Genomic DNA, 126,284 nt, shown 5'->3' on the forward strand with positions numbered 1-126,284 from the left:
AATAAATCTTAATCATAATTTTTATTTTGTGAATTGTAAGAGTTGAATAAATAATTATAATTTATTAAGAATAATTTTTATTATTAAAAAATAAATTTTTAAAATAACAACTCTCAATCATAATTTTTATTTAAGAAATAATAATTTTTATTTAAAAAATTACAAGAATTAAATAAAAAATTATCACTTATCAACAAAGATAAAATAATTTTTTTAATTTTAAAATATATTAACATAAAAATTCTCAAAAATTAAAATTTTAGTAAAATTATAATATTTTAATATATTAAATTATGATTATATAGTTTTAAAAAATTTTAATATATTACATAATATTATTATACTTTATCATTAACCGAATGGGCATTGCTTTTAATATTTAATTAAGAATAAAAATTAAGAAATTGTAAGAAAGAAAACATTTAAAAGTCCCACATTGAATAATTGAAAAATGTAATGTTAAGGTGAGCTTCACATTAGTTTACAATAAATTCTTCGAAATATAAATAATAGATATTTTGGTCATTTTTCTTCTTTTATTTTTCATTAGTATCTCCTCACATGAAAATGCCATGACTCTGCGCAACTACGGGAATCTCTACTTCTTTGATTCTTGCTCTCGATAATAATATAAAAAGCGTTTAGGCAGCTTCCCTCTTCCGTAGCCTCTCCATTCCTCTTCTCCTCACTGTGTTTGTACTTTTCGGAGCTTGTGCCCATGGCAGATCTGAAGTCCAAATTCTTGAAAGTATACTCAGTTCTGAAATCGGAGCTACTCAATGATCCCGCATTCGAGTTCTCCGACGAGGCTACCAATTGGATCGATCGGGTACGTCGCGTTCTTGCTATAATTACGTAGGTAGCTACCATCTTGTTTCTTTTTCTGCCTTCTTGGTCTTTATTTGCTCTGTCGGGCGCTCCCTGCCTCTGCCTTGAGACGCGGCTATCTTGTTTGTTATGGTTCTTCAGTTTGCTGATGACGGAATCTTTCTCTCTTAAGTTGGGATAGAATAAAATAAAATGGTTTTGAAGCAGTTTCTGTGTTGGTAAGTTGTTCAATTTTTCTGTCCGAGAAGATTCGTGTTGGGTCTGCAAGTAATTTGAAAAATGACTTGCATCACTGTACACATAAGCTGCACTAATTTGAAAATTCTAGTTAATTCATTTCAAATGATATTTGTGTTGTACATTTTGTTACTCCTGGACTTCATCTAGCGTGTTTTTTTATCACTAGAATGGCACTGTGATGGGGCTAAAGGGGGATATATATATATATATGAGAAACATCGTGGACCATATGAATACGTTCACCACGTATTCTGAATTATCAAAGTGATCTAGAAATTATTACAACAATTGACTGCTCAAGTGTCAGCATTCGTGCTTTGTATGATCCACACCTTCCGCTATTACTGGCACAGTGCTTAAGACAACAGTTCTGTCTTATGTAGAAACTTCCTTCCTTGTGGTTCTGCATTTTGATGCTATTCTGTATATTCAGCAGTTGTCGATCCTTTTCCTTACCCCCCCTACGCATGTGTGAAACATTTGCAAGTGTCTGTCCAAATGAACTTGCGTAAATCTGGTTTCAATTTTATTGAATACGCTTATTTATCTTTGGTCTTGCCCTTACCGTGTTATGTACTCTAACTTATTGCAGATGCTGGACTACAATGTGCTTGGAGGTGGGACTGCAGAATCTCTTTTAAATTTGTGATCAGTAACTTATCAGTTTATTCTAGCTGTAAAGAACAGGGAAAGGAACGGGGTGTATCCTGGAATTATTTTGGAAGAGAAATCTTATTCACCTAAACCTGATTATAACTTACTTTGCAGGTAAGCTGAACCGTGGACTATCCGTTATTGACAGCTACAGACTGTTAAAAGGTGAAGAGTTAAGTGAAGAGGAAATTTTCCTCACTAGCGCTCTTGGCTGGTGTATTGAATGGGTATGGCAATAGGAAAGTTTATCATCTCTTGATTCTTTCATGTCTATAATGCCTTTCGTTATTCTTTGGGCTATGGATTGTTGTTGTTGTTCGATGCATTGAAATTTGAAAGCTGGGTATTTTTTTGGAAAATTTAGAATTTATGGCAAATGAGATTCTGTCAAAAATTTGACAAAGTGATGCCACAAGGTATGAATATGCTAATAGTTTGAACCTTATACCGCTTGAATGCTAACTTTTAAACCACAAGATAACAAAGTGTATTAATCTTCTTCTTCTTCTTCTTCTTTTTGGTTGTTGGGATCTTATGATATTGTGGAAGAATTTCTTAGTATGCTGTTGATGACTTTTGCAGCTTCAGGCATATTTTCTTGTTCTTGATGACATCATGGATAACTCTCATACACGGCGTGGTCAGCCATGCTGGTTTAGAGTACCCAAGGTTTGTAGCAGCAGAAGCATAGTTTATGATGTTACCTTATTTTATTACTATTACTATTACTATTACTATTATTATTATTATTATTATTATTATTATTATTATTATTATTTTGACTTCCATAGCTGTTGAAGCACTTGACTCCTACTTACTATGTGATACAGGTTGGCTTGATTGCAGTAAATGATGGGGTTTTACTGCGAAATCATATTTCAAGAATCCTTAAAAAACACTTCAAAGGAAAGCCGTACTATGTGGATCTGCTTGATTTATTTAATGAGGTTGTCCAAATTTCTAAGTCAAGTGATTTTCCTTTTTCGTTAGTACATTATTAATAAGCTAAAACTTGATATGTTGTCTTTCTATAGGTTGAATTTCAGACTGCTTCAGGACAGATGATTGATCTGATCACTACCCTTGAAGGAGAAAAAGACCTGTCAAAATACACATTGTCACTGTGAGTACCGCTGGAAAACTAGGAAAAAAATTGCAAAGAACGGCTGGCAAGTAGCTTATATGCATCTAGAGAGAGAGAGAGAATGCTGCTGATCCAATGGGAGAACTATGTCATTTCCTTTCTAGATTGAAATCAGTGCTATTCTATGTTGTTCTATGAAGTGATTGGCTGTTTCAATGACTTGACAGCTGCCTTTAGTCCTGCCATCCATGAGCTGACATGTGTATTAGTACTTCTTGAGATAGTTATGAGTCTTGCCTGTTCAAATTCCTTGTCACCTGGCAACGGCTAACTTCTAGTGCTATTTTCTGCTACCATAAACCCAGATGATACAAGTTATTAGTATTAGTAGTGCTTGGGAAAATGTTATGGATCCATTTTTCTGTGTTACTAGGCTTTGTCATCTGATACTGCTCTAGCTTTTAACGCAATTTTATATTTTTTCTTCTTTCATTCTCTGTCTATCACCTGTTTCAGTGTTCAAGATAAGTAATTAACGAATAGAAATCCTGTGCAGTCACCGCCGCATTGTTCAGTACAAGACCGCTTATTACTCATTTTACCTTCCAGTAAGTAGAAGTTCTTCCAACAATTTTGTTTTTCATCTTTTGTCTAGGTTTGTTCGTTTCTGTATTTCATATGAGATGCTAAGGGTAACCAGTTACTCTATTTTGTGCTGTATTAGAATGTTATCTTTTCTCATCTAGCAAAAAACTATGCTGACAATTATAAGACGTTGATTCTCTATATGATTGTGGACTCGTTTTATTCTATTTGATGCATTTTACAGATAATGTTTTCTTAGTGTTCCCTCTTGATTTTGACCCTGGAATATCTGATCTTCTGTTGATTAATTATATATTGTCTCAGGTCGGATGTGCACTGCTCATTGCTGGTGAGAATCTGGATAACCACGTTGATGTAAAGAACATCCTTGTTGACATGGGAACCTACTTCCAAGTGCAGGTGATATTTATTAAAAAATTTGAACCTTTGTTTCTTTTTTCGGGATTAACACAATGACAATGAAGATTGGTCACAACAACATTGTTGATCTAAGCACAACTAGCATGTTCACCTTATACGTCTCTCTAGACGTCTTGTATCACTATTACTGTGACTTCTGTGTCAAAAGCTGTAAACCTGCTCTTCCATTTTTTCCCCTGCTCCTCTGTTCTGTTTCAGGATGATTATTTGGATTGCTTTGGTGATCCAGAAACGATTGGAAAGGTGGGTATCATAGTTGCTGAGAATGATTGATCTGTTCTTAATTCTCAAGTTGGATTTCTCATTCAAGTCATCAATGGCGCCAGATAGGTACAGATATTGAAGATTTCAAGTGCTCATGGTTGGTTGTCAAAGCATTGGAACTTAGCAATGAAGAACAAAAGAAAGTGTTACATGTAAGACAGCATATTATTGTGAATTATTGTTTTTCACTTTTCTCGGTCTCATGATAAACTGGGACATTTTTTTCCCTCCTGGCCAATGGGACAAAACTGACTATTACTGTTTGTGATTCTCAGGAGAACTATGGGAAGCCTGATCCTGCAAATGTTGCTAAAGTGAAGGCCCTATACGGAGAGCTTGATCTCCAGGTTTAAGCTTCATAAATCACACGCAGTCATTATAATTTAGTAGAAAACGGAATCCTTGATAACATATATTTTTGCCATACCAAGTCATAAAAGATTAATTACCTTCAAGCCAGCAAAGTAGAGAGAGAGAGAAAATCAGATGACGGTCAATTAAAATGGAAGATATTTCTACACATTTTGAGAGAAAGCCATGATTCCATAAACTCAAATTTTGAGCTCAAGAAGTCTTTACATATAATACCAGAATTTCTATCACCTAATCTTAGTTGACACGGAAGTATCAAAGTTTTCAAGTGGTCTAGGGTTTTGGAGGGCCCGTTTGGTTGCTGGAAATGACGGGAATAGAAGGAAATAAAGATATAAGGACAAAATAAACTAGGTTATCCTCCTCATAGTGGTAAACATGGTAAAATCAAATAACACATACCAGAAATGTGAGAGTCAAGACACCCTTTATAATTTTCATAAATTATGAATTCCATTCTCATAAGCTCATGGACATGATTGACTTATTTTCCCTTCACATTTTAATTATTTTTATTCTTGTCTTTATTTTTTATTTCATTCCATTCCTATCTTTTCCAGGCCCTAGATTTTAGGGCAAGGTATGATGATAGGGATTTTAAGAGCTTTTAACTTGACAGCTTCAAATTGAAAAAGTCCTTGACATGCACTACCTTGTAGAGAATAGAAGCTAAAGCTCTTTTACTGAATTGAATTCCAAACCAATAGGGTGTGTTTGCGGAGTACGAGAGCAAGAACTATGAGAAGCTTGTGTCATCCATTAAAGCTCATCCCATCAAAGCAGTTCAAGAAGTATTGAAGTCCTTCTTGGGTAAGATATACAAGAGGCAGAAATAAGAGTCTCGAGTGAAAAACTCAGGCTGAGGAAGAAGATGCAAGATCCAATGGACCGTGAAGCTCTTATCAGGCTTTTGAACTAGAATTTTTCTAATTCATTAAAGATTGATCTTCTTGTATTTTGTTCTGCAAAACTTCCAATGACATCAGTCTGGCTGTCAATGAACTTCTTTTGCTTTTCTTTTCCGAAGATGCAATGGTCAATGTTTTCTACTAGGGTGAAGTGGTGAGGTGCGCTGAAAAAACTGCTTCCCCGCTTAAACGTAATAATAATAATAATAATAATAATAATAATATATATATATATATATATATATAGGTGAAGTATTGCTTTTTTTTTTTAAAAAAAAAAACTGCATCTTGCCACTTTAACCACTTTAGAGGAATCCTTCTCACCATGAATTTTGTCTCATAAGGGCAAAGAAGATTTTATGTTTTATTATAAAATAATAAAATGAGGTAAATACTAAAACAGAAAAACTTTACGAAAATTCAAACTTTTTTCGGTCTTCAATATGAGGCAGATCTTGGAAGTATTTTTTGTCTTTGTTAGGAGGTAGAGTTATATTAATTTATTTATTTTTCAATTTTACCGTTTGTTTAATATGGTTTGAAATTTTAATCTTTAGACAACAATTTATTATAATTATTAATTATGAAGGATAAAATTAAAAAGTTATATACATACATACATACATTTATTATTATAAGGACATAAATAATATTTTTTTTGACTAAAATGTACTTTTAATCATTTAATTTTACATGAAGTTTTAATTTGATCATTAAATTTTATAAAGTATCTTTTTAGTTCTTTAACCTTGACATCGTTAGTTTTAAATAATTATTTTTTATGTCAATTTTTGTTATTTTAAAAAAATTAAACTTAATATATCAACATATGATAATGTTTTGTCATTATTTGAAAATTCAATGTAAAAATTTTTAGGATAAAGTTAATGTTAAAAGGTTAAAAAAATACTTTGTAAAATTAAAAGAATAAAATGATATATTATATAAAGTTAAAGGACTAAATGTATAATTCTGCCTACTTTTTTTTTTAATAAAGATGAAGTTGATTAATTTTATTTTATATTAAGGACAAGGGTTAGTAGATCTCAATTTTAGATAATTTTTTTATTATTTCCTTCGAATTATATTAGAAGTTATAATTAATTAATTCACGGTTTACAAACAATGTTAGTTAAAATCTTAAATTTTTAAAAATGTTTATAACTTTTCAATTATACTCTCATTAAATATCCTATACAAGAGCCTTGATAATACCCCCTCCATCCTTATATATAAGATATTTTTAATCGAATCACATAAATCAATAAAATTTGGTTATCTAATTAAAAGTAGAGTAACATTTCAATTTTGCCCTTTATTATTGTCAATGAAAAATAAATCTCTTTTTTTCAAAGTAAATTAATGAGAGTTTTCTTTTCAATTTAATAAGGATATAATGGTTCATTCATTAAAAACATGATTACTTTATTCTATCATATTTTATTATACATATGAATTGAGATGATCAGATTCAACACGTGTTAGATTCAAAACAAACTAGAGCTAGAGGGGCAGTTTGAAGAGTTGTACCTTAACTTTTTGTTTGTTCTTCAATTTAAAGCAATTAGCTTTAATGTGACTCAGTTTCTTGCAATAATTGCATAACCCCTGAAAGGGTTTCTTCCTTGACTTCTCACTCTTATCACCATCCTTCTTAAAGGTTGGATTATTAGGCTTTGGGGCATCATGCTTCTTTTCCTTTTTCTTATATGACCCTCCAGATTTGCTGCTAGAGCCATGAGAAACATAGTTTATCGAGTGGGAGGTATTCTTCTTTATAACTTCCTCTTCTTGAGTAACTATCGATATCATTTGGTTAATAGACCATTCAACTTCTTGTGAGTTGTATGAAGTCCTTAAGAATGCGTACTCTGATGGCAGTGATTGAAGAATGCGATAAACCAAGGTACTTTCACCCAAATCAATCCCATATGACTTAAACTTATTATAGTAATGAACAAGCTTCAGAATGTGCTCCATGACACCAGAAACTCCATCATAGCGAGTATTGTCAAGAAGTGACATATAATAGTTTTTTTGAGTCTTGTCAAGCTTCTTGTATTTGTTACCAATAGCTTTCAAGTACTTCACTACAGTATCATTTTCATGAATGCTGTCCCTAATTCCCTTTTCAATTGTGTACTTGATGATCGCTAGACAGATCTGATTGGACTCACTCCATTGTTTATGGAAGGCTCTTTCAGAAGCACTGGACTCGAAAGAGAGATCCGCAGGCTTGGGCTCTCTCAGAGCTAAATTTTTCTCAGAAATGGTCAGATACATATTGAGGGATTCTTTTCAATCATCATAGTTAGTCCCATTGAGAGCCTTCACAAAGGATAGTTGCGTAAAAGCAGAAACTGAAATCGCAAAACAGAAAATAGGAAAATATTAATTATGCGTGCACAACATAATTATAAAACAAAATTTCCCAACAAGCGATTATCAATTAGGCAACTATAATCATGCACTAAGAAGACTCATATACCATGAAAAAATTAGCTCATACAAAAGTCCATATAAAATAATGCATCAAATATTTCCATACCTATAGGGTACAACAAATATTTAACACATTAAATGAGTGCTATTAGCCTATCCTCAAAGCCAACCGTCAAAATCACATTAATAATGTCACATCTATGGGGTATGTCCATTATCAATGCTACAAGATCCTAAGCATCATCAATAATTTATACAGTCACAAATTTTATGACTTTAGGACAAAATAAAATAATTTTAAAAGGTCCTTAGGGTCTTTTGAGAATTAAAGAATAAATTTAGGACTTAAGTAAAATTTTGAAAGGTGATCAGGGGTAAATAAGTAATTCTGGAAGAGATTTGGGTCAAAAATTACAATTCTGGAAGTTAAGGGGACCACAATATAATTTTAAGAAATTTATTAGGGTCACGGTGGAAATTCCATAAATTTTGGGCCGAAAGAGGTAATTCTATCCTGAGGTCAAAATGTAATTAACAAAAACCCTCCTTTTTTTTTAAGATTTGGACCCAAACAAAATTTAGGCCCAGAACCCGTGGAACTGGATCCCTATGATCCGGGTCCGTGACCCTGTACCTGGGTCTTTTTGCTGCGCGTGGGGACGACTGGATGAGGAAGAAGGGGGAAGGAAGATCGTCGGTGCAGATGAAGGAAAAGAGGAAGAAGATCGTCGGCGATTTGGAGAAGGTGCGCAGCGGCGAAGGAGGAAACCTCAGACAACGCACCGACAACGTCTTTTCCGGCGACTTGACAACAGAAGCATGACCTGGAGCAGGGCGAGCAGCGGCAAAGAACGGAGCTGTAGATGACGCACCAGCAGCTCTGTTTCCGGTGATCATGTCCGACATTCTTGGAGTCCTTCTCCGGCAATAGAAACATACAGTGAACAGGGAGATGATGCTGAGAAGGAGAATTTTTTTTAAAATAAATATAATAAGATTTAAAACAAAGTTTTCATATTTAAATCTCATTTCCTAAAGAATATGGATCATAAGGAAATATATCAACATGAGATGAATCTCTATCAACAGATCAATATATACGTAAGAAGAATTGAGATATATAAATTTAAATTCGTTAACTAGGCTCTGATGCCACGTGTTGAATCTGATCATCTCAATTCATATGTATAATAAAATATGATAGAATAAAGTAATTCATGCGTACCTAAAGAATCCATAAGTGCTAGAGAAATCTCGATTACCTCGAGTATAGGCAGGTACACAACCCACAGGTCCTCAGAGCCTTCAGAGAGTTCAGAGATAATGGAAGTAAAAGAAAATAATGAGTCGTGTGTTTGCGGTTATCGACTGATCGACTTATATAGATCAGATATGTAACTGCTTTATTAAATAATTAAATAATTATATTATTTATTATTTCTGATTCAGTTAGTTAAAAGATAGGAAATAACTAACGGCTACTGGGTTGTGGGTTGGGCCTCTACCCATTGGGCTCACCTGTGTGGTCCACCTATCACGGTCAACATGAGATTATAAAAACTAATCTATTGAGTTTATTAATTAATGCTAATTCATAAATAATATTCCAACAAACAGGACTTGAAGTGGCGGAGCAAATTGTTTTTGGAGATGTGGTAATCTATACTGACTCGATTAATGCTTTTAATCTATTGATAAGAGAAAGTTTAATCTATTGATGAGAGAAAATAGACCAGATCACCTTCTACATGAGCTGATCTTTATGACTAAAGACTGTCTCTTTACCAAGCTAAATGTGACTTTATGCTACACTTTCAGGGATATAATTAATTGTGCAGATTTTATGGCTAAACAGGGACATGGTTGCGCTTGCGAGACAATTCTGGTACCCTTTGTCCCTATGGGATGTGTTGAGTTTATTCAAGAAGATCAAGGACAATTAATTCGCATGAATTAGTGCCAAGGAGTATCTTCTTCTCATGTTTGAGTTTTTCTAGATGAAATTTTCTTTTTCAAGCTTAGGCTTACCACTTGTAATTATATATATATATATAAAGCAGACAAAAGTTTGCTTTCAAACAAGAAAGCAATCAAACAGATGCAAAATATTAGGACCTAAATAAACAAGTAGTACATCACAAAATCCTCGAATGACTAGCTTAGTCTCAGTGCTAAAATTATAATGTTCTAAGATAATTAATTTTAGTATAATACGATTTAAATTAAACTTCTTTTATCTTTTGGTAGTGTATTAATATGTAATTTGAATTTTAAATTATAAGTTCAGAAATAATTTAAACTTTATACTCATATTTAATATTTTTTAAACTTTAAACAATTAAACTTAGGGTATTCTCACCCCAACATTTAATTGGTCCTAACAATTAAACTCGAGTGATTACTGCTTTCATCCACATTCTTTTGAGGAATTCTGAGTGCTAGAATCATTTCCCTCATCCACTCCATGTCTCTCCAAACTTCTACTGACTTCAATATCTTCTGACAAGTCATGCAAGGAGTCCCCATCTTCAGTTATCTTTGTCTCACCCACTGCCCAATCAGGCTCCTTGACTAAATTTCCTTCATCACCCACTTTCCCCCTTCATTATTATTTTCATCATCAATTTCCTCAATGCCACAAGTTCCTTCTACCTCCCCAAACAATCTACGAGAGTGTTTTATCAAGATATCCCTAGCATTTCATAGTAGAAATCCATCATTGACACCATCTTCATTGGAGCCACTGTTGCTATCCTCACTGTGTTTAATGGCTGGGTCATCACTGATCATCCCTTCCCCGTCATAACAGGACCCACCACGATCACTCTCGCTGTGTGACATAGCTTTATAGAATACAAAGAACATAAGGGCATTGAGTAATTTCACTGTACAGGAATCAAATAAATTATAAAATCCTATATAACTTTCACCTCCACTTCAATCGCTGGTTGAAATTAGAGAGATCTACTCAAGGGTTCACTTGGAAAGGGCGAGCATGCTTTGGATTTAAGGTTGAGAGAATGATTGATGAGATCAATTTAGGTGAGAGAGGATTTTAGGGTGTTTTATTTTTGCAGGTAATTAGAAAGAGGGAAAGTTATCAGGTCCGTTGTAAAACCAATTGAAAATTTTGACCTACATAGCAGCATGACACTAAGGCAAAATTTAGTTAAAAGAACTCTTTCTTCCTAACTAATAGTTAATGTTGGACAAAAATAATGGTGGGAGCAAGAATGCCTCAATTTTGATTGTTCATAGTCCAAAATATATCAATTTTAAGTATAGGGTTCAAATCGCTATTAAACTTATAATTTAGGGTTCAAATTATATATTAATCCTTTAATAAATCATAATCATTTTTACATAGATTTTTTTATCTCTGCTCCTCAACCATAATTTTCACTGAAAAATATATAAATATGTGAATAATATAAACTTTTCAAAGGCAGCATATAATGTACAATTTGTCATTTGCTTGTTGTGTTCGTCCATTCAATTCAATTCTATCTTGACATGGTCAAAAAATTCATTCACATTATGGGGATCCATCACCCCCCCCCCCTTTGTGGACTAGTTATTTATTTTCACGTTAAGACACAAAGAAACAGTGATTTCCAGCAAATAAAAAATATTTTAACCTTCCCTATTTTTGAATTGTTTTAGTGTACAACGTACACGATTCAATTTTGATCTGTCTTTTCTTAATATTTTACTAAATCATGCTGATCGACGTGCTATAGTTACATTTACATGACCATTTTTTCTTTGTATTTTACTAAACAAATCAAGATGAGCATTCTTCACATGCGAGCAAGGTCTTTATTTCCTTTCACAGAGAGAGAGAGAGACGTTTGATTTTTGTGCAGGTCCTTAAAAATGAAATTTTATTTTGGTGAAGTTTCTATGATGCTGCTGTTGACCGTTCATATCCCTGCCTAGCATTTTCCTACAAACAAATTTTAGTGGCCTGATTTAATTTTAATTTTTTTTACCTGATTGTTCCAAAATGTTCTTGTATTTTAATCATTTTACTTTAATATATATATATATTTCCTAAAAAAAAACGTGCGCAACCCAACTTAAATTAGTTGGAGTTCAATATAACTTCAAATATCACATAGATCGAGACTGAAAAAAGAATGACATTTCACAATCTCATTAAAAAAAAAAAACTTAAAATTAGACCAGCATTGGAGCAGGGTGAATCCAAAAATCATCATATGCGGGTTATAACTGAAATTTTATATAAAAGTGAGAGGCCAAAATTGACTTCAATATTTTCCATAAACAAAAGTATATGAATTTACAAAGAAATTTTTTGAAAATTTTGAAATATGGGGGCCACAGCCCCAGCCTGCCCCCCTACTTTCGTGAATGATTGAAGCATTACTTGAAGAACATGTTTTAGTATTTAGTTTTTTTCATTATTCAAAAGTGAAATTTCTTGGAAAAAAATAAATTCTATTATCATAATTTTTTTGGGGTCTTTATTCATCATTCTCCCTTCCTAAAGTTTTTTTTTTTTTTTTTTGAGAATCTAACATTTTTCTGATTTGAAGAATATGGTGCTTGTGCTTCAAATACAAGTAAATTAAAGGACGCTTTACCTTTCCAGAATGAATGTTGTCACCTACGGCTACAAGTTAAGGACATTGTTTCTTCCACATTTTAAATTCATGCTTTTTTTTTTGGGTAAATTTATATTCATGCTTTTAAAATGAACCCCTGTACTCTTTAATTTTAAATTTAATATCTGTCCTTTTACCCAAAAAAAAAAAAAACCTGAATCCTTGTCTCGTGAGGGATCAGCCCTTTCAATTGAGAGGTTCCATTTCTTACATCGTTTAGATTTGATTTTTAGTTTTAAATTTAAATCTGTACTTTGTAAAATTTGTGATACGGTGGGTGATGCTAGTTGCCAATGGCTAATGATGATAGTTTATAAGTGTGGTTGGCTGGAGTGTAACTTACAATAATCGAATACAATATGTGTTGAAAATAAAAAAGCAGAAATAGTTATAAAACAAAAGAGAGAGAATAACAGTTAAGCTTTAAAATAATAAATTAATGATAATTAAGTTTTTAATAAATTTTTTTTGAAAAACTAATTGAAAATATTAATACAAATAATTAGAAATTCATGAATTTTAATAGCAAATAAGCATTTAAGTGTTAAATGCAACTCTTAGAATTGTAACATAAATTTTTATTTATATTTGTTTGAATTGGTATTTACAATTCATTTTGAAAAAAAAAATTTGGGAATCTAACTATAATTAATTTAGAATTTTAAAATCTAACTGTCATTTTTTCAATAAAAAATTAGAACAGTTTTGAGAATATTTAAATTTAAAACACTTACCCAACTTTTTTTAATTTTTATTTTTATAAATGATTTTTTTTAAAATCCTTAATGTTTGACCATGTTTTTGAACAAATTTACCCCCAATAAAAATATTCACTTGTAATAAACTTTAACAAAGATAACTAGAAGCTTCGCTTGGTCCAAAGTATAACTCATTGGGTAAGTGTTATATACTTCCTTCATCAAAAAATGTAAGACAGAGAAATTAAATGTTAAAAAATATAAGGTATTTTTAATCTTTCAAGATATAATCATTGCCTTTTTTTAAAAGTACCCCTATTAATAAATGACTTTATATTTATTGTAAGGTATTTAATGAGATAAATATGAAAAAATAGGTTAGTTTGAAAGTAAGTAATTATTTTATTAGGGTGAGATTCAGTTAAAAATGCTTTATATTTTTGAATGAAAGGACTATATGTTTTTTAATTACCTATATTTTATTGAGTAATTAATGAAAATATTTTGAATTAATTAAATGTTATAATATTTATTATATTTAAGAACAGATAAGATGTGAAAATTTAAAAAAAAAAAATCAAATCTTTAATAATTTTTTTATAAGCATAAATTAATAATAATTTATGCTGTAGTTCAGATTATATATAAACTTTATAAAGTATAAACAATGTTAATGGTGACTTTGGCAGGAAATGAGGGTAACCTCTTTAACGTGGGGTCCATTTAGACAAAGATGGATATTTCTTGCACTCAAGTTCATTGCCGCAGTTCCTTCCTTTTGAATCATTCTGCTGATACAATTTATCTTTAATGATTGGCTTTCTCTATGGCCTTTATTTTTTTTTTTTAAAGAATTGATTTCCAAACATGAGAGAGGAATTTCAATGAACTTACAATTAATTGAACAATTAAGCTTCTGCCGCTTTGACATTAGCAAATAGCTCCATCTAACAATATTATTAAACTCAAGGGTCTAAAGTAAATTAATGATAGGAATGTAAACTTAAATCGTATAATTTTATTAATAAATAATCATTAAAATATAATTATAATTTAATTTAAATATATTAAAAATATAAATTATTGAAATTAAATTCATCTACATTGATAAATTATCATATACAAAATATAAAAATTTTAAAAGAGAGGAGCTTAGTTTTGGTATTTTTATTTTCTAAATATAAATAATGCAGAATGAAGAATGGAGCCAGTGGGGTACTTTTCGAGAACTTTGAAACAGAAAAAAATTATTCAATAAATTTAGACAATATCAACTCAGTGGCAAAGGATTTAGTAAGGGAGGGAACAAAAGTCACAAATCACAAAGAAATGTCATTTGTTTTTGCAATATGAAAAACATAGATTATTTATATTTAATGATTGGCTTTCTTTATGGCCTTTATTTAAAAAAAATGATTTCCAAACATGAGAGAGGAATTTCAATTAACTTACAATTAATTGAACAATTAAGCTTCTGCCGCTTTGACATTAGCAAATAGATCCATCTAACAACATTATTAAACTCACGAGTGTAAGTAAATTAATGATAGAAATGTAAACTCGAATCGCATATTTTTATTAATAAATAATTATTAAAATATAACTGTAATTTAATTTAAATATATTAAAAATATAAATAATTGAAATTAAATTCATTTATATTAATAAATTATCGTATACAAAACATAAAAATTTTAAAATAAGAAAATTTATTTTTGATATTTTTGTTTTATTTTTTATTAATATTAGTTTTTGCATTTCCATTTTTTTAATTAGGTCCTATAATTTTTATGAATTAAATTTTTTATAATATATACTTAACTTGCTCAATTAAAAAAAATTGATGAGTTTAACAAGTTTAACTAAACTTACATCTAACTAAATTTTATAAATTGATTAATACGATTTTGTAAGTTAGAAATATGAAAATGATAAGCTCGAAGGTAGAGAATTTAACTGAGTTTGTATCTAATTTAAATTTTATAAGTAAATTAATATGATTTTATAAATAAAAAATGTGAATAAATTAAATTTAGAGAATTAACTCTAAAGTTTGATAATTATGCCATCTAATTCTTACTTTGGCAATTGTTTCCTTAAAAAAAAAAATGGGGGCCAAAGTAATTGATTGCTTAAATCTTCATATATGGCGCTTGACTTTTCTATATATTATAACTAAAATCACAACTTCGAGTGCTATTAAAAACCCATCGCTTTAAAAAAAAAATAAAGAAAACATACGAAAGTTAATTTCTTGATTTCTTCCATCAAAATTTTCCAAATTCAATTGAGTTACTATTCTTATTCAAATTAATGACGGGAAAAGATGATCTGCCACATCTTGGTCTCTTGAGTGGTTAATTGATGAATCAGTCAGTTATTCATTTGTTTAAAAATTAAATCCGACAAAGTTATTACTTATTTCCACTTTAATCAATTTTTTAAGAAAATAAGTATCGAATGCCCTTCTAAAAAATTTTAAACATACTGGGAAAAATAGTAACTTTAAATGCACTATTATTTTATCATCAATAGATCAAGTTTGTAACTTTATTTTTTGAATTTTAAAATATAATATTATATGACCAATAAACATTGATATTAAAAAGAAGAAGAAGAAGAAGTAAAGCTCAATGATTGCGTCAGAACTGTGAGACGATTAAAAGAGGGTCAAATAGTCAAACATTGGACACGCGGTGGCTAGTGGCTACTTCTTTCACAGCGAAAGGTTAAAAAGTCCATCAACTTTTGAAGTTGAAATCTTCAATTCATTCCCACTCCCTCTCTTCCCATTTCGATTTTCCATTCACAATCTTTATGTTTGTTTTCCTTAAATCACGTCTCTTTGTAGGGTTCCTGGGTTCAATCATTGATTTTCTTTTCTTTCCAATTTCTCCCTTTCAAATTCCCCTCGCTTCCCTCGCTGATGAATTTTCTGTTTGTTTCTCTGCTTGTTGAGTCACCGCTGACGAATCCGAAATGAACAGTTATTCCTTGAATTGATTTTAACATAGATCAGCAGTTTCTACTGCATTTTCTGGCGTACGTTCTGTTCTTTTTTCTGATTTTGGGATCACTTTCTGGCATATGCGTTAGTCATAGTCATCTTCTCCTTCTCCATACGCTGTTCTTTTCTCTTGGGAAGGTCTTTCTGGACTACTTTTGTTCTCTTGGGGTGATTGAAGTTCATATTCTGCTTGAAGATTCTGGTTTATTTGCCATTCTTTGAACAATGAAGCTTGTAGTTCGGGTAATTGAGGCCAAGAATTTGCCACCAACGGATCCTAATGGGTTAAGTGATCCGTACGTGAGGATGCAGTTGGGAAGGCAGAAGTTCAAGACCAAAGTGGTCAAGAAGAGCTTGAATCCGAAGTGGGATGAAGAGTTTAGTTTCCGGGTTGAGGATCTCAATGAGGAGCTACAGTTCTCTGTAATGGATGAAGATAAGTATTTCAACGACGACTTCGTGGGGCAGCTCAAAGTGCCAGTTTCACTTGTATTCGAAGAGGAGATTAAGTCTCTTGGCACTGCTTGGTATTCTTTGCAACCCAAAAGCAAGAAGTCCAAGAACAAGGAGTGTGGTATGCTACATAGCAAGACTTATACCTCATTTGCATCAGGCATTTATGATGCTGATTTTTAGTCATTCTTATATCTTTGCTATAGTTCTGCTGTAGAAATATCAATGAATCTGCATAGCATTTCATAACTGGGCCTCGCAAAAAATCTTATACACGTCTCATTTTTTTTTTTTTAATTGAAGAATCCGTTATGCTAGGCATAGTTCTTTCTATTTCTCCCTTCTGATTTTTCTTGTTTGCCTGCTTGTTAAATTAAATTCGTGGATTTGTTAAATTGACCCCACCTAGCGGGATAAGGTTTGTTGTTATAGTTATTGTTGCCGTTGTTTTATTGATATCTTGTCATTTAAGCAGCTAAGACATGTGAGAATATAATTTGTTCACTAAGAGTAAACACATATCGATGGATCATGAATTCTAGCGTTCATTTATGTTGCGGGCAATTTGCTGCATAGATTGTGACAGTTGTTTTCCGGACAGGGGAGATTCGTTTAAGCATATATTTTTCTCAGAATAATTCATCCTTGGACTCAAATAGTAGTGGTGATCAACTACTGCATGCATCTAATGAATCACCTTCAAGATCTTTTACGACCAGTTCATGCTCATCTCCAAAGAGAATTGAAGAAACCACAACCTCTAAGGATGAGAAATCCTGCACGCAAAAAACATTAGCTGGTCGAATTGCTCAAATGTTTAATAAGAGTTCTGATATGGTTTCAACAGTACCTGAGGGAAGCGCGGACACAGATCCATCTGAAAATAGTAAAGATGATGGTGAGGAGATCAAAACTGAGGATCAGCCCTCTAATGAATCTTTTGAAGATGCTATGAGAAAGATTCAGTCTGTAGATCAAGGCTCTGAAATTCCAAGCAATTTACCTGGAGGGGTGCTTATCGATCAACTATATGTCATTGCACCAGAAGACTTGAATACATTAATTTTTTCACCTGATTCAGATTTCCTCAAGTCATTGGCAGATTTCCAAGGTACTACAGAACTCCAAGTTGGACCTTGGAAATTTGAGAATGAAGGCAAAAGCTTGAAAAGATCACTTACATACATCAAAGCCCCTACTAGATTAATCAAGGCTGTCAAAGCCTTTGAGGAACAAACATATATTAAAGCTGATGGAAAGAATTTTGCTGTCCTTGCAAGTACCAGTACTCCAGATGTTACGTATGGGAGCTCCTTTAGGGTTGAACTACTCTTTGTGATTACACCAGGGCATGAGTTGCCATCAGGAGAACAGTGTTCACATCTGGTGATATCATGGCGAATGAATTTCTTACAGAGTACCATGATGAAATCAGTGATAGAAAATGGTGCTCGTCAAGGTGTGAAAGACAACTATGATCAGTTTGCAAATTTGTTATCTCAGACTGTTAAACCTGTTGATTCGAAGGACCTTGGTTCCAATAAGGAACAAGTTTTGGCATCACTACAGGCAGAGCCCCAGTCAGATTGGAAACTGGCAGTCCAGTTTTTTGCTAATTTCACTGTTGTCTTGACATTTTTCATGGTATTGTACGTTCTTGTCCACATTTGGATGGCTTCACCCAGTAAAGTTCAAGGGCTTGAGTTCGATGGACTTGACTTGCCAGATTCAATTGGTGAATTTGTTGTTTGTGCTGTCCTAGTTCTTCAAGGTGAACGATTGTTGGGTTTAATTTCTCGCTTCATGCAGGCCAGGGCACAAAATGGTAACTCCATAATTGCCTTCTTTTTTCTGTTATATTTAAGTTGAGAACTATCTTGGCTTATATTTAAATATCTAACAGTATTGGAAGAAATGTAATATATTGTGATTTCCCTTTGGTTCTGAAAAGAACTCAATGAGAGGGAGAAAAGAGTGAAAGGCTGGATGACATCAGATCCTGTTAGGTTAAAAAGAAACAGACAAGGGAAGAGAAGCTGAAACAAATGAAACAGTGAGAACACATTGGCTAAAGTCAAGTTCCCTGCAGTACCATCAAAGAAAGCCCCTTATAAATTACTCAGATTATAATTCTAAATTTAGCTCATACCTGTTACATTTAAGATGTGAGGCAATTAATCATTGATGGGAAATGGTGTTTTGTGCTAGGCTGGTACTAATAAACGTACTAATAGAGCTTGCTTCCATAAAGCTTTGCACTTCTTATTAAGAAAAACCTCATAGCACACATTCGAAACTACTGATTGTCAAAATAATTGTTAAACATCCATTTGAAATTGCCAGGCTACATCAACTCCAGAAAAACATAAAACAGGTGTTGGAGGATCTTTTGTTATGTGGATTAGGTCTTGAAAATGTAGAATATGTATAAATTAACAGTAGATGAAATCATCAACCTCAGAGGTTTCATCGAACCCTTAGTTTTGAAAGGGGGAAAAACTGGTAAAAACCAGCTTTATATTGGTACAAGTAGGAACCAGGTATTTATGTTTGCTGAGCACAGGAGCCAGATAAGTGAGCAAATGGAATGCCTTTTATGGTTGTTAAATTCTTTTAGTTGCATGTTAAAAAGTTCCATTACCTGTATAATTGCTAATGTGTGCTGGACCTTAGTTATCAAATTGCAATTCAAGTTCTGAATTAGAAGGTCAATTTTTGGATTATAAATCATAAGTATATTGAGAAATTAACTTGAATCATGTAATTCATAGGAAAAAAAATGAAAAATCAGCCTGAAATATGTCATATAAACGCTATATATGGCTATAGTTATAGCGAAAGAAGAGACAAAAAGCTATAGATTTTGAGAATAGAAAACTTGTCAACAAAGGAGAGTGATAGTAAGCTTCTGTTACAGCCAAAGAAGAGATGCTTGCTGGAAGGGAAATTTGAGACTTCTCTGGCAGCCAAAGAAAAGAATAGAATGGAAATATCCATGTGTAGTTGCAAGGTCTCCTGGCTCCAATCTGATTAGTGAAATGCACAGGTCTGTTTCATTAAAAAAATTGGTTGAGTTAATGAGGTTACATTAGGTCACATAGCCTTGATGGAAGCATGCTTTTGAATTGCCATAATGGTGTGAATTGGCATTTCTTGCTTGAATTGCCAGATTCTAATGATTTGTTAGCCTTCAAACACTTATTTGATCAATTTGGCTTTTCTTTATCTCTCTGAACAAATGTCCCCTTTTTTAATCAAAATGACCATGATTTTGTTTTTCTCTTCTCAAATATTTGTATGGTACTCGTGTACTTAATGTCTGTGTCTTTATGTTTTCTCTTAGTCTAATTCATTTTGGAACTCTATCACTCTATTACAGGAAGTGATCATGGAGTTAAAGCACAAGGAGATGGATGGTTGCTAACTGTTGCCCTGATTGAAGGAAACAATTTAGCAGCTGTTGATTCAAGTCAATTCTCTGATCCATATGTTGTGTTTACTTGCAATGGGAAAACACGAACCAGCTCTATCAAGTTTCAGAAATCTGATCCTCTATGGAATGGTGAATATTACGTTATCATTTATCATGTTTTGTGCTAGTAACTCATTCTGAACATATGGATGAATGATGAATCTGGTGATTGTTCTACATTACTGTACAAATACTTTATTTTTGCTAAAAACATTGCCTATGTTTGCAGAAATATTTGAATTTGATGCGATGGACGACCCTCCTTCTGTGCTGGGGGTGGAAGTTTATGATTTTGATGGGCCTTTTGATCAAGCTGCATCTCTTGGACACACTGAAATCAATTTTCTAAAGAGAAATATTTCAGACCTTGCCGATGTATGGGTTCCTCTTGAAGGGAAATTGGCTCTGGCATGCCAGTCTAAGCTGCATTTGAGAATTTTCTTGGAGAACACTAAAGGTAGCAATGTTGTAAGAGATTATTTGAGTAAAATGGAGAAAGAGGTGGGGAAGAAGGTATGCTGATAGCCATGTCGTCTGGCATTTGGTTATATATATATATATATATGAGTGTCACTATGCTGTTTCAGCCACCATTTTTTTGGCTTATTTGTTATATTTTGAAACCAATTGTAGATTAATTTGCGGTCTCCTCAAGCAAATTCAGCCTTTCAGAGAATCTTTGGGCTTCCACCAGAGGAATTTCTCATCAATGATTTCACCTGCCATTTGAAAAGAAAAATGCCCATGCAGGTGGGGTTATCAATCACATTATGTGGATTGAAATGGCCAATTCTTTTAATTATGCTTTATCTAGTACATGCTTCTATAGTATTATCATGACAAGTGGCCTTTGTTTCTTTTTAGGGCCGCCTATTTCTATCACCAAGAATAATTGGATTTCATGCAAATTTGTTTGGAAAAAAGACAAAGTTCTTTTTTCTTTGGGAGGACATTGAAGACATTAAGGTCATTGAGCCTAATTTTTCTTCTATGGGGAGTCCAATAGTAGTTATAACTCTTCGGCCAGGAAAAGGGATGGATGCAAGGCATGGGGCAAAAACACAAGATGAAGAAGGCAGGCTGAAGTTCCATTTTCAGTCCTTTGTGTCTTTTAACATAGCACACAGGTAAATGGGAGACTTTATGATAACTTATGAACTTGTGTCTTTTTTCCTTTCAAGACAATCTGGGTTAGATTTCTCAGCAACCCTTTATAATTATAATTTGGTGTAAATGCTAATGGTCATTCACATTTTTCTACTTAGTTTTTGGAGTTAAATCTTGGTCATCCAAGTTCTGACAATTTTCTAACATGAGTGCTGGTATTTTATGAAATAGCTTTAAGTAATTATGACAGTGTGAGTGGTGAACTAGAAAAAGCATGAGATTTCCTATGTTAATAAGAAGCCTTGATGGTGCTGATATAGGACAATCATGGCTCTCTGGAAGGCCAGATCGTTGAGTCCTGAACAGAAAGTCCAGATGGTTGAAGAAGAGTCTGAGAACAAAAGCCTTGCAAGTGAAGAGAGCGGGTCATTCCTTGGCCTTGATGATGTTAGCATGTCTGAAGTTTATTCTTGTACCCTTCCAGTTCCTGTAATCTCTTTCTCTCTCTCTCTCACACACACACACTTACCCCAGACATGTGAGCATATATCTGGTACTCTGTCCGGATAGTTTGTATTTGCGTATCTCTTTAAAATATCTGTTAGCTTTTTGATAGGACCCTCTATTGGGGACAATTCTATTTGAGATATGATTGGGCACTAAATGCAGGTACTTCTCTCAATAAGGATTTAAATATTAGTTTATCACGTTGTGAAGTACTAGCCTTTTCAGCAAGACCCAACCCCCGTTGGTGTAGGACCCTTATTCTGATAAGCTTAAAATAAGCAAAAACCAAAAAATACAGTGCAAATGGGACTGAAAATACTATTGCTGAATGAATGAATTGGATGACAAGGAAGAGCTAACCCCAAATTCCCAATAAACTCAAGCACTAAAACTACAGTCGAATAAAGAGAACACAGAACTTTACAAAATGCGCCCCCACAGAAAAGAAGCACAAAACAGAAGCCCCCCACAGAACATAAGCACAAAAAAGAAGCCACTGGACTTTCAAGAGGCCAGTACTCTCCCAAACACACTCCACTCTCTAAAGGCCCTTTGACAGGATTGGAGGATTTAAAGACAAAATGCTACATGTTTAAACTCTAGCTGCACCTAAGTCCTACTTGCATGCCACTTCTTTTCCCCTACGACCAAGAGCCTCAGGATAGTTCTTTTGTCCACTGGAGTTGCTCTTTCCGTAGCCCTTTCCCTTTAGATTATGCTGTAGGCTCTAGGAATTGATCGGTAGATCTTTTCTAAATCTTCAGCTCCATCACATCCTCTTGTTAATTTTGTTTTTTGAATGTTTGTGTCTGATTACAGTAATCCTTTTCATTTGGTTAATTTAGGCCACTTTCTGCATGGAGCTGTTCAATGGGGGAGAGTTAGACAGGAAGGTCATGGAGAACTGTGGTTGTCTTAATTATTCCTACACTCCCTGGGTATCAGAGAACACAGATGTCTATGAGAGGGCCATATATTACAGATTTGATAAGCATGTTTCACAGTATGGCGGTACAGTTACTAGTACACAGCAAAGATCTCCCCTTTTGGATGGAAAAGGCTGGCTTCTAGAAGAGGTTATGAACCTTCTTGGAATTCCTCTTGGTGACCATTTTAATGTGAGTAATCCACATTCACTTATTTTCCATGTTTTCAGTTCCTTTGTTTTCTATCACTCTATATGTGTGTTGTCTACCCGGTTGGTTGAGTGATGTGTTGGAATATGTATTATAGCTACATCTCCGTTATCAAATAGAGGATTCACCCCCAAAATCAAAGGGATGCAGAGTTCAGGTATATTTTGGAATTGAATGGCTGAAAAGCTCAAAGCATCCAAAAAGGATCACAAAGAACATCATAACAAAACTGCAAGAACGTTTGAAGGTGATGTTCAGTCTAGCTGAGAAGGAGTTCTTGGCAAAATAGTAAATGAACCATCCTCTGGTTGGTTGACCCTGAACAATGGTGAAAGCTAGCTGATATTCCTGCAGTGTCTCTACATGCTGCCAAGTATATAATTTTTCTCCTTTCATCAGCTTGGTCTTGATGCATGATGATTGATGCAGCAGACAGATTCAACGGTCTGTTCGATCACACCCCACCGGGTTGGTTTTGCATTAGCAATTCTATCTTTGCTGGATTATCTGCTGGAAGTGCATGTTAATTATCTTCTTTCAATGGCGTCTGGAATATGCGATTTGAGAGATTAATTTTATTCTTCAACCCAGAATTCTGATTTGAGAGATTACCCATCTCTCTTGCAACTAACTTGTTAGGCATCAAATTTGTTGTTCGGGATTGCTGGAGCAGCATCAATCTCGTTTGTCATTTTGTAAATCAAGTCAATCACTGCTCAGAATATAAAAAGTTGATAGCTAGTTGGCCAGAGTTGTGTCCAGTTAAATGTGTAAGTAACACAAATAGTACTTTGTTAATTGTTATACACGAGTGATTGTTATATAAATGATTCATTTAGGCCTCCGGACGCTATAAAGCAAAATTCTTTCATCATTTCTTTTAGTTTCAGTCACATACTTGCAGTTTCATTTCAGGGTTAGATGCTTTTTTTCCCCTGGTTCCTGTTTGTAACCATCATGGATTATGAATAATGTGAGAACAGTGTGATTTTTGTTAGTGGGACAACGTCTAGTTTTCAATTTAAATTCTAAGGACTGAAGAGAATCTAAATGAATTAAATATTTTGGTCGGACAATGTAATTTTTTTTTTTAAAAAAAATGTTGGACAGTGTAAATTAATAGTCTACCGTTTTAATCTTTCTCCACCTCCAACATCATATAGTTCGTATCGTAGGAAAGAAAATTGAAACACGATGAATGGCTAAATAGATAATATTTACATTAATTTAGAAATAAACCTTCTTCAAAACTTTTGAGTATAATACTTTTTATGACAAAATACCTATTTTTGTTTTGTTAAAAAAAAATCCTTTTTGTGCCAAAAACTGTTCTTTGGCAAAAAGGGCAGTGTTTATCTTTTTTTTTTTTTTTTTAACAACATCATTCGCAAAGACTAGAGTAATACGACACGCGTTCAGGTGTGACGTGTCAAAAGCGAAACAGTGCCCAGACATATGTGACGTGTCAACACAAGTAGCGTCGATGAGGGAAGAAAACATCTAACGGTGTGAAAAATAAAAGCGTCGGAAGCTACTCTTTATCAGAGCCAGGTTTCGATCCTGGGACCTGTGGGTTATGGGCCCACCACGCTTCCGCTGCGCCACTCTGATTTGCTGAGGTTTTATTGCATAAAATTATATTAATTCAAAAACATATAGACAGGAATATTCGCTTTCGATCCTTAACGTTGTGCTACAGTTTCAGAATAACCTGTCGCAGAGGGGAAAACATTGAAAGGAAGATAAAGAAGGACGAGAAAATAAAGGAGCAGCAAGGTGGCGGCTCTAGAGAAGGAAGATCAAAGAGATTTACACAGACACCAAACAAAAATGTCGTCGAACCTGTAACATGTATTCCTAATCCGTTATAGATGGTTACCCAAAAAAACAAGTGTTTACTCACAAAATATTAAACTCATTCTTAATCAAACCAAACATTTGATGCTTTATATTATTCATTCCAGTGGCCACTGAAAAGAAATTTTTTCTGGTACCTCCCACTGACACTTTTTCAAAGTTCAAACCTTCATTTTAGTTTTTTTGGTTCAAAGTTCAAACCTTCAATGCATCTTGATAGAAGCATTGGCTGGTTTGAAGATTGGCAGGGAAAGCATAGAATAGAACTTATCATGGGCTTAAGCCCAACATCTACAAGTATGTTGGGCTTCAGATTAAGTTCGGCCCAGCCCAATCCTCAAGAGGTTTGTAAATTTTTCGTATTTGGATTGTGGAAGTTGTTGTGCTATAATCATTTTGTAAGATTTAATGTGCACAAAAAGGGACATGTATTATTCAAAAATTAAAAGACGGTTTTGCAGTCTATCGGCTTCTGTAGTGTTTAACTAGCAGAACTACACAGTATTAGCTTTCTTTCTAAAGAATTAATAATTAGTTTTTTTTTAAAAAAAAAAGAGAGACTTTTTTAGCCCTAGATCTTCAGAAATACATGCCCATGTGTTCCTCATATGCTACCTGCAAGATAGAGTAATTTTTGAGTGCAAACTTGTCTCAGAGTAAAGAAAAAAAAGTTCTCAGATTCAAGTTTTATATATAATAAATATGTGACAATGAAAATTTGTAGGAAGATAGTGTTCAATTAATTTAATTACCTGGCTAGTGACATAGAAGTCAGATGTGGAAAATGCTCTTCTTAATCCACATAATCTACCAGCTGGTTTGCAATTTGGGAAAATCTACATAATTATAATTATATTAGTTAAATAATTACTACGTATCATATTATAAAAAATTGTTAATTTTATTATAAGCAATGATGAATTTAGTGAACTGGCCTGTAAAGCCAAAATATTGTCAGCTTGTTCCAGAACCATGTTAGATGATTAATGGTTAATTAATTAAATCATATAATTTGTGCCAATAAACATAAATACATGAAATATTTGGATGATAATCATTATCTAGTCTCTCACTAGTCACTAAGCAAATGAAAAGAATAAAATTTCTCATCTTTTTGGCATTTCTTTAGTTTCTTACATGAATAATGCATTTTTCATAAAAGCATATTGTGACACTTAAAAAAAAAAATTCCAGAAACTTTCTTATAATCCAATAATTACCTCCAGAACGCTTCTCCTAAATTCATTTTCTGCCTGCAGCCTTTGAAATTTTCCCTCAAGTTCTCTAATATAAGCCTGCATTAATTAGGATATAATCACAAAATATTAATTAATTAACTCAAATCTTATCAAACAAAAAACACTTAAAACCCATTTTGGTTAATCCAATTAATTAATTAATTAACCTCCTTCTTTTCAATTGATCTTCTTGCTGAGATCCTATTCTTAAGCTTCATCTCTTGCTTCCAAAGAGCATGCTCCACAGTACCCTTCTTGAACTTTCTTCTTTTAACCCATCCTCTTCCATTATTCTGATCATCAACCCTCTGCTCAGCACTAACAAGATCAAGCTCTGTAAAGTCAAAAAAATTCGAATCAAATGTAAATTCTTGATCGGTTTGGTTGGTACTCTCTTGTGTTTCACTGTTCAAGATTTCGTTTAGAAAGCCATAGTCAATATCAAAATCATAATACTCCAAGCTATCTGCTATGAACTGATCATCAATGGCTTGGTTCTCCATTATGGTCAAACTTATTAATATTATTCAATTCATATACCCTTGCGGGGAACCTCTTGTGTGTGTGTGTGTATAAAAGAGGTCTGATTAAGAAGAATATATTCTGTTTTTTTATTCGTTTTTTGAGACAGTGTGTAATGATTGTGTGTTATTGCGTTTCCTGTTTTTGGTACAATCATTAGAAACACGTTTCCCTCCATGATTGTCTGTATGAATGGCATATTGATCGCAACGCATGAGTTTCCTTTATTTATTTTTTGTTGGCAATATAATTATAATTAAAATACACTAATGGCTTTCTGTAAGTCATGATATTGGGTTTGACCAATCAAATATTAACACATGAATGTGAAGTTTTCTGGAAAAATTAATTATTTGATTGCTATATTTTTCATTCAATCCTTACTCAATTCATAAACTTTTAACTTGATATAACCTAGTTTTTATAATTTGACTCATTAGTTATAATTCAATCTTTAAACTTTAACTTAATATAATTTAGTCTCTATTGTTAGGACTAGCTTGAGCCCTTGTTTTTGTTGATGATTAAAACATTAATCCCAAATCTTTAATAAGAGAAAATTTTGAGGACTATCAAGCTATGAGGTTTAATTTTTTGGTCAAATATGAGGTTTAATTTTAACTTTTAATTATTTTTGTTGGGACTAGCTTGAGGCCTTGGGTTTAGGGTTTTGCTCCTTTTGGCTGGTTCAATTCAACAGAATTATTACTTTATTATTGGATACCAGAAATAAGTAAAACGGATGTGTTTTGCTATCAAGTTTGACTGTCCAAATGTGGAAAAGACTTTGCTTTTTGGTAGAATAATCATTAAGGTGGGTTAATGGCATGTTTGGTATCAACTTTATGAAAGGGGAGTTTTTTTTTTTGGCCTGAAAAAGAGGAGTTGCTTTTATGATTATAAATTGAAATATTTTGTGTCTACTATACTATTTCATAGTTACTATTTATTTAGTTTGTTTTGAAATACACCTAATTAAAATGAAATGTTTTACATGTCAATTAAACGCACTCTTCAATAACAACAACACACTACTTAACCATGTTATTGAAAGACAGGTAAGGATCAAATGTTTAAATCTCGATCATAATATGATAAAAAAAACAATACTTATAAAAAGTTATAAAATAAAGTCAAAAAAATAATTATTGAGCGATAAAAAGGCAAGAAATAATCACTTCTTGATGAGTAAAATGAAAATACTAATTTTGTAGAGTATATAAAAATGGGCAATTGCATTTTAAGGAGTGCTTGGTTAGGCAGCCATGACTATAATGGAAAAGCCTTCTCAACAACTACTTCACGAGAAGTTTTTCAAACCTTTTTTTATTTGTAATATAAGATGTTATTAGCATATTTTTTTTAATGAATGAACCATTATATTTTTATTAAATTAAAAAATAAATACTTTCATTAATTTATTTTTTTAAAAAAAAGATTCATTTGTATTTACAATAATTAGAAGCAAAATTAAAATTTTGCTATATTTTTAATTAAATAGTTAATTTTTATTAATTTATATGATTCAATTAAAAATATTTTATATATAGGGATAAAAAGAGTATGTCTCTTCCTTTGTTATAACATTTTTTTGGAAAGTGATGTCTTGTTCTTATAGCTATCTTCTTCTTTGACATATCAATAAATTTACGATCTCTTTTCATCCAAACATGATAGATTATTGAAGTAGATCATTGTTATTAATTATAATTTATAACTGTTATATATATGTATGTATGTATGTATGTAAATGTATGTATGTATATTTAATCTCATTTTTTTAATAAATTAAAATTGAAATCGCGACCTTGATTTGTTTGATTCTTCTCATAAAAGAACAAAGAAGAAGGAAAATTTCTCTTGTTGATCTAAACAAAGTCTGATTCTTATTTATTCTTTATCTTTCATTTTCCCATGAGAACAGAAACCTATTTTATAAGTACATGAAAAATACTAATTTTCTTTCCAAAAGTTGAGGACATGTACATGGCAATATAATCATGCACGTAGTCTTCATTCACTTAACCATAACACCAATTTAGGTTGATATGAGTGGTGAAGGCTCTTTGACACTTTCAAATAAAAATAAATTAAATAGATGGTTGAGAGTTTGATTCTCAAACTAAATGTGCGAAATAAACTTAATTATGTATGAAATAAGCTTAATTAGAAAGATAATGTCCCTACCCTTGAGAGTGAAATAATTATTTTAATTTTATCTGATTTCAATTTTTTGAAATTATATAATTTGTATTTACCTTGTAAATAAACACTCCTCAATGGTGTGCTTGGATTACTTGAGATTTTTTAGACAAAAAAAATTAATAATTCCAAATCTCTCATTTTGATACACAATAATTGATAGATTGATTTGGATTTAATTCAAATCCAAATCTAAATTCATTTTTTATCATAATTTTTTATAATTTAAAATTTTTTCTATAATTTAGTCATTTAAAATTTCAATCATTTCAAACATCGTTCTCTTCATATTTTTACTGTTAATGCTTATATAACTCTCATATCTTTTCTTATTTCTAGTTCTAGTCTCTCATTGATTGAAAAATAAAAATAAATTCACTACTTTAAATTTTCTATTTTTATTTCGAATCCCAACTCATCTTTTTTTTTATTTGAAATTTTTTAAACTACTCAAACAAAAGAATTTAAATACATGAATTTTAATTGTGAAATTTTAAATCTAAAATTTAAATTCAGATCTATCAATCCAAACACTAGTTAAGTTTATTTTGAATTTTGACTAAAATACTCTTTGTTTATCTAAATACATTTATTTGAAGAAAGACTTATATATATGTTTAAAAAAATTAGGGAATGTTCTTTATATGTAATTTGAATAAAACTTTCAAAAAAGTTTAATATATAAGTTGTTGGATAATTAAAGTTATTGTTTTGTCATTCTTGTCAATGTTGATGAGGTTCTTTATACTGAGGATGAAGTTTTAACCACAAGATACTAAATAGACCATAGAATGTGTTGTAGCTTTTATGAAGTAGGTTAGAGGCAGTGACTAACCATCTCTTTCTAAATTAGTCAAAAAATAATTAAAGAAAAAGAAAAGAAAGAGAGAAAGGTAGTGAGTCACGTTAATTTTGAACCCCACATATTTATATATGTATGCATATGTGTGTGCATATACATTGAATCACTTCTCTTGCCTTTTAATTTGAAATGAGAGAAGTGAAAAAGTGAAAACCATACACATGAGCTTTGTTTCCTCTCACATGTCATCTCTTAGAGACTTGATTTTTTTTGTCTGCTTAATTTTTTTAAAATAAGGAATTATGTTTTGATCAAAAAATAAGAAATTATTGGATGCATGCATTATACTTGTACGATGGATGTGCATGAAATAAATGTTTGACATCATGTAAGTTATTTGCTGAGGATACCATGCTTTGTAGATTAAAAATTTAAATTACATTAATAGAGCTTGCTACTTACTATTTGAGTCTAATAAATAACAATGCTCTAATATTGTTATATTAAAATTTTCATTTTTTGGGTGTCAAAAAATCATAATGAAAGAAGTATAAATGAATATATCCTTAATTATATTGATAAAAGGAAACCATGCATATAATAACATCTCAATGTTGTCCATCATTATTTCATTCCTAATCTTGAGGAGTTGTTTTTATTTCCCAAGGGACTAATCTTGAGTTGTTGAAAGTTAAATAAGTGTATATATCACCATGCTGGTTACCCAATGCTTAATCCTTATAATAACGTTTTTTAGAAGAATTTATGTTTTATTTTATAAATCATTTTGAAAAATATTGAGAGTAATTAATGTGTTCATCACAAAAATACACCTCACAAATAAAAACAACAACTTGATGCTTATTAATTTGGTTTATTATCTGTTAAGGGAGTTAATTGCATTTTAATAATGAAGGGTACATTTGAAGAGATAAAACTGTTTTAAGGATAGTGTGTGAAATAGCTAAAGCTGACTCATATGGCCCCTTTCTTTTATAATGCAAGTCTTTTTAGAAAAGAATTATATCTTACTTTATACATCCGAAGTTTAAAATAACATTTATTAATATTTTTGCTACTACACCCTTATTTATACGAATAATGTGAAATTTTCGTAATGCATCAAATTGAAGGAAAATTTAACATTACGGATAATGTTTAAATGCATTAATTACATTAAATTTTTTAGGTTTAAGTTTCATTTTCATTCCTAAATTTTTTTAGAAGCATTAGACATTCTATCTTGATAACTGAAATAAATTTTCCCTTGAACCATTTTTTCAATGAAAAAAAAAATCCTTTTCATTAATCACCTGTTAAATTTTTTGTTTTTCACTAATGTGACATGTGTGTGGCATCCATGTATAATAACAAATAAGACTGTAACCATTATTGGTATTAATTTACATATGAACTCTTTTTTCAAGAGCCTTGTGTATTATAAAATCTTGCTAAAATAAGATTTAATAAATATTACAAAAATATTAAATATTTTAACATTCAATAATTAAAATATTACTATTTAGAAATATTTATCCAAAATTTATAAATTATTTTTTAAATATTAACAACTCAAACTAGTTTTACAAAAATTTATAAAGGGTTAAAATGCATTTTTTTCTATATTTTTCTTTGAGGAGTATTGGACACTCTGTACTAATAAGTGAGATATTTTTTCCTTAATTATTTTACAGAGGAGCAAAAATCTCCCTTCATTAGTGATTCATAACTCTATCATTTTTTGGTTTCGTCCTGATTATATTGGAACAGGTCTCGTCCTAATCTAAAAATATTTGAAACGGGAAAGGGATTCGAGATGGAATGGGACACATGATTGACCTCGGATGTCCCATCTCATCCCAAATATTATATATATACATATATTATTTTTTATTTTAAAAATATACATTAAATATATTAATTATATTAATAATATTTATATTTATGTTAATTATATCAATTATAATTTCAATATATACAATTCTTATTTAAAATTAAAATTTTTTTATATTGATAATCTTAGTGACAAGGAGTAAGTAGTACAGGATAATATTTTTTATAATATATTAATTATATTAATATTATTTATTTTTATATTTATCTATTTAATAACTTTTATTTATATCATGCTTCTTGCTTTATTTTTAAAAAAATAATTAGCTCAGCATATCTCAACTAAACAAGAAGAATAATGACTTAATATTATACCTAGTTTGTCTATTGTTATTACTCTTATAGTTTAGAAATCACTTGTAATTACTATCATAACATGTTATACACTTATAGTTGTGATTGATGTAATTTAATAATTAATTTTAAATTATTGTGATTTATGTACTCGTTTTGTGTTTGTTTTAAATTTAATAAATTATATAATTTACAATTTTAATGAATGTTATTATTTACACCTTTTTCCCATATTGTCGATTTATCAGGACAACAAAACATCCCAATCTTATTCCAATTCTTAACAGAATGAGATAACTTTTGAGAGAAGATAAAACATGGGACAAAAATTCAATCTTAATCTTTTTTCGGAACAGGACATGAGATAGGAGTGTCCCGATTCTATTTCCATCTTATGAACACCCTTACTATAGATGATGAATGAAGTATTATTAATAAAAATATATATTTATGTATACACGTCTAATTATTCATATAAAGTATAAATGATAACCTCATGTCTATTATGCTATCTAAAGTCTAAACTAATTGGAACTCATTTTGTGAGACTATTATTATTAATGGATGTTTCATGAGTGTCTCAAGAATATTTTTAACATTCCTGTTTAATACAAATACATTTCATGAAACTCCAATTCAAGATCCCCAGATTTGATTTCCTCGGCTAATTACTCCTCAGTAATTAAGTAATTACCCTCCGTGTGTGTGTGTGTGTGTTTTTTTTTTTTTTTTTTGGGGAAAGCAATCTCATTGTGCCGACATTTAATAATGAAGTCATGGGGGGAAAACGAAATATAATCTAATTAAATAAGGTAAAGATACATCAATTAAAGCTCTACAAACATAAAATCAAATTACAGAAGCAAGTGGTTTTTGACTCTGAATAAGAAAGACTATCTTCATGAGAAGGCACGAAATCTGACCCTACTCATCAATAATTATTTTGATTTTTCTATTCTTCTGCACTAAGATTAATTATAAAACCAGGATCTAATGATGGGAACTGACAAGAAATTGATGATAATGATTAATGATCGCTCTTCCCTTGGCCTACCTTCGTTTTTATTAAGTTTTTCAAGATTTATTTACACCTTTTTTTCTCTCGAAATGCTCACAAGATGTTTTTTTCGGGAGCAATATAATGCGAATGATAAGAACAAATTACTTAACCAAAGAGACAAACAACCAAATGTCATTGTCTTCTCATCAGCATTAATTCAATTGGAAGGAAACATACGTAGTTTCATTCACTTCTTTCTTAATCTTGGAATTAATGTGATAGTCCAAGCTCCAATATTGAAGTTTAAGATCAATAAAAAGGAAGATTTTAATCTTGGACAAAATATACTTTTGCATTCACAGTATTCAATATTAAAAACAAACTTACAGTTAATGTGCAATTTAAACCCTTAATTATAAGTACAAGAGCAACTTAAACCCTAAACTTGTATTTGATATATTCTAAATTTTAAATAATTAAATTTGGAGCAATTTTGCCCTTGTTGTTAAATTAAAACAAATGTCATTATTTTTTTTAAAGGGCTTGATGTGCAACTTCTTTTAAATTCTACTCTCCCTCTTCATCTTACCTTCATTTAAGAAAAATTATACTTTTAACCTCGTTTTTTCACAAAATAATGAGTAATTTAACGGCATGATGAAATTACTCTAAACTTAATTTTTTAAAGTTCTATACCAAATAAAAGTTTGGGGTTTAAATTGTTCTTGTATATATAATTCAAGGTCCAAATTATATATTTTTTTTTTGTGCATGTGTGTGACGCTTTTTAGTAACAATTATATGATCTTAATCATTTTTTTATAGAGTTCTGAAGCATTATGTAATTTATGCCACATTTGGTATGTTAGAATTGGAAGCAGAGAAATGAGAGTGAACTCTAAAATTTGCTTGTTTGGTGCAAGTGAACTGCATTCTCTAAGAAATCCATTTTCACTAAAATCAATGGAACCCACTTCTATTGTGTGTCATAAGAACTCAATTCCATTTACTTATGATAAACCAAGTAAAGAGAGTCTTGAATCTTAATTTGAAAAAGGCTATTATTTGATATGCTTTCTTTCACTAGAATATACCCCTTGTACCTTAAAAAGCCTTAGAATATGTTTAGCAAGAAATGCCCTCCAAACAATATATCAGCTTTAAAAAGATATAAAGATAGTATTTATATAATGAAAAAAAGATATAAGACCAACTCATAAGGAATGAAGTGAAGTTATCAAATTTATTATTATTATTTTTTTTGGTTTGGTATTAACAAAATATTGATATGAAATATATATAGAAACAATTATTGATAATTTTTTTTTTTGGGCAGAACAGTTACTCACAAGTTACGTACCAAAACTGCAGTGCATTTAAGTTGAGTGAAAGTATAAGCAATGCGCCCAAACTCGGAAAATAAAATAGAAGATAAAACATCTTGTTGGTAGTGAAGGAATTGAGGGGTGGGTGGGTCTCACCTTCTCTGACACAAAATCATGTGGGACCCAGTTTGCGACCACAACAATTGACGCACGAGGGAATCCAAATCAACCCTGCTCCCCCACCTACATCTTTTTTTCCCCCTTTTCCATAATCATCGTACATTTATAGTATTTTCTTTTTGACATAGCTGAGTAAATTTTATAAAAGAAGAATTCTACAAAATCTTCCTTAGTACAATTAAATAATATAAAATGTATTAACAACTGATAACAAAATGACAACTAAAAAGTTCTCATTTTGCAATTTTCAATTGTTATTTAAGTTTTTTATATTTAATTATATTGTGAAAATTTAAATGTAATTTTATCATAAAAATAGTTTGCATCGTTGTATGAAATTCAAATTAAACTAAATTAGTATATTCATATATAGCTTTAAATAATACAACTTTTTAGAAATTTTATATCATATATAAATTTTCATAAATATTTCCCTTATTCCAATTTACTACATCCTTGTTTGAGAAAAAAAAATCTTTCTTTTCTTTTTGATAAAGTTCAATAAATTTTATAAATGAAGAATTATACAAAATCTCTCACAATGCAATTAAATAATATAAAATGTATTAACAACTGATAACAAAATAACAACTAAAAAATTAGGAAAAATTACATTGAAAAGCACACAAAAAAATTAATTATTACAAAATCTACTAACAATTGAATTAAAGTCATTAACAACTAATTATATTGTCAATAATTTTAGTTTAATTATCAACAGACATTGTAATAATTAATTTTTTGTGTGGAACCTAGATATAATTCTTTCAAAAAAGTATCATTTTGCTATCTTCAACTGTTATTAAATTTTTTGTGTTTAATTATATTATGAAGGACTTAAATGTAATTCTTCCATAAAAATAGTTTGCATCGTTGTATAAAATTCAAATTTAACTACATTAGTATATTCATATATAGCTTTAAATAATACAATTTGTTAGAAATTTTATATTATATATAAATTTCCATAAATATGTCCTACGTTTCAATTTACTACATCCTTTTTTTTAAAAAAATATTTTCTTTTTTATATAGCTCAATAAATTTTATAAAAGAAGAATTATACAAAATCCTTCTGTATTAACAACCGATAACAAAATAACAACTAAAAAATTATCATTTTGCTATCTTCAATTGTTATGAAGCTTTTTGTATTTAATTATATTATGAAGGACTTAAATAATTCTTCCATAAAATTAGTTTGCATCTTGTATGAAATTCAAATTAAACTAGATTAGTATATTCATATATAGCTTTAAATAACAGAATTTGTTAGAAATTTTATGTTATATATAAATTTTCATAAATATTTCCTACGTTTCAATTTACTACATCCTTTTTTAAAAAAAATTATTTCTTTTCTTTTTGATATATCAATAAATTTTATAAAAGAAGAATTATACAAAATCCTTCGTGATACAATTAAATAATATAAAATGCATTAGCAACTGAACAAAATAGCTACTAAAAAAAATTATCATTTTTTTATTTAATTATATTGTGAAGGACTTAAATGTAATTCTTCCATAAAAATAGTTTGCATCATTGTATGAAATTCAAATTAAACTAAATTACTATACTATATATATAAATTTTCATAAATATTTCTCTCTCTGTTTAATGTCATAAGTGAGAGTATTTTAAAAAAATTATATTCATGTTTTTAATGAAATAAGATTGTAAAATATATTTAATAAACTTTATTGATACATGTACTTTTATAAAAAAAAATGTGAGATGGAAGCAGTACCTCAGTATGTTATGTTAAGATTGGCATATTAATATTAGGAAGAATCTGAATTACGGCCCCCATAACACAAAAAATTATATTTAGGATTTAATAGAATTTGAAAATGTATTGCAAGCCTGAGGGTCTTTCTTGCAAATTCTATTATGGATGAAAAGATGCATTTGTCCTTATTTCAATAAAATGTCCATGTACGCATAATACGATGTCTATGAATTTTTAATACAATGTTCATAAATATGCAATACATCTAGTGAGTATTAACTTAAAGTATGTTGTTTATTATGAATTTTATATTATACAAATGTTATAGGTCTACATATGTTTACTGTATTGAGAATTGATGGACATCATGTTATACATTTATAAATATTGTGTTGGTTATCTTTTACTTGCATGTACATTTTACTTCAAGCTGAACTATGCACATTAAACATGTTGTGTGTTCGTGAACATTATATTAAGCATTCGTGGACACCATATTATATATACACGAACATTCTATTGAGACAAAAATAAATGCATCTTTTTATCCACAACAAAATTTGTAAGAAGAACCCTTAAGATTGCAATACATTTTCAAATTTCATTAAGAACTAAATGTAAATTTTTGTGTTCAGATGGCTTTAATTGAAATTTCCCTTAATATTATATCACAAGAAGTTTCAACATCTCATATATAAACTCTGTTACTTGCATCTCATCATAAGTTTGACTTGTTATAAATTTATAGCATGCGTTCATATGTGTGTGTTGGCCCATACATATCGAACCATTAAGGACAAATGCAAAATGTTAGTGAAATTATGTTGTGAAGGAAAGGAAGGGAAAATGCATGAATTGAATGAAAATGACGATATTTGCACAAAATGGTAGAGGGAGAGGAACGGTAGGGTGAGATGGGGCTCAAAAGCAAGTGAGGGATCGCATCAGGGTGATGCAACTAACGGCAAAGAACATGACACGTGGCCGACAACGGGAAAACGGAGGGCCAACCGAAGGCTCTTAGTGGGGCGAAACATGATGAGCAGCGCACACACGATCCTTCCACCCGGGTCCACACAAATGCATTCAAATGCAATGGCCACTATTTAGGAGCCAACTTGCATTGCATTAATTGCATGCCTTCTTTTTATTTTGTAATTCAATCATAGACCACCAATTTTCAAGCTCTGGTCGGAAAGCAAACACTTCTATTATTATTATTATTATTATTATTTTATTTAATTTCTTGCTCCATATGCAATTCTTATAGTTCGAGTTCTTCCAAATAGTTTTGAAAAGCGATTTGTTTTATAAAGGTAAGTTTAATGTTAACATATACTCTTTTTGTTAAAAAATATAAAATATTTTTAATCAAATCTCACTCTCTAATAAAATAATGATTTACTTTCAAACTAACCATATTTTTTTATATTTATTTCTATTAAATACTCAACGATAAATATAAAGTCATTATTAATAGGGGCACTTTTAAAAAAAGATAATAATTACACTTCAAGAAATATTAAAAATGCCTTATAGTTTTAGACATCCAACTTCTCAAAAAATACTTTATATTTTTAAATGAAGGGAGTATATATTTTGTAATTAGTTTGATATGAGTAGTAACTCTTTTATAACTTATGAATATTTTTATTTTTTTATAAATTTGATATTGTACCCCTTCCAATCTTTACTATAAGGCATCTTTAATTATCTCATCACAATTAAAGAGATGTGATTAAATTATTAACTTTATCTAAAAATAGAATCAGTTTTTAAATTTACATTATATTCTCTCTCAAAATTAATGATTTAAATAAGTGCAATATTAGAAAAAAATAATTAATATCCATTAAGTACCTTACATTCAAGGACCAAAGAATCATTCTCGAAGGCACTCTGTAATAAGTTCAGAAGGAAATATGCAACATAAATGTACAATTGATAGGTAATATTAACAAACAATCAATATCAACACTATATTAAAATATATATAATTTTTATTTTTAAATATAATATCCTCATAATTCAGCTTAGTTATGCACTTTGATACTTATATATTTTTTAAGTAAAAAAATAGTTTTTGGTTTCTAGAGATGTATGTGGTCATCTCATATCATGATTTCTATATTTTTAATTTAAGGAGTCAGCCCTTAAAATTATAATTAACTTTAGTCAAGGTATCTGGAGGTATGTTTTACTATTGAGGCAAGAATATATTGGTGATATAACAATAATGTTGGTTAATAATAGATATTTTAACCAAGCGGATCACAACTTTAGAGATTGAATTTTTTTATTTTTTTTAATGAAAAAACTATAAGAGATCTTAACTCAAGTTGACCATAACTCTTAAGACATAAAAACTATGATTTTCCTGTTTCTTTTAACTTGCTTCTTAAAATTTTAAAATATTTTTACTTTAGTACACGTGTCCATTTTTGGACCTCTGCGATTAATTAAGAAACAATAATATCAGCTTTGACAATATATGAGAACTATGGATAACCCATGCATGACACTGAAGAAACTCAATTATACACTTTTATCAAAACAAGCTTTTTAAGTTTCTCTCTTTTCTCTTCCATTCTATTTCCCTTACCTATTCAATGTGTTTATCATAGATTGCTTTACTACGTTGACTAATCCCATAGAACCACTACTTCTCTCTCCTTCTCCTTCCGTCCCTCTCTCTCTTCCCCTCCCTCCATTCTCTTCTGTGTGTCCTTGCACTCTTTCGTAGGAGACATTGTGGTACACATTTTTTCTGCAGTTGGTGTCTCACATGCTGTATTTCCAACACAAACCCATGCACAGGCTAGCTAGGTAGCCACTCTAGACCTCTGTGTGTGTGTCTGTGTGATTCTCTGAGGATTTCTTGCATGAATCTGCGAAAGTGTTTGTTTTCCAGCTTCACATGATCACGAACGTCCATCCAAATAGATGCTTGATGCGCTTCACTTCACAGATTGGTGCTTCTGCTTTATATATTCACTTTCTTTAATTTGCGCAGTTATTCAATACTCCATGTTATGCAGCTTTTTCGACTGTGAATGCTTTCCTACTTTCCCAAGATTCAAGCAGCATCAACACTGTGTTAATCGGTATGTTCTCTCTTCCTATCTAGCTCTTTTGATCATAAGTTTTCAGTCATTCCTCTACAGGTGCTTGATGAAAAGCCTAATCCAGTCGTTACTAGCTTGTTTAAAGCATTCTGATAGACTTTCCATGCCGATTAAAAGCACATGAGCTGCTTTTTTATTCTGTTATTATATACAAATGAAGGCCCTTTTGTCAGATGATTAAAAATAAATAAATCTGTGGAAAAGGAACACACATTAATGTAGGTTCTGTTTAAAAAATTCCAAAAGTATAGGGACAAAAAGAAAATGATAACACCTTCTTGTGGGGATGGGCGGTAGATAAACTTTATCAATTTCAGAAGAGAGTACCCACATAACAGGCTGAATAGTGGAAATAACTGATACACACTATTGATTCTGTGTAGAGCAAAGCAATATGTGTGCTGACTTTAACCATTCACTTTCTGAGTTTTCATGATGTTCATGAAATTGGGATCTGTGAGAGTTACCTCTGAGAAAAAAGTTGGTTTTGCGATGAGGCATCTCTGATGCAGTCTTACTGTGAAGAAAAAGGAGAAAAAAAGAAAAAAAAACGAAGAGCTTTTCTTATCTTCGTCTGATGGAAAGCCATGGGTGAATTTCACTGTAGAAACATGTGTCCATGAAAGCACAGACCACACTCTAATGTCAGATCTCGACATGGAGGCAAAAGCCTATATTGCTGCTGCTTATAATATCCTCAAAGAAAGATTGTGGATTGATTTCTCTTCTTTTTCATCTCTTTGTTTCAAAATCTGAAGCAAATCTCAGATAAAACGTGCCTAACAGCTAAAAGGCTGCTTTTGTGGAACTAATGCTGAGTTCTTTCAGTAAATTGTGAATAACATCTGGCAAAGATAAAAGAGATAGAAAGGGAGAAAGAAGAAAAAGTTGGCTTCCACCTTTCTGGATTGCCCTATAGTTGATGGAGAGCAGCATAATTGAGAAGACAATACCTTCTGCAATATTGGACCACTGAGAGCCAATAAGTAATTTCAATTAGAAAAATATTACATCAGTTTATACATTCACGTCCTTGGAGACACAATGAAAGTGACTTCACCAAAAAAAGACTCATAATATTTTCCTTCATTTATAGGAAGCTTTTGGTTAACCAGTTATTTTTCTTGTTTCATCACTTTCTTTTGGATTCCCCATATCGTTTTCTAATGATGTATTTTTCCTTACATGGAATTGTGAGCATCTGCTCAGAAGATTGCGGTGTGTATTAGACAATTATTATACAGCTGCTTTGGATTTATATACCCATTCTGACTCAAGAGTCAGCCACTATAAAAGTTGAGTTACTTTTCTTTGTCTCATGTGTTAGTTCATTCTTTACTAGTTATTCCTTTCCCATGAACCATCACGTAGAAGTGTGGATAATACAATATGGACGCTATCGTACGACAAAATAAGAAGTATTGAGGTAGTGTCACGTCATATTTGATACGAGTGTAAAAAACAAAGGTGGTCGGTTTTTTAAGAGCTAGTGTTTCCTATACCATAATGTAAATCATATATGTCTATGCATGCACATTTGCTTTGAAGCTTCTTTCGTTTATGGGGAAGAAGGAAACGGGGATGAATATTTCTTTAATCTTTACCCGAAATGTTCAACTAGAGAAATTGTAGAGAGGAAAAAAACACACCATATTGAAGGATAATAAAAAGACTGTCGGCACAGCCGTAAATGCAGGGTTTTATTTATGTATAAGCCTGATGAATTGTGGGCACCCATCAAACTATGTAACAGAAATGGTATATATAATAATTAAGAGTCGATCATCTTATCTTTTGCCTTTGTCCATTATTAGTTTCTTTATTTTTACATTTTCAATGTTTTCGTTGCCTCTTCAAATTTTGGAACAACATCATATAAGCTGAATTACATGCAATGTAGGATAATTTTCTTTCGTTTTCCAGAATTCTTATGTTCTTCTCCAGTGTCTTGTTTCGTATGACAGGAGCTGGCACAGGAGGCAAAAAAATCTGAAGCCCAATGTAAGGCAGTGAGGGTATGCCGCACTTTCCTTCTATTAATTATTAACTTCACCTGGTACTTCCACTTGTCTTCAATTAAGCTCTGAAGTTTGAAGTAACTTGCAAAGATTAGTACAGAAAAATTTGCTCTATGGCTTCTAGCCAAATCTCTAACACAGTTTGTTATTCCCTGCCATCTTCTTTAATGGTGTATGACAGCATAAATTTGATTTTTTTCCCCCTTTCTTCTCGAATTTGCAGGTGAGGACACTAATTATATAAATTGAATGGATTGCAGAGTTATATGCCGAGAAAAAAGAAGATGAAGGGGCCATTTAGGTAAGGCCGCCTTACAGATTGTTCCTTGTTTCTCCATTCTCCTTTTACTGCCGTAGTCCACTCTGAAGTCTGAACTCTCTTCTTCCTGTTCTTCAGATGAATGATTTGGTTTTCAGTTTCTTTACTTCTTGAGAAACTTGTTCAGCGTTTCTGCTTCAGATACTTCTTCTGTGGTTTTCTTCCTTACCAGTACTTAAATCAACAAACAAGGTATACGAAATTCTGGTTTGCTTGCAGGCTTTGAAGTAGAGGCTTTTATCAGACCATTGGTTTATACAGATCAGACCAAAGAACAATGAAGTTTATGAAACTTGGGACAAGGCCAGACACCTTCTACACTGAACAAGCCACCAGGTATGTATGTAAATTGATAATAAACTGTTTTCTGAAAAGCTGTAAAAAGCCCCTGTTTTTTAACAGTGTTCTCACAATGCAGGACTCTGATTTCGGATATACCCTCAGACCTTGCAGTACAAGTAAATGATATCACTTATCTTCTGCACAAGGTACAAATATAGAGTTAGATGATTAGAATGAGCAAGGGAATGTGAAAAATAAAGCAATTTATTCTTCAGTTCATTTGAATTTTTCTTTTGTGAGATGCAGTCTTTACTTCTTCCAAAATGTGGCTTCCTACAAAGGCTTTGCTCCAATAGTTCTAATGATTCTGGGGATGTTTCACTAAAGCTTCATGATATTCCTGGAGGGGAAGATGCTTTTGAGCTATGTGCAAAGTATTGCTATGGAATTTCAATCAATATCAGTGCTTTTAACTTCGTTCCTGCATTTTGTGCTGCTAAGTTCCTGCAAATGAATGACTTGGTTGAGAAGGGAAACTTGGTGGGAAAACTCGAGGCTTTCTTCAACTCTTGCATTCTTGAAGGCTGGAAAGACTCCATCGTTACACTTCAGGCTACTTTCAAGTTACCAGAGTGGGCTGAGAATCTAGGCGTAGTCAGAAAATGCATCGATTCAATTATTGAGAAAGTTCTCACACCCCCACCACAGGTAAACAAAATTTATCCATAATTGTTACTTCTTTGGATTAATTGAGAAAGTTCTCTTACCTCCATGAAAAGAGCTAGCTCAATTGGTACAACAGTTTTCACAAAAAGAAATTTAGTTAGATTCATGCTAGCTCCTTTGTTAGAAAAAGCATTCAACTGATATCATATCCTCGAGAAGAATTATGAATTTCTCTCCTCTTCATTGTTTCCTCATTATTATGTAACATCATACCCTCAAGAAGAATTGAGATACTCCTTAAACCTATTTTCCTCCTGAATTTTTCTTGAAGAATGATGATTTGTTGCAGGTCAGATGGTCCTTCACTTACACCAGGCCTGGTTATGCCAAGAAACAGCACCATTCTGTCCCCAAAGATTGGTGGACTGAGGATGTTTCCGACCTTGACATAGACCTTTTTCGATGTATAATCATGGCTCTGAGAGCCACTTATCTTCTCCTGCCTCAGCTCATAGGAGAAGCTCTTCATGTCTATGCCAGCCGGTGGCTACCAGGAACCACAAAGCTCAGAACATCAAGCAGCTCAGCTTCTCAAACAGAAGAATCCAAGGCAAAAAACAGAAAAATTCTTGAAACTATTGTGACCATGATTCCTGCAGATAAAGGATCAGTTTCAGTTGGTTTCTTGCTTAGACTCCTCCAGATTTCGAACCATTTTGGGGTCTCCCACGTCACCAAGACAGAACTGATTAGAAGAGCAAGCCTGCAATTCGATGAAGCATCTGTGGATGACTTGCTTTGTGCTTCAGCATCATCAATGGATTTGGTTTTAGCTGTGCTGGAAAGTTACTTGAAGATTTGGAAAAGAATGTCTCCTAACGCTGCAGATAACAGCCACTTCTTAAGATCAATTAGAAGTGTTGGGAAGCTCATTGATTCGCATCTTCAAGTGGTTGCAAGGGATGAAAATTTGCCTGTGTCAAAATTTGTGGCTCTTGCTGAAGCTCTTCCGGACATTGCAAGATTACAGCATGATGATCTCTACCATGCAATAAATATCTATCTTAAGGTAAATTTTTAGACTAATTGCATTTTAGTGGTCTAAGGAGGACTTGGATTTCAAAATAACCCCTTAAAAAAATTTTGCATCACTTCAATACTCTTTTATCATAATTTTGTTCTATATAAAGATTGTTTTAAGTGAAATGAAAAAAAAATAAAGCTTTTGAGTACAAAAGTGGGACTGAATATCTTGATATTGGAGTTATCTTTGCAGGATTAAAATAGAACTTCAGTGGAAACTTTAAATTAAAACTTTCTGGAACTTTTATAAGAACCCCTTGCATAGATTCAGGGCTGATGCCCTTGAAACTGAAAACATTTCAGCACATTTTGAGGATCTTGATGCCCTGTTTGGCCCCATTGCGATTTTGAGTTGCTTTTATTTGAATAAGTATTTTATTTATGCGTGAAAAAGTGCAAACAATTGGAGAAGCTTTAATTTCTTTTTCGTTGACAAAAAAAGAAACTTTTTACCCTCGCTTCAGCTTACCCATTCCTCTTAACAAGATGGTTCAAACAAGGGCTTAACTATACAAATTACGTTTTGAAATTGTCGAACACATTTTCAGATTTGCATAAGTATTTTTTTTTAAATTACTTATGTAGGAATAATATATAATTTTAACTTGCATGCAACGTTAAAGGTATGTTGCAACATAAATACTTCCAACAATTACTTCTCAGCACACTGAACAAAATATCAACGGTTGTAGGTAGTGAGGTGCAAATGAAACCTAATTAGACTCTCTCGAAACATAGGTGTTACTGTTGTCACTTTGAATTGTTTAGATTTCACTATTCTTTATGTTTATGTATCATTCTTTAAATAGTATTGTTAAAAACTGTTTTTATTTTTGTCATACTTTTTTTGAAGATGAAAATATTAAAATTATATACATACATACATAATTTAGAATATTCAAATTCAAATTAAATTTAAATAGCTGAGATATGTTGTAATAACAATGAATGATTCTTATCAGATTCTTTACATCTTTCTTTTTGTTTCTACTTAAAATAGAATAGATTTATATATATATGTACTTGTATAAATCTAAAATACATCACATTATGTGAACCATGAATAATATGATTACCTGTAACTTGATATTCCCTCTCATCTTTATTATTATAAATATTTTTAACTACTTCATATGAATCAAGTGAAATAGTTAAAAGTAAAGTTGGAAGAGCATGTTGATTGGGAATGTGACACTATAGTACATGCATGTACATGATGATGATTAATGAAAACCTAGGACCTAGGAAGGAGAGCCTTTGACAATATGCAAGGTTGCATTTATGAACACAGGAGCACGCTGAGATGAGCAAGGCAGACAAGAAGCGGCTATGTCGGATTCTGGACTGTGAAAAGCTGTCAGCAGAAGCTCGTGCTCATGCAGTGAAAAACGAGCTTCTTCCATTAAGAACTGTTGTCCAGCTTCTCTACTTTGAGCAAGAGAAAAAATCATCCCCGAATCATCATCATCGTCATCATAATAATTATAATGCTGCCACCAGCAGTCACAGTCACAGTAACAGTACTGCCACTTATAAGGTCTTGAAAAGTCCACTTGAGCCTTCTGGATCAGAAGCCAAACACAGACCCAGAACCACCAATATTGTTCCTGAGAGTAATAAACACAGATTGGCTATGGAATTTGAGAGAAAGATGATCGTGAGAGGAGGGGAGGCTGAGGAGATTGGTTCTGATATGGGAACAGGAGGATGCAGGTTGGGTTTGGATCCTAGGAAGATCATGAGAAGAGCAAGAAGTGACACTGATTATGCCCATAAAAAAAGGTAGATTGAAGTTCATTGATTATTGATGGGGTATACTTATAGTTGATGATGATAAGGTATTCAAGCTTTGTTTTTTTGTTTTTGTTTTTTTAAAGATTCTTAGTCAGACATGATCATGTCAAGAAACAGGTCGAGATTTTTTCAAGCTTAAGCATAAGTATATACTCATTTCAAATAAATCTTCATCGTTTATTTAATCTAGACGGTTGATTTTTTTAAATGAAACCCGTGTAATGATTTTTTTTTTGAACTTACTGTAAATTTTTTTCAGAGTGTTTAGAAGGTGAATGGCATGGGATAGTTTTACAAAGCTGCTCTATTACTGTCATTTTTTCTTGTTTCCATTGTGACTAGTTGATGAGAAAATATAAGTACGTAAATATACAGAGAGGGATAATGCAAGAAGAAGAAGAAAGATTAAGGAGATTATATATATATATATATAATTTTATATATATATATATGTAATATTTCCTTTGGATCACAGTATTGGATATTAATAACTATTTCATGATTTTAAAAAAGTTAAATGAAATATTAATCTATTAACACATTTTACATTTTTTTCAATTATATCTTTATTTATATAAATGCCTTAATAATAATAATTGAAATTGTAATACATTATTCCTCTTAAAAATAATAATAAATGAAATAAGGATATAATTAAAGCAAACAAGTATCTAGCAAATGTCAGTAAATTGTAATAGGAGGAATTATATGCTTTTTATGGGATGCTGATGTGGCACCCAATACATGGTGATTTATCCTCCATGTCAGCATTTTTACCCACGGGAGCAGCTCAGTTAACCCCTTGATGTGCTTCATCAACTCGGTAAGCTTTTTGTTTTCTTGGATGAAAACTTAGAAACTAATTTATTATCATATTAGATAGTTGTTGAAAAAGCCCTCTCCCAACAGTGTTGAAAATGTGACTTTAATCTTGACACAATGTTTTGACACTCATAATTATTTGTTAAAAATTTTACTACCTTTATTTAAAAATATAAAGTATTTTTTGAGGAGGTGGATGTTCAAAAATGTTTTTATTTTTAATCTTTCGAGATATAATTATTACTTTTTTTAAAGTGTTCCTATTAATAATGACTTTATATTTATTATAAGATATTTAATAAGAGTAAATATAAAAAGATAGGATTAATTTAAAAGTAGGTAACTACTTTATTGGGGGGTGTGATTCATTTCAAAATATTTTATATTTTTAAACGAAGGGAGTATTACTTTTGATTTTAAGTTATGCCCATCAATATTTTTAAGTTGGAAATACTACATTTTATTGTAGTGATAATAAATTAAGATTAATTTTGCCGCCACCACATAGCAGACTAGAGTGTGTTTAGTTTCACATTGACTTTGGTCAAAATCTAGATTTATTCAAAATAATGTGGGAAAAGTTTTGTTTCCAAAGCTACAAAGTCATAATGGTAACTGATAAATAGCATAGTATATAAGGATCGTTTTGAAACTTTAAAACTACGTAAAAACCAATTGAAAAATGATGCAAATTATGAGGATTAATTGATTAATTTTCTTGTAATATTTTTTTGGACATGGTAAAAAAGATCATATGAGATGGTAGATAGGGCTGACTATATATTATTAGATTTTCCATTTTTGTTTTACCAAAACAATAATAAATTATGAAAAAATATCATAAAAAAGGGGCAAATAGTTGCTTAACCGTGAGACCTTTTTTTCCTTACCAAATTGGGGTAAGTTTATTTTTTAAATTTTAAAAATAAAAACTGATCTAAATAGTGTTTTATGTTAAAATTGTTCTTATTTCTTGTTTTTAAAAATCAGGGAATGAAAACACGTTTCTGTTTCCATTCCATTTTTTGTTTTTAGAACGCATGATATTTAACCACTAGATAAGAGGCCTAACCATGGGCAGCATAGTAAGGAAACAACTAGCAACAAAACAATTTATATATTTCATTATCAAAGCATTTCAACAAATCAGAGTGGCGCAGGGAAAGCGTGGTGGGCCCATAACCCACAGGTATTAGGATCAAAACCTGGCTCTGATATGAGAGGCTTTCAGTTTATTATTTTTCTCTCCACACACATTTGAAGATACCTCACTCTTTGAATGTATTTCTTTTTTGTGGTTGGCAGCAATATGCAGGGATAGTGACTTTGGAAGGAATATCAGCTAACCCCACCATCTTTAAGTATAAACCAAAAAATAAAAAAAAATATATCAAAATTAATTCATTTACTATTTTCTCAAAGATTGCTACTCACTTCGATAAACATTAAAACTAGTAATATAGGTTGCGGGCTTAATGATGCAGTTTAGTATAACTCGCATTATGACAAATTATATTTCTGCCAATCCATTGTGAAACTAATTATCCAGAAAATAATATAACTATTTTTAAATAATTAAAAAACCACAATACAAATTTAAAACAAACAAACATAATAAAAAGTTTAAATTACAATCTAAAACTTAAAATGATGACTACAACAATGATGTAGAAATATTGAAACTTGATGTACATTCTTTTTTAATACTGGCTACTATTAGTAGCCGAAGATGATGAGGATCCCACATCTTTATAATCATGGAACAAATAATATGTAAATAAAAATTTTTATTTTTATTTTTATTTTATTATTTTTACATCAAAATTTTCAATGACTTTTTGATTTAATATTTTATAAAATTTTTACTATTATTTTACATAAAATGTATAAATAGGCTTAAAGTGTTAAAATTTTACCTTAACAATTTAAAACTATGATGAAAATTTGACAAAATAAAATCATTTTATAAAATATTTTAAAACCGTTTATAGTTTTAATTAAATTAAATAGATTGAATTTTAATGGTTTAAATTTATTTATATATTTTAATATAAATAATAATAATAATTTTATAAAATATTAAATCATAAAAGAAGAATTGTTTTTTGATAGAATATGAAGAAACATGATTAAACTACCCTGTAAAATAACAGATTCTCGACCACTTGTAGCACATGTATGATACTATAGGGAGGAGATCAAGTAAACATTGGAATCCCTAAGCCATTGGTTGTCAATGCCTAACATGCAAGCTTATTAGCTATAGTGTTTACTTATCAATGAGTATGAAAATGGAAAAAAAAAAATATATATGCAGGTTAACCCACAAACCAACCTACATGTTAGCCTGCCGTGGGTTTGAATTGTGCAGTGTGGGATAAAATAGTCTTGGATCTAAACAAGCTATATTTTTTTACCAACTTGACTTTCTTCTTTTGGCGGGTTGAGCTTACATTTGTTCTATTGAACATTGTCTTTTTTAAAAAAGTAATTCATAATTAACTCATTTACTATTTTACCAAAGATTCCTACTCACTTAGATTGAACAATACCTTTTCTTGTGATGTTCTCTGTGAATTTCCTTTCCTTGGATGAACTAAATGACAAATCAACTGGATACACAAATATGAGAAAAATAAAACCTAGACCAGTTAATCAGGATAGCAAAAGATATGTATATCATTTTACTGCTGTTAATGTTTTTGTTTATAGTATTCTTGAAATTCAACTATTAATCTGTAGTTTGCTCAAGAGTGTTGTCAGTTTCAACTTTTTAATTTTGAATATTTTTTTCCTACTATTTTTCTTATCTAGATTCGTTCACACCAAACAAGAGAAGCATTATTCCCATTCTAGCTATCTTCTCTTCATTCTAATTCCATTTTTAAATCTAAAAAGTAAAAAGTATGTCATATATTCCTATTTATCTATGCTACTTCAAAAGTAGTATTTTTTTTAATTTAAAAAAATATTTCAATAAACCTTATAAATGAACTTCCAAACTCTAGTTCAGATGTAACTTCTATTTTCTTGACATGTTACATTTTTTGAATAAAATAAAATTGACAATCATACACAATTATTCTTATGCAGTAGTAATTCGCTCAAGGACTTTGTTATAGAGTTCAGAATTCTTTTAAATCTAGAGCAATTCTATACTCTATCTTTTCTAATTATAAGACACACTTTTAAGAGGCATTGTGTACGAATGGGGTTGGGTTTAGTGGAAAAGGTTTGTAATTCACAAGTCATAATATGATAAATTAATGTTTGAATTTTTAAAAAAAATGTATTAACATTTAATGTCTAATTATACCTTAAACATGATTGATTCTAATTACAAAAAAAAAAAACTTGTGAATAATTTTTTTTTTGGTGTTCCCTTTCATAAGGAACTTTCTACAAGTAACTATTTTTTTTAAATACCCCTAAGCAATAAATAAAATGAGCTGGACAACATGCTTAATCAAAGAAAATAATGACATTTAATTAATAGTAAAACAAGAAAGAAGGAACGAATTTTTAGACATAAACTAATTTCTTAATATTTGACAATTAGATAGTCGTGTCTTATAATTAGAGAGCAGGGAGTACATTTTAATTTCAGAGTAAAATACGCTAGCCTTCTCTTCTTTTTCTTTTTTATCTTAATTACAAATACCTTTTTTCTATTTCTGAACCTATACAAACCTTTTTTAATATAAATAGTTATAAAATACAAACATCTCTTTTATTTTTAAGATTTTATTTTTATTCATCCAACCATTAATTAACAATTACTCCTTCTATTAAAAAATTCAAGGTATTTTTAACCGAATCTCACTCTCAATAAAATAGGTACCTATTTTTTAACTAACTCTATCTTTTCATATTTACACTTATTAAACACCTATAATAAATATAAAGTCATTCATCAATAGGAGTACTTTAAAAAAAAATAATGATTACACCTCAAAAAACTAAAAATACCTTACATTTTTGAATATCTAACTTCTCACAAATATTTTATATTTGAACGAAGGGAGTAAGTTATATATGTTGATATCCTCTTTCTAAATATAATTATTATCTAAAAATCATTCAAATTACAAAAAAAATTAATGAATATGTTTGTATTTTTCATTTATATTTTAAAAATTTTCATTTTTTAAATGTATTTATCTAATATTTTTGAAAAACATTAAATACTTAAAATGGACAAAATAATAGTTCAAACATGCAATTTACAAAAACTTAAGGAAATAAGAATATTTGGGCCTGAAATAAAATAACGATTTAATATAATAATTTATGTTTATTTTTAAATATTCTTTAATTTTAACAAAAAAATTTAAATTATTTATGCAAATATTCACATACTTAATTTTTTAAAGTTTTTAAAATTGAAAAATAGAGAATAGAAATTATATAATGAGGGAAATTAATAATTTTAAAATTTTCAATATAATTACAAATAAAAAGGTTAAGTTTCATAGAATATTTAACAAAATATTCCCGACCGTGTTAAAAATTGGACAAATGTGTATGCTTTTGAAACTAGATGAAAGGTTCATGTAATTTTAGCAAAAGAAAAAATAGGTCACAATATTTTACTCTAAATTTAAAAATGACTAAATTATACATTATTTTCCTCCACATTGAAGTATATATATAATCTCTTTAACTTTTTAAACTTTACAAGAAACCCCCATCAACTCCTATATTTATGAGATAATTCTATATGATTAATTTTATATATTAATTATCTATACATAATTTAAAATTTATAAGGATTATTTTTATATCAATTAAAGTTTGGAGCTTACATGCTTACAAAATGAAGTTTAAAAAAAATATAATTAATAACTAAGGGCTATTTGCATAAACTTAAAACTTCAAGGAGATTTATTATTAAGTTTTAAAAGTTTTTAAGAATTCTTTGTCCATGATTTAAAGTTTAAAGAAGTTGTATGTAATTTAACCCTTTAAAACATACTTTCTCTAGTCTTTTCCATCAATACTTGTTTTTTTTAAATCATTTGGTCAAGATTAAGAAAATTTGTTAAAGTAGGTTAAACTTATTAAATGTGTAAATTTTTTTAAGAGATTTCAAAACTTCCCCTATTTATTTTATGAATTCATGTCACACTTAATTAATCTTTATTTCTAAAACAAATAGTGCGCATGTGTGTGTGAATTAAAAAGGGTAAACATATAAATTCAGTCATGAATTATTTATTTGACCAATTATTTGATTAAAAAAAAGTTACCAAGTCACATGTCTCCTCAAATTTGTTCCTCTATTTCTTCTTCGTCACCTGTGATTCCCCCCTCTCTCTAAAAAAAATTCTAAGGTGTAGGCCTTGCCGAATTGGGAAGAAGATGACGACAGCAAATTGAAGCACAACACTTAAGCATAGCGCAAAACCAGCAAGTTGAAGGTGCATAAGCATAAACATAAAAGATCTACATCTTTACCAGTTTGCATGATATCCAATCTCAACAAAACCAGAATTAGCAGCCAAATTGCAGAGAGCATTTCACTTCGAGTCAACTGAATCAACGAAACTCCAAAATCGCTTTGTATTGACTACGGAAATGAAGAGACTGCTTGAGATTTGCTTCACAGAACAAAAACTGAAGAAAGAGCAAGGGGGGGGGGGGGGGGAACAAAAGAATTCGATTCAATACAAACCAGAAAACCAAAACTTATATATACTTTGCTTTGAACTCACTGCTCTCCTATTCTCCTTTCGCATTGACGAGGAGAAATACTGAGTGTGCTTTGCAATTAGCCTTCGGACTCATCATTCGCTTTCAGAGATTACTGCCTCCGTCAAATCTATGACTCGACGAGGGTGACCTCAGCATTCTATTGGGCACATTGCATGGAGAATTAGGCCTCTCCGGTTCCTTCCTAAAACACTTCTGGGAGAAGGCAAGGGATTCGAAGATAGTGAGGGCTATTATTGTGGGGGCCAGTTTCGGATGTTGAAAGCCATGGCAAGATCAGGCGAGATTAGGGTTCGGGAGAGAGGCATGAGTTCCTCTTCCCATCTCGAGAACCAATTCAAGTCCTCCTCCCTCATTATCGTCCAAATCTAAACCACAATTTCCCTTTTCTCTTGTCTAGTTAATGGGTTGGGATAATCTAGAAAAAAGGACTAGATTTTTGGATAAAGATATCGAACAAACAACTGGATGTTGGAGTCTTGACAAGGAAAGCCAGAATGGAAAGGAAACAGAGGAGGCGGCGGTGAAAATAAGGGATGTGATATAAATGACCGTTTAAATTTAATAAATTATATAAAATAATTAATTAAATAATAAATTTTAATCATATTCATCGTATTACAACGTAATTTATTTAAATATTATTTTTTTAAAATTAATTTTAATAAAATTAAAAATATTTAAATAATTTAATTAAAATCAATTTTAACTATATAACTTATTACATAATTTAATTTTTAAATGTTAAATATTAATTTTTTGAAGATATAAAATTTAAATTTATTAAAGAAGAAGAGAATTTAATTTTAATTCTTTTTAAATCATGTGCTTTTTTATAATTTTTTTTAAAATTTGTCTTTATAGTTTTTCTTAATATTTCTTAACAAGCTTCTCCTCACAAGCTCAAATTCTCAACTTTTTAAAAATAATTAATTTTTAACTCAAAAATCGATTAATTAAAAAATGAGTGTTTAAATAATTTTGTAAAGAATCAATTTTTTAACCAAAAATTAATTATTTTTGCTATCCAAACACCCAATATTCTTGTGTAGAATCTGCGTCTGGAATTCGAAGCGGGAGATTGTGAGTGATTGGGGGAGTCATCATTTCAGTGGAAGAGAGTGCTGTCAAAAGTTAGTGGGCCCCACATAGATAATAAAATGTCCGTTTACTGCAGGTGAGGTGAGGGACCCGCATGCTTCGTTTTTAATAGTTTACACTTTATTTTATATCATTTTGTAATCCAGGATGTAAGATACTTTTTAAAAAATAATTTATAATTAAATTTATACGTTTATTTATTAAAAAGCGTAATTAATTTGAATCTAAAATATTTCTTCAAAGAGAAGTGTGGCTTGGACAAAGTATTAGAACGAGATACATAGATATCTTTTTAATTAAAAAAGAGCACAAAGAAGTAGAAATGTAGGATTTGATTGGCAAGTTATTTAAATTTACTCATTTAATCAATATTTCATGTACACGTTAAATTGAATTGAATGATTGTTAAAAAATTTGTCATATAATACTAAAACTTACCAAATTTTAAATTTTTTGAGGGGATAACATATGTGAAGATTTTTTTAATCATAAGGATTATTTTAAAATTTTAAAAAATATATTTTAATAATTTTTAAGTAATGATAAAATTCAACAATTATTATTGAGACATTTATTAAATAATTAAATTTAAATCATTCATCATATCAAAATTCAAAAAAAGTAATGATTGTAACTTGTAAATAAATATTTAATCCTATAATTTTTTTTTGGATAAAGAAAATTTAGACGAATTGAAACTCAAGACTCATTAAATTAAAACATACCTTTAAATTTAAATTTAAAGAGCATTTCATCTTATAATTTAATAACTAGTCCATTTCTATTTTAAATTTATTAAACAATAATTTTCCCAAAGTCAACATATGTAATTTGTTATTTGTTGGTGGTTCGATAAACTACACACACACAAGAGTGCATTGAATTATTGAAATGTAGATCCTCACACGCAAAATTTCCAATTTTGGTCGATTTTTTCTAAGAAATGCAGAAGCTTCACTCCATCTCAAATTTGAAGCCACCAGTTACGAGCCACATGTCAGTGAGATGAATCAGTAAATTCAGTGTCATTTTGCATTTTCTTTTTTCTTTCCCAAAATTATCTCCTCTTCTCTTCTGAGATAAAAAATGGCGTCCATTTATATGCCTTCTTCTCTGTCTTCCTTACCAGAGTACTGATTCACAAAATATGGCCTTTTGTCTTTTGATTAGAAGCTTCATTTTGCAATCACTCATCTGCTGATGTAGACATTGGACGAAGCACCACCATTTTCCCTATATATATATATATATAAATATACAATATCCAATCAAGAGCACCATTTTTTTGGTTCTCGTCCTTCCTGAGAAAGACAGTGAGACAAATATGTCCGAGAGTTTTGACTCCTCTTTGCTTTCCATTCTCTGCTTTTTCTGAAAGGTAAATCCCGCTCCTCCTTTTTACCTACTCATTCAGCTTGTTATCTGAATCTTCTGCGAGTTTTTCTTGTCTTTTTCGATGGTAATTAATTAATCTAGCATTTTATTACTGATGTGGATTGTGCGCTTTGTTTAATCGATAATCGATGAAGATGAATCTATTTGAATTTGCCAAAGCTTTATGGTTTGTGGTTCGACATCTAGGATTAAGGTTCGATTCAGGGCCAAGCCTAGTGTTGCAATATTGCTGTCTTTTTTTTCTGTTGACTATTGAATATCGAGGTAAGATCTTATCGTTGATGTGTAAGTGTTAGCCACTATCTGAATTGTGCTCTGCTAGCTTGAATTGTGATTTTCAATTGTCTGGTTTTGTAGGCAATGACGTTGCTAATATATTTTGCGTGTTTTTATCTTCTAACTGTTAACCGACTTTATAACCTAGTTGATTGGTAGATGGAATTTTCGGATGTTCTTTTAGATGATATTCCTGCCCATATATGCGGATTTTTTGTTTTTAATGGAAACAGAAGTTTTCATCGCCATGGCTGCTGATGAAATTCAGTCCGTCATCTCCATTTCCATGATTTTTTTTTTCCGGTAGAAGAATTTCCATGAGTATTTTTGATCAATCATGTTGAGCTCTCTACTCCTCTACTTTTTATCTTTTACCCTCGTCACTTTGCACCCATGGAAGGATCAGCATGTAAATCCCAGTGAGATATTGATTATGAATTTGCAAGAATTGTGAAAAGTTTTTTATTTGATCTGCATGCTTGGATGGTGTTAACGAAGACACAGTTATTTTTAATCAATTAATGAGATCAGGCTTTTGTTTTCTTCAAAATTATACATTTAGTTAAAAGGTATTTTTCCTCACTTTCAGGTATGGAGTGTTTTGACATCTGGAGACAAAAATGTTGCAGTTCTTAGAAGGATTAAAGCAGCTATTTGTTGCTGCAATAAATTGTTGCAATAGTGATGTGTCTAAGCAAACTACGGGTTTAGAAGATCCAGAAGCTCTTGCAAGGGAGACAGTCTGTATGTGTCTTTACAGAAGTTTTGGGTTAACATTTTTAGGTGTTTTCCTTTGTCATTGGCCTATAGGTGAATTTTATGCGTAATCATTTCTTTCTTCAATCAAACTCTACTGCTACTAACTATTTTCCCCTTATTCTGCACAACTTGTTGCGTATCATCCATTCCTTGGTGAAGCGAATGAGATAGGCTTTTCATTTTCCCTTTTTCGGCCTCTGCAGGGGTTTAATGTTAGAAATAAAAAGAATAACCGAAGAAAAGCTGCAATACCTGAGAACTCCATGGAACTTCAGCGAAGAAAAATTTAGCCCAGCAATTCCTACATTAGCAGAAAAAATGGAAACAGAAGTTTTTAGAATGCTTACAGAATACAAAATTCCTTTTTGTTAATTTAAACTAATTGTATGATTCACGGTAGACATTATCTCACTCAATAGTACCCTTGTAATTTTAAAAAAAATAAAATTGTTCTGTGGTGCTTCGTGAAGCATTATATGTCTGAATGGTGCTTCACGAAGCATTCTGTTCTCATCTGGTGTGGTGGTGCTACTTTGAGGCACTTTTATGGTATTATGTGAGGCACCAGAGGGATAGTGGATCCATCATGGGCACTGTTCTGAAACTCACAGGTTAAAATAATAATTGTTGTTGGTCTTTTGAAGGCACTTGATTAGTTCAGTAACAATTATACATGGATGAATCTGTATAACCTTTATCCATTCATTAGTTAGTGAGGTTCTTGTTGAGTGTCTGATGGAAAATGGAATGCTCTCAGTAGAAGGACGTGATTATTGGGTGTTACAGTATTTCTTCCTCTCTCAACTTCTCTCTGTTTTCTCCCTCCTCCTTTGTACATCAATCATATCATAGTAGATTTGTCTCTGCATTCACTTGAAGAGTGAGGGTGGTACACTATAGTATCCTTCCAGTCCGTTTAATTATGTCAATTATTTGGAGGCTACTGATTTAGTCACTGATAATTGACTCTAAAAGTGCTCAGGGTCCTTGATAATGAACTGCCTTGACCATTTGTTGCTACATTAGTGGACAGAGTTAAGATAAAGAAAGATATATCTTCTAGATACTATGTTTCTTTTGTCGCCCTGGTAGCAGTGATATTCATCTGTTTGGTTTTCGATGCAGTTAGTGTAAGTGAGATTGAGGCACTGTATGAACTGTTCAAGAAGATTAGCAGTGCAGTGATTGATGATGGGCTGATAAATAAAGTATGTTCCGTTATATATTTTGCTGTTCCATTAGTTTGTTTTGTGATAATTTTGATGTTTAAACTTTCTGACTGATTCCTTCATTTCTACCCCATCTTTATAATCCTAAGCATCTCGTTTTATAGGTATATGTGGTATTATACATTGCTTGGCTAGCTTGTGATTCTGAACCTTTTTCTTTTGTTTCTTTTGATTTTTTATGCATTTGATTTGCAGGAAGAATTTCAGTTGGCATTATTCAAGACAAACAAGAAAGAGAGCTTATTTGCAGATAGGGTATGTCTAGCTTTAAGATCTTGAAATTTTTTTACAACTGTTTTTAACTTATCCTCACAGAAATAGAACTTGAAATTTTTGATTCGTTTATATAATGATCCAACTTTTACAATTTATTAGATAAGATTTTCAGCTACGGGAGTAAAATTCGTTTCCAACCCTTTTGTACCTTACACATTGTAGCGTCTCCAACCCTACAATGTATTATGTTTCTGGATGATCTATTAAATTTTGGTATATGCTATCCTTTCTGTTAGCTTTTTTGGAGGGGAAGGGGGAAGGGGAGGGGAATTTGTCATCTGGGTGGTTTTCTTCATTGAGTTACAGTTATGATTCGTTGATTTGAAGTCCTTTCCTATTGCATATCTTGTGCATATATGAACCCTTAGAAATGTATGTTGTGCTCAAGATTTTGTGCTGTGAAAATTCTGTAGGTATTTGACTTGTTCGACACAAAGCATAATGGAATACTTGGTTTTGAAGAGTTTGCTCGTGCTCTTTCTGTCTTTCATCCCAATGCACCTATTGATGATAAGATTGAGTGTAAGAGAGACTAAAGCCTTCTAAATATTAGGGAGGGAGGTAGAGTATATATGGTCTATTGCTTCTATAGTTTTCTGTTTATGCCTCATGTTGGGGATTCCCAAATTTCCTTCCCTGCAGTTTCATTCCAGCTGTATGATCTCAAGCAGCAAGGCTTTATTGAAAGGCAGGAGGTAATTTCTCTCTTACGAGGTTGAATAAATAATGCAGAGAAAAACACTTTGTAGATTAATTTAACACGATGAATTGCCTTAGTAATTCAACAAAAGGAATCTTCTAAATATTCCAAAACATTTATTACACCTCTCTCATCTCTCTTCACCCTTCTAAACCTCAATTACCCAGAACTACCTAGACTGTTACCACACAAGTGTGTTGCCAAAACTAACAGTCCCCAAAACTACCCGCATGGTTATTTATCTGCCCGCAGCTGCCTAAAATCTGCTTATCCAGTTGCATTATCACCTTCATCTGTTTAAGGCCTGCCTAAAACAGTTACATAATTGTGGATCGATTGTACACACCCCTCCAAAACATACCTTGTTGTCAAGGCATGATTAAGGAAATAGGGATGTCATTAATACACAATCCTCAAAGCTTTACCTTGCCCTCATGGTGAGAATTAGGGGTTGTATTGGTGGCTTTGTTACATTAGGACTTTGCTCTACTTTCCACAAAAATCCCAGTCCATAGCATTCAGAATCTTCACCACTACCTTTCACTCCAATTTTTCCTTTTAAATTCTTCATATTTGTGGCAGTTAATTGCACAATTGAGTTCTTGAGAATTTCAGTGGTATGATTCAAATTTTCTTACCATCACAGATCAAGATGGGTGAACTTGATCATAATTTCTTCTCTCACTATTTCTACCTCACTTTCTACAGAAATATCCTTTGAAATATACTCTCCAGTCTCCCTCGTGTTCAGTGTAGCCCTGAACCATCATTAATATGATACTAAAATGATGGAAACCAGAATATGGAGCCAGGAACTGGTCAAAGAGAAAAGGCAGAAAATGAATACTGAATTGGGAATATGAGTGAAATATGCTGAAAAAGCACTCACAAGTAGACAGGTTCACATCACAATGAGTTCCCCTTGTTATTTGAGACACAGGGAAATTTCCAGACACTCTCCACAATATTTTTCAATCCCTTTCCTCTCTCTTCACCTTAAAACTGCCTAGACAGCTACCTCTTGGCTCTGCTGCCAAAGTACCCAAAAATTGACTTATCGGTTACATAACCACCGTTACATACCTAAAAAAATTTGAGACTGTTGCATAACCAGCCTCTACTGCCCAGGGATTATTGGAAACAACTAAACAGCTGTGGATTCATCAGAGACCATGCTGGAATATTATTCTGTATTATGGGTTTAAATTATACATGGGAACCTTACTCCACGATACATGGGAATGTCAATCAGTTTGAACTAATTTGTTTTCTCAGAACATGTCTCTTTCAAAATGTTTGCAAGATGCATTTATGGACAATGCTTATACCTGTAATGTGATAGGTGAAACAAATGGTAGTGGCCACCCTAGCTGAATCTGGCATGAATCTTTCTGATGACGTGATTGAAAGTATCATCGACAAGGTGCATCCTTTACTTGATGGGCTGAATTTGCTTACCAAACATTGTGCTCATTAGTTATAAGTATATTTAAAAGCTTTCAATGAGGTCTGCTTCTTTGTTTAAGTTAGGTTTCATGTTTGTTCCAGATGAATTTTCTTTTTCTTTTTTTTTTTTATGGAAGAGGAAATGTATTAAGAGAAGAAGAAAGTATGGATTGTTGGAGGATAAGAAATCGTTGAACCAGAATAAAAGGAAAGTAATTGTTGTGGAGAAGATTTACAATCTCTTTGCATGTTAGAAATGGTTTTTCCCTTAAACAAGACTATGCATTAAACACTAAAGCTAAGATAAAGCCTAAAAATACACTTCTATTCGACAATATAATGAAGGCAAAAAGTTTCTCTTGAAGATATTGGCTACAACTCACCAACTACAGAAAGCTGTGAAAAAACTTAAAATGCGCGTTGCCACAAAGTTTTGTTTTCTTTGTGTCTTTCCCTTAGCCCTTAAATTGAATTGGGATGAACTGATCCAAAGTACCAAGACACGCCCAACTCTCTTGGTAATGCATAAGACCTGATCCCAAAGGTTGGACGATGGAGAAATGAATGGGACAAAAATTCTGAATTTGATCTGCATTTTACACTATTTGGGAGAAATTATTTTACGATATTTTTCATGCTTCATGATAGTCTTTCAAAGTACAAGCAATCTTATAAAGCCATGTATAATGGTGCATGAATTCTTTGGAAGTGAGTGGTATGGGTTATTTGTTCACCCAACTGTTTTTATAGCTGGCAGTAATTTTTTTCCATTAGTTTATGTTCTGTTTTTTATATGCATCTGTTTCTCATTGCATCACATGCTAATCCATCTTTGATGGGACTGTTATGTATTCTCCATGTGACTTTATCCTCATAAATTGAACTAAAGTTTGTACTTTCTTACAAGAAATTTACTAAAGAAAGTGAACCTTGTACAGCTTTATGTTTGTGAACTTCATTAGTCATGTTTGCTAACTTAACGAGCGTGTTTTTTAATGAACATGCTCTAGAAAATCATACGTGTCATTGTAATATTCTCTTATCACTAACAGTTTTTAAGCTATTTAGACATTTGAGGAAGCTGATACAAAACATGATGGGAAAATTGACAAGGAAGAATGGCGAAATCTTGTCTTGCGTCATCCATCCCTTTTGAAGAATATGACTCTTCAGTATCTCAAGTGAGTTTCTTTTTGTTACAGTAATTTGAATTTTTGAATTCTGGCCCCAGTGGTGGAAGTCTTGGGAAGTGAATTAGGATCATCTCATAAGAAAGCGATGGTAATGTGAGAATAGAGATAGAAACCCAAGTTGTTTCCCGTTGTAATTAATTGTCATGAGTAGTCTATCTTTTTTCTCACATGACAATCATGTTGTACAAGAGGAGCGAAATCCCTATGAAGCATTTGCATTACGTGTGCGATCCATAATATATTTAAAACCTGTGTTAAAAAAATGGCAGCTTAGTGCCTACTTGTTTTTCAAAAAGGAAATGCTTATGAAGATTGAGAGAAATTTATCTTGTAATTCTTTTTAAGAAAGCATAAAATATAACTTTGCACCCAAGCTAATGAAGAGTGAGAGAAATTTATCTTGTAATTCTTTTTAAAAAAGCATAAAATATAACTTCGCACACAAGCTAGATTGGAACTATGTATTTGAGCTTTTTGGGCCATTCATGTTTTATATATTTATATAATGAGTGTAATTTCATATGACAGAATAAGATATGTAACACCTTATCATTGTTCCGGAGGCCTTTAGTAAAGCACTTGTGGTGTAGCCATGCGAGAAATGAAGATTTGGTTTGGTTTTGCCCTAGATGGCTTCTACATGCATGTCTGCATCTCAATGGCACAAACCTCTGATGGTTAGGAGAAGTTCTTATGGGCACTTTTTGCACAATCAACTGATGCAAAGATCGGATAGATCCTCACTAAACTATGCACATTGGTCACTTATTTTAAATATTTATCGGTTCTTACTTCTTAGCACATCCAGAGACCAGTTTATATGTGGCTAAAATTTCTCAGTTAACTAGTATTTTTGTCGTCTAGTCCTTAGCTTCTAACACCTGACTTTTAATTCACTTGGCAGAGACATCACGACCACATTTCCGAGTTTTGTTTTTCACTCACAGGTTGATGATACTTGAGTCAAATAAATACATCATCCATGTGAGTTTCAGCAGCCTTACCTGGTAATGATGTGTCACAAATGAAGGAACGAGGTTGAGGTATTGGTGATAGGGTGGATGGATATGGCTTTTGTTTATATTTTCATTGAGTCGAACTTCATCTTCTATTTTTTGGATAGATGAGGTTTCTCTATTGTACAAATGAGTTTGTTTATTTATTTATTTGCTTCATTGGAAATAAAAAGGGGGACTAAAATAGTATGTTGAGGTGTTTCACCATTCACGCCATGGAGATTTGGGGAGATTTGGATATGCCCAGATCTGGAAATGGCTGCTGCTGCAAATTAGGGAGGGGAAAAAACCGTAAGAAGGAGATGAAGATGATGAAAACCAGCCTCATTTCCCCTGAAAAATAACATGTCTATCATTTTTTCCTTGTGGTTAAGATGTCGTTTTCCAAGTTTTGGGGATCAAAATATCGTTGGTGTATGTTTTGTTGTAATTATATGTTGAAATTGTTGGAATAGAGAAGCTGTCTGAATTAAAAGTTGTTGATCTTCCACCTCGTAGTTGTGAGGGAGTGGATGTTCAAAAGTAAAAAAAAGCTTTATCAGAAGAATAGCTTATAGAAGCCAAGAACACAGCATACACAGATTTCTCTTCGCAGCTAAAATCTAACTTAACAGACTAATCTCCGGTGAGCAAGAACTCAATATTTAAACACCCGTTAAATTCAATGCTGAACATTAGTGCAATTTTGGACATGCTTGATTGTTGGCCAAAAATACAATTGTTGAAATGCTGGAGATTCTCTCTCTCTCTCTCTCTCTATCTCTCTCTCTCTACAAACTTGAATCTTTTTCCTATCCATAGCGGTGTGTGTTTTTGGTATTTTAATTTGAACAGTTTAGTTTAATTGTTGTTATTGAAAAGTGTATATTCAATTTTCTAACTTAATATAAAATTTTAGCTTCTAAACTTAATTTTATAAAATATCTTTAGTCTTGTAATTAGTCTTATATGATGATTTTTTGTCAATCATTGTTATTTTAAAAAATTAATTTCAACATATTAATATTTGAAAATATTTTGTTAAAGTTTAAAAGTTTAATGTAAGTATTTTGTTAAGTAATAAAGAATATAATTTTAAAATTAGAAAGCTGGAAAAAAATAATTTGTAAAATTAAGTGACTCAAATTGGGAAAATTGATAAAAAGACTCTACCACAAATATGTTTGCTCACAAGGATTAGGGAGAGATGTTGATTTGAGGTCTTTCATTAGCATTAATTTAGAACTTCAAATGATCAATTATCCTTTCAAAAAAAAAAAAAAATTGAGCAAGGTCTTTCATCGTTGATATATGGCACAAGGTCTATTGTCATTAACATGTCAAAAGGTCCCTTGATGTCAATAATTTTAATGTCAATATGTCAAATAAAATTTTTTAATGTCAATATGTCAAGTAAAGTCCTTATAAAAACAAAAACTTCCATGATATGTAAATACTGTTTAAGGATATGCAATTTACCTTCTATATATTTGAATATGCCATTACAATTAGTGTTAAATTTTTACATTGAAAATTAGTATAAATTTTCAGATATCAAATATGTATATTTGAATATAAGGAACATTAGTTACATTTATTTGAAGATGTCATGCATATAATGGAAGAAAGCCTCCATATAGGGAATATTGTTGCATCCAATGTTGAAGCCAAACATCTAAGTGTACATTTTCAGGGTATCATATATGAATATTTGAATATAAAAAAACATTAGTTGCATTTATTTGAAGAGGTCATGCATATATTGGAGAGAGCCTACATATAGGGAGTATTATTGCACCTAATGTTTAAGCCAAGCACCTCAATGTAAATTTTCATAATATTATACATGCATATTCAAATATATGAAACATAAGTTGCATTTATTTGAAGAAATCATGCATAAAGTGGAACATGGCCTATTTATAGGGAGCATTCTTGCATTCAATGCCCAAACGAAGTACCTAAGTGTAAATTTTTCAAGATATCAAATATTAAATATATGAAACATAAGTTGCATTTATTTGAAGAAATCATGCATATAGTGGAAGAGGCCTGCATATAGAGAGTATCCTTGCATCCAATGTTCAAGCTATGCACCCAAATTTTAATTTTCAAGATATGCATAAACCATATTCAAATAAATGAGATTTAGTGACATAAATTTTCACAAAATGCACCTTACATTTGAATATGCATTTTGCATATTCTGAAAAATTATTCCTTTTTTCATGAAAACATCAAAAGATATTTTGAAAATATAAATAGATATTTTAAAATTTTTTTTATAAAAACATATATGAATATTTTGAAAACACAAATGGATATTCTAAATATTCTCATTTTTTTATGAAAACATATCTGGATATCCTAAAAACATAAATGGATTTTCTAAATTTTTTCTCATTTTTAATGAAAACATATATGGATATTCTAAAAATAAAAATGAATATTTTTAAAAAATTATTTTTTTAAAAAAAACACATATATATTTTTTAAAAATACAAATAAATATTTTGATTTTTTTTTCATTTTATGAAAACAAATAGATATTCTAAAATTTTTACATTTCCAATACATATCTTGAAATCCAAGTTGTGAAATGAAATCTTTTCAATCCAACAAATAAATGAAAATTGAATTGGACTTCATTTCATTAAAAGAAAAATTACAATTAATAGGAACCGTTTTAACAAGCAATAGTTACAATTCAAACCTATAGTCTACGGACACAATCCCACTACAATTGCAATGTACAAATGGTCTCTTTTATACAATTAAACAAGTCAATTTGCATTCCAATCAACAAATAACACAACAACAAAAAAAAACCTATCAACATGGTTTTTCGAAAGCTCTATATGGAATCTAAATTTCTTTCAAAGTTATTGTTATTATTAGATTTAGTTTTTTAACAACCATCCTGAGCAAAAGAGATTTTTACATTTTTGACTTTGCTGCTTCCGAACTTTGAAGCACCCCAATTAGTGTTTGAGTTTCCTTCATAAGCCAATCCATTTTTTTCACCATCACTATGACCCTATCCTATTAGTTAGCCTTTATTTGATATTTTCTCCATATTCCAAGAAGATCAACCATTATGCTCTCCAACACTTTTATCGCCATCCTTGCCTCCTGATTCTCCCAAATCTATAATGCTTCCATCTTGTCCAAGCCTTGTCACATGGAAGCTATCATGAATATGCAAACAAATAAGAGTAACTAGTGAACAACCCTTGTCTTTTCTCAATATATATGATTATCTTACCAAGCCACTCCACAACTCAAAAGTACATGACTATAAAAAGGTAAAAATGTAACATCTTATAATAGATAACATGCCTTTATATAGGCTCAAGCAAACAAAATCCTCAAGGACAAGCAGCCTTAACATAAAGCTAAAGCAATCTAAAGTTAAGGATAAAAAAGTTCTAGTTAGCTAAACTCAATCAAATTTGAAATTGGGAGTAGTAACACCTCTAGTGAAATTGGCGTATCATTTTGAGCATTCAAGACAAAAACTCCTCATATTTTGATGATTCTAAATTCTTCAAAAAATGCATCTTTACTAGCTTATCTCATGCTCATGTGTCACTACATATTGCCTATTATTGATAAGGAGAATTATATTGAAGTCTCATATAAAAAATTAATTACTACAAGGCCTATTAACAATTGATTATATTGTTAATGACCTTAATTCAATTATCAATAGATCTTATAGTAATTAATTTCTTTATGAAAGAGTTGGATATAATTCTCCCTTATTGATATTGATGTTACATTGGCCTTATTTGGTATAAAGATATGAATTTTGAGGTATTAGGATTGGGATTGGAGTTAGGACTGAAATTGAGATTGGAGTTGGGATTAGGACTTTAAAAATATGTTTAGTATGAAGTAATATTTGAAGGGAATACTTACATTAATTTTTTTTTCTAATTCATCAGAAATAAACAAAATACCATAATGCCCCTTATTATTAATAAAAAAAGTATACAGTCATCAAGATGAATAATGCACAGCTTAGGGAGGATAGGCGGATCTGGAGCTCTAAACTTTAGATTTAGAGCTTCCGACGATGGATGCAGGGGAGCTGGAGGAGAGGGCAGTAAGTGAGAAAGGAGTAAGAACACAATCTCAAACGCAAGTCTAACACCAAATCAGGTCTGAAAATGTATACATCTGCACAGTTAAGGGAGGAAGAAGACGATCTCATCGCAACCTTTCATTATCGTTGCTTCTGTTCTTGCTCACCCATTATCAGATCTGAACATATCGATCTCACACATCACCCAATCTGAAACAAGAAAATGAATCTTGCTTGCCCATCGTCGTTGCTTTTGTTCATGCTTATGTTCTTTGCTTTGGGTTGCCGACAAAGAGAGGAAGTCATCTACAGCGAGAGGAAGTTGTCAACGGTGAGAGGAACTCGTCGCCAAAATCATCCACATTGAAAGTGTCTACGGAAAATTCCACAAAGAACAAGAGGGGTCAAATCTGGATATATTGGAGGAGGGCATTTTGGTCAATAATAATTTCAATCCCAAGATTAATTTGCAATACCAGGGGGAATGGTGGGTTTGAGTATTCCCACCTAAGTGGGACTAAATAATCCCAAGGATTAGTGAGTGACTCATACCAAACATGTTAAAGGTGGGATTACTCAAACCCAATCCCAATCCCATCTCTCCAATGCTGCATGCCAAACAGAACCATTAGGTGGAGGAAGGCAAGGGATCACCATTGACATTAGCATGATAAAACCTTTTTGAAAACATTTTGATTATTTTCATTTATAAGATGAATAGTTCAATTGCACAGAGGTAAAAGGAACAAATAAAAAAAATAATACCCCTTCTGTCCCAAATTATAAAATACTTTAAGAAAAGATTCAGCATCTCAAAGAAGGACCTCAATATTAAATCTCCCCCAAATTCTCTTAGTAAATGAAATTGGGAGAATGACAAAGAAGTCCCAAAAGAACCAATAATTTAAGTGTCAAGTGCCAAACTCTAAAATCTGCAACTCAATCTCTCAATTTTATAATTGTATTGTGATAAATTTGCAACTTGTTTTTCAAATTTTAACATGGTTGAAAAATAAAAAAATATTTTTTAGTTAAAATTCATAATACAAGTTGCAAATTCATAACAATAGAGTTGCAAAATTCAGATATTGAATTGTAAAATTTTTAAAATGTAGCACTTTGAACCTAACTTAACTTAATTAATCTTTTTAAAACCTCTTTGTCATTCTCCCAATAAAATTTGGTTGGATCTTTTTTTCTTTGATAATTTCCCAATAAACTCATGTCAAGTTAAATGAAAGTATGCATTTGGAAAACAAATATCTGCGCTCCTTGTATTTCCCCAAAGCGACAAGAATGAATTTTTGAGGTTGGTTGGGCTAGTTTTTTTTTTTTTTTTTTAAGCTGGTAATGTTCAATTGGAAATATTTTTGTATTAACTTTTCTTAATTGATTTGACAAGGACACGGGCTGCTTGAAATTTATATTTCATTTACGTACAAATTTGCTTAGTTTATTAGTGTAACTTTATGCTTTTATCTTTTTATTATTTATTTGTTTTTGATACAATTTCATTGTGACCCTTGTATTAAAAAAAAAACAGAAATTATTTAACATCATAATTTAATTATTTCATTTTCTTTCTTTCTTTATTTGTTTGGAAAAATTACAGTCAAAGATTGTTGGAGGAATATTTACCGACAAGTATCAAATGATTTTGAAATTACGTTTGCAGTACCAAAGAACCAAAACATAATTAATTTTTAGTGTGGAAAGAAAAAATTATCCCTCAATTATTTTTAAAAATACTTCTCAGCCAGGGTTGCCAGAACTTTGACGTTAGTGGCTGGACTGGCCATCTGAGCTCCGACAATGGTAGTCAAAGCTCCGACACCAATCACTGCATTGATGATTGATGAGGGGACAATTTTTTTTTTTTTTTAAGGTGGCTAAAGTAAAGTTTGAAGTTTGAACCCACATCCTTTATTGGTATAGTGATTGGCGTTGCGTTGGAGCTCTGATGGTGGTTTAACTATTACTGTTAGAGCTTAGATGATCAGTACGGCAAAGTGATCCAGCCACCGACATTAGAGCTCCGGAGGCTGATAACTGAAATTTTTTTAAAAAACTATTGAAAGATAATTTATCTTTTCATATTAAAAATTAATTATATTTTAATTCTTTAATATTGCAGTGTTATTTCAGAATCATTTGACACTTGTCAGTAGATAAATTCCTCCAACGGTCCTTGGCTGTATCCTTTTTCCCTTTATAACTTCTGGCCGGGTCCCGAGTTCGGGGTCTAAGCATCTTAAACTGGCTCCCCTCGTCGGTCTCCTTCTTCCGGTGACCAGATTCTCTCGGTAAGCTTCGCTTTGCTTCTTTATTCTTCCACGATCGATCTCTTATTTTGTGCTTACTAAGGTAAACACGTGTGAAAGAAGAGTTCTTTCTTTCTTTCAAAGTTCAAAATGTGAAAAGAATTTCACAACTTTGAAATAAAACCCTGTTAGTCCTTAAGATCATTGGGTTGATTGTGTCCACCTACATTGCTCTTCCCGTAATTTTGTAGGTTAAATCAAGTTTTACTATTGATGGAGAAAGGAGGAAAGGGGTATTCGTCGCTGAACAAAGGAGGTCAGTTCATCTTTCTCGTATTGATGCTTTCTCGGGGTGAAAGTGCTGATTTTTTTTTTTTATATTCCTTACCTTTTTTTCACCTATCCGATTGATCATCTCGGAAAATATATGTAATCTTAATTTGGTTGTGGGCTGGTTTGTTTTCCTACTTCCATAAAGGAAATTGGCCTTCGCATCTTTTTGTTTTTGGTATTCTAATTGAATTTTGACCTCAACTTGCTACGAAGTGTGCTAGTTTTTTACCTTTACTTAAGGGCACTCTGGAACCCTAAGGGATCAATCTTCGTCTGCCGTTCAGTGGATGGACTATTTAATTGGAACATTTTAAAATCTATGGTTAGCTTTGTCTCTTGAGCCACCAGCTGCCAAGCGTCCCGAATGTCTGCTGCACCTTTTTTTTAATGCGCACCCAGCATTTTAATAAGTGAGAATGAATATCAGCTGTACAATTAACCTCCATGAATGATGAGTAGGCAATTGAGAATAACACTTGGGGAGATTAATATGGGAAAGCTTCAACGGTTGAATTCCCAGGAAAAAAAAAATTGACCTTTGGCATCTTCACCATTGCTAAATACCAAAAAATCAACCTCCAAGAGTAATGAGTAAGAAATGCACAAGATCAATAGAGGGTTTCATGTGGATGAAGCATTTAATTTAATCAATAAACAATTGGAAGGGATTTCTTGCCTTTTCCTTGTACCACAAAACCTAAGGAATCTCGGAAAGGCTTTCTTTCTAAAATTGAAGAGAAGATTCTCGATTGGATGGATCAATGGGAGAAGCATAAACCGTAAACCTATATAGATCCATAACAGAAAAATGAAAAACTCAGTATGAAATCAGGAAAATGAAATGAAAATGAGTAGAGAACAGCGAGTAATCTTTGAAGCTTATATGATAATAGCCATTGATTGGGCTCAATAGAATAGAGAGTTTCTAAGTTAACGAAAACCAAAGAGAAATTGGTAAAAGCAATACATATAGAGACTGAGGAGAAGCAGGAAGATTAGCACCTGTATCATCTATGAGCTTTTTCCCTCTCTCCCAAATCGATGATTTTTTGTCTCAAAGTGGATAGTTCTGATTGAGGTTAAAAGGCACAGAAGGCCAGGATTGAATTCCATGTTCCATTGACTGCCTGAATGCCAGCTGCACATAGCTGGTTGTATTTTTTTGACAATCTAAGGTGGGATTTATATTAGGTTGCCGATCCCAAAATCTCACACCTTATATACTGTGACCTATGTGATAGCATTCCTGTATTGTTGTTGATGTGAGTTCTTTCATCTTGCTGTCAACAATTGGTGGGACAAGCTAATAGTTGAATCATTTTGTGATGTAACACTCAATTGTCCGCCTTTTTATTCTCTGCTTTTTCTTGGTAGGATCCTTAAAAGGGAAAGATGACAGTGCTGCAAAATCAGCAAAGGGGAGGAGAGTTCAGTTTGCTGATGAAGGTAGCATTAAAACTCTATTATCTTCATAATGCTCCTCACTAGAGTATGAAAATAATAGGATTTTCTTAAGATGCTTGAACTGAAGTTTACTCTACCAGTACTAAGTTTTTTACATCTGTATTTATGGTGTTTTTCCATTTTAAGGAGGAAAGGGAGAGAAGACTGCAAATGGGGGAAAGAGTCCTATGTCTAAAAGCTCAAAACAATCGGAGTTTGGGATTGAGCAGGGTTGGTAATCGCCTAAATCTTTTACTTGATTGTTGATCTAAACAGTAAATACACTTATTCACTTTTGACATGTAAAATACTGCTATGACTGGCCCTAAGAATTGCATCTGACGTATATTTTCTTGTATATATTAACTTTTACTAGGACTCTAGGTTTATGCTGATAATATTCATCTGATTAATGTCAACAGTTCTAAATCCCTTTGGTGACACATGCAGAACTTCCAAAAAATATCAAATGCCTGATGAATTGTGAGGCTGCTGATATTTTACTAGGAATTCAAGATCAGATGACCATGTTATCTAAAGATCCATCTATTAAAATACCTGTGTAAGGGAGCATTAATGATTTTCTATTTAGGTTGGAGAGGATGCTTTGGTCGTTTAAAATGCACTTTTTATCTGAAAATTGTCTTTATCTTCTGTGATAGATCATTTGACAAGGGACTGCAGTATGCCAAAAGTAATAGCCATTATAAAATGTCGGAGACTGTCAGGAGCATTCTTGAGTATCCTTAATTTTTCAGATCGGCATGTTAATAGGATTGTGTTCTGTGTGCCTAGGTGTGTTTGCATGAATAGATGGCACGACTGCTTTGCTGTTTGTGACTTTCTTCTTCTTTCATAATGTTCATATATTGGTTGAATCTTGACTCAAATATTAGGCCTCTGGCAGATCTTGGTGTCTCTGAGGCTGAGGTATCATTCACCTCCTAGATTTCCTTGTTCTTACATATTCTGTAGGGTTCTTGACAATAAATCTTGAACTGCAGCTATGTGTGATTGGTAATGTGTGTCCAGAAACTTCGGAAGAGGTTTATGCTCTCATCCCGTCACTAAAGGTAATGAAATGTCGAAGCCATGATGAATTTAAAGTGGGCATTTTTTTGTTCCGTTCATTTATATTTTTATTGGATCGAATATAAAAGTTGTTATTGAAAATTGTTTTCTTAACTATATAATGAAGGTATTTCACGATTATTGAACAAATATTTATCATGCAAAGGAAGTCTTTTGTGGATGAGTAAATTGGCAGGTGCAGAAATGATTTAGGAAGAATAACAATTAAGTCTCAAAAGAGGAAATTAATGATAGTAAAGCCTTATATATATATATATATATATATGTTTTGAAAATATAAATTATAAATATCGATTTAAATATTTGCAAAATCAGGAGGTCTAATTGTAAATAAGATATTTAAATTCTAAACTTAACAATCAGTTTACAATTGAGATTCTAGTATGGAATTGTTTAAATCAATCTTTGCAACTTTTTTTAAAATTTTGTCAGAGACTTATAGAGCACAATGGCGTCTTGCAATCCATGTAGCCGACCCCACCTAGTGGGATAAAGGCTTGTTGTTGTTGTTTGTCAGAGACTTAGGTTTAGATGTTATTAATTTTTTTTTTTTGGAACTTTATTGTCATTTCCCCAGTGATTTATTTAGGTCTCTAATCCTGTGATGTTAAATATGGGAAGCTGCTGATAGATAAGCTGAGCTTATGTTAACTTTTTGGTAACGTTCATGATATTTTCATGTGATCCAAATATGGAGAAATGATAGAAAATTATTTAAGATGGTTTAAACATATATAAAGAAAGTCATTAGAGATGCCATAGGGTAAGAGTTGAGCGTATTGTTTTTCCTTTTAGCTCTATGAAGGAAATGTAGAGAAAAACAAAAAAGGATACTCAAAGGTAGTTATTCAATTGATGAATGATATAGTTGAAGAATTGGTTGTTGGTAGAGCATGATGACATCGTGCAATTCATACAGTCAATCTTATTTAATGGAATAAAATATATTCTCATTGTTGTATGGTGAGGCCTATCCTCAAATTTTGTCAAGGCTAAATTTTCCGAAGAAATTTTTAAGGAAGGTGCTCTCCCTCAGATCCCATAATGCCTTCTGGAGGAATCTATGTCAAAGGACCTGCTTCATTCCCCCCTGTCATAACTTTTTAGTGTTAACTACAGTCAGTTGTTCCCATTTTCATTGCTGTCCAAGTTTGGCTGCCTCTGTTTTCTGATCATTTTCTCTGCTCTATCGGTGTCTAATGTTAAATATATTTGTAAGCCTCTTTTTAGTCGTGTTTGCTTTGATTTAATCTGCAATATAGATTTCCGTTGACTTAGTATCAATATAAAGTATTAGATTTATGATCAAGTAATTGTACAAGTGACTTCTAATTCTGTAAAATGTATTGGAAAATGTGTCTAGTTAAATACACACACACATATCTAATGGTGACAATTAATTACTGACTGTTGTAGGAGAGGAGGAGCAGGATTGAGGGACTTCTCAGAGATATGGTAAGAGAGCTTGGGAAGCTTAAAAAGTCAAAGTAAAGCCACGTGATAAAAGGCCTGCTTGTAGGTCAGTTTTCTGTTACTATGCAGCAGTTCAGAATCTTTCCTTTGCTTCTTTGCTTCTGTATCGGTTTTTTCCCGCTTATGTGTACATAAATGCAGGTTTTGAATACTTCTGTGGCATGTTGAATGCTGCAGATTTATCAGTTTAGAGATGTAGAAGTTAATTAGCGTTCTGTCAAACCATGTGTGTCATGAAAAGCACTTCCTGAACATGTTAGCTGAGACACAGCATCAAGCGTAATACATGTTTTATCTGTCTGACTGGGCTAATGTTTCCGCATGAACTTTTTATTTTTTATTTTTTATTTTTTATTTTTGAAAATTTTTATCTGCCTGATCGAGAATTTTGAAATGAAATAGAGTTCGCCTGATTTAAACCCGAAATAAATTTAAAGATGTTTAATTTCGACTATAAGACTTGAATACAATACTTCCTATTTGGACTTCTCTCTGACTCAAATGCAAGAAGTTTGAAAATGAAAATTATGCAAACCAGGATTTTATCAATATAATTCGATTTAGATTTAGTCCGAATAAGATTATTATAAATGAGCTGCTGGTTTATTTAGATATGTAACCTTATTCTTTTAAATATATAATAGTATAGGTTTTAATTTTATAATTTTTTACTATTTAATTTTAAAGTGAAAATAATTTAAAATAAAATAATTTATATTGTTTAGATTTATCCTAAATAGCTAAAAAATTTGAAAATTAAAAATAAAAGATAACAATTTAAATGTTATGATAATATATAATCTTTTAATTAAATTACTCTAGTTCATTTATAAGTTATGTCATTATATTTTTATTATAAATTTTCTCTTTTACCTGTCACTGAATGTTAGAGAAAGAAAATGTATTATTGAAGTTTGTACATTTAATAATGGTAAAGTTGAAAACTTATTAAATTTGAAGAGAGTTAATTAATTTTAAGGTTTTTTTTTAGTATTGGTAAAACATGTTGAAAGTAATTTATAAATAGAATCAGATGAGTATATAAAAAATTACTATATATTTGCAAACAAGTGCATTTCTTTTTTGTTCTTTTTAAATGTTCATATCTTCACATCAACAAAAGCGTAAATACCGTAAATTAAATTTAATAGGATTGGTTTGATTGATATTAGTTTTTGTTAAAAAAACAAAAATCTGAATGGGTTCAAGGGTAATTTGATCTTTAAATTATAGATTCATGAATGTTTAAGATCATAAACTCATTTTTGATGTAATGTTTTCCTTTCATTTTGAAAATAGTATTTATCTCATCATTAATAAAAATTAATATTGATTGTTGGTTAATTGAAAAATAACATCAACAATAACAAAAAAGGATTAAAAAAGTTACAAATAAGAGTCCAAAAAATTATTTAAAAAAAATCAAGAAAAAGGACCTTTTTTATAAATTTAAACTTGTTTTGTTTGTCGATTACTAATCAATTAAGGGTCAACATTAAATTTTATTAATAATAGAGGTGACATTGTACTGTAAAGTTGAAAAGTAACCTTATATCAAAAAACAAGTTAGAGTTTCAAATCTTTTTTAACCTATAATTTTGGAGTTAAATTGTCATTTAACTTTACGTTGACAAAACTAAATCAAAGTCATAATTAAATTAAAATTCAATTATTAAATAATTAATTTTTTAAAAAAGGGTTTGTCGTCAACTCAACAAAACATCCCCTAAGCGAGAAAATTGTCGGTTTCTTCCCTTCGTGCCAAACAAATATATGTGATAAATACGGATGACCAAAAACAGAATTTATTGAAAGCAACAACGTATTAGGAAGCTTAATAACAAGAACTTGGACTTATCTATAAGTTAAATTTAAAAGGTTATTTGTTTAAATTTTTTAAAAAAATATTTTTAAATGGTTTAAAGATTTTGTGAAAAATGATTTATTTTATAGCAATTTTATAAAAATAAAAAGTTAATAATTGAGGGGCATTTAGTTTAAATGGATGAGGGAGTTGAATCAATTTATTCAAGATTTTGAGTTTAAGTTTTAGGATGTACAATTGCATTAAATAAATGTGTCAAGATATCTCAAAATATTTAATTTACCCAAAAAAGGTTAGGCTAAAATGTATCTTTAATCTTTGAATTTTATACAATATTTTATTTTGATCCTTTAATTTTATAAGTATCTTTTCAATCCTTTAAACTTAACAACAATAGTTTCATCACCAAAAAATTTACATTAAACTTTTAAATATTAACAAAATTTCTCACACGTAAACCTATTAATTTTTTTTAAATAACAATGATTTACACACAAAAAATTATTTGAAATTAACAATGTTATGGTTAGACGATTGAAAAAATAATTTATAAAGTTAAGAGATCAGATCAAAACTTTATATAAAATTAAAAGATTAAAAGTATAATTTATCCAAAAATTTATTATTATTTAGTGAGTTTTAAACTGTGAAATATTTCTACATCACTATTTATAAATAATTTATTGTTTAATTACTTTATAATTCCATGGTATATCTTATCAAATTATTTTTAAAAGTTACTCAAAAGTAATTTCCTGAAATAATCAAATATAACCAAATAGTACCTATCCTAATGGAATGGGAGACCATGTTTTGAATTTGAATATGTGTTAATGCAAAAGAAGAAGTTGATTGATCCACTCTGAATTGAACCTAGCAATAATCAAACATAATTTAATGAGATATCCGTATAAAAAAAAATCAGAATTTTTTTTTCATATTATGATCATTTTTAAGCTAAAAAAATAAGTGATCTTTTGTATAGATTTTAGGAAGAGCAAAAATTATTGTTTGGTTTACAATAATAAAATAATTATTATTTAATAATTCTAGATTTTATGATATTTTTGTAAATCTATGTGCCGGCTTTCCAGTGATCAGCTACCAGACTCCAGCAATCAAATGGCCACCACAATCTCATCTCCGGAGGCCATTTTCCATGAAAGAAATTTTTTTAATTACAATTAAGAATAATGATGATTCTTAATTGAAATTTTAATAACACAATCTTAAATTGTCATTGTCATTCTTATATCATCCTCATTTGTCATTCCCCCAATCTGAAACTTCTAACAATTATTTGACCAGCTTCATCTCCTTCCAACCAAGGCAGACAAGAAAACCATAATTCATTGAAGTAATAATACAATAGAAGACATCAGAACAGCCATAAATTATGAGTATTCTTCAATAACTAACTGTTATATACCATCCCTTGTATGATACAATGATTGAATCCTGTATGCCAGCCTACAATAACCAAGAATGCCATTGAATATTCCTAATATCATCTTTCTACTATCTCAGTTCTGAGCTATCCTAGTTCTAACAGTTTCAGGAGAAGAAGCACCATGAGAATTAAAAGACGCAAGGCCCACCTATGAAACCTTCTAAATCACATTGAAATGGTATAAAATACCTTGTAAAATGAAAACTAATCCTACAACCCACAATTCATATGTTGTATGAGAGCAAGATGAATTGGACACTCTATCAGTAACACCCACAAGAAATTTGCAACCACCAACTGAAGGGTCCAGGGAAGTTACCATTCCTAGGCCATCAAAATTGCAGCTTCTTGAATCTTGCATTTGCAGCTGATAGTAACTATTAAAAGCGTATGAAACGTTACCTTTAGCCCCAATTCCATTACATGAACCTCCATAGTCAAGCGTTGTGCAATCTGCGACACTACAGGCAAGTCTCATATGGTTGGCCACATTGGTCAAGTCAGTAGAAGGACCTGCCACACACCACCTAAATGGAAGATACTGAACATTTTTAGCATTCTTCAGTTCTTTGTTTCCAAGGCCTAGGTTTAATGGATACTTAGCCTTCCCATCAAAAGAGAATATTCCCCAGTGTCTTTCGAAGTTTCCCGGAACTGTGCTTTTCGCTCCTTCATCAAGCAAGCTGAAGATATAAACATCCACTGGAGGGGCATTAGGCCTCAGGGGTGTACCTTTGTTACCTAAAATGTGGTTTATGAGGCCTTGGTTGAATAATCTTGCAGCTGAGATATTTGCCACAATGGCTCCATCTGAGGGCCAACCAATTTCACCAATGACTATAGGCATCTGACCATAACCAAGTTTAGTCAAGGCTGCCACTAAAGTGTCATAGTTTCCATCAAATGCGTTGGTGTAAACATTGGCACCATCAGTGACAGGATGACTAGTTCCTTCAAAAAATGCATAGTCTTGGGGAAAATCTTCACTGTCATAAAGGCTTAGAAAAGGGTAGATGTTAACTACAAATGGGGAGCCATTAGAGTTGAGAAACTGAAGAAGCTGAGTCATGATTTGGGTCAGTTCAGGACGAAATGCGCCTTGTGAAGGAAGTGTGGACTCGTAGGCATCGGCATTGCAAGGGACCACAAGTTTTACATAACCAGCAAGATTTTCTTTGAGTAGAGACTGTTGCAGATTGATTAAAGCAGGCACGACTAAGTTCTGAAATTGACCATTGTAACTAGTCAGGAATGGTTCATTTCCAACAGCAATGTACCTGTCATCAGAATTTGTTGGTTAGAAGGCTTGCAGGAAATCAAAATTACAGCACCTGACTTTAAAGGAAATCAGAAGCCATTTATAGGGACACACACACACACACTCACCCTTATTTGCCTGGTTTCAGATGTCAAGCTATTTATGTTATGCATCATAGAATTGGTTGTGTCATCACTGATCACTGTAAATCAACTTAAATAATAATAAGACAAAGAAAAATAGGAGCTGTTTGAAACTATTTTTATTTTATTGTTCTAAAAATTAGTGTTTTGTAGAACATGTTTTGAGAATAAAAAAAATAATGAAAATAGTTGTTTTTTTTCATTCTCCCTTGTTAATCATGGAACACCTAAAAATTGTTTTCATTTTTATATTCTCCAAAACAATATTTTATTTTTTTATTTTCTAAAACACTTTTTGAAAATACGTTATCAAATATATTTTTTTATCCTCTTGTTTTGGAGAACAGAAAACTGTTCTCAAAACAAGTTTTCAAACAGGCTCATAAGTTCTCTTTTCCATACATAGGAAGTCTATCTCTAGTATTGGAAACAAGTGAAAGAATACAAGCTTGACTAGAAGTTGAACCAAGCATGATAGAATGCTTTGGAAAAAGTAAATATCTAAATTCATTCTTGCAACAAGAAATACATTTATTAAGCTGGCAAATTATCCAATCAATTAATAACAACAACACCAAGCAACTTCATTCTCTGGTTTGCATCCTTGATTGGGGCTAGCAGCTCTAGAACAGAACTTGATATTATTCAATAAATAGTAAATATATTTATAATTTTCCGTTAGAATTTCATATTGTGGATATAAAAGATAGCCATTCAGAATCAACAGTTTTATATATTTAATTTGCAATAGAACACGATATTATTGCCTATTTGATTGAGTTTAGTTTAGCCTTTGATTACTAATTCTTTTACGGAAAGAGTTGTCCTCGGATACTCAAAAGAAAAATAAATACTCGTCCTGTCCTGCCTCAAATCATTTAAAAACAAAAAAAAAAAAAAAAAAACTCCGATGAATATCACAGATTTTTGCTGCTTTTAAACAGTTGAGCTCTGAAGCTCCGAAGGATCACAACTTTCAAGGAACTTGTTTTCACGTATGACAACCACTCTAGAGCAAAACAGAATCGTGATCATCATCGTAAAAGTAAAAAAGATAGCCTGTAAAGATCACCGCAAAAAATCTGCATCCTGAATGGGAGAAAAAAAGGGAAAAAGATTCTTTTGAAATGTATTTCACGCAAAACTTTCGTCCATGTTTATGCTAAAGGTAAAATCGTGAGTTATCATCACTTCAAACAAAATCCTACACATTCTTACACAACTTCTACCAGGTGTTAAACACAACGCGAAGCTTCACATGCCCATGTTTCCTAGATAACAATTGTAGGCTCCTAAATAAAAAAATTCCTTTAACATCTTGAAAGAAAGAAAAAGGACGAAGAAGAAGAAGCAGATAAGCAAGAGTACACATATAAAGAAAGAAGAGACCAACCTGATAGAAACACCACCTTTGCCCATGTAAGAAGAAACATTCTGACGAACCCACAAATCAGCAGCAGAAGGGGACGAGCTCAAGAGAGACAACATCTCGTTGGGGATCCCAACCATCACCTGAATCCCACTTCCTTTCAGAGCCGTGAGAACATCGGCCTCCGCCTCGAACAGCTTCACCTTGGGGATATTGTTGTCCCTCAAGAGATCCACCACTGTCAAAGGCCTCAGTTTTCGAAACGACACCGTTCCCCAGTTCACCCCTATCGCCGTTTCCACCATCGGAGCCGACCTCCAAGCAAGTAACCAAAGAAAAATGGTAGTCGCCAATCTAGGCTCCAGCATTCTGCTCCTATTGGTTCAAAAACCAACCAAGTTAGGAACTGATTAGAGAATTTGCGATGGAGAAGGAGAAATTAACGGAGGTTATTGATGTTAACTTGGTGAGAATTCTCTAACGAAGAAGAAATGAAGAGCGTTATGCGTTTGCAGAGATGAAGCTGGCGAAGAGAGCATGCTGGAGCTCGAGGAAATATTATTGGGCGTGAGCGGTTGAAATGACCAAAATGCCCATGTCACACTATATAAAATGTTACAATGAGTCGCTCGGATATGTGCTGCTTTCTTTTCTTTCCTTTATGTCGGTGTCATGCATGCTGCTCTAGACATTTTCCTCAAAGTGTTGATATCCATACAATTCTTTGTGATGTCGGTATGGGTTTGACCAATTTTTTTTAATAAGTTTCGTATAATAAGAATGGAGCGAGTTGTGAATACTAATTAATGTTCACCATTTTTATTATGTAAAAAAAATTTCCTTTATATTAATATTTAGTTATTTGAATTGGTTTGTAACTGATAGGAGTGGAAAGGATTAGACTTTCATAACGCGGTGAACAAGATTTGAACTTCTCCTACATGAGATGCCTACGTTTAATATATTTTTTTGATTATATTACCTAGTGTTCTAGAAAACTTGAAGTATTATCATTAACTTCTTAAACTAACTTAAACCCTGTGGGGATGTCACTATCAATGGCCAGCCACATAGGTACCTTGGATATGCTTTCGAAATCTTTATCTAACGTGATTACATATTTCAAAAATTTACCAGTTGAATCAAGTATCTTCAATTGCTTGTATTTAGTGTCTAACTATGCCTCAAGCAAATTATCTTCAATAGGACACCTATGAACAACAAAAAAGAAATTATTTGGTCTGAATATTTAGCCTCAAAAGTATTATACTAGCTAATTTAGTGATAACATCAATAATTGATAATTATTTTAAAATATGAGAAGACTAATTAATCATGATTAAATTATGGGAGAATAATAGATAGGTTTCAAAAAGATTAGTTAATTCAAATTGAGTTTGAAAGTATCAAACTTTAAGAATTTGCAAGTTCGACTCTGAATTTTGTAAGTAACTTTATTGTAATAAATTTACAACTTGTATTTAAAATTTTAATAGAAAAAATAAATTTATTTATTTTTCAACCATGTTAAAATTTAAAAAATAAGTTATAAATTTATCATAATAAAATTATAAAATTAAGAACTTAAATTGCCAATTCCTAGACTTTAACACTTTGGACTAATTAATTTGAATTAATTGATCCCTTGAGATTTATATGTCCTTCTTTCTTGAATTATAAGACGTTTGATTAAAATTAATAAAAAAATATGTCACATTCAAAAGTGAATTATAAGAAGATATTATATTCGGAGTCCTAATTATACTGAGGATAATGGTGTTGACTGAAGTGTTGTTGTTTTAAAAGGAATAAGATGGATGGTGGCCATCAAAATAGGGTCATTTTCATGTGATTTAATGGGTCTAAAAGATCATGAACGCCAGTGTAACCTATCTATGGTACAAAGAGACGTTTACATTATGAATATCTAGAAGATATTTAATTATGCAATATGCGTGTTGCTCCAAGACACGTTAGGGTTAAAAGTTGGCTAACTAAAAAAATTACTATACTTCTCAGTCACCCATATATGCTCATATTAAACACATTAAATTTTTAGAAATCTGCATGTTTCCCACATGAATTATTGGCTTAATAACTCACCTCACTTTTTAATTACAACCAAAGACAAGATAGAAAAACCATAATTGATTCATTAGAGGGAAAAAAATTTAAAATGTGATTTACTCCCTCCGTTTCTATATATAAGAGAAAAAAAAATACTCCCTATATTAAAAAATATAAGTCATTTTTTGAGGAGTTAAATGTTTCAAAATGTAAGGCATTTTTAGTTTTTTTAGGTATAATTATTATTTTTTAAAAAAAATGCCCCTATTGACGTGTGACTTTATATTTATTATAGGGTGTTTAATAGGTGTGAGTATGAAAAGATAGAGTTAGTTTGAAAGTAGGTAATTACTTTTATTAGTGGTGAGATTCAGTTAAAAATGCCTTATATTTTTTGATAGAGGGACTATTATATAGTTTAAGAGAGTTAATTAACTATAATAATTATATATAAAAATAAAAAAAGTGGGCTAAAATGTCATGTGTCAATCAACATAATCATGCATTAATTGTTACTCATTAATAAAAATTATGAAGGTTGATTTAAAAAATGTATAATAAATATTTATTGAAATGTGTAATTTTATTAATAAAAAAATATAAATTAAAAGTAATAGTTTCTTTAACAATAAAAATGAAGGAAGTATATATTTTGAGTTTGAAAGAAGTAAATACAACAATTATTCGTCAAAAAATAAATATCATTTGTTGACTTGGAAGTTGAAACAAGGGTTGTTCATAGATTTTTTTTTTATCCAAAATACAACTCATTTTTTCTCAATTATTTTAAACCCAAAATATAAATCACATTTAATAATATATAGGGTAATAAATTATTCTTTTCCAATTTACCTCTTATAGAATTAAATATGATATATCAATTCTTTTAGAATGTAGGAAGCTTCTTGAAAATTCAGTAAGAGTAATTTCAGGAAGTGTTTTAACTTTGTGCCAAGTTAAATGAGATAATTTCTTTTAGCTTCATTTCATTTTTTTTTTTGGGATACAACGGAAAAATTAGCTTCATTTCTTAAATTATAGGAAAAATCACAACTAAGGCTCTTAGAATTTTTTTTTTTTAAGAAAATCACACCTAAGCTTCAATAGATTTTGAATTATTTCTGCAGACCCAAAAGCTCCAAATACAAATATAATTCTTTATGAAAAAAGGCATTTGCCAATATAAGTTTCTCAGGCATAGTATAACATAAGTATAACATAAAGCTTGTTTATTATATATAGTTCATATAATTAAGTTGAATAATAATGTAAAAGTTTCTCATGTATATGTACAACACAATGTTTGTAAAGAACATGACATAGTCTGTACAAGAATAATATAATATTCATTTATTATACATAATTCTAGTGATTAAGTTAATAATGTACAAGGTTTTTATGTATATATACATCACAATATTCATAAAGAACATGATAACGTCCATATGTAAACAGCACAATGTCCATTTATTATACAAAGTCTGGATAATTAAAGATAAATACATCTTTTCAGGAAGAAATATATTTGCATTTGAGATCTTTGGCTCTACAAATACAATTTAAAATGTATTAGGTACCAGGTGTAATTTTTTTCATCTTGGAAACCTTAGATGCGATTCTCCCTAAACTATATAGGGTTGAGAAAATTGGAATTACTCCATCCCTTTAATATTATAAGGTTTTTTTTTAAGTATCATATTAAAAAATATATAAGTTATTTTGAGTTTTTTAAGTTGCAATTAATAAATTTTTTTCAAAAATACCTAAATTAAAGGGTTTAATTCATAAAATTTGTTTATCTGAATCACTCTATTAAATTAGAATAAATATAAAAGAATATATAATTTTAAAAATAATTAATTAATATTATAATATAATTTAATTAAAAATACCTCACAATATTAAATCAATGGAATATATTTTAAACCAGAGCTAGTAGTTGATATTTTTGTTTCCGGAACTGCTAATGATCATGAATCCATGATATTTTCTTTACATTCAACCTATCATTATCTTCCACCTGCTAAGGTGGCGGCAAATTTGAAGAATAATTTAAGGATATAAAAGAGAAGGGAGGTAAATGAGGTGGATGAAACTATTTGTCGTTTAGGGGAGGCAAGGCAGGCAGAAAGAGACGAAACGACGGACGAAGCAACAAGTCTCCTCAAACAACTGGAACGATTGACTTCAGATTCACGCCTGCTTAAGGATTAGTGGATTCCTCTTCACTTTTCTGACATTTATTATTCATCAATTAGTCCATTATTATCAACTTGTATCTCAATCCTTCATATCATTTTTTTGGAAAAAATATTTCACATGAACTAATTACTTATTCATATACTTTTTCTGATTTTTATTATAAAATATTTTTAACTATTTTATATATTTTAAAAAAATTACACTCCTCCTATCTTAAATTATAAAATATTTTTTTAAAAAAATTTAACTTCTGAAAATATAAAGCATTTGGATAAAAATAATATTTCATTAATGATAGTTTTTTAATATTACTCTTTTCAAATATTTTCTCTCTTCAATATTATTTTATCAATAGAGTATTAAATGAATTGTATTTTTAAAAGTTTATATTTTGGTCTTGAAAAAGTAAGGTTGTAAAGTATATTTAATGAACTTTATTAATACGTAAGATTTTATCTAAAAATATCTTATAATTTGGGACGAAGGGAGTATGTATTTTTATCTTTACTCTTAATTTTAAATAATGATACAATTACATTAAATATCTTCACGTTAATCAAGAAAAGGTAAAATTAAAAAAAGTAATTTAATTATTATAAAGTATCCTATATTGTTCACCAAGAATTATTTCTAAAAAATATTTTATAAATAGGACTGAAAGGAATATATTACTACAAATTTGTTTACTTGTGTATATATGTTTTTTTGTTAGAGACAATAATGTTCGAAACACGATCATGCACAAAATATGAACACTTATTTTGATGAGAATTTAAATCTTAATTCATTATATTGTGATAAATTAAATCATTCTGTTGGATCCATCTTTGAAATAAATCTAGCCAAAAAAAAAAAACTACTTATATCTTACATATAATGCCACTTCCTATATATGTAAGTCTTAAAAATGAGCTACATCACAACTCTTATAACACTTTTATGTATATTTAAATAGTTAAAACTATAAAATTTATATTATAATAAGTAAAATTTATGAACTGAGTTATGTTACAACCAAATTAAAATTATAAAGATCAAATTATAACAAGTTAAAGTTCATTAATTAAGTTATAATTAGGTTAAAATTCTAGAGAGCAAATGAATAATTTTTCTTTTTTTACAACTATGTAAATTTTTGCCGTATACTATACAATGTTATTCTTGGCTTAATAAAATGATGACTTTTTAGAAGGGATTACACTTTTGTCTATTAAAATTGAGAATTAATTAGAAAATTATCTTAATCTTATCCCTAGCTTATGACGGTGTGTCATTCACTGAACTTGCCTTTTTTCGCCCTTCGATAAAAGTTCATGGGCATCCGAATCAGGCACTAAGATAACAAATTAAATTAAATTTCTCTATAATATAAGGGGTATAGTATTTATGCTTTAGACTTTGAAAGGACTAGAAATAAGAAAGATTAAATAATTATTAATTAATTACATAATCCACGTAATTAATACCCTCCTTATCCTTGATATTTCCCCCCTTAAAGTGGGTCTTGGCTTTGCTCTGCTGAACAAACACGCCTTTGCAGCTCCGCTGAATTTTGAAAAAAATTTGGACCGTCCATATAAATGTGAATAATCCAAATTTAATATTTTTATTTTTATTTTATATTTATTAAAATAAATATTTTATAAAAAAAATTAATAAATTTGATCACCAGTTTAAACATTTTAGGTTTAATAGAAATAGTCCATGTTTATAAAATTTTTCAATAAATCTAACAATCAATCTGAACAGTTCATGTTTAATATGAATTATCCAAATTTATAAAAAAATTAATAAATTTAATCACCAGGTTGGATAATTTGGATTTAATATGGATGGTTTGAATTTAAAATTAAAAATTTATAAAAATTTTAATATTAAATCTACACTGCACAAAATATATTTAGATAGTTAGTTTATAAAAATTATAAAAACTTTAACATAAAATTTGGGTCATTTTTATTAAAAATATTGTTCAAATTGGTGATTAGATTTATTAAATTTTTTTATGAATTTTTTATTTTAATAAATATAAAATTAAAATATTAAATTTGGACCATGCACGTTTATATAAACGATCCAGCAGAGCTGTGGAGGCACGTTTGCCAAGCGGAGCAAAGCTAAGTCCCTTAAAGTGTCATGCTAGGAACCTGCATTACCATATTCTTCTTTAAGCCTATCTCTTCACAAAGGCATTGAATCTATATCTTATAAGTCCTTTCGTCCTTTAATTATGTAAGCACATTTGTCAGATTCCTATTGATTATTAAACCATTTAGATAAGATTTTTAGCTGAGATTATTATTATATTATAAATTAATTTTTGGAAATTTTGAAATAAATTCAGCTTGACAAAGCCCTAGTGATCAATCGGTATACAATGAGAATGTGAATTAGATAGTAGAATTAAGCTTATTTATTTTTTGTTTTTCACAATGAAAGGAAGTGAATCGTACACACAATTATACTATTTTCAATCACTTTGTCTAAAAGTATGATATCAAATTATGTGGAAAATTTAAATTTATTATGTCTACTGTTTAGTACAATTTTTTCATCAACTTTTTTTGCTTGAATATAAAATATTGCCTACATTTAATATTATAAGTTTTTTCAAAGTATCATGTTAAAAAAATATAAAGCATTTTGAATCTTTGAACATGCAATTAATTTTTTTCAAAAATATTCTTAATTGGGAGTATAATTAAATGATAATATTATTCTATTTGTGTATGGTTAAATAAAAATAATATTAAAATAAAAGAATAACAATTAATTGACTCTCGTATTTTTATTCAAAATAAAAAATAATGTTAAATTAGACTTATTTTCACATATTTATATTTATATTTTTGTTTATTGTTTAATTCTCATGAAAGGGGAATTTTCTTGGCACTGTTTTAGAATTAATGTTTTTTTTTTTTTTTAACCAGCGCTATAGAATTAAGGTTTAGAGATATGTTCTTTTCACATGGGATAGATCAGTCACCTTTACTGTCATGACTTATGAGACGGACTTTTTCAGGGACTTTATAACATAAGAGGATAGTCAATATTTTTTCTTTTTATAAAAGGGTCAATTTATAATATAATAAAAAGAAAATCACAACACCAATGTTCCCAAATTAGATAGTCTATGGCTAAAAAAAAATTAGATAGTGAATATGATACTCGTATCGTAATCACAGCCAAAAAGTGATGAAGCATTTTCTAGCATATACAACAAGCTAAAGATAAAATCACAGATAAAATAAAAAGGAAATTAATTTGTTCTTCCAATAAAGAAAATCCTATGGTGCATTGATGATTCCTCATTCAAAGAAACCTTATCTTTTCTTTATCACTTTTCTCTCTTTTAGGGAATCAAAGCATCAATTGGGACGCATGGCATAGAATATTGAAATCTTATTTCATAGACATCTTCTTTCACAAAGAGAAACTGGGGGACAAAGCACTAAATTTGTCAACTTGTTTTTTGAAGTTAAAAGTACATCAATACATTATATATTAACAGTGAGTTATATTTGAAGATGTTATTTTATTTTCCTGCTAATTTTTTTGCAGAAAAATTTCCTTCTTATTTTAACTGTGATTATATTTTAGCTTATTATGCTAGAAAATGCTTCATCACTTTTTTGGTTTTGATTAGGGTATGAGTATCATATTCACTGTCTAAATTTTTTTTACCATAGACTATCTAATTTGGGAACATTGGTGCTGTGACTTTTCTTTTCCAGCTAATTGAATTGATTCATTTATTTTAAATAAAAGGAATAGTTTTGGCCTACGGTAACTAGGTAAACTTCTAATTTAGTCATTAACAATTTTCTTTTCTTTCAATTAGCAAAAGTACTTGTGATATTTTTCTTCCAAGTATTTTCTTTTTGTACACAGTCAATCAAAATATTGCTCATTTGCCAAAAAGAATTTTCAATCTTATCATTTAAAAAAAAAAAAACATATGTAGTGACCATCCTAACCTCTAGACAACTTTGTTCTTAATTCTTCAATATCTTTTTCATCCATTTTAATAGGATTGAAGTATTAAAAAGGTATGTATAATTTAAAAAAAATATTTTTATGTCATCGTCTCTCACGGAAGAAAAATCTCTTTTTTTTTTCTCATAATTAAAAAACTATCTTAAAAAACATCCTTCAATTAAGCCTGAGAATATTTGGATAATTGAATCTAAACAGATAATAATTGTATTAAAACGCATACTATCATCAATAATCATACAAAAGTATAAAAAGCCTGCACATTGATCTAAAATATATAGTTGTAGCATTCAACTATTCATTACTTCTTATATTACCAGGTGTTATCGTATACAAGATAATACATAGCTTTTACATTAAAAGACACGGCCAATGTGATGCTTGAAAACAAGTGTGAATAAAACCGCACAAATTTGCACACCCCCTTCATCCACTTTCTACCAAGAAAGACTAAGCCAATAAAAACACACAAGCTGCACCACATTCAAATTGAGTCACAAGACAAGAAGGCAAATAAGGCCATAACGACATGAACCTTTGCGTGGCCTTTGAATGTTTAGCAAGTCACAAAATCTGGCTGATTGGTCACAGATCTTACCCATGACCACTTGTGATCTTTTGTATTCACTGCGTTCTTGGCTTGAGCAACATCCTCTAGTGGTATGTATGCATAGTTCCCATTAATAGGGCCGGCAACAAATCCGGTGTAACCAGCCATAATCCCATGGATAGCCGAGTGCGCTAGAAGGGAACAGTATAAATTATCCGTAGCATTAGCTGGAACTGCCCGGATCATGTATGTAGGATCTATGTACTTCACTGTGAACAGCTCACCCGGATGCTCCCTGTCCCACCAGTTCTTTAGCTCTGACTTCAACCACGCCCCGACATCTAAGAAAACTAAGTTTCCGGATTCATCCCTCTCTTCCTTTTGTGCTTCGCTTCGCGGTATTATATCCTGGCCTGCACCCTCGGCAACTACAAGCACTGCATGCCCGTTATCCTTCAGTCGTTGGTCCAGAAACTCAAAGAGCCCTCCTTTTCCTTCCAAGTAAAAATCTATTTCAGGAATTAAGCAGCAGTCAACATCACGGCTGCTAAGTGTTGACTGTAAAGCGATGTGCCCGACATTTCGACCCATTAGCTTAACCAGGCCAATGCCATTAACTGCGCTCACAGCCTCGACGTGAGCAGCACTGATTGCTTGCTGTGCCATTTCAACAGCAGTTTGGAATCCAAAAGATCTATCTATTATTCCTATATCATTATCCACTGTTTTCGGAATTCCAGCAACTGCAACATTCAGTTTCCGATGTCGAATTTCATTATATATCTTCACAGCCCCTCGCATGGTTCCATCTCCACCTATAATGTAAACCTGTTGAAAGGGGTTAGGATAAGTGCATCGGGTATCAAGTTAGCAATTATTTTTGGCAATGCCACATGTGCACTTTAATATGTCCAACCAGCTTACGAAAATAATATTAATGGGAAAACTAACTAACTTCATAGCAACTAAACCCTACAGGACATTTAGGAGATTCCATGCTCAAAAAACAATAAACAGCAAAATTTTCACTCTAGTGAGGAATTTCAAAAGTTAAAGCATGACCTCCAAAAACAACCACATCTTAGACTAAATAACTCAATTCAGAACTGCACTTAACTTCTCAAATAATCATAACCATCTTAATTTGCAGATTACTGATGGAGATTAGTAACTGATGAGGATCAGGCACTACGTATAGGCATAGTGCTTAGTCCCACATCATGTGCTTTGGACTACATACTTGCAAGTTGTATAACATGACCTGATGCTCATACTACATACCATAACGTACCATGGCTCAGGCAACATTAATCTGAGTGTGACCGATTCAAAATAAAGATTAAAAGAAAGGACGAAACAAAAGCATCAATGCCTAATTTCTTTGATAAATCATTCCATCCTTGCCTTTTTATCTTTGCTGTGTTCCCAAAGACCAAGAACAAAGGCATGCCCCTGATTTTTATTTTTTGAAATCGCGAATATACAAATAAACTAAGATTCCCAACTTTATTTCAAATATATAACTAATACGCCGTAAATGATGATTGCAATTAAAGCATGACTCAGATTCAACTGTAAGAAGTGTCAAAATGAGAAAGCAGCCAGCCCTCGGTACTTTATTACACAGTGTAAGATAATCAATCAAGCAAAGTATAATGGCAATCAAAGCGAGAACTTTATGTCGGGTTATAGATTATATAACACAAAAAGCGTTAATCACAAACTTTAAAACACCTTCATTGTCAGTCTTCTCTGCACTCAGCGCAATACGTTTATCATTAATTGGATAGCCAATTCTTGAAATTTTAGAGTAAAAAAATCTATCAAGCAATCTATACTGCTAAGTGCCAATCAAAGCATGGAGCCCAGAACGTCCATAACAAACAAAAAACGGTAGTCACAAATTAAAACACCATCATAATCATTGCCATCACTTCGTACCAGACATTGAGAATTGTAACAAAATCACCTCCTGAAACCAACTCAAGATAGTACAAACCTGATTGAAACCATGCTTTTCTATGGCATCGACGATCTTCTCAAGATCAAAACCACCTCTAGAAGTTTCAAGCACCGTCCCACCCTTCTTGTGCCAATCTTGAACGAGCTTAGGGTTCAGTTGCCGAGGCTCACAGGAGTAAAATCCTCTGTATCCAGCAACAATACCGAAAATTTCACGCACTCCATAGAGGTCCCATAATCCCGTTACGAGCTCCCGAATCACGGTGTTCATCCCTGGGCACAGACCGCCACAGGTCACAATGGCGGCGCGTACGGTCGACGGGTCAAAGTAAATGTCTTTGCGTGGACCTGCCCTGTGGTAGGCCAAGTGCCGTGAGGGAGAAGGGAAGATTCCGGAGAGATCATAGGTGATTTGACGGAGAATGACGTCAGATCGGCTCAAGTAGAACCCGTCCACAGTATGAAAGTAGGGATTGTGATCCAGCGGGTTCGGGCGGCTTTGGAGGTCCGGGACGTAATCGGTGAGGTGAGGTAGGTCCTGGAGGTAAGTGGGCTCAAACGAGGTGATTATTGCTGTGGAAGTGGTGTTGTTGTCGGCGTGATCGCCGGTGCCGGCAAAGGTTGGGCCCTGGCGTCCGTCGAAGAAATAGCCATGGAGAGATTTTCGTTATTTGTATGCTTTTGAGGAGAGACAGAAAATGACTAGTGTCAAGTGAAGTGAATACCGACGAAGGGTGAGAGGCCACAGTTTGACACTTGGGACCAGAGAGGCAGAATGGAATGGAAGCGCAGATCACGTGGCGCCTCCGTTGTTTGACACGTGGATGTGTCAGTGTCTGGGGGTACCTCGCTGCCGAATTTTAAATAATTTTGGGTCAGATATATATAAAAAAAAAGAAAAAGAAAAAGAAAAGATATAATGGCTTAGTGGTAGCTTTATTGGTGTTTAATTGCCGGTGCGGTGTTTGAATTCTGGAGGTAACAAGTGTAAGATTTATTTCTACGTCATCCCCTAATGAAATTACTATTTTCCCTTACAAAAAATGAATGGATGAATCAAAACTCTAGCCCAAGTGCATGCATCACATTTCATTATTATTCTCCCTTTTTGTATTTTTTGTATTTTCCAAAACTCGCAAGACTGCCTTCCTCTTCCTCTATCCTTTCGATCTCTGACCATTAAGGGTGCGCTTGAATCCTCCTCCTTCTTCCTCTGTTTGTGCGCTGCCATGGGGGTACTATCATGAGTCCTCTTCTTTGTCTTCCTTGCTTCACACGCTTTGCTCGTCGTTCATCTTCCTCCTCCTCCTTGTTCGTGCAGCCAGCATCCTCTACTTCTACCATTGTTGATCTTAGGTGAAAACCTTTGAATGTTTTTCTTTCCTTGCAGATGATCAATGTGTGTATGTGTGTATTGAAATGGGTTATAGTGCATTTAATCCTCCCGCTTGTTTGTGTGTGGTGTGAGAATTGGGGAGCAATTCAGGTTTGAGCTAGCTAAATTTAAGTCTAAGAACACATGTTTGATAGGTATTTTTGTTTATATTTGCCTTGGTTGTTACTTGAGGAGGATAGACATGGGTCTGAACTTTCTTTGAGATAGATTAATTCTTGGTGAAAAATTTGTTTGTGATGAAGAAAGGAATTTGGGAGGTTATTAAATCTAAAGTATTGATAATGGGAATTATTGGAAGGAGATTAGAAGCAAAGAGAGTTTGGTATTATGGTTTAAACAATATTACTTGCAAAGTATTTGGTAAGATGTCTTAAAGGAGAAATGTTGATTTATAGTGGCAAAACAGGTGTGATAATTGTGTTATTGGTAATTAAATTGTTATGGGAAGCAATTATTCTCCATAAGAAAGGTTGGGATTGAAATTATAATTTTTTGGAAAGATATTTTGGTTCATAATTCAAGAATCAAACTGTTATCCATAAATTAGGCTTTGGATTGCCTCAGAATGTTTGATATAATACTTTTGAGAAATGTTGACATGAAGATTTTCCCTTTTTATTCCTATAAATTGCTTTGAATTAAATATTTCAGATGATAAAATATATAAAAGGAAATGATAATGGTATTATTTGGATACTAGGGCCATGTTTGCTACGTAGCATTGGTGTGTAAGGATCGGGATTGAGTTAGAATAATACCAACTTTAACATATTTAATATGAAGCATTCAACAGTACTTGAGATTACTCAGTCCCACTTAGGTGGGAATACTAAAACCTACCACCTCCATGGTGTAACATCTCAATTTAAATTTTAATAGTTAATTTGAATTAATAAAAATTTTAAAAAATATTTAGAGGTGAGCAAATTAGTAGAAAATGATTATTTAATCTAAATATAATTCTAAATTAAAATTAAAAAAATTAATTAATTAATTAAAAAATATTAAATTATTATTATTATTTTTATTAAAAAAGAAAAGGTACGAGAAAAAAAAAGAAAGAAGAAGAAGAGATGCTTTCGGCTGCCATAATTACATATATATAAAAAATAAAAAAAATGGGGAGGAGGGACGCTTTTGGTGTAATGTGTGTACATATATAATAAAAAAAAAGAAGAGAGAGGAAAGAGGAAACAATAAACAAAACATGTGGGACCTGCAGTATTTTTTTTTATAAAACCACCATCTTTCCTTCATTTCTTCATTTCTTCCCTGTACGCGAGCTGAGGCAGAGAGCGAGCGATGCTGACGGAGAGGCTGACTGATTTAAAAGGTGAAGCTCCATAATAGGATACTTCATATGAGATTTTAAATATTCTAAGACTAGGTAAGTGTTCCAAATATTTTTCTTAGTCATCTTTTCTCTTTGGTTTTTGATTTTGTGGTGGTAGAAAATTTAGAATTTGGAAGAGAGATGAATTTATGTTGAATAAATATGGTTTTGAGGTTGTTAGTAGTGTAATAAATATTCTAGAGTATTATTTTATTGATAAATTGGAATTTAAGGCATTTGAGTTTATCCCTAGATTCCTATGGGTAGATTTTTGGTTAAATCTAAAAATATAAATTGATTTGTTGATATTTAGATGATTATTTGAGATGAGAAATAAATTATTATGGCTATAGAATAATGATTCTAGGCTTGAAATCAAGTTTGCAATTTTTGGGTATTTTTATGTGCGAATTTTTGAAATAAAAAGAGAAATTTTGATATTAGAAAATTATTTGAATGAAATTATTGTGAAGGAGACTATTGAACCAAGTAGATAGGTTCAAATACATGAAATTAAATTTTAAAATTCAAGAGACTAAGACTAAATTCTTAAAATATATATATATATAAAATAAATATAAAATAAAATAAAATACATACTTAGGTGTTAGAGTATGAGTGAAAATTGTGTTAATAATATTATTGATACATTGGTATATGATCAATTGTAGATTAATTTTCTTTTGACACCATTCAAGTTTTGAAAAGTTTTGGAAGTGTTGTAACTTGAGGGGTAACCTTTGACCTTTCAAAGGTTGAGGTAACCGGAGAAAATCTATTTTATACATTTGTAGGTTAATTAATTAATTATGTTAGTGAAACAAAAGAATATATATATATATATATATATATCTAAATTTGAAATAGTTATTTATAATGCATGTGACTTTGCTGAAACTCTATGACTTGTGAGTAATGAGATTGATGGTTAATGATTATATGTACACTTTTGGTTATAAGTTGTGGATTATGCACAGTGATGAAAGTTGATGAGCATGTGGGATAATTTTGAAATATATATATGAGTTTTTGAAATGCATTTTCTCATGAACATGATCATATAGCGGGAGTTCGCCTTAGTGAATAAGTTAGCAGTTATGCAAAATCCATATGGTACTTGGCTATTAACCAATAATCCTAGGGGTTATAGCCGCTACTTACCTTGTAAGGTATTGTAGCATTGTTTCTATTAAGGGACTTGACCCTACTGGCCTACCTGGAGTTTTGGGTATGACACCTCATAGTGTGTGATTTGGAGAAAATCGTGTTCATAAATAAGTAAGGTAACCCTGACCCGGTAGCCCCTCATGATATAATTAAGGCCTTAGGTAGTCTCACCATATGGACGATCCCTTTCGGTTGTTGGCTCATGGATTTCATGTCAGAGGAAATAAGGGGAGATATAAGGAAAAGATCGATCATGCATATTATTCTTATCATGCCATTTAAGTGATTGATGGCTATGTTGAGAATATAATTATAATTGTAGAAATGAGAACATACAGTAATTATGCAAATAATGTATATATGGCTATTTGTGCAAATTTTACACTTGACTTTATTCTTGAAATTATTCACATGAGTTAAATGTTAATGTGATTAACATGTTATTAATGTGATTGTTTGAATGGTCACCTTGATAAATTTATTAGCTACTTACATTCATGATTAATTATCATGCATTTGTATAACTTAGATATACCTTGGTTATTGAGTGATTGTACTCATCCTTCTCTTTTAACATATTATAGGAGCTAGCTCATCTGAGAAGAACAGAGGAAAGGAGCATTAGGCCAAGTGATAATAATCACTTCTGTAGGCCTCTCTCCTTTTATGTTGATATGTGTATTAAGTTTATGATATTGCCAATTAGGATAATATATTCTTGATCCACTTGCACTATAGGTTTTGTGTTGGATAGAAAGACATTTTGGGCCCTTGAGAATATGTTTTGATGTTTGTATTATAATAATGGGCTAAAATATTTGTGCAACTAAAAATAGTTATTATCATGCTTCCGCATATGTTTAATTAAATGATATGAGTTCTTAAAATATTTTAAAGACTTGGATCCCTTTGTATTAAATAGTTTGTGAAAAATACATGTTAAGAATTTATTTAGGTTAATCTCGTAATGGACAATCCACTTGGGTTAGTTCTTGATTAACCATAGTTAGTATGATAATTAAGTCCTAATTTAGGACGCCTTTTACACATGGTATTGCAAAAGTAATTTTAGGATTGAAATTTTCATGACCAAAATGCCTTCCTAAAAAATACCATATCTGACTTTGTTCCCTTCCTCTTCACCTTATTGCACATTTACCATGATGAGTTCGACGAAAACTTCCTCCCTAGCGGGCAACAACTTTGACAAAAGCAACAACAAACAAGCAACGAACAACGAAGACTTGCAATAACAATCGACCTTGACGAAAGTAAGAAAAAGAGTAGGGACGGCAAGATTGAAATTGAAATCTGCTTTTCTTGTTCTAGATCTAGTGATGTCAGTTGAAAAATTGAAGTCAAGGGATGAGAGGCATTAAAATCATGGATGGATTGTTCCAAAGGTAGTACAATAATGGATTGTTCACCATGGATCTCATTTGCTTTCCTTGTTCCAAATATTGTTCTAAAGGCATTAAAATAATCACATGGATTGTTTCATTTCATGTGGGGAGGCATTAAGATCATATAGCTCATACTTGCACAAGAAAAAAGTGTTGAAAGAGGGAAATTGAAAGAGGAAAAGGAGGAAGAAGAGGACAAGTGACTGGTAAGGGAAAATGAAGGGAGAGAAGGAAAAAGATAAGGGCAATTGTTCTTTTAGCTCAATTTTTTTTGTTTGATTTGAGTTTTTTTTTAATCCCATCACATACCAAATATGATTTTAAAACTTATTCCTACTCCCAATTACCAATCCTAATCCCATTACCAATTTCTTAAAATTCAATATCCTGTATCAAACAGGACTTAAGAATTTAAAGACCAACGTTGTCACTAAAGGACTAAACTAAAAGTAAGTTGTACTTGAAAAAACTTTAGGTAAGTAGATAACATTCTAATCAATTTTTAGTTTATATATATATATATATATATCTTACTTCAGTTATTTTGTTAATTGAATTGATTTATCTCTTGAAATCATAACATGTACTTATAAGAATGATGAAAATATTTTTACAAATTCTAGAACTCATTTATTCGATAAAAACAATCATGAAAATTAGTAGGTGAAAAAGTTTATGAAATGTCAGTTGTTATTTTGAAATGTTAGTTGTGAAAGACTATATATTCACATTTATTTTCACATCTTATGCTATGTTTGGTTATTTACTCTTGTGGGTTGTATATTCATATTTGTTCTATATTCTAATAAATCCCTAAAAAGTAAAATTATTATATAAATTGTTTAATTATTTTATTCATAAACTCAATTTGATTTTGATTAGTAAATGTTACCACATTTTCCATTTGTTTAGCCTAATGATTTGGTTTGAATGTTAATTTTTGCCACTGTACCAATTGAACATGAATAACTATGGATATAATGCTATTGTTAATATGGACAAAAAACGTTACAGGAGATTCATTGATCTTGAAGCAAAATTTTATGTTATATTGAATTCTTTCTTTATTATTTGGTACTTGTTTACTCAATGATATTCCTCATGATTCTTTTAACTTATATAACTAGGACATTGTTTATTAAAAAAATAGTTTTTTAATCTTGGATAGTATAACCAGTCTCGTACTTTTAGATTATGATTGATCGATGTTATTAGTAGGTTAAAGTTGAAGCATTATATTGGTTAATCTCTACTCTAGTAAATTTTGAATTTATTTATTATATTTTGTAAATTATGTCTTAAATGCTCCACATATATTATAGTTAGGATCTTAGTTAACTACTGTTTGTTTGTTTGTTGATTGGAGCAAAGCTCCTTGTTGTTGTTGTGCTGATATTGTTATTGTAAAATTTTAGTAAATCCTATTTTAGGAGAGGTTATATTGAATTTCCATAGAAAATTTATTACTTTTATTAACATGCAAATTATAAATGTAAGAATTGTACCCTATCTTATGAACGCATTTATAATTAAAAGTAAGGATTTCTTCAATTAAGGTTTAAAGGATGTCAGTTTTTGTGCATATCTCATGAAAGTCATGACTAAATTTTGGGATGTGATAAAAAGAGTGTATAATTTTAAAAATAATTAATTAACTCAATAAGAAAGATGATGTGATTAAAATTGTCTTATAATATTAAATTAAAGTAGTAGTTTGTTATTATTTTTACTTTGATTTTTATAGTTTAATTTTCTTAAGTTACTTCTTATGTTTTAAATTTTTTCAATATCAAAATCATAATTTGTTTCGAAATATTTTTTGCAAATTATATCAAGAGACTAGTTTCATCTAAAATTTACTTACATGGCTAAAAGATTGTTCATATTTACCTCCCAGCTTAGCATGAAGATCTTTAGAAAATATTTATGATTTATGATGCACCCTATACATTTTATATTTTATTTTGATATTGATTGCATTGATAATTACAATCTATACTTCCAAAAGTTATTCAAAAGGCTATCATTATTATCCTAAAATTTAAGTTTCATAAGAAGATTTTTTACTCAAAATATTTTTTAAAATGTTAAATATCTTTAATTAAATTATATTTAATTACACCAGTATTAAAAAATATAATATGAATTTTTCAACAATTGATGCTACTTATAGGCAAGTAAGAAACGACAAAAGTTGATGAGCATTTGGTTTAGAGGATTTGTTGGATATTAGAGAATCAGGAAATGCATGTCGAGTGAGCTAGTATATTTAATCAAAACAAGTATTCAAAAATTTTATTATAATGAAAAAGAAATTAACATTCAAAATTTGATCAATCCAACAAAACATTCTCATCCCCTTCAATGGTAACTTTTTTTTTTTTTGGTCCCTCCGTTTTATTAAGGTTCCATTCGACTATGTTAATCATGACAAAAGGGCCAAAAATAATGTTCACAAATAAAAAACTAGTATACCCACAATGAATTCATTTTTTCATGAGCCTTATTAAGAGTATCGCTGCTGGTACGTGTGCCAGTTACAATATTATGAATATGATAATTTTAAAATTTTAAGATACAGGCACCTGAATATATATAATATGTGATCTTATGTTTTAAACAAGTATTTTTAAGGTCTGGTAAAAAAAAGTATTTTTATGGTAATCTAGACATATTTATAACAACCAATAAAAATATTATATTTTTAAAGTATTTATGTCATGTACAAATATTTTGAAAAAAAAAGTGTAATAATACAAATATTAGAAGATATTATACATATCAAGAAATATAGTACATGTATCATAACATATACTCTATCGTTAAAAGCACAAGGCATTTTTAATTAAATTTTATTTTAATAAAATAATTATTTATCTTTAAACTAATATCATTTTTTTATATTTATCCTTATTTAATTTAGATGGTTATTTCACTTTAAGATAAATATAAAATATTTTATTTATTATGAAAAATTTTGAAAAAAATATATTAATTATATCTTCAAATACTAAAAATATTTTTTATTTTTTTAACATTCAACTCTTTAAAAAATGTGTGACATCTATGAATTAAGGGAGTACATATTAAATACGATCGAGCATGCTTTTGTTTTTTTTTTGGTAGTATATGTGATTCATAGGTGATCTTATTTAAAATGAAAAAAAAAGATATAACGAAAATTAATCATGCTGGATAAGACACATGAGAAGCTTCAATTCGGAGCATTATGGTTGAATTGTACACAACTCCGTGAGTTTGCTGGCAAGGTTAAGAACTTTCCAAGAATAATACAGATAATTGTTTTGTCTTTTGTGTATTAATAATTTAATTCTAAAATGATTATTTTCACGTTAAATTAATTATTCAAAGAGAATACTTTCCATTTTAGTCTATTTTCATCTACAGTCATGTGATTAAAAAATAGTTTTCCAAAAAGAGCTTCCAAAATTTTACAAAAAGACCATTTCAATTGAAAAAAGTTGATGAGCAAAATAGATCCTAGAGTATTATGCGAAAAGTGTCCTAAACTCTGAACTTTTAAAATGTAAAAAATGAATTCTAAACTTTTAAATTTATAACGTTTTAAACCCTACCATTATCCTTTTGTTAATGTCATTATTGTTTATCGTAATGTTCACCGTGAAGCCTAGTCAAATGCTAACATAACAACCCTTTGATCATGTGTCATTTGTTAATTAATATCACAAGCCTTAAACTATTACGTGAGTAGTGTCTTGAACCTTAAACTTTTAAATTTTGAGCAAATTACTCCTATTGTTTAAGTATAAAACGTTGAGTATCATGTAGACTAAATTAATCTCAACATGGTTTACCATAGTGAAAGCATTGTTGGCCGCAACGAACAATTAATAATTTTGTGAAATAATATTTTTTGCTCATTTTTCGCAACATTATCCAAATGATAGGTATCTCATATTTCCGTATACTTTATAACTCTAATTTAATCGTATTTTAAATAATGTTTATTTACTTAATGGTGAAAACTTGAGATCCCATTTCAAAAGAAGCTTAAATATCAGAGGATTTTATAAATAATAGATGTGAAAGTCGATAATTTTATCATTGAATTTAAAACTCAAATTAATCAGTTAATTAAATTCCTCTAATATTTAAGCTTATTTTCAAACGGGATCCCAAATTTTTACTATTAAATAAATAAACATTATTCAAAATAAGATTAAATCAAGTTATAGAGTATACGAAAGCACGAGATACAAATTGTTTGAAAAACATTGCAAAAAAGGGCAAAAAAATTATTTTACAAAATTATAGGCCATTCACTACGGCCAATGATGTATTCACCACGGTGGACTATATTGAGACTAATTTGATCTACATAATATTCCTTTTGTTAAAAAATGTAAGACATTTTTAATCGAATCTCACATCTAATAAAATAGCTACCTACTTTAAAACCAATCCTATCTTTTCATATTTATCCCTATTAAACACCCTATAATAAATATAAAGTCACTATCAATAGGAGCACTTTTGAAAAAAAAGAAATGATTACATCTTGAAATACTAAAAATGTCTTACATTTTTTAATATCTAACTCTTTCAAAAATACCTTACATTTTTAAATAGAATGAGTAGTTAACATTCTATATATAAACGGTAGAAGTAATTTTCTTGAAATTTGAAAGTTCAAGGCCCAAGACAATACTTGTGCAATAGTTTAGGGTTCATGGCGCTAATTAACAAATGACACATCAACAAGAGATTGACACATGAACAATATAGTGAATAGAAACAGCATTAACAAAAAGATAATGGTGGATTTAAAATTTTATGAATTTAAAAGTTCAGGGATCATTTTATATATTTTAAAAGTTCAGGGTTCAAGGCATTTTTTGCACAATGCTTTATGATCCATTTTACTCATTAACCCATTGAAAAAAAATACATAAAAGATTAGGTTGAGAAATTATTTTAAAACATGCCAACTATTTTTTTAAAGTTACATTAAATACTGAATAATCTAAATTGAGCAGTTTTAGATCATATATGTGTATAAAACTTTTCTAGCAACAACTCTTTCTATTCAATATTTTGAAGAAACCTTATTTGTCACCAATCAATTTAAGATAATATATCATTTAAAGAGTTTTTAAGGCCCATGTTTTTTGGATCTGATTTTAGGGATAATGTTTTTTGAGGACTTAGGCAATAATAAACTCTTTTAAAAAAGCCTCTAGAAAAATTGTAAATTTCAAAACCTAGCATGAAAGTGACCACATCTGCTTTGTAAAATCAAGCAAATGAGATTCCCATTAAATATTGCTTTCACTAAAAGGGACAAGCCAACCTAATATGTCATAGTGTTAGTTGGAGTTCACTAATCACAATTACACTCTTATTCTACATTTTAGGATTTTATAAAACTACGCTATCATTATATATATATATATATATATATATAAGAAAAAGAGTTTCAAATAACCTAATCATCTGGTGGCATGAAGTTTACTCTTGTCAATGATTGCGAGTTCAATCCTACTGGCTTCAAGCATTTAGGTTACCCCGTGTACTTCAAAAATGATATACGAGATTATTTTTTTGGTGTAATTGAGAAGGCTATAGATTACAGGAAAAATGATAATTATAGATCTTATAAAAATATTAATAACAATTGAAAATCTCAAATTATATTTGAAATGTCAGAGAATGACCATGGTCTTTAATTATAATTAAAATATTTTTAAGTATTAAAATAACTACAAGATAGAGTCACGCATGATTTTGAGGAAGCTCATTTGTAAATATATGAAAAATAAATTGTAATTGAATAGATACTTTTATGAATGTATACATTGTCATTTGTAAATTTCAAGATAATCACTTCTAAATTTTTGGAAAGTTACTGAAGAATTTATGAAAAGTCTATTGTAAATGGATATTCAAAAATACTTCCTCCAATCTTTATTGTAAGACATTTTTAATAGTTTCATGCATTTTAAAAAAATTTAAATTTTTTTAATATAATAAAAAATGATATGTAGTTCTTTCATTTTTACTCGTGACTTCAATAATGCAATCACATTAAATACTTTCACACTAATCAAGAAAGGATAAAATTAAAAAATAGTTTAATTATTATAAAGTATCATATATTTTGAACCAAATATTACTTGTAGAATGTGTCCTACGAATGAATGAAACTGGAGGGAGTATGAGAGGATCCCTAAATCATTGATGTACAATTAAGACTATTCATATTCATTTATAACTGACATTCCATATATTCAAAAGTGATATTGCTTAATTAAATTCACAACTAATTGTTCTTAAATCACAAGTGATATATAAATTTATCTAAATATCTATTCATTCACAATTGATTTTTCATAAATTCACTAATGACCTCAAAATTCAAAAATGACTATCATTAAATTCATAAGTAACAATATATAAATTCATAAAATTATCTATTCATTGAGATCGGGTGCACTATGTTATTTATGGTATATCCAATAAAACCATAACATTCAAATAGTATTAAGTATAAATTAATTCTTATATTAGTGATAGTATGAAGAGAAAATGTAAGAAATTAAATATACATTATATTATAAGAATGAAATTAATTAAAATAATATCATATAAGATTTTATTTAGATGATTTAGGGTATTTTAATTGAACAGATCACAAATAATGTGGTGCACCTAGTCTACCTAATAATTTTTCCTATCCATTTACAATTGATTTTTCATTAATTCACAATTTACTTTACATAAATTCATGAGTCACATTTTATTAGTTATTTTAATAATTTTTACTTTTTAATTATAAAAAAGACCATGATCTTTTCCTATTATTTCAATAATTCAAGATCTTCAATTAATTAACATTGCTGATCACAAAAGAAATATTAAAATTTTAAACTAACTATTGTACTTTTATATGAACTTTGAAATAAACCATATCTGTGACTTAGAATTTTAGGAATAATATAATCCTTACTTTTTTTTATTTATATTAAAGTGAGCTGCTTATATTTGCATTAAACAATGGAAAATCATTTTCCTTTTCTATTATAATTTCTATTCTCTACAAATATTTTTATTATGCCAAACACGACATAAATGTTTTCATGCACATATGCCTATGATAATATAAAGAACAAGTTGTCAGATTTAGAATTCAGGAATAGTATTTAAAATTTGCAAATTGTGCTTATAGAATATTTACACATTCCAGTCTTATTTACAAAACACATCTTAAAAAGTTCATTTGATGCTATTTACAAATTATAGTACGACTTTTTAAATAATATTTAAAAGATATTTTTAAAATTATCTTTTATGAAAGAGAAAATGTAACGTGATATCATTTTTTAAGTTTATTATATAAGGATATATTTAAAATTCTATATACTTTTATTTATTTTACTTTTTTGTATTGATATTACTCCCTCTGGTTTTATTTATAAAGCAAAGAAAGACAAATTTTTTTAGTACTCTTTATAAGTCATGTTATTAAATTTTTATCACAATTTTTTTACCCTCCATTAAATATTGAAGAGAGAAAATATATTATTGAAATATGTATATTTAATAGGGATAAGGTTAATAACTTATTAAATTTTAAAATAGAGTTAATGAGTTTTAAAATTTTTTTTAATATTAATAAAATATATTAAAAGTAATTTATAAATAAGATAAAAAGAGTAATAAGATTGATAAAAATAATTTATAAATATAAATGGAGGAGTGATTTGCATGAGGCCGAGCTAAATGGTTGGTGAATGTGACAGTTATCCTTATTTGTATTTTACATTTTTAAAGCAGGCGATGTATATTTGTATATTTCCTTATTAGTTTTTATATTGAAATTGATGATCAGGTCGCGTAGCGCGTGAAACACCGGGCAGTCTTCGCATTTACGAATGCGTGTTCAAATAAATAACCCAAAGAGCGCGTGGTTTCGCATGCATCTGAAGCTACAGGCGTCGGATGGGCCACACAATAATCAAATCTTTCTTCAATGAGAAATTAACAATGACTTTCTCTAGTTGCACGAATTCACCCTGAATCTCATCTCTTAGTCACCGACTTCGATTTTTTGGTACCTGCCCTAAGCACTTAGCAGTTCGTTGCCTGTAAGTTTTTTTCCCTTCTTTTTTCTGGAGTTGTTTGGATCAATTTTTCCGTGTTTCTTTAGGTTTGGAATATGAGATTTTTGAGTTGTTTCTTCTGAGATATTGTTTTCTGGGGGGTTTTACAAGTTCCAGGATTGCAATATAATTCTAGGGGTACAGGCTTTTTAGCTCCCTAGTTAAACATCTTTGGTGATTAAGCTTCCGGTTTTAGATTAAGAGAGCAGAGTCCTAATTTCTCTGTAAGACCAGACACGTTTAAAGTAGGGTGGTTTGAGAAGTGGAATTTTTCTGTGGGTTGGTGACCCTTTAGATTGTTGTGGAAGAGGAATTGGTACTTTTCTTTATTGTATGCTGGATTTGGGGATTCCTTTATTTGCAATAAATCTTTGAGGGAATCAGTTCAAGCAATTTTGGAATATATTCGCTTCGCTGAATTGGAATTTTGCTCCCCAATCCTGCTGAAAAATTGCAATTGCATGATAGTAAAGTAAACCGTAGTGTTTCTGTAAAGTTTGCGTATCTTTCTGAGAGAGAAAGATGCAGCGTGTGCGTTTGTCATCTCAACAGGCGCCAGTGCACAAGCTAGGAAATCCTCAAATGACATTATCCCCAAAATTTAGGTTAGCTGTGGTCCAACCTTCTTTCTCAAATTCTTCACCAGAGTTAGAGTTTTCTCACAGCCAAGAACCCTTGATTCCGGGCCTTCCTGATGATGTTGCACTTAATTGTCTTCTCCGGCTTCCGGTTCAGAGTCATGCAACCTGTAGAGCCGTCTGCAAGCGATGGCATATGCTTCTTGGTAACAAGGAGAGATTTTTTACCCACAGGAAGCAATTGGGTCTGAAAGCCCCTTGGCTTTTCGTCTTTGCCTACCATAAGTGCACTGGAAAGATCCAGTGGCAGGTTCTTGACCTTACCCACTTTTCTTGGCACTGTATCCCTGCAATGCCATGTAAGGATAAGGTTTGTCCTCATGGTTTTAGGTGTATTTCTATTCCCCAAGAAGGCGTGCTCTTTGTATGTGGTGGAATGGTCTCTGATGTTGATTGTCCCCTTGACTCGGTAGTGAAATACGAGATGCAGAAAAATCATTGGACTGTGATGAATCGGATGATTACTGCTAGGTCATTTTTTGCCAGTGGAGTGATTGATGGGATGATTTATGTGGCCGGGGGAAACAGTGCAGACCTTTTTGAGCTTGATTCTGCCGAGGTGTTGGACCCTCTCGACGGGAATTGGCATTCTATTGCCAGCATGGGAACAAATATGGCATCTTATGATACTGCAGTTCTCAATGGGAAGCTTCTGGTGACAGAAGGCTGGTTGTGGCCATTTTATGTCTCTCCTAGAGGTCAGGTCTATGATCCAAGAACAAATAACTGGGAGAATATGGCTGTTGGACTTAGAGAAGGGTGGACGGGTTCAAGTGTTGTGGTTTACGGGCACTTATTTGTTGTCTCAGAGCTTGAAAGAATGAAAGTTAAGGTTTATGACACAGAATCTGATTCTTGGGAAGCCATAGAAGGCCCCCCGTTGCCTGAACAAATATGTAAACCTTTTGCTGTGAATGCTTGTGATTGCCATATTTATGTTGTGGGCCGGAATCTTCATGTTGCAGTTGGTCAAATCCTTAGACTGAACCCAAAGAAGAATTGTACCAAAAAATGGAGCTTTGGTGTTCGATGGCATGTGATTGATGCACCAGACAGTTTCTCTGATCTGACTCCTTCAAGCTCTCAGGTCCTGTTTGCGTAGTCTTACAGTGTTCAGGAATGTTGTCAATGTTGTTGAATAAAATGTAATTAGATATATTTACCAAAGGCGTAAAACTAATAGCGGCTGTGTGAAGAAATGTTCTTATTAGTTATTGAAATGTATTAATGGTAATATCTTTTAATTTATTTGACAGTGTTACTTATTCAAATCTTAAGTCCTAACTGTCTTCTTCTTCTTCTTCTTCTTCTTCTTCTTCTTCTTCTTCTTCTTCTTGAATCTTGTTGACTGTTAGCATGATCATACATGATCATAGTGATTTGTATGTGGCCAGTGGCTCTTTGTCCTAGTTGCCATCAAGAATATATAGTCTAAGGTGGCCTAGACTTTCGGAAACATCAGATTATATTTTTCTATGATCCATGGCACTCCAGAAATTAATCACCTTGATGGATGGGATAACTTGGCGGCTATCCGAATTATGGGTTGTTTTTGGGGGGCCAATGAAGTTGGCTGTACCTTGAGCAACTATACCATTTAATAGTTAGGCAGGTGAGCATCTGTCTGAAAATGTAGAGCTTGATTGTGCTGCATGGGGGGAATGGGCATGTGAAACACTGTTTGAAGAACCGAACCAAACAGTTGGACCATTGACCGGAGCCTCAATTTGGACAACAAAATATATAATTTAAGCTACTGTCTGAAGAGTGTTGATATATGCAATTTACTTGTTGCTCTTGATGGATAGACCTGAAGACTAAGAGAGCACCTAGTGAAGCTATGGCGGATAATTAAGTGCTGATAAATATTCTTTGGGCATTAGCTCCTGCCAAATGTAGCAGTAGAAAGTTGGATTATATTTTTTATTATAAATATGCAGTCAATGTCTTTTACTCCAATATTTTAAAAGGAAGAAAATTACTGATAAATTGCTTATTCTTTATCCACATAACTTGCCATTCATGTCTGCTTTTGCTAGTAACATTGATTGACTTGTGTGAATATTGCCTGATGTCTGAATCAAACTAGTGATGTTGATTGAGCCACCATGACGAGAAGCCGAAGAATATGAAATTTTTCATGTTATGAAACTTGGTGCTATAAAGAAACGCTTCACTTTGAAACAATATTTGCTTCTATAAGCAGCTACGTAGCTAGGGTAAAAAATTAAGTGCATATAGCTGTTGACAAACTTCGAGCATGTTTAATGGTTAAAATGTATCCTCTGGCACGAGACAATACAAATTGAAATATGCAGTGTCTGAATATAATTCAAAGTTGTATGCTGTGTTTGATCAGGGTCAGAGACATCAAGCTTGTGGTCTGACTGTTTTTCAAGTACGTGCTCTGTGAAGTGGAAAGGTTTTCGTACTCTTCAAGTCTCTAGACACTTGGAATCCATTTCTCTTTCACCAACATCAAATGGAAAAACCATCTAACGGTGGTGATATACAAGTGGTGAAATGCTGCCGCTGCTTGTGGCTGCATCATTTGTGATGATTAGGAAATTGAATTAGAGGTTTCTTTAGACATCTTGGTTATTTCTCCAATATTGTCACATAACTTTTAAACATTTTAAAAGGTCTTAATCTTTCTTGAAGTAGCAAGTTTGTTAATGTCAAAATCTATTCTGGTTTTTTTGAAGTTTTAATGCTCATCCAACACAACTTTCTAATCATCATCCTCTTCTTGAAATTCTTAACAATATCATGAATTTTATTGTGAAAGATTAGACGATTATTTTTGGCTGTGTATTCAAAAAGGCAAACAACTACACTGATTGACTAGCTAACCTTGTTACCAACAACAATCTTAAAATCACAATTTTTTTTTAAGTTATACCACCAAGGTGTAAAAACTTTTTGAATTTTAACATCACCTAATTTATTTTTTTATATGGTTTTTTCGTGACCTTATATTAAATATCTTATTCATTTACATTTCCACTTACTCACAACTTGCACTCTGTGGGGACTGAACCGCACCCTCAGTGAGGATGCCTAGACAATGGGAATCCATAAATGATATACTATCCATCTCACACATGTGGTGGCTGCATTTGTTTTACATGTGTGCATGAGTGGGAGTATGCGCGCGCTGTGTGTGTGTGTGTTTTATTTATTTATTTTTTTTTTGACTAAAAAGCATTGCATTCACATATTAATAATGATTATAAATGGTTGGATTCACATGATGAAAACTTTCATCAACCACTGCTTCCTGATGAAGAGATGGGAGTGTGTTTTTTTTTTTTAATAAAGGGCAAATGAATATATTAATATGATAAAAAGAAAATTACAAATTAAAGTTTAGTAAAGTAAAAGGAGAAAAGAAAAAAGAATCTGGTGGCCAGTGTTCATGGAATAAAAAACATAAACTCGATCAAATACTAAAAGTGTGGGTGTAGGTGTGTGTGAACATACATAAACACAATTATACAATTGATAATAAAACAAACGCACCCTAAGTGAGTGAGTGCGACTCTACCAAATGAAGTTGAGCAACCAATTTTCTGTTTCTTTATTTCTCGAAATGATGCGATCCTTTGGTCATTGTGAGAAACATAACAGGATTATCATCACAAAGAAACATGATTGGCTTGTAACTTTCGGTTGAATGGAACAGGAAAAAGTTAAGAAAGAAGTCAACTCTTTCACCGCATTAAAATTGATTCGCTCAATGTGATGTGACTGAAGAATAATCAAAGGTCTTTAAATTAGATTGTAAAAAAGTCAATATAAAATAGCAACTGTTTATATATGGGGGAAAACGTACCTAAATATTGCCCATTGTGTATAAAATATTCTCATACTCCTTTTAATCAGAATTAAAAGACAAAGTTAATTAACTTCACATTTCTTAAAAAACAATACTCCTCTAATTAACTTCACAGTGTTTGCATTTGTCTCATTTATAAAGCACTTCAATGATTGTTATATTCATCTTTATTATTTTGTTTCTATTAAATATTATGAAACTTATTAAATGTTAAAGTATTTTATTTTAAAGTAAGTATATTTAGTAGGAATAAAGTTAAAAACTTTTTGAATTTTTAGACAAAATCAATAAAATTTAATGTTTTCATTGATTCCAATAAATATGATATAAATGACTTATAAATAGGATCAGAAGAAATAATTAATATCTTTAAACTTGTAAGAAATATTTGATTTTTGAATTTTACAATTTATTAAAATTAATGACTACAATAAAGTGTTTAGAATGAATTATAATTTGACAAAATTAAAGAGAAGAAATATTGAAAAAAAATTAAACACTACGTCTTTATTCTATATTTTAGGATCAAATGGGATTTTGAAGCTGTCTTATAATTCTGTCTGGATGGAATATATCCATGCAAAAATTAAGTGAAATTTTACATATTAAAAAAAAATTGAGTTGGATGAACTTCATCAAATGGAATTTTTTTTGGTAGAAAAGAGGGCAAAGCCCCAAGTATATTAATCAACCAAGGAAAGGAGCGGGATTGGGATCCCATACAATCAGTATCCATTAAAGTCCTCAGAAAGGGAGAAACACAATGAAAAAAGGAAGAGACATTAAGAGCCTCTTTTGGTAATCTGTCAACAGCCATATTTTGGTTCCTGGAAATATGTATGATGTTCACACTCCAGGGTAGAGACAAAAGCTTGGCTATCTTCAAGATAACAAGGCTATGGGGAGAATACTCGTCAGGTTGATGGTGGAGAATATCAACAATGTCTTTGCAGTCAGATTCGAGAATTATGCTCTTAAAACCCATGTCCCAAGCATGTTGTAGTGCCTGTAAAACTGCCCATGCTTCAGCTTCCAGAACTGAAAGTTTGACCCAAGTGGCTTGAGAAACCAGCAATCCATTCACCTGAAGGGTCTCCAAGTACACCGCCACATCCAGCATTGATATCATGTTGAGACACGACACCATCAACGTAAATTTTGATCCAGCCGTGAGGGGGAGGGGACCAAAGTACAGTGGTATTCAACGATTGCAGCAAGGAACTCTTGATTTGGATCATAATCTAGAGTAAAAGGTTTCCACACTTTCAACAAATAAGCTGTCGGGTTTGTAGGCTTCTGTGAGGTCAGGTCAAAACTGCGAAGATTTCTCCATTTCCATAGGTGCCATATGGATATTCCCCAAAATAAGTCGCAGTTAGAAATTGAAATGATGCCCGTATCTAATTTCAAATTAAAGGTGACCAAGTCCTTTAAAGGATATGAAGAGAAGGCAGCCAGCTTCTTGACGTGAACGACTCGTGCTCAGAAATTTTGAGCACAATCACAGTCCTGTAGAATGTGCAGAATTATCTTCATTTGCAGCATTGCACCATTCGCATAGAGGGGATATTTGAGACCAAGGGCTGCGCCATACATTCGTGGGAAGTCTATTATGAAAGACAATCAAGATAAAACGACGAATCCTTTCAAATGCTCTCCATTTCCAGATGAAATTGAAAGTTTGGCAATAGAGGTTAGGGGTATTATTTTCCAATAAAAAGTAAGCAATCTTGAAGGAAAAGATACCATTTGAAGTAGCACCCCGTGTCATGACATCTTCTCCGGCATTTTGTGAGGGAGGAAGCACAACAATTAGCTTGAGAATGACATCGCTAGGAAGGATAGAAGCGAGTGAGAAGAAATCCCATGATCCAAAGGCAGTCCAGTCAGCCACTCGAATTTGTTCCTCACTTGGGGATAAGGGTCTGATGCATAAGTCTTTGAGCTTTGTTCTAGGGATAAGCCAGTAACCGTTAAAGAAGGAAACGCTTTGTCCATTCCTAATTTGCCATTTAGTCGCTTCTTTGATGATATCATCATGCTAACAGATAAATTGCCATAATTGAGAGTCTCTGAGCTTCGCATGAAAGAGTCTCATGGCTTGGAAGCATATATTTTTGTTCAAGAATATCTGGCCATAGTCCAGACACACCTGAAAGTAATTTCCAAGCCAATTTGACACCGCATGCATCATTCACAGAAGTTAGCCGTCTGAGGCCCAGACCTCCAAATGCCGTTGGAAGGGTAGTCTTCCCCCCATATGAAATTTCTCTGGATTTTCTCTACTTTCCAAATAGAAATCGGCACCTTGCAACTTGCATAGGGTTAAAAAGTATTGCACTAAGGACCGATTTTGCAAGGGTCACTCCGCCTGGCAATTAGCCTTCTATCCAGCAAGTTTGTTTATGACACGATCTACTATGTATTGGAAGCGTTCATTGAACATAAATTCTTACTGGAGCAGGCTAATATATCATTACAGAAAACATATTTTGTAACCAGCATAATATGGCCTGGCCTAAAGAGTTTGATGCGTATAAGATACTTCATCAGCTTATGACTAGCGTAGTTAAATTGGCTTTCAAATTTTTACCAAAAAATAAAAATTGGCTTGCAAATTGAATAGTTTAAATATTTTTCAGCACTTCAACTCTTCAAGTATCTTTTCAATTCGTGATTGATCATTCTACACATATTTCATAAGTTGTTTCTACCGTTCTGCAGACAACATTTAAGTGTAACAAAAAATAAAGTTGAGAATTCAGATGTTTTTTTTTTTTTGGGATAAATGAGGATTCAGATTTTGCGAGTAGGAAAACCATAATAGAAAAGTCTCTTATTTAGACCTGACCATGCACTAATATAAATTAGTTTATATTTAATTGTATTAAATACTAGATAATTATACCATTATACCCAAAACTAAATGCTTTAATAAAACAGAATATAATCCGCAAACCGACAAGTCTATTATGATTTCACAATCAAGTCAAATAGCTGATCCAATAGGGAGAGTGGCACTTTGACAATGGCACTAGTTTCACGATCTTCAAAATGATTATGACAACACACACTGAAAAAGACCAGATGAGTTAAACAGTGTCCTAGGGGATTTTTTTCCTCCCTGTCTCTTGTCTCTACGCTGAAAATTTAAGTCAATGATATTGGGCCAGGATACTTTCCATCTGGTTTGTTAGCCTCAAGATAGCTCCTTTCTTCCGTGTCTCTCTGGCAGGAAGGAAATTAGAAAAAGAAAAAGCGAGCACAGTGACTAGGAGGATTCTTTGACTTTTGAGATACAATGCACAAGAGGGAAGGACCCCCCAATTAATAACTTTTCCACCAGCAGTGAAAAGACTGTACAGGTGAGGTGTTCATTCTAATCGGATGGTCCAGTTTCAAGAACATTGGTCCAAAAGTATACATCTTATGGATTGAAAAAAAAAAATCATGTTAAAGAGAGTTACTTCCACTCTATACTAGAATATAATCCGATAATATCATATATCAGCTGAGTGCTTTTTCACTCTAAAAAATAAATAAATAAATACTGAAGTGCTTTCAAGGAGGAGACTTTCAAGAGGGTTATCAAAAACTTCTTCCAGACAACAATTATACCTTTACAATTACAGTACAATCGTCAATAAATGATAGGGGATAACCAAAAAAAAAAAAAAAGGAAGACTACAATTACTGTACATAGGACATGGGGATAAAAACATGGAGATTGGAGCCTCTCCCCCATGTCTTTTAAAAAAAAGAAAAAAAAAAGAAAAAGAAATGTGAAATGTGGAGATGATGGGAAAACATACTATGCAAGGTAATTGTATATTTGAGGGTTGTTTTTATCCCTCTCCAAGTACTCCCTGTCAATGAGGCTTTCAATCCTTTTCTTCAAATCCACTGGTTTTATTGGAAATTTCAGCTGTTACCCAAGAAACAAAAATTTCATTCCTAAAATCAGTGTTCTCTCCAAAAGCTAACGCAAGGCATGGTATATCTTACAATATTATCAGCCAACTAAGAAGCCCCAACGTATCGGAGAATGATGGAACTTAATTGGAAGATTTCAGAATATTTTGCTTTAATCATCGTAATTATGCATTTAATGTTATCTTTTTACTATTTTATCAATTATTGTTATCTTTACAATTTAATTTTAGAATTTTGATAATATTATTGTGTTTAATTCTAGGGTTAAAGTTAAGGCCCATAAATAGTGCTTTAATGCATTTGCTTTGTACATGCCTTTTAAATGAATCAGAATTGACATTGTTTTACTTCTCCTATTAGTTTTTCTCTTCTCTATATTCTCTCATCTCCCTTTCTCCTCCCCCGTTCTGCATCTGAGACATAACATGAAACACACATGGCAAAATATGTAATTATCTAAAAGTAATTTTATTTTAAGTGTCATATTGTATCTTGTATGCGCAGTCATGTACTAGAGATGCATCGACATTTTAAAAATCAGTGCTTCAGAGATCAATGGAAGGTGGTAACTCTAGAGTTTTCTCTTTGTCTGAAGTTACAACTCAATTTATTCTCCTTCAATTTCTAAATCAAAGTTAAGGATCTTTTTGAGCTTTCTCTAGAGTAAATTTTGTCCTCGGGGATGATATCAAGGATTTGCTCCCCTTCCCACATCAACTCCATCTGAATACCAAGGAACTACCTGGGGATTTACAGCCCGTTCGGTTTGTTCATAACGTTTTTTAGCTTATTTCATATTTTGTTCCTTTACATTTGTGCAACAAACCATTTTAGAGAATGATTATTTTGTTTGAGATGATGAAAGGGAAAAGGAATTTACCTGTTGGAAGAGCTCGGTAATAAGAAGGGTATGGCTTAGGACTTTACGAGTCTTCATTATTCTCACAATAGCAGCATCAACCTGTAATATACCATTGCAGTAACGCTCATATCTTATGGCTCATAAAATTAAAACAATGTGAAAGCATCATGAAGAAAGAAAATTTGGAAAGAGAAAGGGAAAGAAACTTGACCTGATACTGACGGTCTTGGAAAACTCTCTCAGTGGTACTTGTATTCTCCTCCACTGTCTCCTTCATCTGAATTGCGTTTACCTGTAAAATAGAAACCACGATCATCATAAGCTTAATCTCAAATGCAAGTGACAGGATAAATCCAAATAAACTTGAGTGACTTCACTTATTAAAGTAAATGCCAAAATATGATATTCAATTCAAAAAATTCCTATCATTCATGAAGCAATGGCAGCCATACCTTTATGCGGTAGAGAGGAGCAGTAAACCCCTCATTGAAAATAAATAAGTCATCGTCCTCCACATCTCTTCCTTTGGGCAACTGTTGCATATCATCAAAGGGAATCAGCACCAAGTTTCCAAGAGATCATAATCAAAATCTGACTTTATAAACTGGTGTTTCAGCAATTAGTCACACACCTTCTGCAGAACACGAACTTTTCCACATGCAAGTGATTGCAGAGTCCTTCTCAATTCTCTGTCTTCGATACCAGTAGCATCTCTAATGTCTTGAAAGCTAAATTTCTCAGCGTCATTGAATAGCATCAGAACAACAGTCTAGAGCATACCCCACAAAATTTACCAGGATGTTAGAACTGAACAGATAGGCTTGCAGAATTGATGGAGAAAAAAGGACAACTTAGGTAACGTGCCTTAAATATTTGTTATCAAGTAACAAGTTCTCCAGTAAAAATATATCATGTAAAAGGAACTTTTCTATAAGAACTAATCAAGAAGTGCTGTGTTGTAAAATATAAATATCCCCCATGATTGTACAAGAGAATTTAAAAGCAAACACCTAAACACTGGACAAGAAGGGTTTGTTCAAGAAGACAGAAAAACATGAACTGAATGGAGATTTAGTTTTTAAAATACCAACCTGAAAGAGGGACACAGCCAACTCCTTTTTACCTTTAGGAAACTCTGCCTTTAAGACACAGTGACCTAAAGAATTTTGCCACATCAGACGCCTTCCACTGTATTTACTTAGATAGAACTCTTTGAATATATCCTGTTAAAGAAAAAGGAAGGAAGGAAAGCACCATGCCAAAAAGTCACTGAAAAGATGGAGACAACCAACACAAATAGTGCATCATCAATAGGGGCTAGTGCTAAACCTGGTAAACATTCAATTCATGAGGGAGTCTCACATCCATGGGGGGATACGTTGGCCAGTACCTGCACTCATCCAATCACAATTATACTTCCTTGAAACCCAAAGTGCATGGAAATTTAAGATAGCAGATACCCCAAAGCTTACCCTGTTGTTAAGACATGAACACTCATTTCAATCCCTGATGGGAGTTTCGTCCTAGCCTGGGATGACTGTTTGAAGGACTCGTTTATTTCTTTTGATAATTCAATGTCCTGAATAAGAATAAATATTAGGATATCATGAGAAGCTGTAGATATACAGTAGCCAATCGTCAAGCTTAGATAGCCCATCTTTCATACATTAGCTAAGAATGAACCATAAAATTAGAAGTTAAGCATGAGATCTCAATAAAGATGCACTCTATTATAGAAAGATGCCTGAAAAATCAAGTACTTTTAAGAAAAGTTAACAGCTATGGTGAAGCGGCTTTCCTGCCAACTTGGAGCAAGAACAATTTACTCACCACGTCACCACTGGATTTACTTGGCCATTTATCTTGTCTTGGTGGACAAGTTCTTTACCCTATAAATATAGCCTCAAGAAGCCATTTCAAGCATCCCTCAAAAACAACAAAACAACAAACAAGCCAAAGTGTATTTTGTGCGCTACACTTTAGGGTGTCTAGAGGGTCACTGATTTGGGTTGTGGGCTTTCAGTGTCGTTCGCCACATATTTTGTACTCTTCATTCAGTTAGTGGATTTTGTTCTTCCTTACACCTATGGATATAGGCTTAAGCCAAACTACATAAATTCTGTGTCTCTTCTATTTGTGTATTTCTCAAATTTAGTCTACAATTATTCCCAAACATATATTCTTCCACCATCAAATTCCTAAAAGGTCCTTTGATATGTCTGTAAAAAAGCTCACATAATTAAAATCAAAAGAATTCTATGATACACTTTTCTACCATTATGCCCCAAAGTTTTCAACACAAAAGTTCAAATTGGGACAAGAGTAGCAAATATATCATCAGATCATCACATCTACCTTTGCCTATCTACATGCAAGTAACAGAGAATGTTTATTCAACCTTTTTTTTCTATTTAAATTGAATTATATCCCATTCTCGTGATCTTAAAACCATACAGAATGTTTATCCAAACAGTATATTCCAAACTTGATATAGCTGAACGAACCCATTGCTCAAAAAGCACCAAACAATTTATTCCAAACCTATTGATGCCGTGCCACCTCACATTGCAGAAACATATAATAGTTTGTTTGGCACAATCTTTGAAAAACAAGGCAATGCTCCAAGTGATTTGAATTTGAACTGTAAAATACTAACTTCGTGCTAATATATAAGACACTTTTGGGGGAAATTCAATATCCTGAAATATAAGACACTTTGACAAAAATAAAATTTCATTAATGATACTTTTTCAATGTCACCTTCCCATTATATTCTCTTTCTTTAATAGTCTTTCACAAATAGAGTATTAAATGAAAGCCATTTTTAAAAGTTTATATTTTTGTTTTGAAAAAATAAAGTTATAAAGTGTATTTAATAAGCTTTATTGATATGTGTAATTTTGTCCACCCTCTATTCCAAACAAGTTTTGAAAAAATATACCTTTGGTTGGCCCATCTAATTATTCCAAACAAAAGAACTCATTGCATTCAGTCTACTCCTATCAAGTGGCTCTTTTTTTTTTCCCGGGGGGGGGGGGGGCATAGTGTTATATGAATACATCTACACTTGACATTAGTTTGTTTTATCGTACTAACAATCACTTGTTTCTCTGCGATCAAATGTCCAAGATCCAAACCTTAGTACAGCATAGAATTAAATTAACATCCTGAAATTTACTGAGACAATATTGCCTCAGCTTCTATTTTCTTATTCATAATCATGATACATATATAGGAGATTAGGGTTACAGCAATAATTAGAATAATCAGATTTTAATCTCCTAACATCCTAACAATCTCTCTTGAGAATCAGAAAATAATTAATAGAATAAAAAAAGAATCTGTGTGATTAACCTAATAACTAAATAGGCTAGCTGGCCTTTTGGGCCAAGCTCCCTTATGTCATTCAACAATCAACACTCCCCCTCAAGCTGGTGAATAGATGTTTATCATTCCAAACTTGCTTGCTAAATTCTAACAGTTGGGCTTGGTTAAGGACTTTTTAAGCATATCAGCAATTTGCAACTGTGTTGGAGTATATTTCACTTCCACCCCTTTTCTCCTAGTTACTCCTTGACAAAATGGCAGTCAATCTATACATTTAGTACTATCATGATGAATAGGATTTTTGACAATCCCCGTTGCAGCCAAGTTGTCACAAAATAATTGCATTGATCCATCACAACCCGTTTTTAGTTCTTTAAAAAGTCGTTCAATCAATAAACCTTCACAGATTACATGACTAGTACTCTAAGCTCTACTTTATCACTACTCCTTGAGACAACAGATTGTTTCTTACTCCTCCACGTCATTGTTTCTTACTCCTCCACGTCACCCCATAGGAAGGTGCAATACCCTATTGTGGACCTTCTATCAGTCTTAGAGCCCGCCCAATCCACATCAAAGTGCACTTCAATGCCCCTATGAGTTCCCTTTTTAAAATATAATCCTTGTCCTAGTGTAGACTCCAGGTACTATAGGACTCTAAAGACAACACACATGATCTTTGTTGGGCTGACTAGCAAATTGGCTTATCACACTCATTGGATATGCTATATCAGGTCTAGTGTGGGATAAGTATATTAATTTCCCAATCAAAAGTTGGTATCTTTCATTCTCAACAATAGGGTGGTCTCCTCTTATTCCAAGCTTGTGATTCAATTCCAAGGGAGTAACAGCTGGTCTACCACCTAGCATCCCTATTTCTTGAAGGAGATTAAGAGTGTATTTGTATTGTCACACCACAATTCCACTCTGACCTTGCCACTTCCAAACTATGGAAATACCCAAGGACCCAGTATCCTTCACCTCAAATTCAGCAGCAAGTAGCCCCTAGTCATTCAATTTCACTGAGATTGTCTCCATTGATGATGATATCATCCAAATAGACTATTAAAATAGCCTTCTTTCCATCATCGTTATTTATGAACAAAGCGTGGTCTTGCACCCACATTTATGTACAGCCTTAGCAAAACATTCAAACCATGCACGAGAGGACTGTTTGAGACCATAAAAGGATTTTTGCAGCCTGTACACCTTGTTATGATTTCTTCTATTCCTGAATCCAAGAGGAATCTCCATGCAAACTTCTTCGTTCTTCCAATTTTCTGTTTAGGAATGCATTATTCACATTCATTTGAAATAATGGCTAGTTGAGACTTGCAGCTGATAAGAACAGTACCTTGATGGTATTGAATTTTGCCACTGGTGCAAAAATCTCTTGATAGTCAATCCTGTAGGTTTGGGCGAATCCCTTAGCCACCAACTGTGCTTTGTGCTTGTTCAAATTGTCATTAGGATTGTATTGGTTAGTCAAAACCCATTTGCAACCAACAGCAGTCTTACCCTTTAGCAAGTCCATCAATTCCCATGATTTGTTCTTCTCTAAAGCTGACATTTCTTCATCAATTGCAGATTTCCATGCAGGAATTTTCATAGCCTCCTCTGTCTCTAGGAATCTGCTCTGCTGAACTTTTCTCAAGGCAATAGGCCATCCAAGGTCATTAAACTTAAGATTTGAGGCTGCATTGGAAGATTGGCATGATGTGTCAGATCCTTTGGTGTTGGTAGGCTGTTCTGAGTCTGCTGTCAAGACTAAACAGTAGTTGGCAGTTCTGTGGTATCATGCTGGACAAGGCTTTCATTTACTTCGAGCTGTTCCAACTGTCCTGTAACTGTTCATGACAACTTTGAGACTGCTCAACGTTGAGTTTGTGAGGCAATTTGTTGATTTTCTGGTTGGTTTTCATTTTGTGCAAATCTGTTTTCAGTTTCATTTAACGGCTGGAAGTATGAGGGGCTGAATGTATGAGTGATTTGGCTGTGTTGTTTGTGTTGGATACTTGGTAGAAAATGGCCATTCCTCTAGTGCAGTATCATTATCCCTTAAATGGGCAATTTTTGAATGATATATGCAGTGTTCAACAAAGGTAACATCGCTGGAAAAGTAATGAGCAGGGGGTGGTAACATTTTTGCCCTTTTTGTGTGTGAGAATAACCAAGGAAGACATATTTCAAGGCTTGAGCATCTAGCTTAGAGGGATGGAGAGTATGGAAATAGGCAATGCACCCAAACACTTCTAGAGGTAGGGAATTCAGAAGTTTAGAGGAAGGGTATTGCTCACGAAGGACTTGATAAGGGTTTTGAAGCCTAAAGTCTTGGAGGGGGATCTATTAATGAGGTAAACAGAGGTGAAAACAGCATCACCTCTGAAGTATTCAGGGAGATTGGAGGCAAGTAAAAGGGAATGAGTGACAGCAAGCCACACTGCATACTAATCATCAGGAGTTTGGTTGAGGTGCACGACCAACAATATATTCTTCTCTGCCACGGCCACAAATGAACATTAAGAAGGATTGGGACACCACTATAGATAGTTGTCCCCATCCAGTTTGTGACTAGTGATGAGGGAGGAGAGGTCGCCTAAGGTTGGAGATGAAGAAGAACCACCATGTGAGGATTGGCTAGATGAAGACCAATGCCATCTTTCTGGGTTATGGGTTTTGGCAGGGTTGGCCAAGTAGCAACCAAATTGAAAGGGAAGAGCACTCACGGCGATGATTCCATGAAATTTACTGAGATAACATTGCCTTAGCTTCTATTTTCTTATCCATGATCATGGTACAAATATAGGAGGTTAGGGTTACAGCAATAATTAGATCAATTAGAAACTAATCTCCTAATATCCTAATAATATCTCCTAAGACTCAGGAAATAATTAATGGAATAAAAACAAAATCTGTGATTATTGGGCCAAGCCCATTTACGTAGTTCAACACATCCATGCCAAACTTCCTAAATTCAGAAAAAGCAATAGCTTTAGGATCTCTATCCTTGCTTCCAATATCCACATTAACTTATTTTCTCCACAATCAATCTTCTCCTAAAGAATTCTCCATGATTCAAAACTTAGTACCTCGTAGAATTCAACAGCTACATGCAAATGAAACTTTCTGAAATTGGAAGAATTAATAGCTTTATGATCTCTAACCTTGTTTTCAAGATCCACATTAACTTTTTTCTACACAATCAACTCACTTTAAATTAATTCTCCAAACTCTACACATTGCAACTGCAAAACTATATAACTAGCAAACTTATTAATCAGAATAGTTGATAGCTTTATGATCTCTAACCGTCTTTCCTGTTTGTATTAGAAAAAGATAATTGAGAACCTCCGGTAACTTGGTTGATGTAGGTGGCAGTAGTAATGCTATGGTGGCAGGAGCAATGATAATAGCAGAATGCATTAGTAACATTTCAGCAATATCATGTTATAATGGCTTTAGCAATATCATTGGTTGTCATGGTGGCGAACATGGACACAACACTGTTATAGCATGTAATACACCAATGCCTGACGCTGGTAGTAGCAAACAATGGACCCTGATAACGTGAAAATGATGCCACAGCAGAAGCACAAAAACACAAGTAATGAGCAGAATTAATGAACCAGTGGCAGTGAGAAAAGCAATGATGATTTTGGTGGTGACAGTATGGGCTAGCAGTGGCAGCAGCAAGAAAGACTGTTAATTCATGGGTTGTAAAGTGGAGAGCAAGAGTAGTATTCTGGAAAAGAAACTCGTGCCCAATGCTAAAATTGCAAAGTCTCAATTTTTTTTATGCAATGCTGAAATTGTCAGGAAAAATAAAAATCGGAGGAGATTGCATCATAAAAAGAATTAAATGTGAAAATAATGATGAGAAACGTACAAAAATGCCATTGATTAAACTATGCACTAGTAGTCAAAGTTGAAATATTTTTCAGAAATTTGAGATTGATTAAAAAATGATTACCTTGAACATTCCTTCCAATTTGTTTGTGAACTGGCTGCCACACTCAGTCTTCAACTGTATCAATGAAAGAAAATTGTTATTGTTAATACTACTAAAACTGTTGACACAAAAAATGATTTACTTTGAAAGTCAATAAAGAGTGGAAAAACTTAACCTTTGATATCATAGATTTCTCTGCATCAATAGAAGCACTCTTTCCCAAAAGCAATCTTTTAGCAAGATCTTTCTTATAGAATGCTTCAAACACATCCTTGCCCTTAAATAACAATAAGGCCAAATGGCTTTTCCAATATCAGTATGGAGAGAAAGATCAAAAGAAGTGCATAATGCCAGAAGCACAAATGGAAATTGCAGGAATCAAGGCAGAATTATTTGTTTATCCCACAAGGAAACATTGAATGTACCTGGATGAACCTGAATAATACTAGGACTTTATCTAGTGTACCCTCCAATTCCTCTTCAGAAGTACCCTTATTACCTGCACGAAGCTTCTCATCCAAAAACTTGGCAATCAACTCTGCAGGTCGGTTCTGTCATGGTAGCACAACACAGTGAATTGACTGTCCAACATATCTGTCCATGCGTTATAATCACTTGACCTTAAAGCTTAAACTAGCAGGAGGCTAAAAAGTGAATTCAGTTATTCACAAAAGACCTCTAACGCAAAAGCCCATTGTTAATAAATATGGATAAAGCATAGTCTCACCACTGACAGGAGGATAAGTTCAATAAAAAATGGGAATGGCCAACAGAAAAATTTAAACCACTTGGAAAATCCAGGTCTTTCATCCTCTGTTGGAAGGGGAAAAAAGGTTGAATTTCAAAGTTAAAGCAGTAAGGTAAGGAGTGATCCTAAAGACAACATTCAAATATTCCAAGCATTAATCATTTACCTAATGTTCACAACATTACTACAGCAACAACTGCCTAATGATCTTAGCTAATTGTGTGTGCGGATGATATGGCAGTAACAGCCAGTGATGCTAAGGAAATTGAAAAATTAAAGAATGCACTGGCCAAGGAATTTGAGATGAAGTCTTTAGAACAGTTGTGTTACTTCTTGGGGATGGAGGTGGCTAGGTCCAAGGAGGGAATTGTTGTTTCCCAACAGAAATATACTTGACTTATTGAAGGAAACCAGGATGCTTGTATGTAAAACCCTTGACACTCCAAAGGAAACAACCACAAAAGTCACTTGTTAAGACTTAAGTGATGAGACTCCTATGGATAAAACGAGGTACAAAACACCGGCACAAAACTTATCTATCTAGCACATAGACAACCAGATATTGGTTTTCTAGTTAGTGTGATCAGTCAATTCCCAATTACAAGCAGCATACAGAATTCTGAGTTACCTAAAGAGTGTCATGGGATCTGTTTTAGGAAAAATACCTCAACAGAGGTAATGCCCTAATGGTTTACAGTTATGCAGATTGGTGTGGATCAGATCAATCACTGATAGGGGGATCAGCCACTGGTTGTAGCACCTTTGTATGGGGTAATTTAGTCACAAGGAGGAGTAAAAGTGATCAGTGGTTGCAAGAATTAGTTATGAAGCTGAATATCGAGCCTTGCAATGGGAACCTGTGAGGGATTGTGGGTTAAGTGTCTATTGGAGGAATTTAAGGTTCCTATGCAAACTCCTATAAGGATTTTTTGAGATAACAATGCTACAATAAGTATACTCAGAAACCTTGTGCAGCATGATAAGATGAAACGTGGAGAGAGACCAAAATTTCAAAAAAGAGAAGGTTGACAGAGGCACCTTTGACTTAAACTATGTGTCTTCTAAGCACCAAGTGGCAGACATTCTCACCAAGGCACTACCAAGAGTCAAGCATGAAGAACTAAGGTGCAAGCAGGGAATGTTGAATATTCATTCACCAGCTTGAGGAGGAGTGTTGTTAGTCCTTGACTCTTGGGCTTGAGGGCAACTAGCCCAATATTGTACAGCATGTTTATTTCATAATTACTACTGTGTCAAATATGAAGGATGATTATATGAACATTCCTGTACATTGTTTGTACGAAAGAAGGAAAAATTCTAAGGTTGCTGAGGAAGCAAAATGAACTTGAAGGCCAAATGGATGTATGAAGTGGGAATGGTAATTACAATGTTAGCCAAAAAGATAACTTAATGCACATATGCCAGCCACCATGCCATTAAATGTTTGCTACAACCAAAAAGATCCAATGTTATTTAAAAATGAAAACAGACAAATTCCAACTGATGTTCCAGATCAGAATTTCCATGCTTAGTTCTTCATGCAATCAACTTGTTCAGTCCCTATCAATTATACACCCTAAACATGGATGAATAGCATGCTTTTTACGCATGACCAAAGATTGTCGTAATTTCAAGTACCAAGAACAAAGGTGACAAGCTAACCCAAATGAGAAATACCATAAAAGTCAAACCCAAACTTCATAGAAGTTTTCAACCTCAGGACATTTTATATTTTATTGAAAATTAATCAAATAAAGCTGCTGGAATAATAGATAGCAAATAAATGGAGCAAACCTGACGTAAATTGATAAGATGCTCAAAAGCATCCTTGATAGTGTTAGAGAATGCTTCGTTCTTGAGAAAGCTTTCTTCCCATATTTTGTCAAGAGAAGCCTTGAACTCCAGAAGGGATGAAACCATATCTTTATCTTTCTCCTCGTCCATAACAATTCCTTGCCCGGTTCTCCTGATGTATGAGCTCAAGGCCTGCCTTAGCGACTCAAGGGCATTGACCCTTGAAAATAGTGAATACATTCTCTGATGGTCTTCAATACGATTTCCATCCATAAGCAGCATGAAACCCTGTGTAACTCAACCAAAACAACAAATTAGAAGAACCAAGATAAAGAATGCATCATCTAAGAGAAATTTAACCCAAGAAAAGTCTGAAAACTGAACTAAATCAGCACCTTATCAAGTATGGCAGGTATATGACATTCAAGAAGTTGCTTTTCTGCTGTGGCTATCAAAGGTCTCCTAGTACTTGAATCCAAATATTTCAAACATCTTTCCTGTTCTTCGTGCAATCTCGTCTACAATATATACAAACATCCAAACAGCAAATACACATTGTAAAAAATGGAAGAAATTGAATGTGGGAAGAAAAACCTAATGGATATAAAATTCTGACAGAAAAAGGCATGATCCACTCATTAAGGGCCTGATTGTTCAAGCTCAAAAAATAAGTAATTTTTAGATAGTTTAGATATTTTATGGAAAGTAATTTATTATGTAGAGATTTTATTTTAAAAATACAGAAATTATTTTGCATTGGATTATAATCATAAAAAAATATTTCTGACTTTTTAGTTTGAAATTTTATGATATCTATGTGCATCTTTATTAATTAAAAATGATTTATCATTTAGTGATTCTTAAATTTTATGAGATACGTGTGCATCTTTATGCTTCTGTGAACATTCTCTCTTATCTATCATATTTGATCATGCTCGGAAACTCTTCAAAGTAGCTTCTTAAAATAATCAGAAATCTATTTTTTTTTCAAATTCCGATTATTTTTAAAAGCTTAAAACAAACATCATAAAATTTCTTTAAACTTTTCTTAACATGCGTGATTTTTTCATTAAAAAAAGCTAAACAAACAGGCCCTAAATACTAAATATTACTAAAGAGCACATAATATTGTCAATGAAAGATGCTGAGAAGATAATATAAGCAAGGGAAATGAAGGACCTCCACATGCTTCAAATAATCTGGAACATCTGATTGCTGCATGTATTTCATGGCTTCAGCAGCGTAAAACTCTGATGTACACTCAAGAAATGGCTTCTCAAAGCTTTCTGCATAAATTCCCAGAGCAGTAAACATTTTCAGAAGATGGTTTAGGAGAGTCCGATCCACTGCTTCACCTAATCTGAAAAGGCCAAACATAAAACAGAAGTTGTAAACAATGTGATCACAAGAAATATACTAAAAAATAAAATAATTGTTAAAATAGTACTAGCTTATCTTCTTTCTTTGTTCAGTTACACTACGAGAGATCAACAACAGCTGTTACATCAATCAATAACTAAATTTTAAAATAAACTGAATTGGAAAGAAGCTGGGCAAGACAGAGCATAATGTCACGTCATATTTAAAGCATTTACCAGTGGGGAATCAAACAGATGTACTGAAATAACACTATTAATGATTTTTCCCAGTTTTAATCCAAGTAAGGAGGACAGCTACTAGAACAGCATGGTGACAAAGGCTGAAGGTGATTGGTAAGAGATGACTTTTGGGGTAGAACAATGATTGTTTCTTCGAGGGAGAAGGATATCTTTCCGTTGTCAAACAAAATAAAATAGTCCAAAAAAAAATAATAATCCCATTCTACACTATCCCAGATTATATAATCCAGGCTCCTGAGGTAAACTAATATTTCAGGTTTTAGAAGAAGTAACAAGAAAGTGGCAATCTAGAACTATTTTACTTCCCTTGCACTGGAATGGGCTATCTCTCAGAATCTCAATTCCAGCGAACAAAACCTGCCTACTTAATATCCATCCTTATACTTCAGATACAGAGATATAATTCCAATTTTAATTCCAGCCATCCCATCCCACCGTGCTCAAGAGATGTAAAAGCACAAGCAGCGTGTTTTTATGCACGTGAATTGTTCAGTACGGACTTTAAATGCTCTTTAATAGCTTCAACATGGAGAGAGTTTAAATGATTATCAATAATTTTATCACTATTGGCATCCAGTTCTGATGAGTAAGTATTCCATTTACTTATATATATATATATATATTGAAAAGCAATGGGTGGCAGAAACATAAAACCCTCAAATTGGGGGGAGGGGGATGATATATACATGCGCACATACAGATGCATGTATGTAAGCTGACATGGAGCAAAAAAGAATTACTTACACATCAGTCAAACAAAACAAAACTGACATTGAAAAAATAGATTTACCTCTCATGCTCAATCATTCGAAGAAGGCCAGTAACAGTTTTGTGCAATACTTCAGGAGATAGTGATAGATGTTTGCAGAAAAGTTGCAAGCCCATGTCCCATAATGACCGTACATTTGCCGTTTGTTTAACATACGTCCTATCCAGATATAAGGCTATACCACGTATCATTAACATTTGATCACAAAGGTCCTGCCAACATCTCTCAACAAGAGAAAGAAAAACACCCAAATCTGGGCTTTGGCCAACCAAAGACTGTATTGCCGCAGAGATGTGTGCTTCACACTCATTTTCAATCCGTTGATAAAGATTTCCCCCCATTTTATGCAGGCAAAGATCATTCACAGCCTATGGACAAATATTGAGTTCACAATGAAACTTTAATGATGTGGTGCTAGATAATTTTTCACACAATGTTAAAATCTAATGAAAAACAAACAGAATAAGAGGAACATTTACAAGATTACCTGATAAAGGTTCTCTAAGTCACAAGAATTAGGCTGCTTCAAGAATATAGCACAAATAGCAGACTTCAATTTTGCCCATGTAACCTCCTCAAAATCCGGGGGCAATGTTGGTTTAGCTTTACAAGAAACACAAAGTAAAAAAATATATATATTGTAGTCACCTTAATGATAAAACCAATAATTAACATTGTTTATGATACTCTTCTATTGTATTTGGTGTCATGTTTCATTGTCATGTAAAACATAAACATAAATATGAGATGCCAGAAAGAACTTAAGGTAAAGACACTGAATCTAAACAAAAGTGACAAATTCATATTTCAAAAATAGATTTTATCACATTTGACCTTATCTTTTAACACGTTCTACAATCACCATTCCAACATGCTCATATCATAGCAAGACATGCACCCTCAAGGGACGCACATGAGGAGGAGAAGAGTAAAGATTAATGAGGCAGCAAAGACAACATTTACTATATTTCAAGTAGTATCCATCAAAAACCATTTGACTGGAAAATACAAAATATATACCATCTTAAACTAAAATGTACATCTTCATATGAAATGCCTCAAGGAATGAATTATTTGGCTCTAAAGGCAGACATTGCTGAATTCTACCTAAAATGTGTACAGCATAGTAACCATGTGAAAGAAAAAATGAATTATTTTGTTATTCATAAACAGATGGCGCTCTTGGCCTTGTCTATGTTTCCTGCAGAATATGACTTAAATGAAAGAAGGGTTTTGACATTAAAAAACAATTCTTTATGCTTAAAAGCATACAGAATTTGAAGCAAATGATTCATGCTAACAGATCAAAAAACGGAATCCAGTATGAAAGTTCTTCAAGTCAATAAGAATTAAGATGGCATCCATATCCCATAAGTTTATAACATAGCGGATCATGTGACTAAAATCAATTCCCATAACCAGGAACTAGAATAACTATTAAGACATATTTATTGCTCAGATTAACCATGTGTATTATTCAAACCCTTTCATGTTAAACAAACAGCTGAAACTCGATTAAGTAAATTCCCAACAACTACAAAGACACAGAAATCCAACAGCACAACACAATAACAATTACATTAACAAAACCCATTGTTATTCAATCCATTTCCAAACCCCCAACACCATTGCTAAGTAAAAGCGGCCAATTTAATTTAATGAATTAACTAACACCACGTATGGAAATTGGAACAAAAAATGCTAGCAGCTGCATAAAAAGAATGGAGAAACGAAAGTCTTACCTTTGTGCAGCTTGATAGCTAACTTCTTAGTCCGAGGGGGCTGAGGAGGGGTGGCTTTTTTGCGGGACAAATTGGCGGCGATGACGGCACCCGCATTCGGGAGTGAAGTGGGATCATCGGCCTTGAGATCGTCGTCGAGAGCCATGGATTTGGGGTCGAAAACAATGTCGTCAGAAGGGTTAAGATTACAGTCCTGAGGGTGGTGTTGAAGGCCGTTCTTGGTCTTCTTCATAGGAGGTGAGCGGGCGGCGGAGCTGCTCGCGGCAGTGGCGGCGGAGGCGGCGTTGTTGTCAGTGGTGGAGCGTTTGGTGGGAAGAGACATGAAAGTGATCAGAAGAGCATTGTAAGTGAGCGAAAGAATGCGAAAACGAAGAAGATGAAGATTGAAGAAGCGCACAGATCAGTAAGATTCAAGCGCGCAACATTTCTTCCTTTCTTTTTCCACACTTTTTGTTTCTTTTTTTTTTTTTTTTTTTTGAAATTTTCGGCTTGTTTCCTTATCTATCTTATTGTTAGGGTTAAAAAAAAGAGCCTCGGAAAATATCGATAATTGCATTAAAAAATGGAATTTTACGCTTAATAAGATAGTTTCCTTTGTTAAAAAAAATCAACAATGTTGGAAGATACAAGCAATTATTAGCTGTCAGACATTATGGGTTTAATGCATTTAATTGATTGGTTACATTTTGTGAAGTTTTTTTTCACTAGGAAGAACTGAAAGAAGGAATTATTTCTAATTATTAATTTTCAGTTTTATTTTAGTAATTAATTATAATGATATGATAGTATTCATAATGTCTGTTTTTTTACCAGAATATATATTCATATTCATAATCTCTTGTATTTTATTAATCCATCCAATATTGATACTAATACTTAAATAAAACTTCAATCCAATTTAATACATTTTGGAGCAATTTTATGCAACGCAGTTATGCAGACAAGATCAATTATCTATGTAGATATACATGTTTTTTTTCCTTTTTCTTTTTTTTTTTTTTGTGTGTCGACATATGTTTTTGGCTCAAATGTATCTCGGAATTGAGCAGCAT

At 31.8% G+C, this 126,284-nt stretch overlaps 10 protein-coding genes and 1 long non-coding RNA gene across 32 annotated transcripts; 6 read left to right on the forward strand and 5 right to left on the reverse strand.

The window, feature by feature from the left end:
- The first annotated feature begins 587 nt into the window (after positions 1 to 587).
- LOC129287299 (farnesyl pyrophosphate synthase 1) lies at positions 588 to 5,489 on the forward strand. The gene is made up of 12 exons (XM_054923514.1): positions 588 to 829; positions 1,661 to 1,685; positions 1,837 to 1,949; positions 2,305 to 2,391; positions 2,553 to 2,669; positions 2,757 to 2,845; positions 3,363 to 3,414; positions 3,716 to 3,811; positions 4,031 to 4,075; positions 4,159 to 4,248; positions 4,372 to 4,443; positions 5,176 to 5,489. Exons 1-12 carry the CDS (start codon positions 719 to 721, stop codon positions 5,302 to 5,304), a joined length of 1,026 nt encoding a protein of 341 aa, XP_054779489.1. The 5' UTR covers positions 588 to 718; the 3' UTR covers positions 5,305 to 5,489.
- A 10,396-nt stretch (positions 5,490 to 15,885) lies between these two features.
- Positions 15,886 to 23,670, forward strand: LOC129285843 (C2 and GRAM domain-containing protein At1g03370-like). The gene is made up of 9 exons (XM_054921778.1): positions 15,886 to 16,725; positions 17,206 to 18,429; positions 19,984 to 20,166; positions 20,306 to 20,589; positions 20,710 to 20,826; positions 20,941 to 21,203; positions 21,504 to 21,672; positions 22,536 to 22,808; positions 22,924 to 23,670. Exons 1-9 carry the CDS (start codon positions 16,377 to 16,379, stop codon positions 23,113 to 23,115), a joined length of 3,054 nt encoding a protein of 1,017 aa, XP_054777753.1. The 5' UTR covers positions 15,886 to 16,376; the 3' UTR covers positions 23,116 to 23,670.
- Positions 23,671 to 38,503: 14,833 nt separating this feature from the next.
- Positions 38,504 to 45,371, forward strand: LOC129285287 (BTB/POZ domain-containing protein At5g47800). 13 transcript variants are annotated; one of them, XM_054920897.1, is made up of 10 exons: positions 38,504 to 38,697; positions 38,885 to 38,975; positions 40,206 to 40,291; positions 40,961 to 41,011; positions 41,238 to 41,315; positions 41,553 to 41,669; positions 41,752 to 41,821; positions 41,922 to 42,323; positions 42,631 to 43,350; positions 44,656 to 45,371. In XM_054920897.1, exons 6-10 carry the CDS (start codon positions 41,611 to 41,613, stop codon positions 45,148 to 45,150), a joined length of 1,746 nt encoding a protein of 581 aa, XP_054776872.1. In that variant the 5' UTR covers positions 38,504 to 38,697; positions 38,885 to 38,975; positions 40,206 to 40,291; positions 40,961 to 41,011; positions 41,238 to 41,315; positions 41,553 to 41,610; the 3' UTR covers positions 45,151 to 45,371. The 13 variants fall into 13 exon arrangements, with proteins under 13 accessions (XP_054776872.1, XP_054776877.1, XP_054776871.1 ...); XM_054920902.1 differs by having other exon boundaries at positions 38,910 to 38,975; XM_054920896.1 differs by lacking the exon at positions 40,206 to 40,291 and having other exon boundaries at positions 40,920 to 41,011.
- Positions 45,372 to 51,376: 6,005 nt separating this feature from the next.
- LOC129284786 (uncharacterized) lies at positions 51,377 to 52,194 on the reverse strand. The gene is made up of 2 exons (XR_008586959.1): positions 51,695 to 52,194; positions 51,377 to 51,596 (listed from the first exon to the last, which is right to left on the reverse strand). It is a non-coding gene; the product is annotated as an uncharacterized LOC129284786 (long non-coding RNA).
- A 1,563-nt stretch (positions 52,195 to 53,757) lies between these two features.
- LOC129287067 (calcineurin B-like protein 3) lies at positions 53,758 to 61,558 on the forward strand. Of its 6 annotated transcripts, none has more exons than XM_054923210.1 (9): positions 53,758 to 54,171; positions 55,054 to 55,274; positions 56,349 to 56,431; positions 56,648 to 56,707; positions 57,142 to 57,250; positions 57,371 to 57,423; positions 58,771 to 58,851; positions 59,943 to 60,055; positions 60,972 to 61,558. In XM_054923210.1, the coding sequence occupies exons 2-9, from the start codon at positions 55,085 to 55,087 to the stop codon at positions 61,027 to 61,029; spliced, it is 747 nt and encodes a 248-aa protein (XP_054779185.1). In that variant the 5' UTR covers positions 53,758 to 54,171; positions 55,054 to 55,084; the 3' UTR covers positions 61,030 to 61,558. The 6 variants fall into 6 exon arrangements, with proteins under 6 accessions (XP_054779185.1, XP_054779187.1, XP_054779191.1 ...); XM_054923212.1 differs by having other exon boundaries at positions 53,760 to 54,171; positions 55,054 to 55,247; XM_054923216.1 differs by having other exon boundaries at positions 53,774 to 54,171; positions 55,054 to 55,208.
- A 5,784-nt stretch (positions 61,559 to 67,342) lies between these two features.
- Positions 67,343 to 72,051, forward strand: LOC129287068 (DNA-directed RNA polymerases IV and V subunit 4-like). Of its 5 annotated transcripts, XM_054923218.1 has the most exons (10): positions 67,343 to 67,452; positions 67,662 to 67,726; positions 69,118 to 69,189; positions 69,334 to 69,417; positions 69,637 to 69,748; positions 69,849 to 69,926; positions 70,083 to 70,116; positions 70,191 to 70,259; positions 71,695 to 71,797; positions 71,893 to 72,051. In XM_054923218.1, exons 2-9 carry the CDS (start codon positions 67,684 to 67,686, stop codon positions 71,767 to 71,769), a joined length of 567 nt encoding a protein of 188 aa, XP_054779193.1. In that variant the 5' UTR covers positions 67,343 to 67,452; positions 67,662 to 67,683; the 3' UTR covers positions 71,770 to 71,797; positions 71,893 to 72,051. The 5 variants fall into 5 exon arrangements, with proteins under 5 accessions (XP_054779193.1, XP_054779192.1, XP_054779194.1 ...); XM_054923217.1 differs by having other exon boundaries at positions 71,695 to 72,051; XM_054923219.1 differs by having other exon boundaries at positions 69,337 to 69,417; positions 71,695 to 72,051.
- Positions 72,052 to 74,960: 2,909 nt separating this feature from the next.
- On the reverse strand, positions 74,961 to 78,386 carry LOC129286689 (glucan endo-1,3-beta-glucosidase 5-like). Its single transcript, XM_054922674.1, has 2 exons — positions 77,821 to 78,386; positions 74,961 to 76,303 (listed from the first exon to the last, which is right to left on the reverse strand). The coding sequence occupies exons 1-2, from the start codon at positions 78,162 to 78,164 to the stop codon at positions 75,187 to 75,189; spliced, it is 1,461 nt and encodes a 486-aa protein (XP_054778649.1). The 5' UTR covers positions 78,165 to 78,386; the 3' UTR covers positions 74,961 to 75,186.
- A 7,938-nt stretch (positions 78,387 to 86,324) lies between these two features.
- LOC129286131 (ATP-dependent 6-phosphofructokinase 2) lies at positions 86,325 to 89,237 on the reverse strand (the record flags this gene model as incomplete). Its single annotated transcript, XM_054922150.1, has 2 exons — positions 86,325 to 87,439; positions 88,611 to 89,237. Coding segments are annotated over 2 exons (1,449 nt in total), but the record flags the coding sequence as incomplete, so codon positions are not given.
- Positions 89,238 to 101,813: 12,576 nt separating this feature from the next.
- LOC129286900 (F-box/kelch-repeat protein At1g30090-like) lies at positions 101,814 to 105,348 on the forward strand. The gene is made up of 2 exons (XM_054922994.1): positions 101,814 to 103,738; positions 105,011 to 105,348. Exons 1-2 carry the CDS (start codon positions 102,536 to 102,538, stop codon positions 105,062 to 105,064), a joined length of 1,257 nt encoding a protein of 418 aa, XP_054778969.1. The 5' UTR covers positions 101,814 to 102,535; the 3' UTR covers positions 105,065 to 105,348.
- Positions 105,349 to 105,658: 310 nt separating this feature from the next.
- On the reverse strand, positions 105,659 to 107,636 carry LOC129286132 (uncharacterized). Its single transcript, XM_054922151.1, has 2 exons — positions 107,213 to 107,636; positions 105,659 to 105,711 (listed from the first exon to the last, which is right to left on the reverse strand). The coding sequence occupies exons 1-2, from the start codon at positions 107,634 to 107,636 to the stop codon at positions 105,659 to 105,661; spliced, it is 477 nt and encodes a 158-aa protein (XP_054778126.1).
- A 2,358-nt stretch (positions 107,637 to 109,994) lies between these two features.
- LOC129285868 (cullin-4-like) lies at positions 109,995 to 125,671 on the reverse strand. Its single transcript, XM_054921811.1, has 17 exons — positions 125,233 to 125,671; positions 123,978 to 124,093; positions 123,512 to 123,858; positions 122,282 to 122,462; positions 121,498 to 121,620; positions 121,103 to 121,390; positions 118,986 to 119,111; positions 118,736 to 118,837; positions 118,582 to 118,635; positions 112,757 to 112,863; positions 112,614 to 112,674; positions 112,376 to 112,507; positions 111,916 to 112,053; positions 111,737 to 111,817; positions 111,496 to 111,576; positions 111,303 to 111,383; positions 109,995 to 110,414 (listed from the first exon to the last, which is right to left on the reverse strand). Exons 1-17 carry the CDS (start codon positions 125,552 to 125,554, stop codon positions 110,301 to 110,303), a joined length of 2,454 nt encoding a protein of 817 aa, XP_054777786.1. The 5' UTR covers positions 125,555 to 125,671; the 3' UTR covers positions 109,995 to 110,300.
- Positions 125,672 to 126,284: the final 613 nt, after the last annotated feature.

This window comes from Prosopis cineraria, unplaced genomic scaffold (genome assembly GCF_029017545.1).
Source record: "Prosopis cineraria cultivar Desert tree isolate PC_DT_omini unplaced genomic scaffold, ASM2901754v1 PC11, whole genome shotgun sequence".
Classification (NCBI taxonomy): domain Eukaryota; kingdom Viridiplantae; phylum Streptophyta; class Magnoliopsida; order Fabales; family Fabaceae; genus Prosopis; species Prosopis cineraria.

What these genes read in the sequence shown, in the direction of transcription:
- LOC129287299 (XM_054923514.1), top strand. Translation starts at nt 719, where the DNA reads ATGGCAGATCTGAAGTCCAAATTCTTGAAAGTATACTCAGTTCTGAAA. An exon ending in GCTGGTTTAGAGTACCCAAG is followed by an intron (nt 2,392 to 2,552) that starts GTTTGTAGCAGC and finishes TATGTGATACAG; the next exon opens with GTTGGCTTGATTGCAGTAAA. An exon ending in AACAAAAGAAAGTGTTACAT is followed by an intron (nt 4,249 to 4,371) that starts GTAAGACAGCAT and finishes TGTGATTCTCAG; the next exon opens with GAGAACTATGGGAAGCCTGA.
- LOC129285868 (XM_054921811.1), bottom strand. Translation starts at nt 125,554, where the DNA reads ATGTCTCTTCCCACCAAACGCTCCACCACTGACAACAACGCCGCCTCC. An exon ending in TACCTGCCATACTTGATAAG is followed by an intron (nt 121,391 to 121,497) that starts GTGCTGATTTAG and finishes TGAGTTACACAG; the next exon opens with GGTTTCATGCTGCTTATGGA. An exon ending in GTTCATGTCTTAACAACAGG is followed by an intron (nt 112,675 to 112,756) that starts GTAAGCTTTGGG and finishes GGATGAGTGCAG; the next exon opens with GTACTGGCCAACGTATCCCC.
- LOC129287067 (XM_054923210.1), top strand. Translation starts at nt 55,085, where the DNA reads ATGTTGCAGTTCTTAGAAGGATTAAAGCAGCTATTTGTTGCTGCAATA. An exon ending in CCTTTGTCATTGGCCTATAG is followed by an intron (nt 55,275 to 56,348) that starts GTGAATTTTATG and finishes TTTTCGATGCAG; the next exon opens with TTAGTGTAAGTGAGATTGAG. An exon ending in TATTGATGATAAGATTGAGT is followed by an intron (nt 57,251 to 57,370) that starts GTAAGAGAGACT and finishes CCTTCCCTGCAG; the next exon opens with TTTCATTCCAGCTGTATGAT.
- LOC129286689 (XM_054922674.1), bottom strand. Translation starts at nt 78,164, where the DNA reads ATGCTGGAGCCTAGATTGGCGACTACCATTTTTCTTTGGTTACTTGCT. An exon ending in AAAGGTGGTGTTTCTATCAG is followed by an intron (nt 76,304 to 77,820) that starts GTTGGTCTCTTC and finishes TTCTGATGACAG; the next exon opens with GTACATTGCTGTTGGAAATG.
- LOC129285843 (XM_054921778.1), top strand. Translation starts at nt 16,377, where the DNA reads ATGAAGCTTGTAGTTCGGGTAATTGAGGCCAAGAATTTGCCACCAACG. An exon ending in GTCCAAGAACAAGGAGTGTG is followed by an intron (nt 16,726 to 17,205) that starts GTATGCTACATA and finishes TTTTCCGGACAG; the next exon opens with GGGAGATTCGTTTAAGCATA. An exon ending in CTCTTGGTGACCATTTTAAT is followed by an intron (nt 22,809 to 22,923) that starts GTGAGTAATCCA and finishes TATGTATTATAG; the next exon opens with CTACATCTCCGTTATCAAAT.
- LOC129286132 (XM_054922151.1), bottom strand. Translation starts at nt 107,636, where the DNA reads ATGGTGTCGTGTCTCAACATGATATCAATGCTGGATGTGGCGGTGTAC. An exon ending in GACTTTAATGGATACTGATT is followed by an intron (nt 105,712 to 107,212) that starts GTATGGGATCCC and finishes CCCATTGTCTAG; the next exon opens with GCATCCTCACTGAGGGTGCG.
- LOC129287068 (XM_054923217.1), top strand. Translation starts at nt 67,684, where the DNA reads ATGGAGAAAGGAGGAAAGGGGTATTCGTCGCTGAACAAAGGAG. An exon ending in TTCGTCGCTGAACAAAGGAG is followed by an intron (nt 67,727 to 69,117) that starts GTCAGTTCATCT and finishes TTTTCTTGGTAG; the next exon opens with GATCCTTAAAAGGGAAAGAT. An exon ending in CCATCTATTAAAATACCTGT is followed by an intron (nt 69,749 to 69,848) that starts GTAAGGGAGCAT and finishes CTTCTGTGATAG; the next exon opens with ATCATTTGACAAGGGACTGC.
- LOC129286900 (XM_054922994.1), top strand. Translation starts at nt 102,536, where the DNA reads ATGCAGCGTGTGCGTTTGTCATCTCAACAGGCGCCAGTGCACAAGCTA. An exon ending in TGACTCCTTCAAGCTCTCAG is followed by an intron (nt 103,739 to 105,010) that starts GTCCTGTTTGCG and finishes GTGTTTGATCAG; the next exon opens with GGTCAGAGACATCAAGCTTG.
- LOC129285287 (XM_054920897.1), top strand. Translation starts at nt 41,611, where the DNA reads ATGAAGTTTATGAAACTTGGGACAAGGCCAGACACCTTCTACACTGAA. An exon ending in TACACTGAACAAGCCACCAG is followed by an intron (nt 41,670 to 41,751) that starts GTATGTATGTAA and finishes CTCACAATGCAG; the next exon opens with GACTCTGATTTCGGATATAC. An exon ending in TTCTCACACCCCCACCACAG is followed by an intron (nt 42,324 to 42,630) that starts GTAAACAAAATT and finishes GATTTGTTGCAG; the next exon opens with GTCAGATGGTCCTTCACTTA.